Below are 144,179 nucleotides of genomic sequence, written 5' to 3'. Positions count from 1 at the left end.
TATAATCCAGCTTTGGCAAGGACATACCTTCTCTCAGGGAAACAACCACTGGCCCAGCCCAGGCCCTGTACCTGATAGGTGGCCACAGGCTTGCCCATGAGTAGGTGTGAGCACACGCTGTCTGGATTCAGCCAGTGAACTTTGTTCAGAGACTACTGTTTAACACTTCCAGGCATGTTTTTTGTACAACAGGCTCATCACCAGCTGCCAGAAGAGAGCTGCTGAGCTGCCATCCTGCCCCAAACCACCATTCATGCCCTGGGCTGTCCCCTGCCTTCTCTTGGCTCGAGCATTTGGGGGAAACCTAGTTCAGGGAGCCAGAACATGTTGTTATTCATCTGGCCCATTCTGTTGAACTAACCCACTGTCTTTATTAATTCAGTTTTTCTGAACAACTCAGCTCTCTGCTCTGGTCCCATGAAAGCCTCCAGGGAGCAGAGACTACTGACTGGGAAGGAATCACTTGGGGATTCACACAACCAATGCTAACTAAATTTGTTAGCTGTAGAGCAGTCTCAAAGGATGGGGAGGAGAGATAAAAGAAAAGAAAGAATATTTCCAAGAAATCCAGTTCCAAGGAATCAGTGTGTCATTGGTTCTCCCTTTGTGAATTAGAGAATTCACGTGGGAGACAGCAATGGTGAACAAGTTCTTCCCTTGTGTGTAAAGCTTCAAGAAAATCTCACACCTTAACAGACATCAGAACCCAACCACAAGACACAATTCCCCACAGATCAGGCTGCACTGGCTCTGCTGTTCACAAACCTACTCATTTCTTTTACTCTTTGATAAGATCTGGTGGTTCACTGCTGTCTAACCTCTATGCAGTAGATGAGTGAAAAAGAACCAGGTGATCAGAGTATTTTTTGCTCTTGCATAATGAAGCGTGGTAACTCGTGCAGAGGCGTCAGGGCTGGTAAGCCTACTGATCAGGCTGCACCTCTGCAGTTTAGGAAAGGTCCTGATAGGCTTTGTTTTCACCTATTTCTAACCTGTCTATATCAGATATGCCATGATAGTTCCCCTGCTTCATTTTGAAAAGAAAATGAGATCTTTATGAGAGGAAAACCATGAAAGAAGGAAACAATCAATATTATGCAGGGTTGCCCTTGGGTATTTGGTATACAGAGTTGCCCTGGTGGTATTTAGTCAGATCTAATGAAAATGACTATTTTATCACCAGTTGTTGTGGGAGACAATTCCACAAGGAACTGTGCATCCTGCTGTAAAGAGATTTTCCTGCACATTTCTTCCCTTTCTTGGATGTATATATCTGCACTACATAAAGGTCTCATTATTAGAAAGGGTCTTCTTTTTAAAAATACACTTAACACCTCCTATCTAAATCTTCTCTCACAAATTAATCCCTTCAAGTGACACATCCTTTTTCTTGTAGTTTAATCCAATTACAGAATGTAGTTTCAGTGAGCAGAGAGGGGAATTATTTCAATGACATGTCTGTGACCTATGGTAAAAGTTTGATTTGGTCCTTTCTCGTGACTCTATTCTTGAAAAATCATGTTTAGCATTTTGTCCATAAGAGCTGACCAAAAATGGTAGAATCCATGGTAATTTTTGGGAAGACATGGTGACTAATTTCTGAGTTTTTGATCATCCAAGATTAAATTTAAAAAAAAAAAATTATTTAAGGTTTTCTTCCTGTCATCTCTACTCCTTTCTATCTCATGCCTTTTTACAGAGAACTGAAAGAGAAGAAAAGCTAGAAAGGGCAGAAAACTTGTTGAATTACTTGTCCTTTTCTACTCAGTTCAGAGACTAGAGTATTCTTTTCACTCATAGATGTAGTTACTAGCCCAAATATATGTTAGCTCTACAGCCTCTTTAAAACTAAATTATTATTACCTGTGCTCATGGAGAAAACTTTTCACAAACCCAGACTGCTTTCCACCCTAATTACTAGGATATCTCCTCGTGGATCTTCTGCACCTTTATCTTTGCCTGTTTCAAATTACCTATAATGCATTGACAGGACACACCAAAAAATAAATGGATAACTGAGAAGCTAATTGGTAAGTATGCAAAGCTTCCTTAATGCTACCTGGAAACGACTGGTTAGAGTTCAAATCAGCAACAGAGGTGACAGATGTGTTGTCAGGTTGCTAGAAAGCAGATGGAGAAATAAGCAGAACTTCTGGCCTGCCTCATGAAGCAGGCTCAAACTGATGCTGCCTTGAGACCTTCCTTAGTCAGTGGGAGATTTGTACCAATTCAACTAAGTCTCCACTGTGCAGTTGAAATACAAATAAGCTATTCACTGGCTATGCTGAGCTAAATGCATAGATTTGGATTATGTGTCTACTAAAACACCTGTGGAGATTGCCAGTTATCATAATGTTTTCCAGAACCTAGCTCTCCATCAAGGGAATGGACTTAGTTTGGCCCTGCCTTGGTTTTGGTATTTGAGTTGTCAGCTCTGGTCATCCTTGACAGCAAAAGATACCAGAGAATTTTGTGCAAAACAGATATCAGCCAAGATTCCCAGTCAGAAGCTTATTTGCTTTGTAAGTATTTTTATTCCCCTTCTTTCTGGTTATTCCTCTTGACCTTTCATTTCAATTATTGACAGGAGGGGGAGAAAAAAGAAAAATCCCAAACCACAAAATCAAAACACCTATTGTCCCCAGGAGAAATGCAGCAGACCACATAAGCACTGCCTGACTCACTACATTATTCACCAGTACCTTCCAGCAAAAGCAGGGGATAGGGAAAAGCACAGGCCAGACAAGGAGAGCTCTGGGCCAGCCACCTTCACCTTCTGCTCCCTTCCCCAGGGCTGTCTGTGCCTCTGCCCAGCCGCCCACAAGGACACAGCAGCCACGCTCCACCTACACACGACTGGCCTGTCTGGTTGCCTACAGTGAAAAGCTTCTCCTCTTTCTTCTCCCAGACTTCAGGGCAGGAGGCCGGGCACAGGCAGAGCATTGGCTTGGGCTCGGGCTCTCTTTTGCCATCTGCGAGCAGTGGCGGTGACCCTCGCTGGTACTGCACTCACCTTGGAGTGAGAGGAATTGTGACTCATCTTTTCCCACCTCTCCAAGCTGGGAGATGAGATGCAGGTCAGTGATGTGGCATGGCTTCCCAACCCAAAAGCAAAGCCTGTTAATACTGCTTGGGATAAAACACACGTGTTCTCCCAAGTAGTGCAATGAACTGGCAGTTTTGCAGCCTGTCCCCATGGGTCAGGGCATTTGTAAGTGATGCTTTGCAGTCCTCCAAGATGCACAAAAATGCTCCAAAAGGGGGAAATTGCCTTCAGTTTCCAGGATCCTCACAGGATCCATGGAGGACAGGCATTTGCAAGAGAAATTATTCTTCCACACTGCAATGTGCCAACTGCATCAAGAGCATTGAATCCAGCACTAGCTCAAGCCAGCCTTCAAATCAGGACTGGCTACTCAGCCAACAGACCTGGAAAAAAGGCATTAGGCAATGCATCTTTGAATAGAAAGACCCTTTTCAAAAAACAGCATCCCCAAGCCTTCCCTATTGGCCCACGCTGTTGAACCTGCTGCCCTGACTAGCTAAAGCTCCTAGTTTATCAAAGAACTGTGTGCAAAGAAATTCACTTTGCAAGCTGCCTGAGGCAGCTCTGGGAACATCTCAGACACACTGAAAAACAAAGCCAGTAATCATTTAAATTATTGCCAGGAAACTCTGAGCACCATTTTTTTTGCAAATAAAAGCAGTGGCCAAAGGGGTGCAACTCCCAGGGCTGAGGCTCTCCCTCTCTGACAACTTCCCAAGACACCTCTTAGGATGTCTCCTCAGAGGCATTTCTTAGAAACCAAAAGAGCACAGAAGTCTGACTCCTTCTCTCACACAGCAGCCTGAGTAAGTTAGAGGTCCTGGAAAAGGCCAGTCCAGATGAAGGTATTAGTTAGAGGCATATAGGGAGTGCTTTGGCTGTAATTTTAAGACATGGAGGAAGTGGGGAAAAAGGTGAGGCTAGGAAGAGAGCATAAAATAGGTCCAGACCAACTGTTGACAAAGGTCAGAGCACTTCTGGAGGGTATTTCTCCAGAGTCTTTTTAGGCTCTCCTCACCCTCTGACCACCAGATGTGTGCCCCAGCATGCTAGTTCTGGGGATTTTAGGAGGAACTGAGCCCAGCCCCATCATGCTGGCAGCAGGAGGCCAGCTGGCTTGTGGTTCACCTCTGCGATGAGACTCACACCTAATTAATCCCCAGCAGGGCCTTTTCAGAAACATCGGCATCACTTTTGCCTCTTCAATACCTTCCAGCCTTGGAAAGGCTGATGCCAACACTATGACTACCCAGGTGCAAGCAGAGCAAGCCAGGAGCCAGGCCAGCACCCTGCCCCACACCTTGGAAGATGTTCTGACCAGCTCCCTGTCTCTCTACAGCACAGACAGGTTCAGAGCCTGCTTTTCCCAAAGCAGTGGAATCTGTCTGAACCCAGACAGCTGGGCTTGGTTGGCTGGTGGAGGATACGGGAGACAGAAAGTGGAACCTCTGCCTAGGAGTGTTTGGGTGAAAAGAATGAGTCCAGAGATCCTGTGCTGTCTGGCAAGGAGTGATGGTGTCAGGTGAGGGTGCTCTGGCATGTGTTTGTGACAAGTGTCCCCAGGACCTGGACAACCAGGCTGAAGAACACAAGTGTGAGCAAAAGTTTTGTCACTCCTCTCTGTACCATTCTTGCTGCTGCTCTGGGAGTGAGCTGGAGAGAAAGTAACCAGCATGTCAGAACACCATGTCCCAAAATCCTTACTTCATGGGGAGCATTTTGCATCCAATGAAAAAGCAGACCCTTTTATATTTTTTGTTTGCTGCCTGCCTGCTTGCACATGGTGGCTGCAGGCAGTGCTTTTGCACATTCACAACACCAGCCTGATGGGACCAGTTTCTGCTGGGCCTGAGCAGGGGATGGAGGAGTGTGCTTGACCAGGCCATGCCAGTGGAGCTGCACCAATGCACAGGCACCACGCAAGAGTCATCCTCATCTCCATCCTCTTGTGGCCAGTGGCTCATCAAACCTGGAATGCCTGGGACTGGTGCAGAAGGGTGTCAGGGAGTCTTTGCAAACCAGGGTCCTGGAGGGGAGTGGGCTTTCTGGCTGTGTGGGTCCCACTGAATGCTAGTGGGGCTGAGGAGAGCCCTGCTCCCATGCATGGACTGCTTTTGCAATGAGACTGGGGATGCAAGAAGTAAAGTGGGCTGTCAGGGCGATAGTGGTTTTTGGGGTGCTGACAGTAACCCTGGTACACAACAACAGGGACAAAGTCTGTATGGATGAAAGTAGCCAATGGAGGACATTAATTCAACAGCATCTTGCCCATGAATTCACAATAAATCTCCTTTCAAATAAATCTCCTTTCACTCAGGGGAGAAGCTCTTTTGTTTTAGGCCAGAGGATGAAAATCTATCCATGGTAAGGCCAAGTAAATATGCAATGACTTTTTGTTTTTTATAAAGATGTTTCAAAAATCATATTTGAAAGTACCCAAGAACTTGTGCCAAGAAATTTCCATGGGGAAAACATTGCTTCATTCATTATTTTAAATTCTAATAAGAAATGTGCCATAAGTTTAATTTATGAATACAACTGATGAACACCAACACAACATTATATGAACTTTGGCACACATCTGCTGGAGGGCTAAAATTTAGCTCCTCACACTAGGGATGAGTGAATGGGTAAAACATTTAGGAATATCCCTTCTTACTTCACACCATTAACTTCTGCCTGGATTACCAGTTTATAGAATATACTGATTGCTGTGATGACTAGCATTTGAGTAAGGATTTGCCTGTTAGGGGAGAGAGCAGAGGCTGATCTGCTGACTCTTCTCATGAGGTCCCTTTTCCAGGCAAATATTTGTCTCATTCTCCAGTGACTAATTGCCCACTGACATTAAGTTCTGGAAATAGTAGATCCAAGCCTAACAGCCTGAATGTCGAATGGATGTATTGAAGTTAGGAAAACCACTGTCCATCCACCAGAGCTCCCCACTACCCCTCTAGTGACAGCTGAGGGGTAGTGGGGAGCCTGCCTTTGACCAGAGATCAAGCAAATGGTTTCCAGCATTCTGGATAAAAAAAAGTAAGGCTAAAGTCACAAAATAATTGGCCAGCAGTGCTTCATGTTGACCTTACTCTGATCTGAGCCCTTATAAGGCCTTTTGAACAGCAGTTCGAGCATTTCGATGGCAACAGGGGATTCCCTGTGAGAGCCCAGAGCAAACCCACACTGGGAGGCAGAGGAGGCTGGCCCCATATGGCCCTGTCACTGCCACTGCAGTGGCAGCACAGAGAGGCTGGGCAGGCTCAGTGTGGGTTTCCCATGCCAGCTCCGCCACAAACACCTGAGAAATTCAACAACTTCCCATTCCTTCCCAAACTCCTACACTACCCCTACTAGGCCTCATTTTAGCTGCAACCGGAAACTCCGCTCAATTCGGCCTCCATGACTCCCAGCTGCTATAGAAGGACCAACCCCGTATCTGCCCTACTCCACTAACACAACAGCCCTCGGAGCAGTGTCACACAGCCCTGCCTGGAGCAGTGTCAGTGTCACACAGCCTGGCCTGAAGCAGTGTCAGTGTCACACAGCCCTGCCTGGAGCAGTGTCAGTGTCAGTGTCACACAGCCCGGCCTGGAGCAGTGTCAGTGTCACACAGCCCGGTCTGGAGCAGTGTCAGTGTCACACAGCCTGGCCTGGAGCAATATCAGTGTCACACAGCCCAGTCTGGACCAGTGTCAGTGTCAGTGTCACACAGCCCAGCCTGGAGCAGTGTCAGTGTGACACAGCCCGGTCTGGAGCAGTGTCAGTGTCAGTGTCACACAGCCCGGCCTAGAGCAGTGTCAGTGTGACACAGCCCGGTCTGGAGCAGTGTCAGTGTCAGTGTCACACAGCCAGGCCTAGAGCAGTGTCAGTGTCAGTGTCACACAGCCCAGCCTGGAGCAGTGTCAGTGTCAGTGTCGCACAGCCCAGCCTGGAGCAGTGTCAGTGTCAGTGTCAGTGTCACACAGCCCGGCCTGGAGCAGTGTCAGTGTCACACAGCCCGGCCTGGAGCAGTGTCAGTGTCAGTGTCAGTGTCAGTGTCAGTGTCACACAGCCCGGCCTGGAGCAGTGTCAGTGTCAGTGTCAGTGTCACACAGCCCGGCCTGGAGCAGTGTCAGTGTCACGCAGCCCTGCCTGGTGAGCCAACAGCGTGGGCTCCTTGGGGAACAGGCACATGGGGCAGGCAGGCAGCTCCTCTGCATGCTGAGCTGCCCTGAGAGCAATGTGGGTGGGTGACACCCACACCATGGCACCCCAGGGACAGACATACAGCCTTTAATCATCCTCTGACCTGCCTCTCACCTTGCAGCATGCATTTACCTGAAGAAACTTTGGGTTGATCTGGTAGGACATACTATACATGGCTAAACAACGGCTGTCAAAATAAATGCAACTACTTCTGAAGGATTTGGTGAAATCAGGGGTGAAATTTGTTGCCAAGCTGTCAGACAGAGAGTAAACACTTGCTTATTTGTACATAGCTGGATCAAAGATTTGTTAGCTGAGCCCCCAGGGCTACGTTCCTAACTATTCTTTCAAAGCTGGGTGAACAAATGTCTGAAGGCAAGATGAACAGTGTGGAGAGTTACACCATTTTAAATTACATGAAATTGTACTCTTTGACTTATGTAACCCTACCTTAGTGATCTCTATGACAATTACTTGCTATACCGATGGAGAGTTGCTCAAAACCTGGAAGACAAGAAAGTTGGGCATGTCCAGGGTATGTAAAATGACCTTAGAAGAAAGAATCAATGAAGGGAAAAAAATCTCCCCTATACAGAAGAGGAAATAGTTTCTGTTAAGTAGCCTTTGGTTAAAGTGTAGAAGTTGCATTTAGTACTTAGAGTTCTTCTTACTATGCATTGTCAATCTGAAAAGCCTGGGGTGTTCATAAAAATGCTTTCCCTCTTCATCAGGAAAATAATCTGCTGTTGCCATTAAAAGACTGAATTGTGACAGCTTTGAAAAATCTTTCCTCAGATGAATGAAGCAAATCACAGAGGTAGGCAGGCTGCTGATTTGGATTCGATTTCTTTTATGTGCACATACTCTGGTGGTGGTTATTCAGGAAGCCAAACAAGACAGGAGAGACTGTTGAATAACACACCTTGTTCAAATTTATATGAATAACCTTCTTTGACCACTATATATTGTAATGAGATAAATTAGTGAAGCAGACTTTAATACTGGCAGATAAAAAGAACCCCAGCTTTGAAACGTGCCTGGTATTAGGATTATCTGGTCACCACTGAACATGAAAGATTCCACCCAAATACTCTGCTTTCTATGTAAAGGGAAGTAGGAGATGTCTTTACAACATGAAGGTATTTCTAAACATCAAATACACATCAGAAGCTGTTGCTGGCACCTTCTAAAGCCACCCATTTATTCATTCCCACACAGCTGAGGTCTGTTAAAAATATTGCCTCAGAATAAAATGAACCCCTCTTTCAGCAGATTTAGTTCTTAAAGATGCACTAGGTGAATTTGTCTGAACCATTGACAAAAACAGCTGTAGATCAAATGCATTTATTTAACAGGTTGTTTCACAGAAGAGATGTGCTAATTACCAGAAAGGACATAAGGAACTATGCAGTGTGAGCAGGCTTTTAAAGTGTTCTTCTTTCAAACTCAGTCAGGAGTGTCTGACACACCAAATTCAGCTTATTAGTTTTGAAGGTTTACATCTCATACTAGATAGCTGCTGGAAACCTGCAAATGTTTTTTAACCTAAGGTTGTGCTGGCTATTTTCCTGTAAATTACCTAATTAAGTAAGACATATTGCTTGCTGACACAGCTATCCTCCATTTCATTGGAACTCCATGCAGGGAGAAGACCTTAGTATCTGGGACCTCTTCATCACTAAGAACATAATTTGCTTTTGCCATTACTCCCACTCTTTTCTTTCAACAGGACCTGAGGAAATATCATGAAGCTGAGTCAGAGGAGGTTTAGATTGGATATCAGTAAAAAGTTTTTCATGCAGAGAGTGATTGAGCACTGGAACAGGCTCCCTAGGGAAGTAGTCACAGCACAAACACAATGATTTGATGTGTCTCCAAAAGAGAATTTTGCTGAAGTGTTCTTGAAAATCCTTATCTATACTATCCACAGGCACACATCTTCACTTTGTACCATGGCCATGGCTCCATGTGGCTATAGCAGTTCTCTTTTACTTAAACCAGTGCAGCATCCATGTTATCAAGCCCAAGCTGCAGCCATTTATGAAGGTGGTTGAAGATCACCCCATCTAAGTTTAGACACCTGCACACATAATTCCCCTGACTTTAGACACACACCTGCAAATGAAAAGAGCTGAACCCCAGAGGTGCCCATTTCTCTTCACTGCCTCTAAAAAGAGCCTTGAGACCTTACTCAGACATAGATGCCTACATGGTGGACCTCTAACTTTGGACCAGAAGTCCCACCCAGTATTGCAATGCAGCTGATTCCTACGTGGCTCCGTTCTGAGCTAGCCAGACAAACACCAGGTCTGCTTTGAAAGTCATGAGGCTGTGCTATCATGGCAGCAAGCCCAGCCTAATAAACCACATGTGGCAATAATAAAGTGGCTACCTGTCTTCTGGAACACAGTGAGCTAGGTAGGGTGCTGTCTGCTCTAATTATAAACAGAGGGAAAAGGCAGCTGTCTGCACTTGTTTGTGTACCTTTTCTGCATTTTTTTATTCTTTATAAAAATTTGTGATTGGCACTGGATCTGTTATGAATGTAAGATTTTGATTTAAGCATCTGAACCACGCACCTTCTCCAGTGTGCTCATTAGGTAAATTCTACTGTATCATCTTAGTGCAGAGCAAGTCAAGAAGCTTACGCCTTGCCAACTAAAATGTTATCCAGCCTACGACTTAATAACCCTTAAAAGTCTTGCCAGCTTTGTTATGATGTGTGAAAAATTCACCTGAAGCACACAGTCATGCCAAAAGAGCTCTAATGTAGATATAATTATATCAACAAAAAAATATCCTTCAGCGAGTGTAGTTTATTTACGTCAATAAAAATTATAGTTGTTTATAGGTATACTTAATATGCATCCTTGTGTACACACTCTTTTATATACCATACATACATCAGCTGCTGTGGTATAGGTAGGCATACAGCAGAGTGTCATTAGTGAACACCAAGGTTCTGCTGGAGGAAGATTCCTGGGTATGCTTTTTGCAATGTTTGAAATGTGTGCATTGTGTCTATGGAAAAACTGTATGCTTTTCCTATTTTTTCTTAACATTATGTAGGGTATAGTGTTTCCAGGGCAGGTTTTTAACTTTTTGGGGGCTTTTCATAGAAATTAATTCAGTTAAATTTTCCTAAATGAAGAGATCTAGGTTATTCATAGCTTTTCTAGTAAATGTAGAATGAAAACCAAGTATAGTTTTAGATTCAATATAAAACAATTCAAGTATTTGAGTTTATTGGTTTGTCCTAGACTAATTAGGGCCTGATCCAAAGCCCATTTGAGGACAATGGGAATCTTTCCACTGGCATCAGTAGATTTTGGATCAGGCTTGGATGGCTATAGAAAAAAAAAAAATAATGCTGTCACAATTCAGCCAAATAAATGAAAGCATCTGTCACTTACCATGATTTGAAACTAATTGCATGGAAAATTAGATTTATGCAATAAAGATCTGTTATTGCTTGAATCTGGATTCAAGCATTTTCTTGTAGTTCACAATATTTTATTTTCACTTTGTTTGCTCATTTTCAAGAAAGTATATCCACCTCTTCCTGTAAAAAGAACAGCTTCATCCTACAAGAGCCAAAACCAGAACTGATATTAAAGGTTTTCCAGAAAACAAATTCAATTCCAGCTTTGTTACTGTGATAATTGCAAGCCTGGTTTTGTGTGTGAGGAGAGGGAAGGGAGAGACCTGAGTAAACAATGGGCAGGGGTGGGCTTTTGCTGCTCCTGCGTGCAGTGGCACAGCACTGGCCCTTCTGGCACCTGTGTCTGAGCCCCTGTCCCCCTGCTGTGCCATGGGCAGGGACCCCTCTGCTCTGGGGACCCCCACACTGAGGGACTCTGGCTGCTGCCTGCAGCCCTGACACGCTGGGGGCACAGGGGAAAGTATCTCCCCCTGATGTCTCAGGCTCCAGCACCCTGGCTTTGCTCACACTGACACTGTTTAAACTACTTTCTATACATTTCAGACCCAGCTTGGATGTGATTTTTGAAGACAATGAAGGGATGGCACGTGACTTTCTTGGGCAGCCTTAAGAAATTGTTTATAAAAAGCAAGAGAATGAAAACTGGGGAGTCCTTTTAATTTTGTTTTCTCACTCAAGAAAACAAAGCTCTATTTGGTTGTTTGGGTTAGATTTTCAACTTGGGCCAAACAGATTTGCCAACTAGTCTGTTCATTACCCTAAAAAATTACTCCACTTAAGTAATCAACAAGACTCATCCTGCCATTTCCATGTGCTCACTATCAAAGAAGGTGAGCTGAAAAACCCTGTGCATGAGATGTGTGTGGGGAATCCAGGGTGTCCTTCTAACAAACCATGTTGCAACAGGCTTTTTGGTACCCAGCCACATTCCAGTGTTTCCCTTATGAAAGGGAGACATGCAGCAGCACATCCTTCTGCACACTAACCCAGGAGGCTACAGCAGGCTGTTCACCAGGGTCCTAAACAAGGGATGGGTGAAATTGTTTTGCCTAATTTTCAACCCACTTGAATGTCATGGGTTTTAAAGTTCACCAGTCTTGAATGGTTATTTGGTTTGCATTCCTCTGAGGTGAGGCTGCAAGGGTGGGGTGAAGCAGAGAGAGGTCCTGGATGAAAAATGGGGCAGAGAAGACAAACAAAAACAGAGAGATAATGAAAACAGGAGAAGAAAAGAGCAAGGAAAACAGTTTAAAAAATGAAGCATAGCCTATAGGTATCCTGTGTATGGCATCTTATTGTATGGGGCTGATATGTGCTTCAAAGCCAAATGCAATTGTATTTATGTTTATAAGACTTGGAGCCTTAGGGGCAGTTAGGGGGTGAGAGGGAGAAAGAAGAGAGGTAAAAGAGATTTAGAATAGAAACAGGGAATAATGGGCTTTCCCCACCTCAACAGATTAGGGGGTTTTGTGTATGTAAACAAACTAGAAATGGGGTAAGGGAAAACTAAAGCATAAAACCAGGGAGAGCAATGATTAATGGATTTGGGAGTCTGCTTCTTGGGATAGGGTTTCAAGGAAGGGAGTGAAATCACAGGAAAACTCCAAAGGCAAGGGAAAGAATAGGAGGGAATAAGCAGGTAAAAATAGTGAGGGCACTGACTGAAAGTGCATTACCTGGACTGGCAATGAATTGGCAATGAGCTGGACTAGCAATGAATTGACTGCCAGCTAATTACAGTGTCCCCATTTCTGCAAATTCTACCGTCATGCAATAATTACTACCAGTTTGGGGGCATCATAAGGACTCCACCATGGATGTTTTTTTACTCTATATCTTCTTCCTCATCTTCTGCAGGAGGAATGAAAGTCTATGCTTAATCAGATGAACAAACAACGTCAATCTGTACTTGCAGAAATGGTTTCAAATTCTGGGAAAAGAAAGCTCTAAATCAGTCTCCTGAGCAAGCCCAAAGAACCAGCTCCCAGTGGCTCTTGCTTTCCCACTGCCATGACTGTGATTCTCCACAAAACAAACAAATAAACAAACAAAACCTTGGAATGCAGGCAAATGCCTTTCTCCTGTTTCTGGGGAACTCCGGAGGGCAGAGCCAGGGACACAGCAGAGCTGTGTCTTCCCCTTTGGCTTTCCTGCTCTGGAAGAGCCGTGCAGTGAGTGAGGGACAGGGCTGCAGACCCTGCCAGGTGCCCCCTGGCAGGCCAGGAGTCACAAGAGGATCCTCACTCTGCTGCCTCCTTCCCCTGAGGTGCCCCAGGGCCAGCAGAGCCCTGCACCACCCTCGTTGCCAGCCTGTGTTTAATGAGTACATTGAGTTCCTAGGTACTGGAGAGGGGTCTGTGGGTGCTGAGTGTGCTCTGGGACACGTGCATCACGCTGAATCACTTTCCAGTAGAAGGAGGACCATTCCCAGCTGCATGGGAGCTGTGAGGCAATGGAACACTGAAGGAACATACACTTCCTGGTGGTGCCTGACCAGAGCTCTTGCATCACCGGACAGCACTTGGCTGTGCTGAGGAGGGCACATCAGGCTCCTCTCTGCAGCCTCACCTGCAGCCTGCACTTCTCCCTGGCATGTGAGTGCCCTGACTGACGTGCAGCCATCAGCACCTTTCCTCACCCTGCAGGAGGGGCTGGTATGCAGAGGTGCTGGAGTTACCAGCTAGTCTGTAGCTTTCTGGTAGGATGCGAATGAGGACTGACAGCAAAGTGGGTGCAGTAACAGAACAAATGTTAATGGGATAATGTCCTGCTTTCATTATCTCCACCTGCCTTCTATATTCCCTTACCTTCAGAGATAATCCCTAGCATTTAATTTAATGAGCTTTTGTGTGTGCATCATAGCTTTCCGTTGTATTTTCAAAGCAGAAAAGCAAGCTTATCAGGCAAGATTTTTCAGTCTCTTGCAGCTGCAATTAAAATGTTTGCAGGAAAAAAAAAAAAACAGAAAAGAAAACCATGTGGTAAATTTCTGATAATATAGTTGTGGTCTGCATTGTTTTCTGGATTAAAAAAAACCACCAGTCTCACCTCACATCATAAAACCTGACAGACAAGAAATCTGTGCACAATGTCTTCCATACATTCTCCAGAGCAGAGGTTTGAAAGCACTTCATTGTTTTCTTTTTTAGCCTTTTGAATGAAAATTTTTACTCTCTCTTATCTTTGTCCCACTTATCAATGCATATTTGGGTAATATATGTGTTGGGCTCTTAGCACTTTCCCTTTCTGACATTGCTGTGTGTTCAACAAATAACTTTGTTTTTTAATCATTAACTTTCAATTAGACATCAGAGAGCTTGGCAAAAGTCTGCCATTAAAAATGAAACTGATTATTTTACAGATCTAGGGTTTGATAGGTAAGCTCATTAATTGGCAGTAAGGCAGATGGATGTAAGAGTCTCTCTCTGTTATTGTTATGGCAGTGTGAAACCCAGCATTGCTGTGCCATGTGGACTATTAACACCCAATGTGAAACAGTGCCCTCCACAAACCTCTTGCAGCTGAATATATAATTTAAAGGATGAGGAGAAAGCAAGAATTCTGGTCACAGGTGGAAAGCTGAGCATTCCAAGGATGCAGTCAGTGTAATTCTGTATCAACACAAAAACCAGGACAAGTCTTCTAAGTTCCCAGTCAGTGCGTTTGGCTTAAGGTCACGTCTCTTCTGATCCTCATCGACTAATATTGCTTTAGTGATTTGGGGTTATGGCAGCAAGAATATTACCAAGCTCTTTGACATCCTACAAGCAGACCTGGGCAACTATAAATGTTATCTGACAATGTTTTCTGAAATCTATGATGCCTCCTGGAGTTATTTTTTGACCAAAGGCGTTGCTTCAGACAACCCAGAGAGAGGAAAGTGCTCGCTGCTCCTCAAAGGAGCAGATGTCACTGCTGCCCTCTCTGCCTGCTTCCTATTTCTCACAGCAATTGGCTAGGATTGCTCCTGACCTATCAGGATGTGTCTGTGGCAGTGTTCCAGGCAACTAAACAACACTGGACAGTTTGGGAATATCAGACCAGGAAGGGTTTAGAAGCACCATCATGGGCTGTCTCCCTCATTGTGTTAGCGGCTGAACCACCCAGTGCTTGTTTCCTCCAAATAGCAGCCCTATAATTGTTTCCTCTTGTCTAGTTCATTTTTAGAACTGTTTTAATTTTGCCTATTGTTGACCCTCCTAGTTTAGTCTATTAAGCTTTACATACACATGGAAAAAAATAACAGCACCTAACTTCCTGCCTTCCACTAGCCTCAAGAGTAACTCTCAGGGTACAAACATAAGGAACCAGGAAAGATATATTTTAAGCTGTGACATGACCACTGTGGCAGTTTAGAAGGTTAAGATGAGCAGGATTTAAGGTATGAAAGGGCAGCTCACCACATGTGTTGTTGATTTCTGTCACACATTCTGTGGGGCAATCCCTCTGATCTCAGTAGCTGCAGTTTGAGATGCTGCCCAAAGACTGGCTTGCTGCAGCATTATACTACAGATTTATCAATCTGCTCTGGTTTTACTTCACACTCTTCTGCTCCCCAGGACAAAAAAAATTCAGGCATCTGGTGAAATTCTTGGAAGATACTGCCTATTTTAAAATGTTACAATATTTAATATTTTATCCAAGCTCTCTGAAAATTTCCTTTAAGATGTATTCTTACCTCTAATGTAGTGTATCCAATTTAAAATATTTTCTTTTGATTTCCCAATAATCTTCATGTTAGTCTGTTCTAAAGTTCTAACTGTGAAGTGGCTTAATGATGCTTTAGCATAGCAAGCCTGTGCTGAAGAGCTTTTTTCCTGCAGCTAATGCAGTGGCTCCTTCACACTAAAGACAGCAATATCTGCTTTGACCCCTACAGGCTCTGGGTTGGATTCTAATTACTGCAGATCTGAGGTTTTTTTCCTTGCAAGAGCTCTGTGTCCAGCTGCATCCATACCTGGAATCATCCATACCCTTCTAGGTGACCTTGTGGTGACCTTCAGCACTTGATGGCACATGTTGTCCATGACACAATGGGAATGCACTGAAGCAGCTGGCTCACACCAATGCTGAGCGTCTATTACTTAAGAAGAACCTTGTTGAGGCCAAGGCACCAGATGGAATTTCAGCCTTTTAATAACCCACACTACAGGCTGGAACACCTGGCTGTGGAGGGGGATTTCTGGGTGAGGTATCTAGCATGCTGACTGGAGAGAGGTAAGTACCCAAAAATTCCTGTCTGAGGGCTCTACTCAGCCTGACAGGACTTTCTAAACAAACTACAATGAGCACTGAAAAAAGAGGTGTCAATAATATTTTTCTCTTGCTTTTGTATGGCGCCCTTTTGAAACAGCTTCAGAGCTTCATTTGATTTTCTGTGCTCAGGGAAGAAATGTTATGGCCTCTATTTCCTTGAGCTTGAATGAAGAAGAAAGCACCTGTGCTTACAATTGTGCATGATGCCACAATCCCTTCATCCAAAATCTGGCTAGTAACTTCAGCTCTGAGAGTTTGACTCCAAAATTCCCACATCCCAGAAGAGCCCTGCAAGCACCAGATCAGTTCTGGGACAGATAAACCTTCACCCTTCCCACTGGAGATGGGCAATGACAGGTCAAGCCAAAGGTCCAAAAGGAGAGCAAATGAGCAAACACCTGATGCTGTGCTCCCTTGAGGAGGACACACACAGGTGAGAAGGGGTGTTCCCATCTGCCAAAGAGACTCCTGTACAGGGTCCCACAGCACAGAGACCTAGAAACAGTGGCTCACTGAGAGCCTTCTCTGTTCAGAGGACTGATTCCAAAGCAGAAGCATTTCAGTTGCAAATACTGTAGTGGGTTTTGTTTTCTTTCCCTGAGTAAAATCTGTTTTCAGTTAACTTCACATAAAAACCCTAGAAAAAGCCGTAAATTTTAGGGGTTTATTATACTCAAATGAGCAAGCATATAATATATAGACAGAAGGAGCAGGAGATGAAATATGATACATTAACATACTTAGCCCTTTTGTTGACAAAGCAATTTTACCATCAAGAAGAACTCTCATGACTTGTAACTTTAATGACTTTCCTTTTGTATACAGGAGGGTGACAAGAAATATACACAAACCACTGACTTTGGGTTTCTATGCATATTTCTACTTTCTATAATTTCATGTCTTTTGGCTTTCCCAAAACCAGAAAGTGAAGCCTCCAGGTCTTTTCCATCCTATTTTCCTGATTCCAATTTAATTTCTAATTTTGTTTTTAAAATGCATAGCAAAAAAAAGGGCCAGGAATGTATAAAAATAATCAAGGTCAAATTGAGGTGCACTCTGTGAGCAAAGGCATGGATGGAAAAGAGGGACAGGTCTGTGTGACACACCCAGTGCTGGAAGAATAGTTCAGGAGCAGTGGAAAGGAGGCCAAGCACCATTAGCTGGGAAGGAGAGCAGAGAAAATATTGTGTCACTGCTCTGATTAGGAAATGCAGCAAGTTTCATTCCTGGTTATCTTGGCTACCTAGCTCACTTTGGTTTGCTGCAGCTACAAGCACGTCAGTATTTTCAAAACACAGTTCCAAAAATATTCCTGTAGGAGAAAAAGGGACACTTCTTTCATGTGTTCCATTGGTATTGATGCCAAGCTCTGATTCAACAGCAATGCAAGCACATTTCTGAGAAATGGAGCCTTGTTTATTTCTATTTCAGGGTGCTACATTAGTTTATCATAAAATATGAATCATATGACACCAACATTAATTTGAAGTACAAGAACAAATCTAATAGCTCCCAAGTGCATTGAGCTATCTTCTCTTTCTTCTATGTTTATCTCACCAAATATTTCTAAATACTACTGTATACTTCCTCCACAATTTAGATTTGAATGAAACATAGTACTGAATTTAACAATGAATTCTAAGTCAACTCTAACATGTATTTTGCTGTTATTAAACAAAATGCTATCCACCATATCAGACATCTAAACAATGAAATAAAAATCTGGAAGCTTTCAAGTATTTTAAAACTGAATTCATGAGGCCTTATATTAAAATAGGGACATATGGTTTCTCTGCTCACCAAGAATGCTTTTACCTTCCTTGTAACTACAGAGCTCTGAAGAAATCATGACCTCTTAAGCTCTTCATAAAGATAGTTTATAATAGGTGGGTACCTCATCTGTTTGAAAAATTGTAAGCACTAACTGAACTGCAACTTGTTAGCACTCCTTAAATTCCAGTGCCTTATCTATTAACCTGAACAATGTGAGTGATGTATCAGGTAGAACAGAGTGACAGTGTTTGCTGACATTCCCATTTGTAGAAAGCAAGAGGAAACCTAATCCTAAAAAGATCCTGACAACACTGGTTGCCACACTTCTTAATTTTCAAGGAAGGGAGAGCTAGCAGGTGTTAAATTGCACATGCCTGCATGCTGCTCCTTAGAGAGCAATGCATGGGAGAAAATCTATTTATCAAAACTCCAGTTGCAGGTTAGAGTGCCCTAAGAAAAAATACATGACAGCTTGTCTCTAGTCTCTGTGCCAGCTGGTACAACCACAGTACTGTTTATGCATCTGCACGTGGCTCAGCACGTTATACAGCCCATGCCATGATATCATAGCTGGTGCTGTGTCACTCGAATGCCATTCAGTGCATTAAATGACACAATGAAATGGAGCAGAAAGACTGATGTGACAGTTCTCAATAGGAAGTGTTTATCTCTGTTCCATCAGTGGTTTAATTGACTTGCAAACCACTCAGGACTCTACAAACATTTAGGAAGAGATCTTTAGCAGACAGTAACACTTTACACTAAAGTGTCTTTAAGTACACTTATTCATAGTACAAATGGTCAATAAATTACATAATTTAGATACACATGCTGGGAATAGTAACAATTACATTTACCTTTGAGTCCCTCTATCTATGTAATTGAAGGAAATTTATGCTTAGCATACTAAAAATACTTATGGTGTTATACAGTGAAATCTGTTTCTCTGTGCTACTTCCCCATACTTTATTCTAGTCTGTGCTTTCTAGTCTTACAGCTCAATCACCAGAAGTTAGCAAGTAATTGTCATTAATGCATTAAGTAGCACAGGTAGTGCTCATCATATTTGCACAAAATGTTTTCTTGTCCTCTTCCCGAGAGGAGAGGCACACAGTGCAGTGTTCAGATTTTCTGTTTACAGAATCTGGGACCTTTTTCTTTTTAATAAACTGTGGAATCTAAGACTATCACACAGACTGGGGTCCGGACAAAAGGCCTAAAAGGATCCTGAGCACATGTATTCCACATGTCTCCAGTCTACCACAAGCCATGTAATTCCCAGCATACCACAGAAAAAAAGACTTGTGAAAATCCTTGCAGGACCGTGTAGTGCCACAAGAAGGGAGCAAGGGAAATCAAGATCCCTGGCAATTCTTGTTTATGTTTACTGTTTGGTTTGCTCACAGGGCTGTAGGAATTTATTTATGTGTACTCTGTAGAGAAGCCCTCATTCTCTCCAGACACCTATGGGCCTCACCAACTGGGCATGAGGGAAAATGTGTTCCTGATCCCAAATCTGATGGCTACTTTATGCACCCAAGAGAGCAGATAGGACCCCCAGCACATCCTATGTGATATCCTTTCTTACTGTAGGTAGTTTATTGCTGCAGAAAGGAGCAGGAAGAAATTATCTTCAAACACAAAATAAATTTGCAATCAAGTTTAATATCAAGAGGAAAAAATCTTTGGTTTCTACTAGTGGCCATCAGAAAAGTAAAGCCTTTCCTTAATGTGACACAATTCATTTAATGAACAGAGATCACATTTATTTAGTGCTGATCAGAAGGTCCAGACATCCAGAAACTAACAAAGCCTGATGGCTTAAATATTAATGTCCATGCTTGGAGATCATCATGATCTTCTCTTGCTGTTTAATTCCATTCATATATTTAATTTATAAGTAATTTTGTATTCTTTCTCCATCAAGTCTGGCAGCTATTTCAAAACCTGTTGTTTCAATGGTTGAAAAATATATTCTAATATTTGTTCCAAATATGTTTATGTAAAGCAAGTCCAAAAAATGGGCCCCAAGGTGCTAGGCCTTTGGAAGAGAAGTTGATGGAACTCTTTAGACAGGAGTTCACTCATGGATCTGATAATTTGTCTTCCTCAAATACCATCATCCTTATTACACTTAGTTTCATTAGAGCAGGGGAAGGGCTTGGCTGCCCATGGTTTTTACATGACATAGGAATCTCTTGGTTTGTGCATGTAATGGTTTGTAGAAGCTGAAAAATAAAAGATTTACAATAGCTTTAGATAATTTGTATGCTGTAGTGTCTCATGTCATCTGATGCTTCAAAATCCTGTGTACATCACACTGCTGTACCTCAGCAGAAGGACATAGATAAGCAAAGCCAGGTCATCATCTGCTGAGATGGAAACTCCTCACTGGAAAAAGATGACAGAAAAGTGACAACTGTGATGCCACGTATGATGAGCTGAACTTATAACAATATTTCTAGGTTGCATCAAGCTATCAAAGCCAGGAGAATTATTCACTATAGCCACAAAGCCATTAAATTCTTTCTACAATTTGCTTACACGTTTTTTGCATGCCTTTATGTCTAATCAATCACTCTTTACTGTAATTTTATCTGTCCAAAATAATGGGCAATTCTGGTAGAAATAGTGTAAAAGAAAAGTGGAAGACATGCAAAGATTAGGACTTCTTCCACTGAGGTATTAGTTTAATTCATTGGCCTGAAATCCTACCACTTATCTTAATGGAGACAACAATGTCTTTGTCATCATTTTTAGAAGATAAACACAGGATTTGGGACACAGAAATGCATATTCCTATAAATATGTCTATTTACTGGAGTTATGAAATAATCCATAATTTCAAGAAATTACCATTTGAAAAAAGTAGTTCTTTCTGGACCTAAAATATTGTTTTTCAGTAGATGTTCTTGCAAATGGCATATTATTCCACCATATTTATGAGAGGGGTGTTTATCTAATGGCATTTTACAATGGTAGAGTCAGACATCTATGCATTTGTTAAGGGCAAGGAATACTTTTCTCTGTGTGAAAATTGAAAATTTCCTTTCAGAGATCTCCCAGTGAAACTTTCAGGAAGGACACCCCATGTCTACAACTCTTGAGCTCAGATTTCCTTGGGTGTTAGGAGCTTCTAAAGCAAATTAAAGAGCAGCAATGCAGACAAACTACTGACAAAGAGGTATCATGATGTTTGAGAAGGCCACATGTATGTGTACAGAATTATTTACAAATAAGCTTATTATAGTATTCAGAGCACTACTTCAGTGCCCAGTCCTGAAAGGCTGCAGGTACTCAGGGCTGAGGAAGAGATTTTATCTCCAGTAGAGTGGATATAAGGATGCTCCTAAATTGTCACATAGCTTCAGCAATCAGAGTTTTGATTCCTCTGTCTGTACAAGCTGAGATGTCTTTTTTAAACCAGGTACAGCATTGTTGCAAAGTGCATGGAAGTTTTTAGAGATTATCTGTCTGTCCTAGGAACATTTTTAAGGTATTTTACTACAAATGCCTTCCTTTTAAATAGGCCCTACTCTCTTTTTTACTTAATCATAACTGAATTTCCTTGGAGAGTCTGGTCAAATATTTCAGCAGGCACTGGGGAACAGTTAATTACAGAGTCTGTTAAATTCTGTGCACTGCTCATCATATTTCTATTAGGTTAAGATTTTTCACTTTGTTTTCTTCCTTTTTTCCTAATGTGAAACATTCTTCAGGTAGGGATATGATTTGGATGCCACAAATTTTTCTTTGTGTTTATGCTGTATTGCAGCAAAACAATTTAGCAATGCAAGGGAGAGAAGAGGTTGCTATTACTCCTCAGTGCCATCAGTGCTGTGGTGTGACAGTGCACAGTGTGCTTTCTCTGCCACGTGTACCATCGAGAGAAGGGACTCAGCTACTCACCTATGTACCTCTGCAGACAGGCATTTAATTTGCACAGGATTGGTGTCTGTGAACAGCAAAGCCTGTCTCCCCCTCCCCTGCCAGGCACCAGGCTGGTGCCCACCTGAGCAGGTGTTTAGTGACAAACTGCTAGTGACAAACACTGCCAGCAGCAAAAGACCCACTGCTGGCACATCTGTGAGAAACACGTGGCAAAAGGAGAAGCTACAGGTGGCTCCGTAGCCTCCAGCACAGCTATTGCAGCAAGGATGGTTTCTTCATTTCGGAAGAAAATTTCATCAAGATTTTTATGACCTAAAAGTACATTAGAAATTACTTTTGTACCAAAGTAAGGTACTGAAACCAAAGTTTCAGTTTCAGGTTAGTGAAATTTCTTAGTACCTGATCTACCACATTACACAGCGTGTTACAGAAGCAGTCCCCTTCTTTCAAATACACAGATCCCTCTGAAAAAATTGCACTGCAAACTTAAACAATTACTTTTTTATTGCTTAAAACATCCTTTTCAACTTTCATTGTCACCAAGGCAAAACAGCTTCAATCAAAAAAATCCCCTTAAAACAAACAAATGAATGAAGGGTCACGAATACTCAAAAATAACAATGCAGGTCTATTTTGGTAATCCACTTGGCAGAGTAATATGGAAGCTTTTCTCCAATGAACTGCTTCCAAGTTTTCAAGGGTACAGATCATAAATAGATTTTTCAGGAAATTCACAAAGTTTGGGTATGATAAGGAGAGAGTAGATTATTAAGAGCAAATTTTGATTTTACCTATGTGAGTAAATAACAGAGAAAGTAGATTCCTTCCCAAAACAGGGCACCAGCATGTTTCTTTTTCTTAACCCTTTATGGTGCTTTTTTTTTCCAAATTAAATCTCCATCCTTCTTAGTGGAGACTTTATCTCCAGAGCCAGAGATAGCCTTTGAGTCTGAGAGGACACAGTACAATAAAGGACATAGAGGTCTTGGTGATGACAACAGGAAAAGCTCAAGGAAGAAAAGAGAGTGGCGCTGAAGGATGTGTGCCAGAGAAGGACTGGGGAGGGAAGGGATGTTGGGGCCCGAGAGGGAAGAAGGTGAAGGAGTCCTGGAAGTCGCTGTTATTTCAAGAGATGGCACAGATAGGCAGAGAGCCGACTGCAGAGCGCGGCCGCTGACCTTTCCCGAGCTTCTTGTTACAGCAGGCCCGACAGAGCTGCTCCGAGCCCGGCCCTCGCTGGGGACTCAGAGCTGCTCCGAGCCCGGCCCTCGCTCCGTGCCCAGCCCTCGCTGCCTGCCGGGGACTCAGAGCTGCTCCGTGCCCAGCCCTCGCTCCGTGCCCAGCCCTCGCTGCCTGCCGGGGACTCAGAGCTGCTCCGTGCCCAGCCCTCGCTCCGTGCCCAGCCCTCGCTGCCTGCCGGGGCTCAGAGCCCCTCCATGCCCAGCCCTCACTGGGGACTCAGAGCCCCTCCACGCCCGGCCCTCGCTGCCTGCCGGGGGCTCCGCTCTCCCGGCAGCTCCAAACCCGCCCTCTCCATCCAGCCTGTCCCAAAACCCTGGGCACTTCCCGGCTTTCATAGAGGCTGCGCTCGCCCAACACAGGGCTCGCAAAAAATTTGACTCTACAGGGTAAAAGGCGATTTCTTTACCAAAACATACCAGTTTAGCTTTAATCATTGTCAAAGAAATAAAAATGGATGTCTGAAGCATTTCCAGCTTTCCTTTTCTTATCAAGGTGAAAACGCACGTAGAAATGATTCACAGAATCAGAGAATAATTTAAAATTGACAAGAATTACTTGGGAATATTGTTGCTTTTTTCAAGACTTTTTTCTGCTGAAAAAAATAAATCTACAGGTTTTCTTATATAAAAACACGAGAAATGGGCATTGTTCAATTACTTCTCTATTTTAAATTTCATCATGTTGTGTCTTTTCCCCATTGTCAAAGAAATAAAAATGGAAGTCTGAAGCATTTCCAACTTTCCTTTTCTTATCAAGGTGAAAACACACGTAGAAATGATTCACAGAATCACAGAATAATTCAACATTGACAAGAATTATTTGGGAATGCTGTTTCTTTCTTTTCAAGTCATTTTTTTTTCTGCTGAAAAAAATAAAGCTACAGATTTTATTTTTTTTTTAATAAAAGCATGGGAAATGGGCAGTGTTCAATTACTTTTCTTTTTCAAATTTCACCATAGGGAGAGATGGTCAGAATAAAGCTAGCCTTCCTGCTCATGGAATGAGCAAGGAAGTTTCGCTTTATTCTGACCATCTCTCCCTATACAGGCATATTAAATGGAGAAAAGACACGACATGATTGGCATTGTAAAGATTATTTTTTTCATCAGTAGTAAAATTAAAATGGCAGATTCAAACTTGTAATTTTATTAATAAATTTACAAGTTTAATTGAATTAATAAAACTTGTAATTTTCTTAATAAAGAAAAAAATTGGATTAACAAGGTCACTTTCTCCTAAAGGATCCTAAAGCATTGTAGGAAAAAACTCTAAAGGATAAAGGATGTGCTATTGACAGTCAATCATTCTTCTGCTGAAAGTCAGCACCTTGTTGGCAGCAGTACTACCCAGTTAAGACAGGAAGTGAAATACATTTAATTTAATTGCAGGAATAATGTATGTGGCTAGAACAGTACTTTGATATGGCATTTGGTCACGTCACGCATTTAATAGCTGTGTTATTGTGACAACTGCTATGCCATTCTCCACAGCCCAAGTGGTCAACACCATTACATCTGAATTAAACAGTATGGCACTACCCTAAACATCAGCTGGGACACTGATTCAGTGCTGACTCACAGGGGACATGCTCACATGCTCAATTGCAAACACTGTTCTCCACAGAGTGGTTACTTGGACATTTTCTCCTCTAAGCAAAATCTTTGTTTCACATTAGTTTTGAGAATTGAAAGGTACTGCAGGGTGTGAAAGCCTCTTTAAGAGAGCTGGAATTACCACTCATTCTTAGTTTGCTCTTCTGATCTAGGTAGGCTGCAAACTAAAACCTGAATAGAGAATCAGTGCAAGTTCTGTGACATTTCAGAACACTTTTTATTGAAATCAGGATATAGCCTCAAAACAACTTTCACTCCATTTTCCAGAAATATTTCAAAGAGTTTGCTTTCTTTAAAAGTGGGATAAGCAGGTGACAGTAGGAAATTAAATTCTGCAGCTTGGCTTGTTCAAACTTGTATGCAACTGTTCACCTCTGTAAATACACACACAGGCACCACAAATTGAGAGTGTCACATCAAAAAGGTGCAATACAGCTTCTTTTCTCAATAAAAAGCCTGTTGTGCTTGTTGTTTAGGTTCTTTTTGTGTCTTTTGGGTGTCTCCTTGTCCTGGAACTGTTTTCCAGGTATGTGAAGAAGGATGGCCTCTTAGTTTCTTCCCCCAGCCCATTTTATGAGAGTAAGACAAGTTAATTGTGCTTGACGATATGGATGACCCTTTCAAGTCATGTAAAATGATACTGCTCTGCTTATCACAGGTAGATAACCATTAATATTATGTACTGTCTATGGGAAGAGAAAGGGTCTTGTTTGTTTTGAATGTTTTCAAAGGTAGGAAACAAAGGGTCCTGTGGGGACACCAGCACACAACAGACAGTGCAGCTATACAAATCAAAGTTAAAAGACAGGTACCTGCAGTAAAAAACAGGTGAAAGACAAAAATCTGGCTGTTTCTTTATAATAAACCTAACCCATTTCACTGAGGTGTAAAGGGGTGAAGAAGTAAAATATCATATTTAACTCATGCAGAACTCCTAACTGGAGCTCACTCCTGGCCAGCCACTATTTATACTGAATGAATTCCCCAGTTCTCATTCATTTTAACTGGGTTCATGTGTGTTATATAAAATTCCTTTAAAAAATGGGCATCTCTCAGAGTATGGTTCAGAAAATACTTTGTCATTTTGTTCATACAAGACTCAAGGAAAAGAGGATCTAGAGCCTGAAACATTTGCATTATTGTATCATTTACTGTTACAGCTTAGGAGCACAGGTCCCTAAATCTAACTATGAATAAATTGCCCCAGTACAAGGGTGTTTCTTTGCAAACATGGGCACCAGTCAACTTATATTCAATAGAAGGGCAAAGCAGGATGAGGAAGGATCTAGTCAGCTGGGTAAGTAACGGGTGCATTTATGAGCTGAATTTTGCCTCAGTGAAATATTAATACTCACAGAACAGAATTTTCAGCTTGATTCAGCCTTCTGAGTCCAGTGGACTTGGGAACTAGCCTTTAAACTGATTGTTTAAAAATACTCCACACCACAACATCCTAAAAAGCCTGAAAGTAAAATGCACCTATTTCTTCGTAACTCATAACATGTATTGCACTCTGACATTTTTAAGCCAGTGGAAAATGTCTCATTAGCTTGAGCTGGCTTTGGATCAAGCTCCTGAAGGTTTTCGAAAGACATTGCCAGCATCTGTGCACTTCAGACAGCCTCACTTTTGGAAGCAGAATATAATAGTTTCTGGTGCTATTTTAGAATTGCATTGCATGCACTGCATCCTTTGTGGTAAAACAATATGATAAGAAAGATCAATTATATATCTCATTTGACAGATTTCGTGTTATCTGCAAAAGAAGAATGTAAAGTATAGAATTGCTGGGCAGGCAAAGAGCTGATTGAGGAAAGGGATCTCTCAACAGAGCTCAGTGGAAACACTGCATTTTGGAGAATAATGAAGATCCCAGATCCCCTGTGCCTCAGTCTTTTGGAATAATTAGGGGTTCACTTACTAAGGGTCAGATCATCTCATTGACCTCTAAACTTTCTGATCTTTAAGAAGCTCCTCAAAGGAGGCATAAATCAAAAAGAAAGTACTATCTGCCTTTTAATGTGAGTTTTCAAGAAATCAAAAATCTATGCTTTCTCTGAAGTTAATTAAATATTCTAAAAATTTTGGGGTCTGAAGCCTTTCAAAAAGGCAATTATTGCCACAGCTGAGTGAAAACTTGATCTATTCATTGTGTGTTACAGAGAAGAAATGCATTTTAAATTACTCTGAATGAAAATTACCATTGCTAGTTTTAAAAGAAAACTTTTTAAAGACAAGTTTTTCTTTACATTTTGATATTTGGTTTTTTATGATTGAAAAGCTGTTAATTTGAAATTTCTTGGAAAAGTGGAAATTTGGGGGAAAGAAATCAAACTATTTGGGCTGATTTGTTTTGAAAATCTTGCTGAAATAGAGTATTAGTAGATTTGAAATAGTAGGCACATATTAAATGTATGATTAATAAAATGTGCCACATAATGAAAATCGATTAGGATGGTGAAATGGGAGCAAATGGGTGAGTCAAAATATTCAGTACAACTTTCATCTTGGAAATACAGACATTTAAATGCTCAGAATCCTTTATATTGCATCAAAATACCTATAATTTCTTTTTACCAATAATAGAAAACCTCAACATCATGGTGACTGAAACACTTTTGTAGCATGTCTGTGAAAAAAGACATAAAAAGTTATGTGGTTGAAAATTAATGTTTTGCTAATGCTATAAATGCATACAGAAAAATATGTACTAGTCAATGAATGGTATGTGTTCACTTTCTTTATGTAAGGTTGAAAGAAAAAACTATCACAAAGGATCTACCGGGTGGTAAAATTCACTATTGATACCACTGTGTTGTATCTGAGTGTTGACTTACCATAATGGCTGCACAATTTTAGTCCACTTGTAGCTGTGCTTATATATTTTCCTGTGTTTAACAGAACAAATGGATCTTCTGACTTTCATCTGACCCCTGATACTGCCATGAAGCATCTCTTTAAAATATTGCATGGAAACTTCCTTCTTTTCAAAGCAAATCTTAACATTATACTAATTGCTGTAACAATGTGCTTACCTTTCTCTGCTGTTAAAAGAGAATATTAAACCAGCAACTTCAGACATATTAACACTTTCTCTGCTACTCAGAGAAAATCTCTCACAAAAAGAAGTGTCAGAAGCATCACAAAAACCCCTTGACCTTGCTACTGCCCTTCTGATTTTATGCAGAAGATACTAAGATATCAAAGATGCTCATGTACCCAGTCTCTTTGAAATCACTCTACTTGTTAGGTACTTAAATACTTTCAAGCATTTAAGCTTTACACTGCAGCGATAGGCTGTAGTGTGCAATTCTTAGACAAACAGCAGTGCTCTTCCAAATTCAACAGGAATAGGAACAATTGATCACTTTCATATTCTGAAGTAAAGTTCTAATAGTTTTCATGTAAGGTTTCATTTTATCTACATGAAAATCCTCAGATATTTTGTTGAACCCTTTAGGAAAGGCTCTTTTGACCTGCATGGAAAACAATTTGCAAGAAAACAGTGCAAGCATAGGTTTTAGAGCTCATAAAACATCATGCATGGGACAAGTGAGGCTATGTTACATAGAAGAACGGACTCTGTCCATAGAGTTATCAGTTAGGTCAGTGGTTAATGTGTAATCTTCAATCTACAAACCCTGAAAAACGAACCCTCTGCACTCCATATCACCTCAAAAAATGTGTGCATATAGTCACTTTCCATGATCTCATAACTTAATTACTGATTTTTCTTCACTTCACACTATTAACAGAACCAAAGTTCTCTCATCTATTTTTCTGCCACAGAGAAAATTTTCATGCTAAAAAGCTACTTTCAAATTCTCCTGATACATGCAGTTTTATTCTAGAATTTTTTACCTAGATTGATTATGAAAACTATTTTAGGTTTTCCTAAGTTCTATGATCCATATAACACATATGTAACACAAACTATATTAAAAATTAGATGTATTTCAACTAGCTTATTCAAGGATTTGATACACCACTTCATATAAGAAATGATATTTGTCATTCTAATGAAATTGATCAAGCAAGATGCCACTAATTTTAAGATTTGAGTATTTTTGTCAGCATCTTTTTAAAAGCTAATCTGTATTATGCCAGCCAAGCTTCTATGACAAACCTGATTTACAGATTTTTTTTACTACATTCTCTTCTCACAAGCCATGAGATAGACACATAATGCAGAGTTATGCAGAGTTATGCAGATACCTTTGTGACTATTTTGTTTGTTGCTACCTCACACTAGAATTAGAAGTCCTACAGAAATACTTTTTGTGCTAGGCAAGAATGGATTTGGCTTTGTTCTTTTCCTTTAGCATCATTCATACTCAGAGGAAACTTACTCAAATAGAAATGAGATTCAGGGGGACATTGTGTTCCCTAGAATCTCTAAATAATGACCCTTTCCCTAAATATGACCCTGTTCCCTAAATAAATATTCAGCCTTCAGAAGTGACTGAACTTTTATTGAACCCCAAAGTTTTGGCTTATCTCTTAGGCAATGGCTGGGCTGGTTCTTATTTATATCCCTATTTAAAACAAGCTGGTTAATTCTTGGGTTTGCTTTCAAATTTAGTCACACATGGAATATCTTAATTGTTTGTTAAAGGAACAGCAGGTTGTGGTCAGGGTCAAATGCCCTTGTGCTCAACAGATTTCAACTTTGCATAGTACTTACTCTTGAGACTGTGATAAGCAAACCTAGAGGCAGATCAGGCTTTATGTGGGGAAGTGCTGAGTGTGCAGGTATGCAAGGGCAGGGGAAAGGAGGAGGGGACCTGACTTCATTGGACTGGGTATTTTTTATCGTACCAGACAGCATAGTATGTACTGGTAAATGAGCTTTCAGAGCACACCTTTTGGACAGCATTGGAGTCTGCAAGATTGCAGACTTGCAAGACTCTGCAAACAATGCAAGATGTCTCCACTTCACAGTTAAGCTGGATGTTAGCAGAAAGGTTTAGGTATATGGGCTGGAAACATGGTTATGTGTTCAGTCCTGCTAGTTACTCACCTGCTTTGTAGGTGCAAACTGGACCACAGACCTGCTGATGGTCCTCCAGTGCTGCCATTCCAGAATTACATTTTCCTAGACCAGGTGGGGTCCTCCCTGAGTTGCTCCAGAAGGGTCTTCAAGTAGTTTAATCAGCACAGCATAAGGTAACATAAGATTTCTGCTCACATATGGTGAAGATGTCCTTTGATGTACTTGAGGAAAGGCGAGGATGTTGTGGAATGACAGAAGTGTGAGGTTCCATGGAAGACCTGCCTATAGCCATGATCCCAACAATTTCAGTAGGGCAGCTATGAACCGTGGGCTGGTTGAGTGGTTTCTAAGCCAGACTCTCAGGGAGCTGGGCAATCAATGCTCTCCTCATTTCCTTGCTTTCATTCCAAACCTGATCTTGCCCATTCAGGGACAGATTATGAGGGGGACTGGAGGAGTTGAATGGCAGTGGGCAAGACACAGATAATTATTTTAACGTGATTTGTGAAGTGTCAGGCTCAGATGTAACGCTCTGTCTTATCACTGAGTGCCTCTCCTCACTGATGAGCAAATAATCCTAAAATGGAGAAGTTAAGAGGAGCAAATCAGTGGGAGTTGACCTCCCCTGGCTATGGTGGCTGTAGGAAGTGGATGGCTCAGCAGGCAAGGCACCCTCTCCAGGCTGGTGTTGGCACAGTGTCTATGTTGTATATCAGGCTGCCTCCAGGGAATAAACAAGGGTTAACTCAGACAACCATGATTTCAGGTCTGTGCTCTGCAAAAACAAAAAGGAAGACTGCCCTGGATTTCCAACCAAGGGACATGTTCTGTGTGATTTTCTTTGGAGAACACTGCTTGCCAACTTTTCCACACCCTGGAACTGGGGGTCTGGCTGAATTTATTTTCAGCACTCTTCAGGAAATGAGGCTGTTAGGTTTATTAACCTGAAACTAGAAGACAAATTCAGTTTCTTTAGTAGGTGTAGGGACATGGTTACTAAATTTACTGTGCTTTTTCCAAAGGTTTGAGTCTTGGAGCAAGTCTGTCAGATGCTCCAATGTGTGTCTGGCTGAAATCCCCCAGCTCAGAGCTGCCAGTGTGAGCAAAGATCTTACATAGGCAGCCACCTTCAGTTAGCTCTGGTAAAAGAGAAATCCTAAGAGCTGTGTAGAAATGTGTCTTTCTCCATGTGAGTGGTATCAGTAAAAGGGCAGTGAGTGCACAAGTGATTAAGAAGGCTGGTTTACAGCAACATGCCAGTCTCCCACGAGACAAAAAGAAAATCCAGGTAGCATTACACAAGAGAAAGGTACATTTCTTTCTCTGATCTCTTTAGTGCTTACAAGATTTAGATAACATGCTTATCATGAAGCAAACGGAGATATTTTGCAAGTTTTACTTGATGTGGTAACAACTGTTACCCTTTATACCTTTGTAAATACCCTGAAGTTCGCAAGAGTAAGTGCATAAATAAAGTGAACAAACACAGCCTAACTCCAAATACCTCTTGGCTTTTCACATACATCATTTAATTAAATGATGAGGATGAATTTTTTGTGAGGTTGTAATAAAATAAAATTATTTAAATAAATAACTGACAAAGTAGTCATACGGTCAGAATAAATTACCATGATGTTTTTAATTACTAAAGTAAGTTTTGGTAGGAGGGAAATGAATAACATTAGAAGATTTAATTACTGAATTCAGAGGGATTATTTACAGCACTAACATCAACAACATAACATCTAACATAATTAGAGATCAAAGAAAGTCTAGCAGGCAAGCAAGACCCTTCTTGCAGAAGATGTGTCTTTGTCTTTAATTCTTGCTTTTCTTTAATTTAGGTTTCTTTCCCAAGTACTTTTATTTCCTTTAGAATATTTAACTGTAGATAATTAAATAATTTTTGTAAAGGATCAGATAACCTGTAGCAGTTGTCTGTTGGTTCTACAGAAGCTAAACATCAGAAATAGGTGAAGAATATTGACATCACAATCCCACTTCATATGAGAGGACAGGGGAGATGGGGAGCTAAATAACACCACTGTTATTTAGTACAAATGCTTGTTTAAATTTTTTCCTCAAGATTCATAAAGGGCTCTTCTGACCTGGGTAATTTCAGCAGTGCTTTGGAATAGTTGGTCTATGAAATTATAGGGCAGAGGCCTTGTTTTACTTTGGCCCTGTCCTGTGCATTTTGATGACTCTCAGGCATGTGCAGAGTTTGGAACAGGAGAGCTGCCAAGAGGCAAAAATAAATTAGATTAATTATATACAATGAATTAGAGAGAAGTTTGTGAGAAATTTTTTGTGTAATTTTTTTCTACTCAAATGTGTCCACTTATTTCTGCAATTTCTCTGATTTGCTCCATGTTTTCTGGCTGTACTCAGGAACCTGTTCCAGGCACTGAAAAATATCTTCTCTGTCTAGACTGAATGCAAAGGAAGGACATCCAATAAAAATATTCAGAAGAGGAATTTACATCCATGAAATCTTTCTCAATTTCTCCTCCTTCACGTTTTGTTAGAATTTGAAACCATAGGGATAAAAAAACCAAAAAAAAAAGGTTTGCAAAATTTGATTTAAAATTTACAGCTGAAGAAAAATATTCTAATACACACTGGATCATTGAAATTCCTGCACAATTCTCCAAGAGAAGGAAATAACAGAATTCATTAAAGACATTCATTTTCAGTAATATTGTAACTTGAAAAACTTCTAATTATTCTACAAAAGTGACTACTTACTGAATAAATCACATAGGGCTCCTGTACCAGTCCCACACCACTTTAGAATGCATCTCTTGAAAAGTTTTGGTTGTATGGTTTGAAATTAGTTATTAAAAGCTTTTCTTATCAACAAATCACATATTGGAGCAGGAGAATCACATGCCCTCATTTTTCTCCAGCTTTCTGTGAGCTCCAGAGGGCTCTGTCCTTGCTCAGCCTCCCTCCTCCCACTGGAGAGGGCACCTCCTCTCTGGGGAAGGTTGTCTGTACACCCAGGCCCAACTGCTCCCACTGATGACTCAGATCCACCCGTCTGCTCCAGCCTGTCCAAGCCCAAAGCTCAGTCTGCCTCTCTCTAAAAGTCTCGCCATTGGCTCAAGCTCAGTGTGGCTCACCAGTGCTCTTAATCTGCCTTCTAAGCTCTCCTTGCTGCTGCTTTTTCAGTCACTGTGGTTAACATCACTGGCTGTTCTGTGCTTGGCCCTTGAGCTTGTCCAGCACCTTCAGTCTAGGACTCTCAAGGCCTTCTGTAAATTTTGATACACAAAATTTCAAAGCTTTGACCTTCCTCATACTTCCACACAGCCAAAATTACCAGTCCAGCTTTCATCCTTTCACCACAAGATGCTTCTCCCTGATGTGGACGGAGCCCATTTCCTGCTCATTCCTCCATGCCCATGTTGTAAGCAGGCTTCCCCTCTCCTCCCGTGTTCCCATCCACACCCCTGACATCAAGCACAACACAATTCCCCTGTGTACAGACTGCAGCCACTCTGCCATCTTGGACAACCCATCCATGGCACCATCAGTCATCACACACTCAGGAACCTTTCACATCAGTAATGCTCCTTTTCTACATTGCTCTGCCAGTCAAGGTGAAGCTCTCTGTAAAAACATACAGAACTTTGCTATTATGCACCTTCAACCATTGACAGGGAGCTTTCCTTTTTCACAGTCTACAAAACACCAGATTGTGGGCATGCTGCAAGTGTTACATGCACAGTGACCTAGAACATCACATTATTTTTCTCCATGTCTCTGAATGCAAGCTTGTCACAGACACCTTTTGTGAAAAATCTTTTCTTGAGATTTTTTTCCCTTCTGAGAAGCTGCAGCCTCAGAGACAAATGTAAACAATAGAAATCTGCTGCTGTGGAATGTAACAGGTGGATCCATGATTGGTCTCCTGTAGATGTTTGGATTTACTGACCACTCACGGCAGAGCTGGGTCTCACTCTCTGTCCGAGCCCGCTGCCTTTGTTTTCATTCTATTCTATTCTATTCTATTCTATTCTATTCTATTCTATTCTATTCTATTCTATTCTATTCCATTCCATTCTATTCTATTCTATTCTTAGCATAGCTAGCCTTCTGAAGAAACCCTTTTCTTTCCAATTCTTTTTAGTATAGTTATAATGTTATATATATATATAATAAAATAATAAATCAAGCCTTCTGATCATAGAGTCAACATTCTCGTCTCTCTCTTCACCTGAAAACCACTGTGATCACGGTCACACAAGCTATCTGTTGTCTTGTGTTCTTCACTTTGACTGAAAGTAGTAGATCATAAATGCATGGAGCATCTCTAGCACCTGGCCCTGTGTGGAAAATGGCACAGTGATGACCCAGTCCATATCTGAACTACACAGAGTCTGCAGTACTAGAAATACAGAGATTTGATATTCAGCATCTTTGGAATGTGTTATTCAGTTTCAGGACTAGGTTTGACTCACACTCCTTCAGAGAGGAGTCTAAAGTTATCCCTAAATATTTTAAAAGTGAATTATAATTATTATGATTATTTAGCATCTACTGAAATCAGGTACCTTTCTTAAAAAAGCAATTCTGGAATTGGATTTTTTTCATTCTTCTTATTTTTACCTTCACTGTGGAATTGTAGAAGTAATATTTTAAACGAATTGCTATACAGGGTTGCTAAAGTACTACTTTGTGGGATAATCTTGCACTGTGTTCAATTTACTTTGAATTTCAGATTTGGTGAACACTGAATTACATATAGTTTTCTTTCTTTCTGAAGTATTGAGAGGTTCTTCTCAAAGTCATGTGCAAGTTCCTCTTGGAAGCACATTTCTGGTGCTCTGACTCCAAAGTTTATTCTTTCTGCAGGGATCTATAGTTTCTATATTTTTATAACCCAAACCAAATGTTTTCTGAGGCATAACAGAAAGTTTTATTTCTAAGTAATTTGAACACATACATTCAAAGCATATTAAACATGGGTAGATGAGGACTGCAGAAGATATTTCTAGATGTGGAGTCTTTTAAAAAGAGCTAAAACTGTTTTCCTTTCCAAGAAAAATATATCTGATTCCCTATGTTTAGTGTATTTCAAATTCTGTCATCATGTCATAATCTGTTAATAGGAAGCTGACTACTGGTTTGCTCACTGCCAAGATTAGGGATGACATTCCTACACTCTTGAAGTCAGTGAAAAAACTTCCTTTGACTTCAATAGGCAGAACATCTCATCCAAAGCAAGAAAATTTTTATCCTTACATTTTCAGAATGGAAAAGAATGAAAAGCCTTCTTCCAATTCATATTTATCTCCATTTTCAGATACTGCCATGTAAGAATTATTTACACTGTCATCCTTTTTTATATAAAGATTATCTTAGCTGCTTTTGACACTGAAGTCAGGAGTTAGCATATAAGGTGTTTTTGCAGCATACAATAACAACAACAACAAAAGATACTTTGGAACGGCAAAAGCAAACACTGAAAATTAACACTTATATTTCCATGTTACTAATATGAATTTGCTACCTTTCCACACAAAAGAATGAACTTAATTTCTTTAAATAGAAAATTATATTTGTAAAGATAATTTTGTTTTCAGAGTGATGTTTGGTGGGAGGAGGTGGAGGAAGGGCTGATTCAAGATTCAGTGAAATAGGTGCGGGGAAAAAAGCAGACACAAAACCTTCTATTCACTTTGTTGGACTTTGTGTCACACCCTAGCCCCCTGTGTAGCAATAAAACAGCAAGAAAAGCTCAACTCCTTCTAGCTTTTCTTCTGCAAGAGCCTTCTTAAGAAGAATTTAGCAAAATACCTGAGCCATGAGTCCCAGCCAAATTGTATAAGATTAGGATTAATTTCCAGAAATGCTGAAGTAAGTATAATCTAAGTATCAGGAACACAGTGAATTGGTGCATAAGTAGGCACCAGACCTACAAACCTTGCAAACACTGAAGGTCTCTGTGAAAACTTATTAAACAACCCAAGCACACCACATGCAGTGAGACCTGACTATTGACTGTCTACCCAAGGACACAAGGGCACAGATTTTACTATGTGATCTCTGGTTTTTGGCAAACCCTTCATGTTAAAATTTAATAATAATAATAAAGAGTCATCAGTCTTAGAATTGTGTTCATTCTTCACCTCAGGTCACTGCACAAGGAAAAGGTGAACCTAAAACACCTTAACTTTCATCTGTCTGAAAAAGTTCCTTCACAGAAAAGTGCTTTTGGATTGGGTGCACTTATACTATGATCTCTGTGCTCAGTAGTTCAGATATGTTGGTTTAGATTGCCTACCTGATGAAATACCTTTTGATACTATTTTGATATTGCAATGCCACACTAATGCTTTGTGGGCATCACTGCATCACTGAACTGATTTCACAGCAGTGTAAGCACATGTAAGCACACCAATGCACATACCCAGGACAAGCCAGCAGATGATTCTGCAGTGTGACTGACTTCAATGAACCCATCCTGTCCCATGGTGTGCAATGAAGTTTGCCACAATGAAATATTGTTTTGCTTGATAGTATGTTCAAATATTGACCAGTCCTATGACAAGTTTCTGTGACCGAGATAATAAAACCATATTTTATTATGTAAGCCACTCCATAATTCAGCTCAAAACCGAGCAATCCTTTAATTACCTATAAAAAATACAAAATTATCATAATTAATGTGTAAGCTAGATGAACATAATTTAGGAATCAAAGGATCACTGAAAATCAACAGGACTTAAGCTCCTGACTCAGTGCTTCCAAAATAGAAACCCATCAGGGCAGACAATTTGAGAGTCATTCCTCCGAAACTGGAGTTATTCGTACTCCTCAGCACACGCGCATCGCAGCACAAGGCTGAGGTTCTGCTGACACCTGTTGGTAAACGTCTGAACAGCAGAACTGATGTCACACAACTAAGTAAACGAAATAAAAAACATGCATAGAAAACAGGAGTAAAGGTACAGACGTGTCTTCATTCTATAACAGAAAAGTTTCCAGTTATTGGTAAGTCATAATGCGAGTGAGGCTGGGGAAAGGGCGACAAGGAAAGGTAAAAACAAAATTTGCTGCTAGATTTTTTTGTAAGATGTTCCCTGACCAAGATGATGAGTTCACTTCCTACTGAGTCAATATACTACTTGCAGTGAGTCATTGTGGAGATGCTGACTAAGCTGAAAGAGATTTGCTAATGACTGGATGATCAGCAGAATTATAATTAATATCAGCAGAGACCGGTATCTGTTTTGCAAATGATCAGAATCACGCTAACACGGGAGTGCGATAAGATGACAAACACTATTGAGAGATTTTCAAACTTTTTATTTTATATATGGGAAGATAAAATTCTGCTTACTCAGCAATTTATCTTCAAAACACAGCAAAACATCAAAGATGAACTCTGTCAGTGTTAGTTAGGCCCAAGAAAAGGTAAAATTTTAGTAAAAATTTACTTTCTGCTACAATACAAACAATTGAGATAGGCTTCAAATTTTCAGTCACAGCAGTCCTATTGTGAATAACTTAATTTTGTGTTAGCCAAACATATCAAAAAAGGCAGAAGAGTGCTACCCCTTTCATAGTAAGGATTTCTGTTATCAGACTGCACACTGCACTCTCTTTCATTTGTACAGGGCATGCATGGTGTCCAGTAAAAAAAAGATATGTTTTGTGCAGTGCTTTAGACACAATGTGAACCTGCATTAACTGCTTTCCTGATAAGAAATGATCCAACAGTGTAGATTTGCTCCTTCTACTGTTGTTTACTTCCTTCTCCCCCCAGAAAACAAGGGAGAAATTTACAGTACAGAGAAAATTCACCTGGTGCTCATGTTTGAAAGAAAATTACTGCTTGTAAAATTACAGGTCCAAAGATCTTACCCTGGACCACTATGTACTTGGGTTTTGTTTTTTGTATATTCCCACCTTCGTCCTGTATCCAGGATGAACTGAAAGGTGTTGTGATGGATGATTGCTGTGCTTCTGGATGCTTGCCAGCCCATTCAGGGATTGTCCTGCCCTGCTCCAGAGCCCTGCTGGAGCCTGAGGAGCTCTGGGCGCTGCCGTGTGCCCAGGCTGCCCTCTCCCACCAGCTCAGGGAGCTCCAGCTGTGTGGAAGAAGCACAGCTGCCCAAGACTTCCACTGTAACTCAGGCTGGCTGCATTTACAGCATGAAGCTGATTTTCGGAGACGTTGTGGAAATGCCCAGGATATTGAGATGTAGGGCTGTTCAGTCAGATACACGACAGATAACTGTGCCCAAGCTGCTAAACAGTCAGGCATTCTGGACAAACATAAAAACATTCATCCTGTCTGAAAAAGACATTTTCACAAGGCAAACTGCAGCTCTGAATCAAATGCACGGCCTCTACTGTCTACAAAATAAATTAACAGTAAGCTGCCCAAAACTCCCCGACAAGCTGTGGACATACAGCTTGTTTGTGTTGCACACTGGCAAGCAGAGCGCTTGACAGAGGTATTGAACTAATAATTCCGCCCCCATGATGAAAATTTGTGCGCATATTCAATTCTGTCTGGGAAGCTTTAGACAGAAACAGCCTTGGCTTGCCAGTATCTACCTAAGCAAGTTGCTCAGACAATTAGCAAGCTTTTATCAGCATCAGGCATGTCAAGGCATTGCCATCAACTTCCTTGCTGGTGGCATGTTCTTCAGCCCCAGAACAAAAGGTGTAGTAGTAGTCAGCAGCTGTCCCGCTGCCTTGCAAAGGGAGAAGATTAACAAAGAAACAAGGCAAGAAGGAAAAATCCCAAAGAGAAGGGATGAGAGAAAAGAAGCCACATAGCTGTTGTTTAGGATGTAAGCAAAGATGATGAGCACGGTTATGTCACGGTTATGTCACTTAGTAACAGTGGCCATTGCGGGGCTGGCATATTTCATATGTACACAACCCGCAGTTTCTACACAGGATGTCCAATTGGAGATGGTAACTTTTCATTAAGAGAAGGCAATCAAGACACAGGTCTGAGCTGGTAACTATAAAGGTTTGATGCCATTTCTAAAATGTTTTAGGTGATTGTCATTCCAGGTGGTTATTTTACTAACAACCATGAGCACTCTTTGGGCTTACCAGACCTTTAAAGGCCACACATGAACCTCCATGTCTCCAGCTGGTGCCATTAACCACACATACACATGAGTTTACCCTAGATGAAAAGCTGCAGTGAAGTCCTCCCCAGGCTGACAGGACAGCTTGGCAAAGGCTGTGGGCAGCAGCTTCATTTGGAAGAAAATTGGTTCATCCATGCTGCCAAACTGCCTCCTATCTCCTCCATTGTGCAGGAGGAGTACACCTGGTCTCTCCCTGGAGGAAAAATATTTGCAAGTTTTCTGACCCAGGAAATCCTATTGTAAAAAAAATATCCATGAATGAGCCTGAATTCATACACTTGAAACACCTTTACTGGGCACCCTTTCATCCAGCCTGGCTGCGCAGGCCAGAGTGGAGGCTGGTGTGGGACTACACACCATAACTCTGAGGCAAAGGTGACAAGCTGACAAGCACCAGCCAGCCAGGCTGGTGCTCTGGAGTGCCATCTCCACTGGGACCAAGTGGCCAACTTGGCCTTCGCTTCTAGGGTGAAGGGGAGTCGCTGGAAACTTGTAGAGTTCTGTTAGATGGAAACACACTAGAGGTTCTACTCTATAGGTTTGAGTGGACCAAGCCAAGTTTAGCCTGGAGAAGAGAAGCTCAGGAGTGACCTTATCGCTCTCTACAGCTCCCCGAAAGGAGGTTCTGTCCAGGTGAGGGTCCATCTCTTTTCCCAGGCAACCAGTGACAGAATGAGAGGACTCAGTCTTAAGCTGCACTATGGTAGGTTTAGGTTGGACATCAGGAGGAAGTTCTTCACAGAAGGGGTGGTTAGACATCAGAATGGGGTGCCCAGAGAGGTGGTGGAGTCACCATTTCTAAAGTGTTTAAGGAAAGACTGGATATGGCACTTACTGCCACAGTTTGCTTGACAAGGTAGAGTTCTGTCACAGGTTGATGATCTCTAAGTCTTTTCCACCCTAATCGATTCTGTGATTCTATGATCTGGCTTTGAGCTGCTTGAGTCACAGAATCAGAATCAAATAATCAACCCCATCTAGGAATCAGCTCTAATTTCGGGCCAGCAGGGGACTTCGGCCAGCCAGACCCCAACCGCTTCTTTCCTCACTGTGTGCCAAGGCTGGGGAGCCGAGCGGGAAAAGAATGACCGCTCGAGAACCTGCGATTTTATTTTTTGGCAAACGTTTACTATAAGGAGGATGAAACCCGGGTGCAGCCGGGTACCGAACCCTGCCGGAGCACCGGGAGCGGGGAGCAGAGTGCAAGGTCGGCAGGGCCGGCTCCTCAGCCGCCGCCATGGCGCCCGGCCCCGTGCCGCCCGCGCGGCGGGAGCCGGCAGGGGGCGCTGCGCGGCGCACGGCGCTGGCGGGGGGCGGCCGTATGGCGGCAGCGGCGCTGCGCCTGTGCCGCGCTGCGCGCCTGCTGCCGGCTGCTGCTGCCGCCGCGACCCAAAACACGGCCCCAGCCCCGCGGCCGCCTCCGCGCCTCGCCTCCTCCTCCTCCTCTTCCTCCTCCGCCTCCTTTGCTTCCCGGCCCTCTCTGCCGCAGCCCGCCATGCCGGCTTTCCAGTACCCCGAGGTTTATCGCGATGAGACCGCCGTGAGTAGGGCGCTGGCTGGGACAGCACCCGGTGTGCGGCGACCGCCGGGCCTGGGCGGGGGCACCCGGCTCGCCATTGCCGGCGGGGCCGCCTCGGGGCGGCGGTGCCGCCTCGGCTCTCGGGGCTTTGTTCGGCGGCGGCCGCGGAACGCCCGGCGTGCTCCGTGCAGAGAGCCTCGGGTTTGTCGCGCCCGCGGGCCGCGGCGGCTGCCGGGGGCTCGTTAGGGCGGGATTGGGGCCCTTGCGCCGGTGCCTCCGGGCACGTCCCGCGTGTGCGGGGCCGGGGCCGGGGCCGGGGCCGGGGCCGGGGCCGGTGCGGAGCGGGCGCGGGAGCAGCGGCCCCGGGGCGCGTCCCGGAGCTTCGGTACCGGTGCGTGTGTCAGGGAAACCCAGGCCTCCGCCCGGGCTGCAGCAGCGTCAGCAGAGGAACAAATAGTCTATTTATATAGGATGGCACATCTGTAACATAGTCTCATCTCCCTGTGTTTCCACCGCATCTGGATACACAAGGGATTACAGTTTAAGTTTGGCTAAAATGGGATTGATTTTCTTTCCCTTCCTCAAAGCACTGTGCATTGTGCATTGCATTTAAACAAAATGTTTGCCGATATGAGCCAAAGCTGGAAGAAATCCTGAAGTATTTACTTTCCTAGTTGACTGTAAGGCTGAACTGACAAGCCCTAGTAGCAGGTATCTAGTCTTTTTTATGTACTGGAGGAAGGACGCAGGTAAATTCAACCACGTGGATTAATCTTCTGTGGTTTATTTGTTTTGTTTGTTGTTTTGGGGGTGGGCATTTTATTTTTTAAATTACGATTTATATATATATACACATTATGCACATATTTGTGGGCAACAGTAGTTTGGAGGGCTAAACCAGAGACTGTTTGTTTAACCAGGAGCCATACCTTGGGTACATCCAGTAATCGAGGTTTATAATTTGGCTTGAAAACCTTAAGGGTCTTGGTTTGGTTGGTGGAGTTTCTTTTTTGCTTACTAATCTATCTTGTGGAAGGAATTTATGTGCCTTTCACCATTTTTGTGGTGCTCTGTGTTTTTTTCTGAGAACTACTCTGCTGCTGTGGTGTATCACCAAAGAGTGGTAATACTTGTACCTCACCTGGGAGCAATGTGTTGCTTCTGTCTTTGCTCCTTAGTACTGTATGCTTTTGTGAAATTCCAAATGCCCTTCCTCATGCTGACTTATCATTTCTTGATGGATAGAGTTTGCTTGTGTGCATGTCTTTTTTTAAATTACTGTCTTTTATAAATTCAGGTGTCGGATTACCATGGATGTAAAATCAGTGATCCGTACTGCTGGCTCGAAGATCCCGACAGTGAGGAGACAAAGGTAGCCCTTCTTTGCATAGGAGTAGCTGCTTTCACATGCTTCTCTTTTATAGACCAGATGCACTGGTACTGTGCTTCTGAAGAACCTGCCAATACATTTGGAAAACTTACATAGTGAACGGAATTGTAGTTCATGTGATATCTCATGTCACCAACAGCAATGCCATTATTTTGTCCCTGTGTTTTAATGGAGGAAAGGTTGAATAGGGCTTTGAGCAACCTGGTTTACTGGCAATTGTCCCAGCCCATGGCATTTAACTAAAGGATCTTCAAAGTCCTTTCCTATCCAAACCATTCTATTGTTCTATGAAAGTCTGGAATATTTAGTATAACTTAGATCACAGAATTTTTAAAACTAAGCCCATGCTTATCTTGTGCCCATTTTTCTTGGCCAGTTTGAATGTTCAAGGTGGTGGTGTCATACTGAAAAGAAACATAAACTTTTTTTTCCCTGTGTGTGCTTGGTTGGACCAGTCAAGGACACCCAAGCACACAAACCAACTCCTCCAGATATGTAAGGTAACTGAACTCCCTCCTCCAGATATGTAAGGTATAGTGTAATAAAAATGAATCCGTGGTCAGGTGGGGAAGTTCCTATCTCACTTTGGGGAGAGTGCAGAATGTGAGTTCATGGTATGCTGCTTTTTGACTGTTGACTTCTAAGACAGATTGAGGAAACATCCCTGGCATAGCTGAAATGTGCTACACTGGTGAAACACTTCTGGTAATGACATAAGCCACAACTGCAACACCACACTTTCACTGTCTGGCTTTGGCTTAGTTGGACTTCCAACTTCTTGGTTTGTTTCAACACTTTGTGGGAAATAAGGTCATTTTAAACTACAGCAAAGCCTTTTGCTGCTATTTTAGTCATGTACAGTGCCTTAACTCACTGCCAGTGTAGGCAGTAATGCTGAGCTTGTTCCAGACATGAGGGATGGACAAGTGGTGAAAAAGCAGGGATCGTGTGGGGTTGGCTTGTACTGTTCTGAGCATGTGTGTAATTGAATTAAGACTAGAACTGAAACTCTCAATCTACAATTAAATGGATTTGATAATAGATCAGTGTTTTGTTCACGTTTTGATTAATTTTCCAATTGCCCTTGGAAGTCACAAGAACTCTAATAAATTTTTCTTTGTAATACTTAGAAAGGTATGTGCTCTCTTGTAGGAATTCACTGAGCTAACCTTGGCTGCATATATATATGAACTGTAAATGCTTTGCAGAGTAATAACAAAGACTGGTCGTGTTAAAACAGTTTCTATTCTAAGGCTTTTTCATGGAAAGCATATACTGTCAGTGGAATAATTATCTGGATAGAGTGGCTTAGTAGAATGTTAAAAGGTGATATGTAGTAGAAAAGCATGGTTAAAAAGAACTTGTGGCATTTCTTAGATGAAATTTAGTTTGACTGTTATTTTAGAATGACACTTGGCCTACTTAATGGCCAGACACTTCAGCCTCAAGTAGACCATCTCTACTGCTAGTACAATGCTTTAAAAATTGTTCTGCTTTTCAAATTACCTTATCTTCCAAAGCAGCCATAAGAAGTTGCTTTACTTGGACCCTTACTCTTTCCTTTCTGCTGCTAGCAAAGTCTGCCCTGGTTCAAGGCTTATGATACATTGTCAGAGGCAGATACCCACAGGTACAATAAAAATCTTTCTCTCTAGATTCATGAAGGCATACAGTTACTATTAGACCTGTAGCTTGGTGGCATCTGTTTAGCTCAGCGTGGTGGGTGACGTTGTTTACTGTGAGAGTTTCTGCTGACATATGTTCTTGTACTTTATCTAGAGCAATATTTCAATTATGTATTGCTTTTAAACATGAGTGTAACTTCACACTCAAAAGCGTGGAAATAGTTTCCAAAGTGGACTGTATTCTTCTCCACAAAACTCTTTGAAAAATCTGTAATTCCTTGCTCCTTTTTCATGCAGCTGTGGCATTCCATTTACAAATAATCTAAGAATCTTTGGTGCATACTGATTGGAAATGAGAAAAATATATTAAGTTCCTGTAAAAGCAAAATTAAGAGTGATACAGGTGTGAGTGTCATAATTAGTCTGTAAGCATGCTCTTGGGCAACAAATGCTTGTAAGGAAAAGTCTGTGTTTCTTTAAATATCACTAATGAAAGCAGATGTGGTAAGATGTGTCTATGCAGTTTAAAGTGGGTAACACACAGTTCCAGTATACCCTTGCAGCAATGTTGTCATTTTGGTCATGTTATTGATGGATGAGACAAAGATGTGTGCCAATTTCTGTTCCCTGCATGTAACTGGAAAGTGCATTAGCTTGTCCAGTACGCTAGATGGTCTTACACATGTTTTTATAATCCACTTTTTCTCTGAAAATGTCACAGGACTGGGAGAAGTTTGTTTATTTGTATAGAATCCACAGTCCATATTTTTGTGTATGTAGTCTTTGAAATTCACATGTTTCCATTTAGAGAAACCAATTCAGATACACATAATTTTGGGTAGATTTAATTAAGTTCTTCCACCATCTGGTGGGGGAATGATTATAGCAATGCAATGTGGAGGCTGCATGACTTACCAATGGGATGTGCTGTGCACATATTAATTCTTCACCTGAAGAATTAATACACGACTAAACACTGATAGCAGCTGCTAAGTGTGTGCCAGGTACTCTCCTATACAGCCACTGGCTTTTCTGGAGATCTGTGGAGCACAAGTTGTGCAATGTGGATTACTGCTGTTCCTGTGGGTCATGCCCTGCAATGAGGTGTAACTCAGATGTTAGAATGCATTGATCTGATGGCCCTGTAACAGATTCAGGACAGGTAGAAACAACAGGCTGTTTCAAACCCTCTCCTGGAAAGGAGCCCCATGTAAGCAAGGGATGAGTGGACAGGATTTTGTGCTGGAGGTGAGGAGCTGGAGGTCGAGGGTGACACTGCAGCTGCCACTGCGACATTTGGCTGTGACTTACAGCCACACACAGTGTCCTCTCCTACCTTCATGTTAGAGGCAGAAAAGCTTTCATGTTAGAGGCAGAAAAGCCTGCATGTCTGCTTGTTGGCAGCTGTGATTCACCTTAAGATGCTTAGGTATTAATTTTAGGTTAATGTACCATGCTATAAATAGGGATGATGGAACACCAACAGAGCACCAGGTTTTCCATGCATGCAACAAACAGCTGGAATGGTAATGGTTTTAATCACTGTCCATACATGTTTGTGATGGAAGCTGGAGTGTTCTAAAGAAACCAGACTTCCCAAAGTTTTCAGAGATTAGTATTTTTTTCCTAAGAACTGATCTTTGAGCCATACTTTGAGCTTATCATGAAATCCTGGCTGGGACTAATTCTGTGTGTTATGTTAATAGTATGAATAGATGATGCACATGGCATTTTGTGTCCTCTTAAAGCTCTTCCCAGCTCCTGAAATAATAGTGCAGTCTGTGGGCAATATTTGTCATTTGGGCAAATGTGAGAGTTTTTAAAAGCATGGTGTGCTTTTGGAGGTTGTTACCTTAAGTTTTGGGGATTTTTTTGTGTATTTGTTTGGGTTTTTGTTTGCTAAGGGTTTCTTTGGTAGTTGTTTTGGGGTTTTTTAAGGGGAAAGGCAGGACTGTCTTTTCTCCTGGCTGGTTACTCCAGTGTATGCCCTTGAGAGTCATTATTCAAGATATAAATTGAGTCCTATTAAAGAATTGTGGCATAATGCAAATAAGCATGTAAGATTCTTCAGGTGTGACACTGCATAATCTATATGGGGGAAAGATGTCTGTGATGCATTGCTTCTGAAAATGTTTTCTGTAGAAAATAGGCATTTTTGCTTGAGTTTATATTTTTTGATTGTTTTCTTTCAGGCGTTTGTGGAGGCTCAGAACAAGCTCACAGTTCCCTTTCTCGAGCAGTGTCCTGTGAGAGGGCTGTTCAAGGAACGAATGACTGAACTCTATGATTATCCTAAGTACAGCTGCCACTTCAAGAAAGGAAAAAGGTATGTGAGGAATGTCTTTGGAGGTGGAGATGAATGTGAAGCAAGTCAGAAGCAACTATTAATTAGGAAAACAAACTATATTTGTATTTATTTTTTTATAGCTGCTAAGTAAGAAAACTAAGCCAATGTTAACATGTGTGGTTGCATGATGCAGAGCAAAAAGTGCTTCACTCTCTCCAGTTCCCAATCATATTATCTTCTTCTTTTATTGTCTTTTCTTTTATAAGAAAAATTTTTGAGTTTATCGGAACTTAGACGATTTTGTAGAATAATTATTGTAAAAGTAAAGCTTTGAGTAGTTCCTTTCAGAAAGGCTTGGCCACTGTCAGTATAGTTAAAGGCATGTTCTCTGAAAACAGAATAAGCTTATCATGTGTGATACTTGCTAGAACCCTGCTCTTACACTGGTCATTTGTTGAGCAGCTGGTAGGCTTTTTTTGTTTAGTGATAGCCAGTGAAAAGCAGTAGGAATTCCCTTGTGAAAAGCTGTTCCTGTAGCTGCAGGGTATATAGGAAAAATCACTTGAAGGACTTAAAGCAACTGATGGAAAAAGATCTGTTTTCTCAGAAACAAAGAAATCCTGCTATATTCCAATGCCTTACCTACTCATATCCCTGCTTTAAATCTGTGGCCAGGTGAAGAAATGGTGTTTCTGTGTCTTACCCAAGATCTGGAGGCTGCAGCTGCTACTGAATTTAATGTGACTTCTTTTAGAAACATTATCAAGCTTCTAGAGAAAGGGAGTAAAGGGACTTAACTACATCTAAAGATTGTTTCAGAAGTTAAAAAAGAGGTAGTGCAAGCAACCAGCCACTCTTAATAATGGGAAACACAGATAATATTTTTCAATATTTTCAATTTGTTTTATCTTTGTTGAGTGGGCACCCAGGTATGTCATACATGTGTTCACCATAATCCACAGATGATGAGAAAGAGAGGATATCTTGTTGCCTTAAGATTTCTACACAGATATTGAGAGGGATTTGTTTTAGTGATCTTTGCTGTGAGGAAGGCACTGACTGATACTACTAAAGGAGGGAAATTCTGTTCTGTGTGGGGTTTGTTGAAGGTATATGGTGGGGAGTGAACCCAAGCTGTTGCTGGATTTAATGTGAATTTTAGTTGTTGTGGATGTGGCACAACATGTCAGTGTATAGAGGTGTGAGGTTTATGCCCAGAGGCAGTGGAGCTGTTTAGGACAGTGCTGCATCTGGGGAAGTTTGCCTTACTGAGTCAGGCAAAGCTTGCTAGTTTGTATGTGATGCTCATGCAGATGTAGCAGGTGGCCAGGTGTGGTCAGTGTCTGCTCTGGGTTCTCTGACCCATTCTCCCTGTGCAGTGCAAACATGTCTGGGTGTTGTTACCTTCAGTGCTATTAAGGCCTAATGTTGCAGAAGGGCTGGCAGTGATAAATGCAGTCTCTGCTAACAGATACAAATTCTTTATTTAATGCAGCTGACTGTCCTCCAGGAAGAACATTTGTGCCCAGAGCTTGATGTGCTTGCTTGTAATTCATGACACTTTACTTCAACTTTAATAGGTATTTTTTTAGTCTTTCTGAGGGATACTCTATTTCTTGGCATGTGCTGGATTTAAATCAGAGCAGTTCAAATATAATAGAAAATCCCTCTGTTGTGGTGTTTGAGGGGATCAAGAGGTCTCTACCAATTTAAATAACAGTCCCACAGGTGTGGGGAAAGGAACTATTCTATTTGAAGAATTTTCTGAATTGCTCATGACACTTAGAAATCCTTAAATTTAACCACTCTGGTTTTCTGGTGAAGGATAGCTGCTGAAGGACAGTGTTTGAGGAGTTATTCTATGGAGTCTGCAGAAAGGAAAGGTGCCCAGGGAAGTGCTGTGTCTGTCTCATTGCTTGACCTTTGCTTCCCAGCTTGTTGCCCAGCATTGCAGAAATGGAATTGACAAGAAAATGGCTGATCAAATAGAAAATTACTTTTCTTTTTCTTCTATTTATTTTAATCTTTCAGAACATTGCTGAACATAACTGTTATTACTTGAACATATTACTAGCTGATATTGTTAACCAAGCCCTTGTGAGTATATTTTCCCCTTCTGGCTTTACCAAGTTCCCATGTTTGCACCCAAGTGGTTGTCAGTCTTAGGGAATAGATGAACTTATATTTAGATTTGAATGTTGCTCTGTAAATTCTCCTGTTCCCCCAGGCAAATTCTCCTCTTCCCCCAAACTGCTGCCTGTTTTTTTAAGACGTGTTTTTATAGTAAAGTACTGTGAAGATGGGTGTTAATTTCTGTAAGCTCTGTGGTGTCTTAGGATGTGTCTTAGGATGATGAAGAGTATCACTCACTAAAGACAGCTCTGTTCCTACAACTTTTTCAAACACACATTTGTAAGGACATTGAAACAGTTTTGGTTCTATTTGATTTGAGCATGTCTGTCACCTAGCATGGATTGAAAGCAGCTGTATGAATGAGAAAGCTGAGAACATAAGGGATGGGAACTTGTGCCAGTGCTTGTAACAGAGAAATGCTGCAGCTGCCAGAGTTGTTTAACATAGACAGTTATATGGAGTTTATAGTATACTTAGAATTCTTTGAAATGCACTGTGGCAATGCAACTTTTATTTTTAAATGATATTTTGAATCCTAGCCATGACTCCTACTCTGCTGTGAAACTTGTGTTTCCCTAACCTGTTCATCTGTGTTTTATTCACTTCATGACAACTTTATACAAGTTTTTTTGTGCTTGCCTAACTGAAAATTAGAGTTCTTCCTACTCAATTTTTCCCTCTTGTGTTCTTTTTAGGTATTTTCACTTCTACAATACCGGGCTCCAGAATCAGCGAGTTTTATATGTACAAGATTCCTTGGATGCTGATGCCAAAGTTTTTCTTGATCCAAATAAGCTTTCTGATGATGGCACGGTGGCCTTACGAGGTTAGTGAGACAGCAGTTCCTGCTGAGTAACTCTCAGTCTTCAGCAGAAGCTGAAAATTTAAGTAATTATAATAGCCCTATGTGGATTTGTACAGTCTGTCAGAAGAACATTTCTAAATCTACATTGTATCCACAATTAACTTGGTTCAGTTTCCCAGTGCTTTTTTTCACAAATCAGTAACAGGTTTCCAGTGAAGTATGAGCAGCTCTTGAGGCTGTCCATAGAAAGGAAAAAAAGTTTGTTTTTATATTGATTAGTTATCTTAAAATTGTATTTTGCAGCTTTAACACAAGCCAACAAGTAAGAGACTGTGAAGGAACATAGCATTAACTTCTGTGATCACAAAATTGTTTGTGTTCACTAAGGCTGTAACTTCTCTTAGCTATCAGTTTTCACTCCCTACTTGCTCATTTTTAGAAGCAGGCTCTTGAACCTAGAAGTCCTCTAAGTCTGTTCAAGGACAGTTAATAAAAACAGCCGTCAGAATTAATAAATGTTTCTCTTAAAGTGACCTAGCTGAAAAGAATCAATATGGCTTTTTTATGAACAATAGTGAAGTCCTGCCTTAATCTGTGTATATTGCATGCATATAATATCTAGAATTTTCTAGAGATTCTTCTAGTGTTTCTAGAAGTCTTAAGGCATAGTCTCCTTCCAAATGCACTTAGAAAATCAACAGCTGTGTAACAAGAGGGAAAACTTCCAGTGTTGATTAATAATCGATTTAAGGGCAGGGAAAGGAAGAACTGAATGGCTGTCAAGTAAAGTCCTGTCAAGGACTGTGCTAGGATTTGCAGTGTTCATCTGTGAGCATACTAGAAAAAGGAGTGAGCAGTGAGGTGGCAGTAATTGCTGACAGTACAAAGTTACTCCTGGTTGAAGAATGACTAAAGAGTTGCAGGAAGACCTTAGTAATAATTTAAGTAGGCAATAAATTAACAGGTAAAAGTCTTTGTGCAGATAAATTAAGTGATGCACAGAGGAACAAACAATCCTAACTTCATTTATGGAGGAACGGATGGAGTGAACTCTTGAGCTCATGATGATCTCTTGGGAGCAATGCTTGGAGTGTAACGTGCAATTCCATGAAAATTGGATTCTTGGTTAACTTGATTCTTGGTAGGAGCTGAACAAGTACATCAAATACCAATTTATTCATCAGGAAGAAATTTCTCCCTAGAAGCATTCAAGAAAAACTGTGTGACACTCAGTGCTGAGATTTAGTTGACAAGGTGGTGATCAGTCAAAGGTTGAACTCTTGGAGGTCTTTTCCAACCCTCATGATTCTGTGGTTATATGAAACAGAACAAAACAACGAGACACAGTTACATTAGCAACCCAGAAGTTTATACTGTACCATTGAACACTAAATCAAGTCCCAGTCTCCTCAGCTCAAAAGGGGCTCTGAAATACAGGTTGGAGGAGGGCAATAGGAACAATCAAAGGAAAAACCGAGTGTGCCTGGAGTAATCAGCTTGGAAAAGGGACAGTTTAGCAAGGATATTAGAGGTCTGCAGAATCATTTGTGGCATGCAATAGGATGAAGAGAAGGAATAAGGGTTGATTAGTCATTTTTCTATTACAAGAATGAGGGAATATCAAATCAAAGCAGTGGGAGTCAAGTCCCAAGCAAACAGAAGAAGGTGATGGTTCATGCTGCAAGAAGTAGATGTGTAGAACCCTTACCAATGGATGGTGATGGTGGAAGCTGGACATAATCAAGGTGAAGGGAAACATTCAGGAGTATTAGCCGACTACTGCATGGAAAAGGAATCTGCTAAACTAAATATGGTTGGAGATGATAAGAATATTTGAAGGAAATATTACATGTGCTTGCATTGTTCTTGCATTTATTCCTGCATTTTGTTCTTGTGCTTGCATTGCACAGTATCAGCACAGGCTGGGGAATGAAGAGATTGAGAGCATCCTTGCTATCAAGGGCTTGGGGGTCCTGGTGGATGAGAGGCTGGACATGAGTCAGCAATGTGAGCTTGCAGCCCAGAAAGAGATTTAATCCTGGCCTGCATCCCAAGCAGCGTGGCCAGCAGGGCAAGGGATGGGATTCTGCCCCTCCACTGGGCTCCTGTGAGACTCTGCCTGGAGCACTGTGTCTAAATCTAGGCCCCATTCTAGGATCTGTTGGAGGGAGTCCAGAAGAGGGCCATGAAAAGATTAGAGGGCTGAAGCACCTCACCTATGATGAACGGCTGAGAGAGTTGAGATTATTCAGCCTGGAAAAGAGAAAGCTGTGGGATGACCCTCTGGTAGCTTTCCTGTACCCAAATGGGGCCTACAAGAAAGCTGGAGAGGGACTTTTTACAAGGGCATGTAGTGATAGGACAAGGGAGAATGGTTTTAAACTGAAAGAGGTTTAGATTAGATATTATCAAAAAATTATTTACTGTGAAGGTGGTGAGGCACTGGTACAGGTTGCCCACAGAAGCTGTGCATTTCCCACACCTGAAAGTGTTCAAGGCCAGGTTAGACAGAGCTTTGAGCAGCCTTTGTCTAGTGGAAGTGTCCCTGTCTACAGCAGGAGGGTAGGATCTAGATGATTTTTAAGATCCCTTCCAACCAAACCATTCCATGATTATGTGGTTACTCCTGAGGACAACTAGATGGAATTGTGTTCTGAATCAGAATTGCCACTCTTACATTCTTTTGGGAGAGAATATATTGAGTGCCTCTCAAAACTGTCATGTCTGTGAAATGCAACTCTTTCCTAGGTTGTTTTTTGGTAGATGCTTTCAGGTCTGTACAGACCTGTGATAATTCAGTCTCTTCGCTTGACTTGATTTGCAAGCATGAATTTGATCTTCATCAACTAAAATGGAAGCTCTTTATTGTCTTATTGTCTTATCACTGTTTGGATAAAGTGAAATGTATATCACAGGTCTTAGCTGAGAATACTGGTAATTAACCATTTGCATGCTAGTGGTTTCCCAGTTACTTCAGTTTTCACGGTTTTAAAGGATCTAGTTTTCAGTGACTCCATTTTTAAGTGGTATTTACACTATTTCAATATACAACTTGCATCTTTGTTAGCTTCTTTGGTACTGTTTCTCTTAAAATTTCACTCAAGTTCTCCACCTATTTTAATTTTCTAGCTCTTCCTGCCAAGCTCAGGGCAGGCAGTAGAAGAAATATGATTCAAACCATAATTGGCTTGGCACAACTTATGTTACTGAATATGGATACACTTACTGAGTATCTGTGCCTAAACATGGATCTGCAAATTAATTGAGAATTCCATGGAGTTGGACAAAGTGGTGTGACTCCTAAGTGATAGCAGATGTATTGTCTTGCAGTGTTTTTAGGAAATAAACCTCCTCTTACTGTTTGGTGAGCAGTTTCTTTAACTAGTATCCCAATTTAATATCTCTTCATTTTGTTTGTTTCTGATTTCCTAGGTTATGCATTCAGTGAAGATGGTGAATACTTTGCATATGGCCTGAGTTCTAGTGGCTCTGATTGGATTACTATTAAGTTTATGAAAGTAGAAGGTCCTGAGGATCTCCCAGATACACTGGAGAGAGTTAAATTCAGTTGCATGGCATGGACCCATGATGGAAAAGGCATGTTCTATAACAGCTACCCACAACAAGATGGGAAAAGTGATGGTAGGTATGACCATTCTAATTGCGTGCTGTGTGGAAGCAGAATCACTTCTGCAGTGAATCGATGCAACAATTAGCTCTGCAAATCTATATTGAAATAAGTGGCTGTATTGGTTGTGCAATTAGAGATCAAATTATGTCTTGTATCACCAAAGCCTATGTTCAATTAGTGTGAATCACTTTTTGTCTGCCTGGCCCTCTTTTTCTCAAAGTTTGCTGCTCCCTTTCTTTTCCTCTGGGATGATTTACTTAGGTTCCATAGTGTTGGTGGTGTTGACTAGAATTTGATGCCTGCTGGAAGCTTACTTAGATCTTTCCCCTAATGCATTTGTGTGGGCATAGATAAACTGCTTTGGGAGATTGACCTGATGAATAGCAGTGTGAGGCATAAGGTTTCTCTTGTTCAAACAGATTAATTCATGTGTGGTTCACAGCAAAGCAAAACGAAATGTTTATGCTAGCAAAATCCAAGGAGCACCGCACAAAGTGGAATAAATTGCGGAGCAGCATCAAGGGGGAAGGAATTTAGCAGCTCTTACTATGATGCAGAGCTACTGAAAAGTTTCTTCTGGAGATGTGCTCTTCACTAAACTGGAGAGAGCCAGAATTTTGCCTCTGTATTTTCTTTTGAAGGCTGTAATTTTGCCAGACTGGCAAGATAGACACCAGCCTTGTTTTGTTGAGGTTTTTTTTACCTCTTGTTTGTAGTTCAAAAGTTGAAATGTTGGAAAATGTTGCAAGAATGAATTTTTAAAAAAAAATAAATCAAGTGGTACCTCATACATAAGTGCTTTAAAATACATCACTTTTATATTTTCAGCAAATGGAAGTATGAAGGTTTCTAGGAATGTAATTAGCAGTAAATCTTCCCTTAATTGCACTGGGTGAAATGGAAATGAAAATGTAATTAGAGAGTGTCAGGGATTTTTGGTTTTCTTTGCTTTGCTTGCTTTTATTTCTAGAAAGCAAAGCTTGAAATGATACCTTCTTCAAATGTGAAGATTTGTTATCAACAATAAAAGGAAAGGGTTACTTTTGAAACAGGTTTCCAGCATAAAGTTTTATCTTGTTTAGTAGGAGGGTGTTTGTTTGGAGGGGAATGGTTGTAGCTTGGAACCATTCCTAGTCCTCTCTTCTGAATTTCTCATTCATATACAAAGGGATACACAAGTTTCTAAGGGTTTCATATGATTGTTGCGTTTCTTTGAGAACTTACTAGTTTAAATATCTGCATTTCACTAGGTACTGAGACCTCCACTAATCTGCATCAAAAGCTGTATTATCATGTATTAGGAACTAACCAGTCAGAAGATATCCTGTGTGCTGAATTTCCTGATGAACCAAAATGGATGGGTGGAGCTGAGGTATGGTAAATATCCTGCACCTTGTCATTATCATGTTCTGTTTTTCAGATTCTAGCAACTGATAGTGGGTATTAATTTGAAAACATTTTGTTAAAAGAACACTTTTTATTAGTGTTGTAGAGTTGAAAATTGAACTAAGAATCATTGATTAAGAATTCCTGAAAATAAGACTGCCTAATTTACTTCAAATCACTCCTCCAGCCTGCAATGACACAATCATACACCCTCTTTCTTCACTGAGGTTGTTCTGCCTGATACACATTCCAAGACAGAGAAGATCATTTGATGGACAATGTGTCACTGTTCTTGTTTCTTGGTCAGTGTTTGGCCCCAGCTTGTACTTCCTGCACAAAAAGTTTATTCTAATATCCAGTGTCTAGATATTCCCTACATTATATTTTCTTGGTTATATTTAATTTTGCAATTTTTTCCCTGGAAAACAAAATCTGTTCTGCTTAATTGAGGAATGGAGGTCAAAATCTGTTAATACTCTGTGTATAATTGGGGAACTCTAAATTTCCCTACAAGTTTTATCAGCACACCTATGGTACAGACTGTGTTAATGGAAATGGAATTGATTTCCTAAGCTTATTTTGTTGAACTACTGCTTTATAGTGCAAAATCCCAGTAACCCTTTTGCAATTAATGTGTTTTATTCCCCATATTAGATTTAGCAATGTGCAGTTGAGTGCCCTTATTTATCAGGGAACTGATGTTTTCCCTGTGGATGAATACTTGTAATACCCTGTACTCTCCTGCCTACTGTGTTTGATCAGTACTTTTTGTTTCTATATTGGTCTCTTTTTTTGTCTGACACTTTTGATGAATATGAAGTGGTTTTAGCCTGGTTTGGTGTACTCAGTTCCTGCAAATACTTTTCTGTGCAAGAACCTCTTTTGGAAAATGTGATCATCAGTTTGTGTCACTTTTCAACACATTTACCCATGAAAATGTTAGGGCTGTCTTTACTGTAGGCTGACAGAAAACAAAGGTACTTTTAACAGTCAGAGAAAAATATTCTGCAATTTAAAAAAAAAAACAAACAACAAAACCCAAACCAAAACAGTACAGTTGCAAAATGTGGTTTCGTCCTTGTGCAATGGATGAAAAATCTTCTTTGCAGGCCATTTCAGTAAGTTTTCTGGTCAGCTTTTTCTAAGTGTTTAAGAAAGTGGAAGACCACAAAGTAGTGGGGGAAAAATTTAAATATCGTTAGTCAAAATCAAATTATAGAGCTGTTTGGTGCTATCCTGAATATACTTCCTTGGTACTAAGATGCTGCTATAGGTTTTAAAATACAACTTTGCAGAGCACAGCATGTTATAAAATGCATGTTTTCATGTGTTTTTGTCAGATAAATAAAAAAAATGTTTTTATTTTACCAACTTTACTAGTCCCACTAGCTAGAGACATTATGTTTTACAAAAGCTTCCATGAAAACAGTTGATTTGTAGTGTAGGTGTTCTAGTACCAAACCTTTCTCCATGGTGGAGGGAGAGTTGAACTTTCATACCTAGGTTTGAACAGAATTTGCAGGTCTTGCAACCAAGGTCAAGGAAGAGAAATACCTCACTTGCAAGTGAAAAGCACCTGACAAGAAAATTCTTCAGAGACTGCAGAATTAATGATGTTGCCGTGATATTTCAGAAAAAATAATCTCAGGTGTGCTGTAGGGAGTCAGAGTGGTGTGTATTCTCAATGGAGATAGGAAACTAGGTCATTCATAAGGACCAAAGAGGGTTGTATAAAATTTTGTCAGCTTAATATATTTACAAGACAATATGCAAGCAAATAGCTTCAGGGTGCTTTTCCTTATTATGCATTCAACACCAATCCTAAGTATGCTTGATTTAAACAAAATCTGTGGTGCTGAAAATGGTGTTGGCAGAGAAATACAGATGCATTTCCAGCTCTTCACTTGAATGAATTGTTTCTGAGGGAAAAAATTCTGGTTTTTTTAGTCAGATATGTAAGTTTTGAAAAAAATAATCTTTTCATTAGTCTAGAAAAAGCATAAGCATTTCTGGGAGAGTTGTGAAGGGCAGGGATGGAATTTAATTGAATAACAGCCCAGCAGAGGGCAGTCTGGTATGAAGATTTTTAAAACCTTGGCAATGTCATAGGTATTCTGGGAAAACAGGAGCTTCCCATGCTTTTCTGTTTAAGTGGCATTTTCTTGCTTTTTCTCCAGACTGACTGAACATATCTCTCTTTCACAGACAGACTGTTATTCTCAAAGTTAAACAATAAGTTATATAACAGTCTTTCACAGTTGGTAGTGCAAGAAGTCCCTGTGGTACCAGCAGAAAAGTAAACAGAACAGAAAGGAGTGGGTGAGAGGAACCCTCCTATCCCAATTCTGCCAGCAGTGAAATAAGTACAATTTTTCATGTTTTCTAACACACACTGTCTACTGTCTCTGAATTGACAAATTTTTTAAAATTCTTCATTTTATATTTAGAGCTGTCATTTAACATCAGTGGTTCTAAAACAGGGAGGTGATCTTGCACATGAAATTCAGAGCACAGAGGAGCAGGCTGTGCCAGATGTGTGCTGGCTATAGTGGTTTCACTGCAGCAACACAGAAGCATCACACTGGAAGAGTGAGCAGCATGGAGGGCTGAAAACATTGCCAGTTCACTCAAGTGAGACACACTGCTGGGTAAAACAGGGCTCTGGGAATGTTTCTAAAGCCTTACACTGCCTTAGTCAAGGATGAATCTTGAATAGAAGACTAGTATGAATGTCTTCCTACAGCCCTGGCAGCAAGCCTAGAGAATTTTACTCATAAGAAGGAGGCAGGTAATTGTGGCTGCACGTGGGACTGTGGGAGCTGATAATTTCTTACATGGCCAGGTTCCAGATGCTTTGGTGCTTTCATTGCTCAAAAGCAAGCTGAGAGCCACAGTAAAATGTGTTTGATGTTTGTCACCCCAAAAAGCTGCTGATATTGTTCTGTGCTAGACTTAGGAAAGAGAATGCATATAAATATGTGTGTGCATATTGCTGTGATGATCTAGGATCAAAATCCCTGTTCTCTGGCTTTGGTGTGGCTCCTTCAACCCCAAAGCTGACAGAGGCTCAAAATATGGTCAGAAGAGAAGGGCTCGTTATACCAGCACATTGTATCTAAAACCCAAGAATAAAAACCCAGCTGGAATAAGAGATTGGAATTAATGCCCAGAGCAAGTTTTCTCACCTGGGGAGTGGGTGGACAGACCACATCAGAATGTTGTTTGCATATAACCATGTCCTGCATAAAGTGTCAGGCCTGTGCCTCAGAATGTAGGAAGGAGATTCTGTTGGACCTCATCCTGAGCTTTTGCATTCCTGTGATCACCCATCATTAGGGCTTCTGAAATGTGATTGATTCTGAAACTGGTACTGTGCAAACACAAAACAAAGCAGCGCCTTTGCAGACTGAGAGTAGCAGCCTCAGGTGGCTTGGATTGTGCAGGCAGTCCCAGGAGGTTGCTTTGTGAGAGGGAGTTTGTGCCCCAGTCCTCAGCATCTTAAAAGACTGCAAGAACATAAAATGTGATAGGAGCTATTTGCAAGCTTCAGTGATTTTCTGGCACTGCTGCAAAGATAATATCACAACATAGCTGTATGTTCCCTTCATGAAAAAAACAACAAGCCAGTACAACACCCCACAACCCCCATAAAAACCCCACAAAACCCACAACTCTTTACAAAAGAGTTTCCTATTCTAGGAAGGAAAATAGCTTTGATTTTTCTAATAAATGTGAGATAATAAAAGTGGAATTTGAAAGGCTAGGAGACTACTGTGGGAGTTCTTTGTCATCCTGCAGGCAGATCTTTGCAGCACAGGTACATGTGCACATCTGTAGAACACTTGAGGCTGTTCAGACAGTGTAATTGCTCTTTACTTGCCAAATATTTTAGCAAATTTTACAGTAATTTTTTTCTCTCTGTAGAAGCAACATGCTTTGTGGATTTTTGTGCTTAATATTTGTTCATCTGATAAAAATCTTAAAAATACTCATAAATAACAAAAGAGGTCGTTTCTGCAACAAGTGAAAGGTTTCCTGCATGTAAATTCTTCTTAGTGGAGTCATATCCAGGGTCAGTGGTGTTATGCAAAAGTCTTCATGCAGCATATATCTAAAGTTGAGGAAGTAACTGCTGTCATTAATCTGCTTTATTATTGTGACTGGGTACATTCCTAAATAAGTATTTAAAAAAAAATCTATTCAGTCTCTCTGGGTGGTTTTAAGCTGTGTTACATCCATAGCATATAGTAAAAATGGCAGCAGTGTTAAAATTCAGCTTATTGATGCAGTGAGTTTTTAGTTCCATGCATATGACTGGATACATTACAGTTAGTAATTTGACCTTTTAGCTCTGTTGGAAAGCTTTGATTCTGTCTGTGATTTTTTTGAACTTTGCTTTTTTTTTTTTTTTTTTTTTTTGTACATGATTCATTTGCTGTGCTTCATTGGAAATGCATTAGATAGCAGTGATGATTGCTCAGTTTCATATGCAAAGGGCACCAGTGCATGAGGAGTGGTAGTTTGTGAAATCACTGCAGATGCAGATCAGGTTGTAGATTACCATAGTGTTAATGCCTGCAGTTAAGAAGAGAGTTTGTCTTTTTCTCAACACAGGCATAGGATCTAATAACTGAATTTTATTTATTTTATTTTTAGTACCTTGTTATGCAGAAACAAATTATGCAATGATTAGATTTTTTTCCGCCTTGATAATAAAAAAGGGCAAAGGTAGTAAAACTTTTAATTTATTATCTGTTAAGGAATGATGTGTATATGTAGTTGCCTTAATAGAATACAACATACTCGAAGGGCCCCTATTTGTTAACTTTGTTAATATAGAGAGCTCTTCCTTATCCTGAAACTGGCAATTGTGACTGTCCAGGTAGTGTTCACAGAACTTGCATTAATATTCACTGTTGGTATGCACATGACTTGAAAGTAGAGCACTCTAATATCTCTCGTATTGACATTTTAGTTGAGTAATACATAAAGCCAGGAAGTCTAAAAACCCAACAGCTTTCTCATGTTCATTCTTTTTTGTTGTTGTTTGTTCAATTATGTATGAGTTTTTGGTCTGAAATCTGCTGCTAGACAAAATATTTCACTTTGTTTTTGCTGTGGATCCTCAACCCTTTTGCAGTTCCTTATGTGGCTTGTATAATGAATTAGTTGTATTTTGTAACAAAGATGAGATTTGAGTGGTTAGATTGTTTTTACTGATTAGACTTCATATATTTTTTTTATTTTCTGTTCATTGATATATTGAAGTTACAGGTTCTTCTCTTAATGTTTGTCTTAGCAGTGGTTACTGTTCATCAAAATGGAGAGAACAGGTAGCATTGAAATCACTAGGCAGAAAAACAGCCCAGAGAAAACACTCCACTATAAACCAGAACTCTGCTATAAAAGAGAATTTAAAGGTTTTGATGCTTGAAAGACTAGATAAAATTGTACTTGGGAGTACAGCTATCTTAGTGATACTGTTGTGTTTGTTTGTGTGGTGTAATGATGGTCACAACAAATATTTAAGAAATAGTAGGTCTGACAAACTCAAAATTGCCAACCGACTGAATGACAAAAGCTACATACCAACATCAGTTCTTTGAAATAATCCTTCCTTTACTGGTGCTGAGTTAGGGATTAGTGCTGTGTTATGCCAGTGAAATCATTGTTATGCTGAAGGTTTTCAAAAGCTCCAGTTGAAAGGCTACAGGATTTCTTCTGTCCTGTTTTGACAGATACTAAATGTTGTTTTAAGACGTGCAATTGCTTTATAGCCAGCTTACCTTTTAGCAGTGGGTGTTCTTTGAAATTATAGTAATTATTTTAATGAGAGAAATGTGCACTGACTGGCATTCCAGATCACTCTCAGAAATTTTTGAGATGTTTCCTTTTCATCCTAAATGTGGGAAATCAAGTCTGACATTGCAGCTGTCCCCCTTAAGCTGAGCCATTAATGCACTCTGAGATTTGAGTGAGGTACTAGCATGAAATTTCAGTTCATAAATTTGTGAGCCAAGAGCAGTGATTGCAGCTCAGCTCATGAAGATGATGTAGCAGTGTAAGAATAATTCAAATGATAGTTGGTAAATCCTATTTCCTTTTGCTGTCCTGAAACCCATACTCTTGTCTGTTTACAGTGTAGGGTCAGTGGCATTTGGGCTGTGATTACACATTCATCAGTGCTGCAATCTGAGCTGCCTTAAGCAATCTCTACCCCTGTTATTCATCTTTCCAGCTGTTTGGTGCTGTGTGTTAGCTTGGCCATTTGTGCAACTGAACAGTGAACTGATCGAGATACTAATGTGGCAGAGGAGCTTCTTTTATTCTTCTTTGGTTTTTATTGTGGATTAAGTATTTTTTCTTTTTCTTTCTCCTTCCCCTCCTGGATTCTTTGCTTTGCTTGTTTGGGTGTTTCTGGATTCTTTCTTCTTTTCTGGTTCTTGGAGGTTTAAATTTTTTTGTTGTTGAACATGCCATTTTATCAGTGGAATCAGTTCCCTGAACTGGTGTACTTCACAAATGGTGGATGCTTGTTCTGGCATGACATGGGGAATCAATTTACATGGACACAAGCAATGACAGCAGTAGGAAGAGCTAGAGGTAGAGACTGCATAAGGTGATGCTGCTGCCAAGATTGCTTATCAAACTGTAACTTTGCAGTGTAGATGTCTAAATCTGCAGTATAATACTGAACATTTTAGCATGCTGCAGTCAACCATCTTGTCCTGTTTCTGTCAAAATCCTTTGGGTTGTAGAACTCACTGGTATAAGAATAGCTTTAGTGATAGAGACACACTTAATTGGTATCCCACCAGCAAGATGCTTTGGGAGTTCTTACTTCAAATTAAACATAAACTGCTATCAACTCTTAACTAGTCCAGCTGGGAATATGGAAGGAAAAATTAGATGTACTCAGATTTGCTGTCATCAGAGATCCTGAATTGCCCTTGCAACAACATCAGAAATTTGCACATCTCTGTTCTTTCTTGGGTAAAGTTTCAGTCTTCTCTTAACTGTTTCAGTCACAGAATCAAGGAATAAATTTATGTGGGTTCTGACTGTGACTAAAAGAGTTTTGTGTGTCATACTCTTGAATGTAACTGAAATCTGTATTTTTATATATAACTTAAAATTATTTGTTATGTTTTTTCAGTTGGTGAGGAAATGAAGGGAACTTGGTGCTTTCACAAGTGTGGGCAGATGTTTAAGCAGCATACTGCAATAATTTTCTTAATTAAAATTTACTCCTGCAATTACTGCTTACCTAAAACCACTGAAGATGTATCTTTCAAGAAAGATCACCTAATCTTTGTTTCCATTTCTGGATATACTTGTTTCTAGGTGCAGGGTGCCCTGTTAAAGATGTCTTTGTTTCATATAAGGGAGTGGTTTTTTGGCTACAGTAGGAATCTTAGGTGTTCTTTTATATTTGTCTTGTGAGCTTTTTACTGTATGGACTTTTTTTGTGGTATAATTAGATCATAACAAAATGCCTGTAAAAATACGATTTGGAAACACCCATTTGGGGATTGTTTTTGTTTCAAGGAGTGTTTAGTTGTTGGGGTTTTTTTATTAACTTTCATACACTGAGATTTGTTTCTATTCTACTAGGTCCCTTTCTTGTGTCCTTAAGATTGTGGCTCTATTGGAATAGCAGTATAATTAAAACTTAATTATTTTGAAATTTATTTTGCACAACTCATTCTACAGATATTTTGCATAACAAATGTTACAAATATAAACTGAAATATATCTAAGAAGTAATTACAATATAAGAATTGTTTTGAAGCTGTGTATAGTGCCAAGTGGAAAATGTCCAGAACCCAGATTTGTATTTTGTGACTTTAAATTCCCATTAGATAAGGTCATATAAGAATATGAACAGTAAACAGCCTTCTCTATCAGCTCTGTTAATAAAACATCAAAATTTGGTAATTTGGGAATATGCTCGAAACAGCTCAGTCAGGAGAAGGAGACACTAAGACTTCTTGTTACTTTCTGCCTTTTCTTGTTGGATTTGCACTTTCAAAAGCTTTGTCAAGAAATGTGATATGTCTGCAAAGGATTAATTGATGACTTTCTGTACTAGCAGACACCATTTCAGAAATTCTGTTGTGTGTGTACATGCATGTGCAAAAGCAAACCAAGAAGCTTCACCAGATAATTTATAATGTGGTTATAGCTTGTAATGTTCTTTTAACAGCAGCACTAGATTTTTCTGCATGTGTGAACTTTTTCAAGTTGGAATTCTCTTTTCCAAAGGGTGAATTGTCTGATTTTTCTGGAACTTCTTGCAGGTGTCGGATGATGGTCGATATGTCTTGCTGTCTATCAGGGAAGGCTGTGATCCAGTGAACAGACTGTGGTACTGTGATCTACAGAAGGAGTCTCAGGGTATATCAGGTATGTGTTGCTTTGTAAGCTTGCTTCCTTTTAAGGCAATATAAAATTTGAAATACTTTATGTTTGAATGAAAAAAAAAAAGTCTTGAAATGCATGTATTGCTTAACCACCTTAATGCAGAAATTAGACAAAATAAGCGCTGCTAGCATTCCATTTTCTGTTATGTATCAGTAGACTAAAAACTCCATTCTTCATTCTGTAGTTTGTTTAACAGGTCACAAGGAAAAGTTGATATAGTATAAGGAGCTGTACAGTGTATGTTCAATTTCATTCTACACCACTAATACTTTTCCATATTAAAACTTTTTTCGTATTTTAAAAATTTCACTTATCTCCCTTCAAGCACTGATAGCACTTTTTTACAAAAAGTGACTAACTTATAGATAACATTTTTTTTCTATGTATAGTGCTAGGAAACAAAAATCCTCCAGTGTTATTTGGTATCACCATTGTTGTTACAGTAGAAGTATCAACTCATATTTCAAATGCACTCTCCTGAAGTGCTCCTTTCTTGCCTTCTAGTTGGAGTGGTCTTTGGCTTTTGTGTATTAAGCTTTGTAGCCACAATGGTGTGAGCTGAAAGTATGGCACTTTACACCATATGGCTGTTGCTAATTGTTGGCATAGTTAGCTGGTTTACTGATTGGTAGTTTTGTATTTCCAGAGTATTGGATTGTTGAAAGGTATTCCTCAATTTGGGTTTTGCATAGAACACAACTTAGCTTTTTTGATTCTTGCAGCTTCTCTTTTCAGAAACTTCAGAAACAGAATAAATACTGCAGTATCTCTGTGTTGAATATTGGATCTCAAGAAGCTTGTTCTCTTGTTTATTAAGAGCATATTTCAGGCTAAGGAGGGGACACTACTATGGACTTGTCTACAGCCAAACATCAGCTGAGGCTGCCAGCAACTTCCACATGCACAGCCAGTTCTTAGTTATTTGTACACACCAGGTCAGGCAGGGCACCTTTCTTTCATGATCACTTTGGGAACTTATCAAGGCCCTGTAGAATTCTAGATTGCTTGAGCCCTAGATTAGATTGTCCTTCCGCACAGAAGGCATCACAGTGGCTAGAATTTCCACTGTAAGGAGTATGGCCTGTGAAATGAGTCATCTTCCAGTTGTCTGAAGAAGGCATCATCTACTTCTTCCTACTTAGGAAGTCCATAACATGTGCTACTACATACAGTAGACTGCTATTATGTGCTCTATAGCACACAGTAGTATATACCACTACAGTAGTACCCATGCTGGTCTGCCTGTTAATCTTAACCTATGAGCTACTTACCATCTCCTGGACTGTCCCAAGGCAGAACTCCACAAACTCCAGCTGTTATTTCACATAAAAGACAACTCACCTCCTCATCTTGCCAACCTATCCTTACTAAACAACCTTTACCTCTCCATGGTAGCACAGCATTCCTGTGAGCTATCCCACCATGTCTCCATCTTCCCACTGAGGTCATAGTCCAGAAACTGCCCATGGACCTCTAACTCCTCCTGTTTGTTTCCATGTTGTGTGCATCAGTGTAGAGGCAGTTCAGGCAGGCACCCAAGTGTGTTGATTGCTCAGTACAGGTTTGAGAGCTTTCTCCATGAGGCTGTTCTGCAGGCACTTCCTTCTTCATATGCCTGTGCTTGGAGAAACTCCACTTCAGCTCTGTTTTGTGGATTGCTGTGTCTCTTTCATTCTTACCACCCAGGCCTTTGCCTTGCCTGCCCCATCCACATCTTCCTTACTTGTTGAGGAATCACTTTCTCCTGTTTTTTCTGGTTTAAAGCTCTGCTTACTGGGTTACCTAACCTGCAGGGATCCCTTTGCCTTGCTTAATCCAGTGGACAACAGTGCAGCAATAGTTCTGAATGGGGTAACCTAGAATTGCTTCCAAATCATTGATTTTTCTCTTGGATGTGTATGGATAAATGTCTCCCATTCCTTATTTACAGCCCACTTTCTGTAAATAAGAGCCTACTTTCTGGAAATAAGAGATGCTTAATCCCACTTTGCTTTTGGAAGTGTTGGCTCCCAAATGCAACCAGTGGTAATGGAAAAGCAGGAGTCCCAGTGGTCCAAACCTCACAAGAATGTGTGGAAGGTCAGCTGGCCAGGCAGATGTGAGACCATAAGCTTGTGGCATAAATTTAATCTTGTTATACCTTGAAGACTCACTCAAATGAACACCCTTATGGATTCCTGAGATGCGGAGAATACTTTGGAAGAAATTTTTATCATCTTAGACATGAGCCACTTTCAGTCAAAGTTCTCTCCCTTGTGGATTCTCAGACATATGAAAGTCAATGAAGATTTGTCTTCCAACTTTGATGTTCGTAATAGCTCTCTCCTGTGTGAATTCTTGGATGACACTCTGTTTATGCTGAATCTTAATATAATTATGTTGGAATGTCAAATGACTTTATACAAACCCATACACCACTAGGTTCTGCTGTTTCCAGTGTTCAGAGACTTGTGTATCTTTGTTGCATACACGACTCTGTCTGTGTGTTGTACTCAAGAGGACTTTTAGGATGCACCCTTCCTGTATATCTGTTTATTGGGATCATTATGGTGTTCAGCAGAGCTTTGTCATCACTGGAAGGTTGTGGTGACCTGAGATGATGAAGTTTCAGAACCCATCTGGGGATTAGAAGGAACAGTTATAAGCATAGCTGCATTTCTATAGAGCTCCTTAAACAACCTGGGTTTTATATTGATTTTTCTCAGAAGTGCCATCTGTAAGTCATAGACCAATTCATAGTGTGTTAGACAAGTATGCTCTCAGAGTTGAAATAAAGTCTGACAGGGAAGAGTGTTAAATAAATGGGGAAATGCATTGTAATATTGTAGGCAAGTAATATTGTCTGACAGGGAGATGTATGATTTAAAGGACCCATAGGGTGGACAAGTGGAGTCATTCTGTTAGGTTTTAAATTTGTAAACCCATCTCCTTGAATGGGCTATTGGGTATGTAATAACAAGGCTAAGTTAGTCTAAGCCACATGTTCATCCAACAGCTGTTACATCACTGACTGCTTTGAGATCCAAAGTGGATGAGATGATTAAAAAATTTTCTTACCTTGTGCTGTAACAAAGGACTCTCCTTGCTGCCAAATTCTGTGTTGGAGGTAAAGTGAGCATCACCTCCAGACTGTAGGTGTGGTAAGATGGACTGAATGTACCTGTTCAGACCATTAGCTGAGGCTCCTGCTCTCCTGTGCTCCCTCAGGACGATTCAGTCCATGTGAAATACAAGTATCTCTCTGGGCAGATTTGGACCCCTGTACTGATTGCAAAAAGTGGCTTGTAGCTCACATGCTTCTAAGATTAAAGGGAGAAAAGGTAAAGAGAAATACCTCAAAACTGAAAGCAACTTGAAAAAATTAAAGCAGGAAATCTGAAAAAAAGTACGAAGTTGAGGGGAAAGAGAAAATGAACTGATTAAGACACAGGTGTTTGTGAAGATGTCAGGAAAAAAGAGAACTAATTTCAGGACTGTCTGAGTGAGTACTGGTTATTTCAGAAATTGTACTGACTGGCAAAGGGGAAATGAGAGAAGCTGAAAATGAAAGAAAATGGATGATATTATAGGTAGTCTAGGATCTAGCAGATAACACATCTGATATAGATGCTGTTTTAAGGATAGAGTGATTTTACAGTGAAGCTTCAATTTAGTAACCATAAAGAAGAAGTGAAATAATATTGGGGAGGCTCTGCTTAATTCAGTCAAAATGCTTTTGCATCCTGGAGATGGTTGCTGAAGACAGAGGTGCAAATAAGTCTGATTTTGCAACTGAAAGCTGGAAATGACCATTGAATTCTTAGTTACTTTTGTTTTTAACACCTTATTGAAGTGATATTGACTGAACTGCTTCCTGAATTGTTGAAATTAATTGACCAAGGAAAATTTCTATTAAGAGACAGGACTATGGTTTTGTAATGAAGGGGAAAAAAGTAACAGAGCTAGTAATCAAGGGAAAGGACCTAATATATGGAATGTACCTCAGAAGTGAAGGGACACAACTGGTATTACAAACAATCTTGTAGTAATTTTGCACTTAGGTGGTTCTGTCCCCCTCTTCTTTTTTATCCTTCCCTCTGTAATAGACCTCATATCCGTGTTCCTTATATCACTTCCACTGTTTGGACTTGTCCTTGAAAATCCCACGGAGGCTGGTTATAGAAGTGTCCTTTATATTGTTTAATTTCTATGAGATACATCAGAATTTGAGTCTTGTTTGAGCAGCAGGTCGAGATAAATGCACATGTGTGTATTTATGGACTAAAGCCACACAATGCTCATAGAAGCTCCTGTGCTCAATGTACTGACTGTGCCACTCTGCAGCAGCATCCTGAATAGGCAGACCTGACTTCCCTTGTCTGGATGGAGCAAAACAAAGGTTAGGACTTCCCTCAACTATGAAGGAATCACAATAACAAACTATTCCTGTACAGGTATTTTATTGGCTAGTTACCTGGTACTAGCTCTTCTTGTACTGGATAGCAACATTGTGGTTTCTAGGTTGAGGTTCTTGGATTCAGTGAAAGCCATTGTGTTTCCATGAAGTGATTCTTAGTTTGGATCCTTTTGATAGTATGATGTACAGCTTATTTAGAAACAGTGATTGTTTTTTATAATTTTCTCATTTCACTGAGACTGAAGAAAAAGATTTTGAAAACTTCATGCAATCTGGCAATATTGCACTGGATATATAGAGGTCAGTATGTGGCAGATTTCATATGATCAAATAAAAATTTAAGTGTTCTCTTTCATCTATAGACTTTATTGATAGACTTTTTCATTATTTTCATTTTTGGGGACTTGTTTGATTTAGCTGAACTAGTCTACTTCTGCACACAGCTGGACATGAAATTATATGCTCATTAAATATTTCAAGTCTGGTGTAAACACCTTTCTCACACTTCTGAGTTTATTTGTATTGTAAGGTCATAGTTTAGAATGAGTAAATGTGCTCTACTTAAGGATTGTTAGAATTAAGATTGGCTAGCTGATTTGTGGGCTTTGCTTCTAAGTTACTGTAGGTAAGAGATGTGGCACAATTTTTAAAAAATATTTCTACCCATAAGTTTGGAGATCTTCTTGCTCAGAATAAAGTTCATTTTGTTTGTCTGAGTGACAAAAAGAGGCATTTTCCCTCAAAGAGCACACAAGCTGGTTGAATTATTTTGCTTAAATTTGCAGGGTAGAGTGGGGAAGCAGAGTGAGAAGGGGGGTATCCATCTTAGGAAAAGAAAGAAGAAACAGGAGTGCAAAATTAAACAGTATGTCTCATGTGTGGAAATAAAAAATGGTTAATAAATATCTGCCTGATAGAACTTGGAATATGACTGTGAATTCTGGGGTGAGTCAGCTACTGTGGGAATCATCAAGCAACACAATATAGCCCATAACAAGCTTGCAGGAGCTCAGATATTTCTTTCCCCAGTAGGTGAAAGGAACATGTATTCTTCCATTTTTACTCTTATTTATATATGGCATGTTTTTATAGGAAGAAAATATTTCCTTTTTAAATTTCAAATTAAACTCAGCAGTTTGTGGTTGTTTTGAAAATCTTAATCCAACCAGATAAGCTCATTCAGTTGAAAAAAAAAGCTGTAAAACCCTTTTTTGCCTTCTTAAATTGTGAACTTCTTCTATATTTATGCTCAATTACATGCCTGTCCCATTTTTGCCATCTGTCTAGACAATACAAATAAAAAAGTAAATTTGCGCCTTTTCAATCTGAGACACTAAAAGGGATGATCCATATTGTTCTACAAGAATCATCAAGAAATGGAACAGAATGATTTTGCTAACAAACTGAAGTAAATTGCTTTGAGGAAGAGGAAACCTCTGGTTTATCTTTCTCACAATTTATCTTTTTATAAAACATGGTTTGTCCATTATTTGCGACTTAATTATTGCTTTAGTAATCTTGAGTTAATGCATTTCATTACCTTCCTGCACAGCTTGAGTTGTTGCTTCTTTTTGCATAGTTTAAATAATAAGTGAGATGATAATGATGTCATCAAAGACTCTCTGGAAGAAACAACATTGTATTAGTTCTGTTGTACTGAAGGAAGTTGTGTCCTGTGCATTCATAGGTTGTTCATGTGTTTCTCAGGCTGTGAGTCAACAGATGTTAACTTGTCCTGTGTTGAGTGGGAAATCATCTTAGCCTCTGAATGGACATCACATCTCATAAATGAGAGTAGACTATTTCTAAATGTTCAGGAGACTTAAAAGGATTTAACTTGTCTATTTCTGCATCTGAAAATTTAGGTGCATCAATAATCTTCCCCATTTACTGTGTCATGATATTTTTGTCAACAGCTGTAGATTAATCAAATTGGCCATGCAGTCTCCTGTGATATATATTCCTTGTCAGATTGTTTTCCTCAGAAGATAATCTACACAGCAGTGTTTCTGTTTCTTTCCATGAGTGGTACAGAAAGCATCTGAGCATCTTTTCTGCCTCCCAGATTATCTAAAATGTTCTTCATGCTTTCCTTCCCCCCTTCACAGGGTTTCTACTGAATACAGACTGAGTCATTTTCCTCTTCAAATGTCCAGGTTTTTAAGGAGGCCATTGTGAGTTACTTGTGCCAAGAATGCTCCTTTTTAGAATAGAAAATCACTGTGCTAAGTAAGCTATGACAAATATGGAATAGCTTCATTTTAATGGAGATTTTTAATTAGTCTGAAAAGATAAGAGATTTGGGGAGATATTGTTTCCCTTCCTCCCCTACTACGATAGGAGTTTTGTGAAACCCACCAGAGTTTTGTGAAACCAGTTCATGGCAGTTTTTGTGACAAAGCTCTTTGTGTTAGAAATGACCAGGTTTACCAGTTGGAATTTTATGTTTACAACTAACTTAACCAAACACATCTTTAAAAAGATTTATATCTCATATCAGTATTTTACAAATACTCTATTTCTCAAGACCTGAGGTCATAATTCACAGTTTTGTGGCAAGGCAGTGCTGTGGGAAGACCCCCTGGGAGCAGACAGCTGGCTGCTCTTTAAGCTTTTGAGGTAACTCCCTTGCTGTACTCTGTTTCAGGTAACTGTGGACATGGATAACTCTTCCCTTTGTGCTTTGTTCTTCCTCTTTAGTTCCTTGTGGGGTGAGGTTTAGAAAGATCAGGGACAAAGTTATGGGATTCTTGTCTGGATTTGACCACTCTGTCAGCCAGCTGATAAGGTTTAATTTTGCCTTCTGAATCAGTAGCAGGAGTGCAGTGCCTGCTGGGTCAGGAGGGACAGCACTGTGGGTTCATGATCAGAAGGTTATTCCCTCATTCAGTACTCCAGATTTCCCTGCTTATCTTGCTAAGCTGCTCATAGGCTTTTCAACTCTTGGCTCCTGTAACAAACATTTAAAAGTGATCTAATGCTAAGTATTTCTTTAAAAAACCCACATATTTACCCAGTAGCTGAGCACTGTAAGGCACAATTTTGGTAGCTGTTTTATCAAACTTGGCTTCCATAAGACAGACAGCACTCAGTTTTGCTTGTTTGTTGACTCAGTCAAACAAGAAAACTTATTTCATTAATCACTTTGCTTAACTGTTCTTGGTATACCTGAAAATGCCTCATAGCCAAACAGCTGGATACACAGTAATCAAGCAATTATTTATTAGCAAACCTTGTTGTACACCTTACCAAAATAAAAACCCCAAACACCAAAAAACCCAACCAACCAAAAAAACCCACCAAACACCAAACAAACCACAAAAACAGTGCAGTTTTTTATGTAGCATGTCTCTTCATGCTTCTGTGCCTGGTAATAATTCTGTTTTTCCTTTTTCTTGAGAAATGAGATTGTTTGTTTCTTTTTTATTAGATTGTCAGCCTTGACTGTTTACTCTTTTGAATATGTGATTTGGTGCTGTGAAGAAGGAATTTAGCACCAATCTGTTGATGTGAACAAGAAATAAATGAAAGCTGTTTAATCACCCTTGGCTATGAACATAGACCAGCATGACATGGTCTATTGGTCTTGTTGAAGTTATCCTTAGTATTGACCTTTTTCTTTATTTTGTATTGTGGTAGCAGCTGGGAAGCCTAATGAAAAAAAATCAGGATCCTCTTGTGAACACTACAGAGCTATAGAACTGTTTATGAGTTACTGACTCAGAGCTCTGGGCAGACCCCCACTTTGCTCTTCCTAAGGGACCTGAAGCATGAGAGCAGAGGGGAAAAAAGAAGGGATATAAACCAGCATGGGGAGCAGAAGAGGTGGCTCTTCTTATAGTCTTTGGCTGTGTAGAAACACAGCCTTAATGAAAAGCTGCAGTGATTTCTGGAATGCAAAAAGCTGAGAGAGTTGACTAATTGGAAAGCACACCTGAGTTGTTGGATTGGAAAGGAAGCTAAACACAGATTTGTTTTAAATAGGAGGTACAGGGACTTTCTGGAGAGAGAACAGTGATAGGGGCTCTTGTGCTTGGGTACTGGGCTGCTTGGAGGTTGGTGGTTTGTGTCTGGTGGGAACAGTGTGAGGTGATGGGAGGACACATGCACAGGAATAGGAGCTAGTGGAAAATACTTGAGAACCACTGGCTTGAAAAGATGTGATAAAAATGGAGCAAACACAGAAGTTCACAGCTTAGTCATTTTTCAGCTGGAATTGCTTAGTCACTGTCAGCTGGAATTGCTTTGTGTTAGACTGGCAGGGAAAGGTTGCAAGAAAGAATTTAAGAGCAAGGCTATTACCGCGCCTGAGTGGGCGCAGCTGGTGAGAGAGAGACGGTGAATCTTGTTTCTTGAATCAGAAGGCTTGATTTATTAAGATATTATATATAATACATTATTACTATACTAATAGAATATAGAGAGAGGTTTTGCAGAGCAGCTAGGCTAGCTAGGAAGAGATAGAAAAAAATCCACAACAGAGCTGTGGCCAAGGACTCAGTCCCCTGGCTTGCACTGGTGATTGGCCCTTAATTATAAACATAAAACATGAACCAATCACCAATCAAAATAGGTGCCCCTGTTGCATTCCCCAGCAGCTGATAATAATTGTTTACCTTGTCTTCGGAGGCCTCTGGCCTCCCGAAGACACAGAAATCCGAAAGAAAGGATTTCTGTGGAGAAATGTCTGCGACACAAGGCTGTCAGAATTTTTTTAAAATTTTCTTTCTGTGTTTAGAATGTTGGGTTTTTTTTCCCCCACACTAAAAAAGCATGTATGTGACTTGAGGGGAGGTGAAAAAAGTTAATGTTTGTCCACTTCAGTGTTGAAAATAGGATTGTTTGGCCTTTTGTATTTTAGTTTAATCTTGCAATTTATCAGGCTCTCTTAATAAACAAATAAGCAATGAACAGTGCTATATACAGTAACATCAAAGGGATGAGTCGGTATGTGCTGTGTAGCCTGAAATAGTGGGTCAAAACCTTTGTAATGAACATGAACAAGAGACAGTGAGGTCACAGTAGACATCAGCTATAAAGTGGAATGTGGTGAGAGGGAAAATACTCTTCCATGTTTTGAAAAACTTTTCTATGATTGAAGTAATTTAAAAAAAATCAAAAATTAATATCAAAACAAGGCTCTTGTGTCCTAACAAATGGGGAGAAAAAAAATTAGTTGTCTTGAAAAATATGTGGAAGGATCAACAATAGAGTGTTTAAGAAAAATGTTTCATATCCCTTAAATGTCAATTTCAGTTTTGCTTTCACTGTATTTTTTTATTTATTATGCATAAATAGAAGTATAAATACATACTTTGTCTGTATTTATTTTTGGAGGGAAATTATTAGCAGTAAAACTAAATAAAATTAGTGACAAAAAAAGCACTACGGGGTGTCATCTATTTGAATTTCTGTAAGACCTTTGATGTGATCTCCTACAATATCTCTCTAAATTGGAAAGATAGGAATTTGATGGATGGATTTTTGGGTGGATGAGGTATTTGTGGATGATCACATCCCAAGGGTCCACAGCTCAGTGTCCCAATGGTCAGGGGTGAGCAGTGTCTGTGGTCCAATGGGACCATAGGTACTCAGGGGTCCCGGAGTGGGAGCAGTGCTGGATAGGCAATGGGATTGAGGGCACCTTCAGCCAGCCTGCAGACATCCCCAAGCTGAGTGGTGCTGCATTCCTGAAGGACAGGAAGGACAGGATACCATACAGAATACCATACAGATGGACGTGCACAAGCTCAAGGAATGGACCCGTGGGACCCTCATGAAGTTCCATAGGGCCAAGTGCAAGGTGCTGCACCAGTGTTGGGGTTACCCCCTTTATCAATGCAGGCTGCAGGATGAAGGGATTGAGAGCAGCCCTGCTGGGTCTGAGAAGGACTTGTATTGGTGGATGAGAGGCTGGACATGACCCAGCAATGTGCACTCACAGCCCAGATAGCCAGTTGTGTGCTAGGCTGCATCCAGAGCAGCATGGGCAGCAGGGTGAGCGAGGGGATTCTGTGCCTCAGCCATGCTCTCATGAGACCCCATCTGGAACACTGCATCCAGCTCTGGGCACCCCAGCACAGAGAGGACATTGACCTGTTGGAGTGGGCCCAGAGGAGGACCATGAAGAAGAGCAGAAGACTGGAGCACCTCTCCTGTGAGGAAAGGCTGAAAGAGCTGTGGTTGTTCAGCCTGGAGAAGAGAAGGCTTCAGGGAGACCTTGCTGCTGCCTCAAACTTCAAGGGAGTCTGTAAGAAGGGTGGGGACAAACTTTTAGCAGGGCTTGTTCCCATACAAAAAACAGTAATGGCTTTAAGCTTTAAAAAGGGTAGGTTTCGGTTAGACAGAAGAAAGGAGATTTTTACAAGAAATGTGTTAAAACATTTGAACAGGTTGCCACATCACAAAGAGGTGATGGATATCCCATTCCTGAAAACATTTAAATTCAGGTGGGATGGGACTTTGAGCAACTGGATCTAGTTGAAGATGTCTCTGCTTATTGCATGGGGATTGGCATGGATGACTTTAAAGGACCTTTCAAATGCAAAATATGCTATAAAATTCAATAGCTTGCTGTTAATTTAAGCAAGGACATCTTCATGCTGCTACTGTCTGACTGGACATTACATTTATAAATCACTGACTCATAGAATGTTGAGGGGTTGGAATGGACCTTAAAGATCATCCAGTCCCAACCCTACCTGCCATGGGCAGGGGCACCTCCCTTTAGACCAGGTTACTCAAAGCCTTATTCAAGCTGGCTTTGAACACCACCAGGGCAAATAGTATTCATAATGAAGTTATTTTTTAGATGAGGTATTTGTGCTTTCATCTGTTTGTATTAGAGAAAGTGTAGTGTGAGGGAGAGAGATTAGCTTTGATGCCTGCTTTTCAGTTGCTATGTTCTGCTGTCTGAGGGCATGAGCTATAACTCTCTCAAAATGAATCATCTATATTCTCTTCTCCTGTCTTTTGAGTGATTATCCCAGTGGAAGTAAAATTGGAGCCTTGAAAGTGATTGAGAAATGTCTGTTCATAAAAGTGCTTGATTTCTTTCTTCTGGATGAATCTTTGAATATATCTTGACACGTCTGAACTTTTTAACTCAAAGGAATGAAGATTGCTTCCTTCCATTTATTTATATTTTAGATGGCAAATACATTAACTTTCCATGATCATTGAGTAGCTGTCATCCATCATCTGCAAGATGAGTTGTACCCTCTCAATACAAATACAAAAGTTGCATTCCTTTAAGAACATCTTAATATCTCCTTTACAGTATTTCCTCCCTCAGATGTTTATAGGTGAAGTCAGGCCCCAAGACATAGAGAGATCTTGCTTTTAAAGAAAGTCCAAATTGTTTGAAAATATCTCTGGCCTTTGGAGATCAGAGTGAGACAATTAAATATTTGTGTCTTTGAAGAAAAAAGAGGGAAAAGCCCCTGAGTTCTTTTCTCTAGCTGCCTCGCTCAGAGCAGGGGCTTGGGAGCAAGCTGAGTATTGCATGATTCAAGAAGAAATTGCATTTTGATGTCTGAGTGAAGGACTCTGCCATTCAATTCTCAGAATATGTAATGAACATGCCACAGGGGCCCTGAAATAGTCTGTTCCAATCTGATGTATGTTGTACACCCTGAGATTATCTGTCTTCTATTGAATGTAAAAGAAGTAATCCACTACTGTGGATTAGTACTGTGAAACACTGTAAAAGGCTGCCTAGAGAGGTGGATGCCCCATCCCTGGAGATACTCAAATCTGGGTTGGACGGGGCTTTAAGCACCTGATCTAGTGGAATATGACCCCATCCCCATGGCAGGGTGGCTGGAACCAGGTGGCTTTTAAGATCCCTTCCAACCCAAATAATTTTGTGATTCTATGAAAATCTGGGAGTTAAAAAATCATGATCTTTCTGTAGGTAGAAATCTATTTATTTAATGTGTGTGCTGTAATAAAATGTGGCATCATTCTTTGGGTTAGAAAACCTGTCCTGTTATGAGCCAAGCCTCCTGGTTCACTTCCTGAGGTTTCTCAACACTGCCCCATTTGTAGAAAAGTTGTCTTGCAAGAAATGACAAGACACAATGGAATTTATGGAGGTGAGCATTTATATGTTCACCTGATAATTTTGACTGTTAGAGCACATGAAAAAAGCCAAATGCAAGTGTTTGCCTTTTGTAAACTTTCTTCCCCAGTGTCAGATAACCCTAACATTAAACCCTGTCCTCCAGTAGGCACAGGCAAGAGGTTATTTGCCATTAAGTAATTGTTTGGCCTTTCCATGAAAAATGAAATATGGATGTATCAAGAGAAATGATTGACAGTGACTCTCAGCTACTCTGTCCTTTCTGTATAAAGAGGGTTGGTAACAAGACCTTGTGACAATTCACGCTCTTACCAATTTGTTCAAATTAGCTTCTTCTGTGGTTGTTGTCATTCACAGACCTGGTTCATCACCCAGAGCTCTCAGCAGACCATGCAATATTTTACTATGTTCAGGGGCCAGTACGAGACTCAGGGCTTATTCTGTGATGCTTACTGAAAAAATTTATCTTTTGATCTTCCATGGATCCAGGAACTTAGTTTAAAAATTCTGTCTGTAACACTGAATGTTGCTTTTGTTTTTTGCAGAAGCCTAGCTCTGTAGGATTATGATTTTCTGTTGTGTGGCATGGCTTTATTGTCCACTTAATTCTACCTGCAGTTCCTATTGTAATGCAGTTATGTGATGATGAATTACTGATAGGTATAAAACCTATAGGCAAAACCATCTGTATCTTTTCAGCAATGTATTTTCATAGAAGGACTGGCAGGGGAAAGGATTAGGGTATAGCAGCAGTACAGAAACTGTCATGCTTTTCTGTATGTAATAAATCTGTCTCATTGTGTGCTTATGTGGATTAAACTGAAGTCTTCAGCATTTCAGGTGTTAAGAGTAGCCTTAGACTATCCAAATGCCAACTCTCAGTGATTCTTCTCAAAGGCACATGTTCTCAGAGGGCTTCTGGTTAAACTTGTGAATGCCTTATCAAAATCCAGTTCCTCAACTCTTTTTCTCTCCTTTTTGTGAAGAATGGACTGAATGTCTGTCCTTCACCTTGTTCTTCAAGTAAAGTCATAGCTTACAGACATACTGTTCTTTTGTTACTAAAGGGCAAGGCCAGAGTGCTTGACATGGGGGCAGTGCCATTCTAGTGAGCTGTATGGGCCTGTCCCTTCCTTGTGTTGCCACTGGCATGACCTGGGGAGAAATGATGTCTGTCCCCATCACTTTTCAGCCATATTAGTACCCAGTGAACTGCCTGGGTTTGTCATCAGGTTATTTCTAGCCCAAAGGAGAAGGCTAAGCAGGAGGATCTGAAGCAATGCTAGAATATCCCTTTCAGTCACAGCCACAACTAGGTCACCTGCAACCAAGCATAAAGAAGCATCCTCCTTTGGCTGATACCTGTGTCATTGCAAAGGATTTGTTCCTCTCACTGGAGAACTGCAGCACAAACCCTGTTCAGCAGTGATGTGTCTGATGTAAAGACTGCCTCTAGATGCCTCTGATCCTGGATTAGATGTTGGTGTATTTAACCACTTCAGTAAGATAGTGGTTAAGAGGTAATTCAGCTGCAATATTTGTCTTCTAAGGACTACATAAAAGCCACTTTAATAAGATGGATGCTCTTGTTTTTGTATAATAACAACTAAGTGTGCCCCTGCAGAACATCAACCCTCTCACTTATTTACTATCTGCTCATTTGGGAGTGGATGAATGAGTTGCAAGGAAGCAATGTAACTCCCTAGTGTCACATTATTGTCCTTTTTCTTCATGGAATCCAAGTTATGTTGCACTCATGGAGACTACAACTATTGTGCACATTTGCCATTAAAAAAGTGTGTTTTTTCAACAGCCTGGCAATTTCTTTTTATGAAGTCTGGTACTTCAGTATGATGGTTTCATTCTGTCAGATACCAGTATTGTTACGGTGTTACTCTGCAGTTAAAGTTTTTATTTACTGAAATGCAATGTGACTTGGGATCTTGAAATGGTTTTGTGGTGTTTATTAGGATGGATTTGCTTTGTTTTTCCTGGACATCAAAGCAGGTTTTCTCTGTGGAACTCACAGCAACTGCAGTGACTTAGCAGGATTTTTCTTCAGCATGAAATCTCTTGAGAAGGCCTAAACTTTGTCTCTCAATAAAAATCAAATTTAAGGGACAGTGTATTCACTGAGGATACTAAATTGACTGGATTGTGTGGAAAGTTCATACTGGAATTCAATCGCTTTGCATGAAAAGACAGAGAAGTTTTCTTTAAACCAAAATGGCAATTAAGAGATACAAACTTTATGAATGTACCAGGCCTGACTGTACTCTGTTATTACATCTAATGGGTTTAAAATGACCTTAGTCATCTCACTGCTTCCTCAATTATTCTTTTCTTTTTTTAAAATTTACAGTAATTAAAGCTTGGCTATGATCTACTTGCTCAGTTTTTTAATATTATAAAATAAGTTGAAATGCTTTTTTTATTGATACAAACATTGCATTATAGAGTTTCACAAACAGATTTATGAACAGTTTGTTTATACTTAAAAGCAAAGACCCAACCTGTAGTTTTAGGAAAGGAGCAGACAGTGCACTAAAAGTTATTTGAAGATATAAGAGCTTTAGTTTCACATGTCAATAAGGATTCTGATTTTTCAGCATAGCTAATGTATGATGCTTGCAATAGTAAGTTTGGATGATAGGCTGGGTTGTATATGTAACAAATATATCACATATCTTATTTAGCCTTGCTGCTTTTTCTTTCTACTAGACTCTCACTCTCAACCTATTGCAAAACAGGAAAATGTGAATAAAAAGCAGTGGAGTCTTAAAATCCCATCTTCAGGTTGAGTCAATTCTACCCACTCTGTACCACAGTCTGAAACTGAGGCAATTCATTTTTGGAGAAGTCGGTTTCTTTTAGTGAGTGTGATATTCTAAGAGATTGATAGGCAAAATGCAGTTTCTTTCTTCAGAAGCCCAGATGTTTTTCCTAAATGTAATTGTCCTTTGATGGTGACAAATTTCTGCAGAACAGCATTTCAGGAATGTTGTTTCTGAGTTGAAAGAGAAATTCCTCATGTTGAAGTTTATTGTACTCATTCCAATAGCATCGTTTCTATTCTGTGGGACGTTCCGGGCTTTTAAGGAGAATGGAAAACTTTCCATTAAAAGTAAATTTTTTTGCAGGAACTGAAATCCCCAAACATTTCTTTATAATTAAATAGTTATTTTAGAAAAACTGTTAAAAATAAAATTGCACTTGAAAGCTTAGTGCAGTCTTTCAGCTCAGCTGCAGCCCTTCATTCTGAGTCTGTGGAAGGTCCTTGAACCTGATGTGCTCTGTGGCATTGGCTTCACAGCAGCCACTGTGGTAGGAGCATTGCTGTGGCAAACATCTGAGCTCTCCAGAAGCCCCTTAGGAAAGCTGGTGAAACACAAGCCATATTCTGTCAGCATTTTGCTAGAAATTCCTCCAAACCAGTCATCTTAACGTGTCTGTGAACTGTCATTTTTCCACTACCATTTTTCCAGCCTGTTGATCTGGAGCAGTCTTTGGAGGTTCTTAATACCTGGTACACATTCTGGCCTTTCCTTTGTTTGAGGAACTGACATTCTGTGTTTGATCTTACAGGAATTCTTCAGTGGGTGAAGCTGATAGATAACTTTGAGGCTGAGTACGAGTATGTCACCAATGAAGGAACAGTGTTCACTTTCAAGACAAACCGCCACTCTCCAAATTATCGGTTAATCAACATTGACTTCAACGATCCAGAGGAATCCAAATGGAAAGTTCTCGTCCCTGAACATGAAAAAGATGTTCTAGGTAAGAGTTCGTGTCAAGTTAAAGATATTAGGTTCTGCTTTTTCCAAATTAATTCAGTAATTAGTCTGTTGAATGATCTTTTACAGACCTTCTTGCTTTTTTCCGGTGTTTAAGCTTTGGTTAGGATTTGCAGTTTAAAAGACTTGCTGAGATACAAGTGATTCAGAACATCTCTTTCTCTCTCTCTCCAACGTCCTGTGTGGCCCTAGTGAAGTTGCTTCATCTGTCCTTGTTTTAATTTGGTGTTCATGGGAAATGAGGGGAAAGTATTTTCCTGCTTCATGTCAGTGAAATAAATGTTTACTAGACACTCAATGATTACATCAAGAGGGACTTTATAAGCAGAAAGAAGGGAAAGAGCAAATCTGGCCGTACTGCAGCATGCTTTGAACAGAATTGGTCAGAATTTGAGACAGGATTTCTTTTGTTCCTGGAATAAGAGGAGTAAACAATACTTGAAAAAAAAGCCACAGGAAAGTGTAAGAGCATGGAATTCTTAAAGTATAGAAGTAAGTTCAAAACATAAATGTTTGGTTTTGATATAATCAAAATAAAGGTTTATTTTTTAATCCTATAATTTTGCAGAAAGTTCTGTGAAAGCTTAGAATTAGTTTCAGATAATGCAGAGGAACCACCTTTGAGCTGTTTTTTGACAGATACCTCGTGTACATTTATGTAATTTGCTCTCCATACAGTACAAGGTATAATTATGATTTATCTGACTAGCATAATTAGTTATTCAAAAATACTCTGAATTTTTTATTAATCAATTTTTGTACAAATTCCTTCATGTTTGCTGCTTTTCCAGTGAAGAGCTGCTTTGTAAAATGAGTAGAATTCTCTTTGTGTATCTGATTTCATATGTACATATAGTGTACCTTCTGTCTTTCCTCACTAAGACACACCTATTTTACTACATTTCAAAGTCATCTTAAGGCTTTTGTCACTTAAAAAAAATCTTTATTTCTGTCTGCAGTTCTCAATATGTCCTGTGTGATTTCTGCCCCAGACTAGATGTCCCCAGTGTGACATAATTGTTTATTCTAAACACATCCAGAATTGTAGTGATTTTGCAAAAGACTGGGGTCTAGAATATTGAGAGAATTTTAGTGAATGGAAATGTAGCAAATTAGAGTTTGGTGAGGCACACATCTTTTCTTAAGATTGGGAACTATTTGAATCAGGAGCAACCTACATCTTAAATGAAGTATGTTTCAAGTCCTAAGCAGAGAAGTAGTAATAGATGTAAGTGAAAATTGCTTCCAAGTCTTAATTTTGGTCATGTGCAAATTCACTGGCAGTGTGTTAAGCTATGCTTAAGTTATGAGGGATGGCAGTTTATAAAGTGGGACCAAACTGAAGAATTTATATGGTGAATGTATAAACAGAATGGGATAGGAACCTGGGGCTGACATGAAATGTGGTTGCCATGTGTGGATTTACATGGAGAGTAATCTAGGCAGCCAAAGGAGCTTTGACCAGTGGCTCTGTAAGCACTGATTATCTATTCCTTCCCAGTAAGATAAGTGCCAGATCTGCTCTTTCCTGCACGGTGGTATTTAGCTCAACTCCATTTTGGTTTTGTTCTGAAGGCAAAGTCGTGATGAGTTCATGTTCATGCACAAACAACAAAAAAAATTAATGCATGCAGCATTCATTTAATGGCTTTAACATGACAGCCTTGACAGAACACACTTAACAAGAACTGCCCTAAAAAAGCTGAAAGCTCAGAGGAATGGGTTTGCTGAGGACACTGGCCTTTAGACTGTAAACCCAACAGGCATTCAGCTCTTAAACAGTTGAAAGCAAACATAATCTGTCATGCAAAACCATCAGGATGACTTGCAGGAATATGTTGTGTGTCATTAATCTTTTACTGTACTTGAATGTGAAGCCAGAACAAGCAATCATATGTCTACTTCTCCCTATAGTTTTTTGGAGTTGTATGTAAAGAAATTGGATTGAACCAACAAATGCAAGAGTCTCCATAAAAAGATGAGTTTTAAGTAGATCTTAATAAATCTATAGTAGATCTTACAGAAAAGTAAATTTAAATTCTTCAGTTGCTTCTTTGTAACAGACACTTGCAGATTAATGTTGTATCGTAGCATCAAGGTATGGGAGTTCTATCATGTTCAGGAAGTTGTAGTCCTGAATAAATAAAAAACTTCACTCCTTCACTTGATGTAGCCAGCAAGTAAGCCAGTCTCCATGTCAGGCTCTTTTAATCATTACAAGTTTTGTTAAGGAAGACATAATTACAGCAATGACAGTTAATAATTCGTTCTTGAAAACCTTGGAGTCAAGTGAATTTGATTTGGGTGATAAAGAGATGACAGTGTAATGAAGCTCCTTCTGCAAAAGCTAAGACAGCAGTGATTCAGAGGGTAAATGGGTGTTACTGCTTTTTACTTATGTGTGGGAGTGATTTTAACAAGATGTAATTTAGCTGTATTAGTATTTCTTCACAAGCATTATAATTAGTGATACCCTAGGTCACAAATCTGTTTTATTGGGATGTATGGATCCTACTCTGGTATGACCTACCTGGAAGACATAGGCTGTTCATTTCTGCATCTTAACTTAGATTCAAGTTCATAAAAACTGCAGTTACAGAAATAGATTTATTTACAAATAATAAATTCATGATTGAGAATTAAGAATCTCTTCCAGTGTCCATCACTGGCATAAAGAGATGTTCCACATTAGTACAGATCTTAGAAAGATGCTACAGCTAATACAATCTAACCAAGAAATAAACACACATGCCTACATCATGGTGTGAATGTCATTTGGTTTCTTCAACATATTCTTTAAGATAGACTTTTCTATTGGCTTTGACCCTTTCCTTTTCAAGAACTGTTTATAAGTGAGATAATTTGGGAAATAAGGGGGAAAATCAAGCATATTGCTGCAGTGAAGTTGTACACACACTTCATTTTACAACTGTCAGCAGGGATTTTACACAGGGATGAGGTAAATTTAGATCTCTACTCTGTGAGCTGAGGGGAAGAAATAAATGACAGCTATTTTAAAAGGAAATTGAAGAGGGCACCTCAGAGCATATTGTAGTGTGATGAGGCTAATTTCCTTCCCTTTGGAGTTTGTTTATAAAGTGCTAGTTTTAATTTTCAGGGAGTCTGAAATCAAACCACAGGAGAGATTCACATCTGACATGGAACTTGTGCTTTAAATGACCACATAGCTGCAGGAAGTGTGCTGAATTGAAAGGCAGCTATGACACTCTAAATGCAGACTGACCATAACAGACCTGCAGCCCTAGTTCTAAGGCACAGGATAGACCTGCTGGGTTTAGAAGGTTAAATGATTTATTTTGAGAACTGTTACACCCCCCATTGCACCCAGGGTGCTCAGTGCTGGTAGAGCAGGGCAGCTGGAGAGCAGCAGTATCCAGCCCTTTCCTTGTAGCAATGAAAAGCAAAATAGATCTCCTGTGTAAGGAGAGCTGAGGAATAAGACAAATTCCTGAATGTGTTGTACATGAGGAGAGGATCTTCAACAGTTCCTTGAATCTCAGTTGGCCATTTAACAAGCAGAGGCAAAGCTTGAAGTGCTCCCTGTACCTTGTACACATCTACACACCTCAGTGCATGTGAAATGCTTCCCTTCCCTCAGCTACAATTCCCAAGTGGAAAATAGTATTTTTCTTTATACTTTTAACCTGCTAACTAATTCATAAATGTGTGGGAGATGGGGAGGGGAGTTACTGCAGCTGAAATTTGTGTTTTAGCACCATAGTGAAGCCAGGAGGGAAAGTCTGGAAGGAGCACCAAATCCTTGACTTGTTGAAATTGGTTGAAGCTTTCCCATTAACTTTAACATGGCAGGCTGCCACTGAGGGTCTCAGTGAGAAGATACATGCTTTTTATTGCGAGGGCTTGTCAACATTTACTCACACATTTCAGAATTATTCATGTTTTATTTTGTGAATTGCTCATGCTTTACCTGCAAATTTACTTGTAAGTAGCCTTGAGTAATGGTTACAGGTCATTCTAGTTGAGATCAGCATTGGTACCTGTTAATCTGCAGAGACATTGAAGTTTATTCTCACTGTCTGTGATGACCAAAAAAACCACCATGACCTTCCAGGTCTGTCTTGCAGCTACAGCTTTGGCATCCATTGAAATGCATTAATTATTCTCACTCAGCAATACATGTGTTGAGTGGATGCATAAGCGCATTAGATTGAGTAACTCAGCAATTCCTGCTGAAGCTCTGGAGCTGCTTGGCTCCTCTAGCATGGTGTGTTCTCCATCAGCATTTCAGCCTGCATCTGTCAAAGCATGTTTGTACATTCAGACACTTAACATGCTGTAGTAGTGCTGCAGAAAGGAAAGGTCAAAACTGTTTTAAGTCATTAAGGTTAGTGGCGCAGATGTTTAGTGTGAAGATTCAACTCCTTTTTTCACTGAAACTGTTTCAAAAAATTGTTCATAGCAGCATTGCAGTTAGTGACTTTGTGATTAGTGACAGCTGTCAAAATTATAAAAAGAGTTTTTGGAAAGTAGCAGTATATGAATTTCTGGAAGGTTGAAGTAGAAGTTCTCAACGCAGTTGAGCTCAGTTTTCTAGGCCTTGTTAAGAATTGTGTCTCCTCTAGCCCAAATTTAGCTGTTGAAGAATTGTGTGTAACCTATTGTCATCACCAAAATGGTCACTGTACTCTTCAGAGAGAACTGGCCAGTACCAAGGATAACTCTTCACAGCTGCTTTCACTACTTAGGTGCCTCCAAGTGTGTTCATCTCTCTCTGATGGCTGAAGCAAGATGCTCAGGTTGGAGAAGGCAACCTCTTAGTGTTTATTGTGTATTAATATAAATCCTGTGCCTGATGGATGTTGGAAGTAGGTAGGTTGATAAATTTGGGTATATCCCAGAGAGTAACTGCTCTGTTCATTGGTGTTAACTGAAAACAATACCTGTACACCTATACATTGGAGAGATTTTGGATAGTTAGCTTTTCAAAAACCATCACTTGTGTATATAAAAGTGCTCAGCAAGCAATTCACAGTATCCCAGAATGGGGCATCCAAAATAAATGGTTCACTTGCACTCTAAAGGTGCTTATTTCTTCTCTCCATTTGTCTATAAAGGGTGCCTACAGCAATGGTGTCACGCTTAGGCAGGAGATTTGAAATCACAGAGTCTTAAAAGTTCCTAGGAAGTTCAGAGGCATGCAGGGTGCATCCTGCACTGCACGAGAAAACCAAAAGGTTGGCTGCTGATGCAACACCCCCAGCAGTACCTGTGGTTCTCAGTGCTGAGCATGGGAATTACAGAGACTCAAAGCTTGCAGTCCAAAAATAGCTCTTGTTAATAATTCAGCATTTTTTAGCTTGCTGTGTATATAAGTGTTGGTTCTTAGTGTCCTCTTTTACTTCTGGTCTTTCAAGTCTGCTTCAATGTTTTGCTCTATTTTGATTTTTGCGTTTTTTTGTAGCTGCCATTACTGTAAGTTTTGGAGGCAGTTAGCAATGCTCCAAACCCAGTTATAATGCAGGTACTGTACACAGAAGGTGTGTTCCTAAATTTCATGGAATGTTTTAAAGACATTTTGCACTGGCTTCTCATCTGTTATCTCCACCTGAGAGCATCTAATTTGTAAACCAGAGAGGTGATGGAGAGTTGATATTGCTGCTTCCTAGGCAAATTCCTTAGTAGCAGAAATCCCCACATAAGCCAGCAGCCTTTCTCCTGAGCAACTGAATCTTTCTAATAAAACGAGTACTACCTCTTCATAAATATATAAGTCAAAATAATAATGAACATCAGCTCTTAAAGAAAAAATCCATTAAACTGAATCATTTAATCAAATAATTAGTGAGGAATTAAAGCATCACCACAATGTAATTTTAAAATAAAAATATCTTAATTTTTTTGTTGAGGCAAATCTATATATTATATACATTTGAAGTTGATCTGAGAGTGTTTATAATCCATTTTGTGAAACTTTTTCCCAAAGAATTTTGAGAGTTAAACTGGACATTTTAATTATAGATGGTGTAAAGAATACCAGTGGAGTTCATGGGATCTACTCATTGCAGAGACAATAGTTCTGCATGCAAAAAAGGTGTGTTGCTGTTGGGATGCTAACTTTTAAATTCATAGTTTGTATGAATTTCATAAAAATGTGCAGTGACAACATTAAAAATATTTTAAATTGCTACATATTCTCTTTGTGTATACAGCCAAGAGTGATTCTCTATTTCAAAATATGTAATTGAATAGAACTATCAACTTGTAATGTTTATTATGTTCTCCAGCCTCGCTTAAGAAATTTTAGCTACCCTAGAACTAAAATTACACATCTATTACTCAGTGTTACTGAGTTATAAGTTACACTTATTACAGTGTTATGTTATGCTGTACCTTATTATTTCAGGTCATGGCTAAAATTTCAGTTAGTGTTCTCTGGAGCTTTGGTCAGAAAATTCCCAAATTTAGACTAGAAGCTCATGAGGGTGTTGGAAAGTTTGAGAGTAAAAAAAATATGAATGGTGGTGTTGGGGAAGAGGGGAGTAGTAAAGCTTTACTTAGGTATTTATGAAACATGATTTCACATGTCTAGAAAGACAAGCATTATAATTCTGTGGTCCTTCAGAAAAAAGCTAAAAGGATTTGAAAGTCTTTGAGCTCTAGGGGATCATGACAGACCTAAACTCTATATGAGGGCATATATGATGCTTTCAGAATAACGAGTTTTGACCTTCAGGTCCAAAAACTTGTTACCCTTAATGGAAGGGGCACAACATACAACTCAGAACTTTTATTCTGGAATCTGAATATGCAAAGTTGCATTTATAAGACTGTCTTCTTTACAACTCTGTGAATTCAATTTGGTTTTATAGGACTTGGAGGAAACTAGAAAGAGCTGTTAAGATGTGAATAACATAAAATGGCATAAAACTGAAATTCCATCAATTTTTGTATGCTTATGCTCTAATATTTTTTCTCCAATGTTGTCACATTAAACTCTCCATCTCACAGTGCTACTTTGGCATTACAGTGTACCCCTGTCTGTCCTACCTAAAATTTCTTGCTCATTTGGTTCCTCTCCTAATTCTTTGCTTCTAGCAGATAAAAAAAAGCCATTTTCCAACACTGGTATTTTGTCCATGATTTAGATTTCCAGTCTGCATTGTCAGAGTAGAAGTTGTGTATATGTAGTTGGAAGAGAATAAGAATCACCTGCTCATCTAGTCTTACAAACAAATAAAAATGTCCCACATTACCTCCTTCAAGATACTTTCTTTGATTTTTAACTTTGCTTGTATTTTGCCTTGCTTGTATTCATTTGTGAATTAATGAGAAGTTAAAATACTTTTGTTGCAAAATAATTTCTTAAATGACAGAAATATTGAGCAAGATTAAGGTGTTTTAATCTTTCTCCTGTCTGTATGAGTAAATAAATAGACTTGTCACTAGAGATCTAAAGCCAATGACACAGGAGACAGGAGAGAATATGTCACATTATATATCATGGGTGAACTGGAGCTCCAAAGAGTTTCTACACTTTGCAGGCTACAGAGATGGAGATTGAAGTGGGATACTCAGCAGAACCACAGAGATTTTTAGAAATGACAGCCCAGATATTTTATTTTAATTGGTTTAAATTTTTTAAGTCCCATTGAAAAATTAGCATGCCATGAAATGAAGGTTCACATATGTCTAGTAGTTATTCCAAGGAACAAACTCAGGGTGGGAGAAGTTCTGCAGAGCAGAAGCTCTCATTCCTGCTCAGCTGCACAGACACAGTGGGACTGGAACTAGGACTGCCAGGAGAGATATGAAGGCAATGAACCTCTGCAGAGGGATTTGTTCCTGGATCCTTTTGCTGGATCCAGTTCATTGTGCTGCATCCTGCTCCTCTTACCTTCCAGTCTCAAGAATGCTGTTTTGCAACATTAGCATCTTGAACAAGCACATGGGCGTTTTTAATGGCATGATGAGAATATCACCCCAGAATAACCCTTTTCTTACACCCAGTGGGACTTGCTTGCAAGAATAGTCTCCTGATTACTTCAGCACTAGAACCAAGAGAAGTGGTAACATCTAGGTTCTATACCAAAATGTGCAATACAGGATCATGTCTTTTTTCCTTATGAGTTTAGTTTGAGTACAAATCATATTGATTGTTTTGATTTTCATTACTTTCCATAAGTATTGCTGGCAAATATAAATGTTTTGCTTGGGTTATGCATTGAAATCTGTGATATTTAAGAGCAGGATTGATCTATAAATATCCTAAATGCATAAGCATATTGATTAAGCAATTCTTTATTCCTGTGTCTGCATAAATTAACTTTAAGCAGCATGGTTAATGCATTTCCAGAGAATGTCATACTTTACTTTGGGTTCATTTACAAAGATTTAAAAGTTAAAGGCAGTGTGTGTCAAAAATTTTGCTGCATGCATTTAGGTATGCTAAATGCATAGGATCAGAATATGTCTGATTGTTTTCTTTCTTACTTTTTTAAATTGTATTTTCTGTGGCTTTGTTTTTCTTTTCCATGCTGTGCAGAATGGGTTGCTTGTGTGAGGTCCAATTACCTGGTGTTGTGCTACCTGCATGATGTGAAGAATATCCTGCAGCTTCATGACCTAGCCACTGGTGCTCATCTCAAGACTTTTCCCCTAGAAGTTGGTAGTATTGTGGGATATAGTGGCCAGAAGAAGGACACTGAAATATTCTACCAGTTTACTTCCTTTTTATCTCCAGGTAAGGTTTGTTTTGTCTCATGTTATTGTTCCTTTTCCCGAGAACAGTGCCTTTTTCAGTTTTTGTAGTTTTCACCCATATTAGCAGTGATTGTGCACATAAAAATGCATCAGTCTTTGATCCATCAAGCCTAAATAATGTGACTGCTAGTATTTGAGAAACCTTCATTAAGACTAAAGACTGACTTGTACTGGAGATAAAATTGTATTATTCTCACAGTTCTTGCTTCATACAGCAAGACAGAAGGTGAAAACCTCAGTAAAAGATAATTGTTAATGTGTTTAATGTGATTTTTAATCACAATTTTAGAGAACATTAATAAAAGTCACAGAAATTGCTCTCTGATAGTTTTATGATCCTTATTTGAGCATCCTTGCTGTCTGTCCTTACAGCTGTTGGTGTTGTTGGATTGCTGTAGGAATCATCTTTGTATAGTCCTGCAAAGCTGGAGCTGTCCAAAGCATTACATAATACAAGTGTGGCAAAACAGTAAATATTCTTGGATTTTGCATAGGAAGGGAGTTTTGACAATTGTCAATCTAGTACATTACAAGAAAATGTATTTACTGTTCACTCTTTTTTTTTTTTCTTTCTTTATGGCCCAAACAATCAATGCCTAATACAACACAGGATTCAAATATGAAGGGGCAGATCAGTTTCGGCATCTTTATCTCCTTCCAAGGTTTTGTATCAAAAAGGGATAAATAATGTGCTTATAGCATCTGACCTGTGTTTTTGCTTGTTTCAGTTAGAGCACAGCAACACTACATTGCAAAATGGCTGTAAAATACTTCAGATGTTTGCTGGTTTTGCTAGAAAGGATTATGTCAAATTATCAAAATTATGTTTTGATTTTAACAGATAAGAAGCGTATGAATTGCCTATTGTCTTACTGTTTACATAAACAGAAATATTATCTATTTTCAGTTCCTCTTTTAAACAACATTCAGATTGTTGCAGCCACTGGAGCTGGCGAGTAGCTTGAGGACACTCTTGCATTTATCTCTAACTTTGTCCGTCCAGCTTGGTGGTTTATCTCTAACTTTGTCCAGCTTGACTTGCCCACACTGTGGGCCAGAAGTTGCCAGTTTTACAGGCCTGCCCCATTCATCTCAGTTGATCCAACAGAGTCTCTGCAGCTGCTAAAAATGTGTAGGGGAAGAGCCCAGACCTGTTTTAGCCTTTAGGCTTTCCAGCTGGCCAGCAATAGTTTCTCTCACTGCCTGCTGGTTGCTTAGGTTATTTTTCTCCTTTTCATTGATTTCCTTAGCATCTACAAAGAATTCACTATGGCATTGCTCTGTTAACTGGGGCAGAGTGACCTGGAATCTGGAAGAAAAAGGGGAGGTAAGAAATGTGGGTAGGCTGTATGAGGATAAGGAAAGAATGAGAAAAGCAGATCAGAGAGGTAATTTTTAGGTAGGTTTATTTTAGTTTGTGTGCAACCTCTGTTCACCTCATCAGTGGAATAATCATACAAAAGATATGGGGCTGATCCCTGGTTAACATAAATATTCCTACTTTACTATCAATATAATTTGCACCTGTATTAGGTTGGACTATTTTTTTTCTTCTAATGAGAAGCAAATTAACATACTCGTGTTTAATACCAGCAACAAAAGTAATAATAACCATACATATGAAATAATGAGTAAAGGAGTTCTAAACCCATATATGCTGACACCATAAAATAATTTCTGTTATTCCCTGAAAAATATGGCTATCCCTGCTGTCCACTCTGGTATGATGCTTCGGTGACCACTGGCATTTTACATTTATTTAGTACCCAGCAAAACAGTTAAAAATATTACAATGTTTTTTTATATTAACTGCTGTGACACTAAAAATAAAGCAGAACAAGAGATGCAGTAGCAGGGGTTGAATTGCATGCTAGTGTAACATAAGGTTGATTTGCTCTGGAATGCAGTCTGTGACTGTGCTTATTCCTCATCATGTGGTTTGCTAAGACGTGGGAATTGTGCCTGCTCTGTGTGTAGTGTTTGCCAGTACATTGCCCAGCTTGGGCAGCTGCCTGTGTGTCAAACAGCTGCTCTGCTGTTGCTGACTGGAGAGCTTTACACTGAACTTCCATATGATTTTCTGGATCCTGATCTTTAAGGGAAATGCTGCCTTAATGCTGATTTGGACCTGTCAACTTGATTAGGCTTGCTAATCATTTTGTGATAAATAAAAAAAAAAATCCCAGCAGACTATGGTAGTTCTACTTTTAGTCCCCTGTTAATTCACTGTTATGGAAAAAAGCTTTATCAATTGCTAGAAATGTTTGTTTACATCTGCATTTGTTTACCAATCTCTATCTTCCTGATTTTCCAGTCTATAAAACTAACTTAAAGAGGCAATTCCCTGGTATCAGATAAGTTGTCTCATTATTTCATGCTTTAGTCTGTCTGAATTTCATAGTTATAACCTCTGTAGTAATTACTTCTGTTTCCTGAATGTATCACACACACTATAATGCACAGAATACATCAGGATTTCAATCAAGTCCTGTCCACCTTGGTTAACTTTATTACATTGAGGATCCCAGTAGAATGCTTACTGCCATACCTTTGGCTGTTCTTTTCCCTCATATATGTTCCAAATTTTGCAGCGACCAGCTTGTTATAAAGAAGAAAGAATAATTAACACTCAAGTTAGTTTATGTATCACATGTATCTGTAGTACAGGCATGAATATTAGGATTTTTTAGTATGTTAACCAGTATGAGGATGCAAACATGATAGTCACGTTGTATGACACATACTCAAATGTTATGAGGGTTGAATGACAGGAAATATGTTTTATCGTTTAAATTATTCTTGGTTAATTGCACATCTGTGTAGTGTCTAGATACTGCATTCCCTATGATTTGGCCTCTGCTGCAACCTAGAAGTTCTTTACTATTTATAGACATAAGTTTTCTCATGGACACAATCCTTTGGAAATCATATATACAACTCAAGTGAAGTTGTCTTCAAACTTACAGGATCAAGTTGTAAGAAAAGCTACTCAAGACCAGATTTTGTTCAGTTCCATAGGTAACCTGTGCCTGTCTGCCACAATTTCAAGTGGATGTTTAGCTCTTTCTGTTATCTGGGCCATTTGAATTTTAATTTCAAATATTTTACCATAAGGAGAAAATTGTTGACCTGAGTGAAATTCTTGATACATTTATTCTCAGTCTGGTGGATGTAAAAGTGAGTGGTTTAAATTTGACTTTACATCTCTTTCTTCTAACATTATTGTTCTTAATAAGTCCTTTCTAACTTGATGTGAATGGTTTTTTCCCCTATTTTGCTTAAGCCCCCCTGGCTTTGTGTGAGTGGTGAGAATTACTATTTCTGCACAGAAAGCCTTTGCACCCTCCCTAGATGAAATGCATATATGTAAGTGTTAAATTGTGTAATAAATGAAAAAATGTGTCCAAAACTACTGATTTTCACCTTGCTGAGTTACTTTTCCCATTCATGACTCCATCACAGTGCCTAAACTGGCATCTTTTTAATGATTGATGTATACTAAGCTGACAAGCTTGCATTGTATTCTTTATTTTAGGTATTATATATCACTGTGATCTGACCAAAGAGGAACTGGAGCCACGAGTTTTCCGAGAAGTAACTGTTAAAGGATTTGATCCTTCAGTTTACCAGACAATTCAGGTAATAAACATGAACCCTGCTGTCTTGCTCTAATCACCTATGCAAGAGCTCAAGACAGCTGGACTTAGCTGTTGTGAGGAGGTTTGCTTTAGAACTATGCTTTGGTTTTGAATTGAAATACTATTGTATTCAATACAAGTATCTCAGTATGGTAGCATGGAGACTCCTTTGGAGGTGCCTATTACACATAATGAAGGTATATAAGAATTAGCTAAATTTAAGGTTTATAAAGGTAAGAGAAATTATTTCAGTGGAAAACAGTGTAAGCTACAGATTATATGGAACAGGTTCAGGAAAATACAAGGTTCTTCATAGACAACAGCTTTGACCTCATAACAATTATTGTTACTGAAATAATATACATTTTAAGTAGTAAATGATCTTTTCACTAAACACAGCTTTGGTAAGGTGCTGATAAAGTACTATGCCCAGATCAGGACTTTTAAGACAGTTATGGAACTTGTAGAGTTCATGGAAATTCGTTGAAATTGTAGAATTATTTAGGTTGAAAAAGACCTTTTAAGAGCAAATCCAACCATAAATCTATTATTGCCAAGTCCATCACTAAATGTGTCACTAAGTGCCCATCTGTTTGTCTTTTAAAAACATCCAGGGATAGTGACTCAACTGAAATCATTAGGGGTCTAGAAAAACAGTCATTATATTGTGATGCTTAGCATATTTAGACCTGCAATATATAGAATAAATATTGGAGGGTGGATTCATTTTTTTATATGTAGGATGTTTCCATCTTCTGGCTAAGAGTAAGAATGGGATAAGGGCTTTTTCTTTCTATAGACAAAGGTGTAACAAAATCTAGTGCCAAAAGTGGAACTTGAATAACCTTTGCCTGCAAAAAGGTGAAATTGTGTAGAAGGTAAGCAACATAAAGCCATGTGACAGCATGACTTGGAGTCTTTGAAAATAGATTAGATACTTCTTTTAATATCTTGTTTTTAATTTTGCCTCCGACATATGCCAAGGCACATTCTCTAAAAGCGTAAAGGCAGTAGTGTGTGTACATGAGGTGGTTGTAAACAGCCCCATCTGTTTGTCTCTACATCTCCAGACAGAAATAAGAGTGTGGTAGAGAACAATTTGCTGGAAATGTTCTCACAGAGAATGCATTTTTGCTGCTTCACTCAAATTCATTAAGGATCTTCCTCAGGATAACTTTAGGGCAGAGTGAACTGGATCAGAAAAAGAAAACTGCATTCCCTTTAGGAAAGAACTTGGTACAATTGTAATGCTGCCATCAAACCCAGAAAGATAATAATGAAACACAAATACCCATGTAATTAAAAAGGGTATGGAAGAGGTAAATTAGAAATAATGTATTCTTGTAGTAAATCAAATTTTATATAATAAATGTCTGCAAAAATAAAATCTCGTTTTACACTTAAATCAGTTGCATGCTAAATTAAGGTAAAGTAGAACAGTAATACAAATCATTTCAAGGAGGAAGCATGCTGTTGCTATGCCCTTGGAAACCTTCACTTTGTAAAGCACTGGCAGAGATTCACTGCTAGGCTGTAATGTGATGGAAGTCGGTATCACTGCTTCTGGTTTTCTCCTTACGTGGCTTCTGCTCAGTTCCAGCCCTAGGGAGCTGTGACCTGTGTAGTTACACTGGGATCAGTGCTTATGAAGAGCACTCTTGGCTCACCAGTCATCCAGTTTTGCCTTATACCAAGAAATTATCTCAGTATGGCAACCTCTTGGAAATTAGTTTTGGTATGTTTCATTCAGATCCATGGAGAAATCTCAGCTGAGCTGTGGAAAAAGCTGTTTGCCAAGGCCAGGGCTGGGACTGCCTGCTCAAGTTTGTAGTGACTGAGCCTGTCAGTGCTGCACAGGTCAGATGGACTCCAGCCTTTGTTTCCATTTGTGTGGTCCCACTTAGAGCCTTGGTGGTGCTTCTGCTTGGAGGAGGGAAAGGGGATGGAGGGGTATCAAAGCAGGGTATAAAAGGCTGTCAACCTAAATGAATACACAGCCATTTCAAAATACAGGCAGCATTGCAGGGAACTGTGAAAAAAATCTAAAATAAGAATACAAGAAATATACTGAAAGTAGGCAAACCCTGATTATTAAAGAAGAATGAACAATGCTGTATAATCTATTTAATAATTGTAATTTCCATCAGAATTTTGAAGTAGTAAAGGATAATGTTGCTGGCTGTCCTAATCCATGTCCTTAATGAAAGGCAGGTCTCCTGCCAAGGTTCTTTCTTTTTTCTCATATACCTGAAGAAATGCCTACTAATACCAGCAATCTTCTCAACTTTGCTGTGCAGCATGTATGAAACTGTAATGAGTTATTCTTTAAAAGTCTTTGAATATAACAGGGTCGAGATTTGAACTGAAATGTAAGGTGTCATGTGTATATGGAACATGAATTAATGGCAATTGGAATTGAAATTAATGGCAATTGGAAAATTGCCACAGTACCTGTTTTTTGGTCTTTCAAATCCAATCTACAGTGTTTGGTATATGTTGCAAAGTGCAAGGGTAGACTAGTAATAAAGTTACTACACTAAGAAAATTTGTGGTAGAGCTGCTGCATTTTTTGTACCTAGGGCTAAGATCTTACCCTTTGCCAGCCCAAACTAAGAACAAATTAGCCAGCTTGCACTGAAGGGAGAGCTGTTTCCACATCTGACTTTTGCACCAGGGTAGGAGCATGTTTGTAAGTTATTGGCTCCATGTGACACCCTGCAAGTCCAGTCTAGTTCATTGTGCTGTAGCTTGTATTTATGTCCTTACCTTGAAAGACTCTGTGACCTTCATGGCAAAGTCACAATGTTTAAAATGCTTGCCACACATCAAAAATTTATCCTGGCTGCTTTTGTTAAATGACACATTAAGTTGTATTAATTACTCTTCCTCTGCCAAGCACTTCTTAAATTTGTTTTTTCTTCCCTGTGTACTTCCATCTATCGCAATGACAGACTTTTCCAGGAAATAGCCTGGGATGGGCTTTACAGAAGGAAAAAACACTTTTATAGGAGCTTAAAAACAGCACTTGCCCTAAGATATTTACTGTGTTAATAACTCAACTGTTGCTTTAAATAAAAGCATTTTATTTAAACAAAAGTATTTTATCTCTGTAAAGTTGCCAGCTATGTTCTTACATGCCTCTCCATGTTAGCACCTCACAGTGACACTTAATCATGGATAAACAGTCTTCTGGTGTGGCTCACAGCACACCTACTTTTAGGCTGATGTGTAGGCTTTTAAGTGTTAAAATTGCCGCAATAAAAATGTTGATTGGCTCCTTTTACCATTCTTTGAATACCCTCCAGTACTTAAAATACTTTGAGATGAACCAAAAATAGATGTTGCTATTGACAGATGCACTTTGGATTAGCTTTTGCAGAAGGTGAAATTCATAACATAACTTGGTTTTCCAACTTAGTTTGATTAAAAAAGCAGCTGCTGTTTAGATATTGCAGCACAGATGCAAGAAGCACAGGTCTTAAAAAATATATTTCTGTTTGTGCTGGAATGAATTTCCATCTTTCTTTTGCAGAAATTACTTTTGCAGGTAAAGTCATTTTCATGAGAATTTTATTCTTTTCTTGCTCACTTTCACTCCCATCCCCAAGCCATTGCAGTACTGATTTCAAGTTATGAGGCGTTGATAGGGAAAATTCGTCTACAGTCATTCTCATTCCAAGTGGAACTTTACACCATACAGTTTGGCACAGTGATTAATCTTTGCTTCAGGAAAATACAACACTGAGAGATGAGTCAGGCTTGAGATTGACTGGCAGAGAAACTTGTGCACAGCACCTGCCCATGCTATTCCTGGATCTTGCTGTTGCTGGTGGTATCATTCCATGAGCATTAGATTCCCTCATTAATATAAAAATAACTGAGGAAAGCAGTGTCCTCTGAAAACTGTAGTAAGCTCAACCTGCTAAGCAATGCAAGAGCTGATACTGTAATTATCTTTGGTTTTTTCAGTGTGGTTATAGAGATGGTCTTAACATAGTTGTTTTTTTTCCCCTTATTCACATATATATCATAAAGCATGGTTTGAGTTGGAAGGGATTTCAAAGATCATCTAGTTCTAACCCCACTGCCATGGGCAGAGACATCTTCCACTAGACCAGGTTGCTCAGACTCCCATCCATCCTGGCCCCAAGGATCATGTATCCACATCTTCTCTGGGCAACCTGTTCCAGTGTCTCACCACCCTCACAGTAAAGAATTTGTTCATAATTTCTCATCTACACTTTCCCTCCTGCACTTTAAGCCCATTTCCTTCTTTCTGTTGCAATATGCCCTTGAAAAAAGTTCCTCTGCAGTTCTTTTATAGGTCCCTCTTAAGTACTGGAAAGCCACAATGAGGCTACCCCAGAGCCTTCTCCTGAGCACCCCTAACTTTCTCAGGCTGTCTTCATAGAAGGGGTGCTCCAGCCCTCTGATCATCTTTGTGTGTCCCCTCTGGCCTGCTCTGACATGTCATTGTCCCTGTGCTGGGCACCCCAGAGCTGGATGCAGTGCTCCAGGTGGGGCCTCACCAGAGGGGTGACCTGCTGGCCATGCTCCTGTGGATTAACCTGGACACAGTTGGCTTTCTGAGCTGTGAGTGCACTTTGCTGGCACACTCTGAGTGTCTGGTCTGCCAACACCCCAAGTATTTCTCCTCAGGGCTGCTCTCTGTACACTTCCACCCAGCCTGTATTTGTGCTCGGGATTGTGTCAGTCCTAGTGCAGGAGTTTGCACTTGGCCTTGTTGAACTTCATGAGGTCCACACAGTCCCACCTCTCAAGCCTGCCATGGTCCCTCTAGTTAACATCCCTTCCCTCCAGCATGTCGACAGCTTGGTGCCAGCAGACTTGCTGAGGATGCTCTCAATCCATTTTGCAGACAAAGGTGTTAGGCAGCACCAGCCCAAATGCCCCAGAACTGCCCCACTGACCAGAACTCGTGTGACTTTCTGTATTAATAGATCATTGTAAGTTGTAAGATCATTTAAATCTATCTGCTGGGACAAAGTACTCTCATACCAGAGAACTGAAGGCATGTACTTGCAACTGATTCTGAGCAGAGACAAATAATTTTCCCCTTTTCTACAGAGGAATAAGTAATTTTGGCATAATTTTCATCCCTCTCCTAAGAATCCATCACAACCAAAAAGGGGTTGATTTTTGAAGAGTTGGACTTTCTTTCTTCTCTCAGCATTTGGGGTTTGAATCCTGCCTTGATCTCATGGGATGGGAGGATAGCATTAATGCTTGGGGAAAACAAGTTGCTTATTGTTGTTTGTTTCTATTTTATTCCTTTTATTTCCTTGAGGTTTTGTATTGCAGTAAGGAAGAAAATGAGTTCAAGAAGCTTTGGACAATACTTCAGGCGCGTGGTGTGACTCTTGGGGATGGTCCTCTGCAGGGCTAGGAGCTGGACTCAGTGATGCTTGTGGGTCCCTTCCAACTGAGCAGATTCTGTGATTCTGTGAAATATTGGTGGGAAGAAGGAATGTGACAAACACCACAGTTTTAGTGCTTGCCACAGTATGGCAGATACCTGCTCTCTTGCAGGGGGGCAATAAGCTCTGAGCCACTTCCTTCAGAGCTCCCAGGAAGGAGATTGAAAGCTTTGGCTCTGATCTCACCTAGTGCTTTGGCACCGAGGTACCAGTCTTGCTCTGGAGGACATCAACAAAATCACAGTGACAACTGTGACAGCATTGGCAGGTTGCCTGTGGAATACAGTATCTTACACCCTTGGCATGTGATTGTTACAAACACCACATCAGTCTGCCATTACCTCTTCTAATTGGAGGTCAGTGAAGAAACACTGAAACAATGAAAATGTTGTGCTCTAGTTTAAAGGCCCTTGTAGTTCTTGAAAGCCAAGAGATTGTATATTAAATATGTTAAATATTTGCAGCCACATTACACTCCTTTTTCAGGGAGGAAATTGTCAGAATCAAGGACTTCACATCTAGATAGAGTATCAAGAGATGGATTTCTTATGATGACCTTAAATGCTCTTGAACTTTGAAATCCACAAGCTGGAGTAGCAGAATAGCAGTTGGCTCTACATCCATTATAATTTAAGTAGCCCCATTAAATGCAGTTCAGATATTCCTCAGGTATCTAGAGTAGGAATCACATCTTTCTATTCCAAATAAGAGAATGAAGTGATAGACTTTGCATTGCTTTCTTCACCAATCCAGTTCAAATCCTATTTTAAGGTCTAAATGTCTGGATTTGTTCTGTCCCCTTCTTATATATCCTGGGGATTGATGCATAGTTAGGAATTTGGGAGCTTTTGTTCAGCAGAATGCAGAACAATGGAAGTGTGGTTTGGGATGCAGGGGAGTGCAAAACTTCTCTTAGGAAGAATTAGTACAACTACTAACTACACAATGTGAAAATAATACTAAAATATTTTTTTAAATACTCTCTGTGTTCATATGTATTGTCATATAGGCTTTGAGATTCAATAGTTCCAAGCTTTTAATAGTAAATTGTTTATTTTTCTGTTGAGTGTGTAGGGAGCTGAAGAGCTTCTTAAAATGGAAGCGTCTATAGAACCGTCACACTCTAGACTTTATAAAAATGTTCATTTGTTTCAAGCATGCAAGAGAAGTGATTGCTCAGTAGTTTAATTAAGCTCATTATGAAACACTGTTCCTGCACCTTACTCAGTAGGACTTTTGTTTGAACTTACAGTGGTTTGTTTTCCACTTTTCTAGTGAAGGGAGATGTTAGTTGGCTTACTTAATCCCAAGAAGCTGCATTCCACACTCTCTCAGAATTCCTTAAACACAAGGTGAAATAGCACAGACTGACAGACCTGTAAGTGTTAAACATAGTGTTTATGGTGAATTGAATTCCTCTTTGCACCCAGGAGTTTTAAACAAGAGCTTAAGGAATTGTAGTGGAGCTTAAAGGATTGCCTCACATGTCTTAAATGATTGCATTGTTGATTGTAAATAAAAAATAGTTTTGATTTTTACAGTAAATGGGAAAATACCTTTTGCTATCAAAAAGATTTAAAAAGTCATTCACTCAGACACCTTAAATAAACACATGTGTTGAGGTCTTCAGGAAGCTCAGTAGATAGATTCTTTGCTGATATAGAGATATTAAAATAATAATGTTGTAGTAAAAATACTTGGGGTTTGTCTTCCTTCTAAAAAGTCACCGAAGAATTTCTTCCCTTCTATTTTTCATATTCACTTCTCTCTGATTGAACTCACCTCCACTAATTAAGCATGAACACATTGCTATTTTAATTAACTCTCTTACTCACAGGGTAAGAATTCTGTTTAATGTTCCTCAGTGGGAATCTACTTCCATCTTAGGCTTATCAGTGTTATTTCTCAAAGGTAGTGAATATTATTAACTTCATTCTACAGGAACAGAAACATTCAGGATGAAATTTGTCCATGGCTTCACATTGATGAGGTGTTGCTCTGGGGATATGGTTTGCTGTTCTAATGGCAGTGGTTTGCTGATCCTCAGAGTTGATTTTTCAGTGTGGATTGAAAACCTAATCAAGGTGGTTATTAAAATCTTACACAAATAGTTCAGAGAACTTCAGCATCAGTAAAAAGCCCCCCTCTTGATATGTCTAATAGTAATAAAGGCTGACAGCACACAGTCTTTTGATCATTATAGTGTTTGTGTGTCTTGTATAGTACAGATTTAATGGCCAATACCATCCATGATAGAGGGTCAAACACAGAATAGTTCCACAGAAAAAAATGGTCTAAAACCTCTTTAGAGCTGTTTAATTCCTGCTTAAACCAAGTAGTTATAAAAATTGGAAATTTCAGCATAGTCCTCTACTGAAAGAAAAAAGTGATAGCTGCCCCTTTTCTCACTAAGAAGATAAATGTCAAACTTTGGCATTCCAGCATTGTTCAGAATGAGAATGCTCCTCTGCAGAATGGGAATATTTCTATCCATTTGCCCACCCATCATTTTGCCTCATGGAGCCTGGCTGGTGGGGTGGGGTTTAATTGTGATGATAATGCTGTATTGAGGACAGATTGCTCTGGGACCACAATCATTAGTTTTATTCAGCTGGCAAAAGATGATTACATGATGGCAGTTGTCATTCATCACTGGCAGAGGCCAGCATTCGAGCCACTGCCCTAGCAGGGAGACACACTGGCTGCCTTTACTGGGCCTCCTAGAAAACCAGACTTTTCTGGTTGTATTTTTCTACTAGCAGTGTCATGTAAGTGCATTTAATAGTCATTAGGTTTCCTAGGAAGGGGATTTACTCTAAGGAGGAGTTATATACCCAGGTATGTATCTGTCTGTGCCATAGAACAGTGTTTAAATTCAAACAAATTTCCAGAAGAGTAGCAACTAAAGTAATTTATTTGTTAGTGAGGTTCATATTACTTGAAAATAAAATGTTGGGCACTCTGTTAATAGGTGTTTGCACATCTGTGTTATACATATGGGCAAGTTTTTAAAATGTTTTCTTTGGTTTTAACATGTAAATGTTTAATACTTAAATTTTTTAACCATTTTCTCAAGATCTGTAATGCAAGTGGTGGATTTTTTAATATATCTCTCTTCTCACCAACTGTTCCTGTTGATTTTTGTTAAGTGTATAAACTCCCTGGATGGCCTTCACATTTCTCAGTTCCATAGTTACATGAAAAGGCAAAAGGGAGGTACTTGTTCTGCTTTAGAGTCTGTCTTCTTCACTTCTGCTTTTGAAGTTTCTCTTCTTGAAATCACATAAAATCTGTGTAAGAACAATCTCAGAACTCATCTGTTGGAGTCCCAGGAGGTAGGATACTGGCTTTTCCTGCAAGAAGAAAGGAAACAACTTCTACTGCCCAACAGCTGTGCTGAACAGAAAAACCTGTAGCAGAGCTGCTGTAATAAACAAGGGGCAAAAAGGCTGGGAAAAAGAAGAAGCAACCATGCCTGAATGTGTTTGGATGTGGTGGTGACATGGGAATGACTGAGCTGTCATGGGCACTATGGCAGGTCACTTCTGCCTGTGCCAATTCCCCAATTCCTGCCTGGTTTCTGTCTGCCTTGTGTTTAAAAGCCTTCACACTCCCTAGGCAATCTGTCCCAGGTTCTCACTGAGTTTCCTATTAAAAAGCTTTTGCAGGGAATAGGGGGACACCATCTGAAGGTCTTGCCTGAATTCACTTCTTGAGCTTGAATGCATTGCTTTGTGTCCCTCACTGCCATGGAAGGCAATTGGTTCTCTTCAGGTTACAGCCAACTTCTGCAGATTTAGAGACTGTCACTGTGTGTCCCTCAATTTTATTTTCCTTTTGACTAAAACCAATCAAAACAAAAGACAAATCTGCACTCTGTTCAGTTTCTCTAGTGGATTATGTTTCCTGGCCTCCTCTCACACTGCATCCTCTTCTGGAATCTGTTTAGATGCTCAGCATATGGTGTGGCATGGTGTCAGCTGAGCACAGCACTCCAGCTGAGGCTTTGCAAATGTGAATGCAACAGGAGGGGTTACTTCACAACACATTGGGGGTGAGAATTTGGTTTCTATGTCCTCATGTAGGGTTTGCCTTTTCCCTAACAATTCATCATTCAAGTTCAGTTTGGCATGTCTACATCTCCAAGATACTTTTCTAAATTATTTTTTAGTGCGTTGTTCACTGCTGTTTATGTGATTGCATCTGTCAGGTTATAGAGTATGTTGTATTTCTGGCCCTGCTGGATTGCATTTTAGCATTTCAGGTAGTTTTGGCTTCTCTTTGTTGATCCTTCCAAAAAGGGCTCCCTTGTCCCCTCTTTTCTGCAGTGTCTCTGTGTTTCCTGTTAGCAATTAAGCTTCACCACAACTCCATACTCCGATTTAAATACTTTACAGTGGATGCACCTCTCATTCTGAATAGTGTCTCTGTAGGTAGCTGGGGAACTGGAGTGTTTTCAGAGTAGCAGTGGCTCTGGCAGAGCTGGGAGGTTTTTGTTTCAGAGTTGCAGGCCTCCAGGCACACACAAAGTTCATAACTAGTTTATGCAATTATTTATTATGTTTGGTATGTAACTGTTACAAAGAGGTTGAAGGAGGTAGGGCAGCTGGCAGAGAACAAATGAGAAGGTTGTTGCTCCTTTATTTGCTTGGCCCTTACCAACCACAGCTTGAAGCAGAACAGAGAAATAAATTACATTTGGAATATTGATAATGATAGCTATGCATTAACTGCCTAAAGGAGACAAAATCAAATTAGAACTGCTAAAAAATGCAGATAAATTCTTGATATATATACACACACATAATCACTGCAGCCCAATAAAATTATACATGCTGTCTTCATCCAGGGTTAAAACTGTTTGGTGGATTAGGGTTTTTCTTGTTGTTAATTAACATTCATCATCGTGGTGGAAAGCAGATTAACAGAGTTGAGAGTGGAAAACAACAATTTCAGATGTTGGTGAGATCTTACATAGACATATGGAAGATGAAAACCTCTGAAAAATGATTCTGTATGGCCACTACTTGGAGCAGACTCTGCTATTGGAAGGGGAAAAGGGAAGCAAATTATAGTGAGTCTGGTAACCTAAAGTTACAGCTCCTGCATTCACTGTGAGCATGATTGCCTTAGAAAAGGATGCATATTAACCAGGATAATCATATAATATTAGGAGCAGTTCAGTTTATACTGGGAAAATAATTTCTGCTAAATAGCAATGAAGAGATTTTGGAGAACCTCTATTCAGTGTTAGATGGCACAACCACTCCTCTTAGTAATGCACTGGTGTTGCTGACCACTGTGAAGGGCAGAGTCTCCATTTGCTCCATTTATACCAAAGACAGAAAAAAATTGCACTAGTAACAACAAGGCAGAGCTTAAAAAGCTTAGTCAATGCTTTCTCAACAGATTTGGTGAGTTGTTTTTTCTTAAATTGGATTCACTGCTGAAAAGACAAACTAAACATAAAGTGCTTTGATCAGTATCCAGAGATGCAAAGTTGCAAAATTGTGTAAGTGGAATACATGAGTGGAATCGTTCTGCGGACCTCTCTTATTTGTCCTCAGTATAAGAACTGAAGTAGTAAAAACTTAAAAATCACAAAATCTTGGTGAATTCTGAAAGAACATTTTTTGGAAGGAAAATAAAGGAAGATATTTCTTTTTCAGTTCACTTTCTACTCAAAAAACATTTAAATCACTCATTTTCTCTGGGCTTTTGTCTGCTTATGATGCAGTACAAATTCATCAGTGTGCAATTTTACTAATGATAAGCTAGTTTGCATCTTCATTTAGCAGCTGATTTGATTTTATCAACACTGCTCAGAGGTACTGATAAAATACTATCTTCCCTTAGATTAATTATTTCTTCTCTGTCCTTGAGTCATCTCACAGGAGATTTATGGGACATGGGGAGCCTCTAAGAACTATTATTATTCACAGTAACCAGTGTTTCAACTGTGTAGATGAATGATATAAAGAAAGAGATTATTTCCTTAGTTCCAGCTTCTATTCTCACAGACAGGGAAAAATTGCTACATAAATTCTCCCTGGCAGCTCCCTGAACTGCTTGCTCTTCATCCAATTTGTCAATTATTTTGGAAGAACCAGTGTACAGAGATCCCTGCTAACAGTTAAAAATAGTCTGGATGCAGAAAGGCTTCAAAGCATAATGCCTGAAATCACAGAGTCATATTTTACCAGTAAGGACATCCCTGACGTTTTCTTTCTGCTTGCTGGTGGTTTTTGAACTGATAGCACTCATTCTAGTTGATCTGGTGTCATTAGAAATTTGATCTGTTGATTTATTGAGAGTTGATTATTAGTTGTGGATTATGATACAAGTTTATTGGTTTTGCTCTCTTGTTCACGTTTTACCTAAGAAAGGAAAGATTGCTGCAAACTGTCCTTAGTCTTAGGGCTTAAAAAAATGTTCCTCTTTTGTTACTTGTTTTTCTCTGCCATGTTCCAAGAGTATTACAAGGGTGCTTCAGCCCACTCCTTGGTGTTCCTGGTATGAAGTCCCTTCAATGTCTTAGTTCTGACATCTGTCTGGAAACTATACCATCCGTTGGAATTTTTGCTGGATTGTTTTATATTAGACTTGGAATAATTTTTTCCCTAAGCATTGTTACAACAGTGAATGAAAACTTCTCTTCTGCTTCTTGCTACTCACTGAGTGATTTTTCTTCATTGTACAAATGACTGCTACAAATCTGAAAACAATAGTACTGTCTCCACAGGAAGCTTGAAATCAATACCATCTGAACCTTAGAATTATTTTTTCTAAGTTAGCACCCTAGGTATTTTACAGGACTTTAGTTTTTCCTTGACCATTCTCAAGGGACTTTTTCCCCTTCTCCTACCATTTTGTTTGGTTTTTTTAAATCTTGTAGGGGTGCAAATGAGTAACTTTAAATTCAAGTTTATCTCAGAAAGTAAATTATATGTAGCTATAATTTGAGTGAGAAAATGGATATGGAACTGCTTCACAGTACTTTTAATGACCTATTTATTTCAGTAAGTACTTCAGAATAAATATTCACAGGAAAGTGATTCAGAACTGATTTTGAAACATGCACTGTCTGGTGTAGAAGATCTCTCTTTTCTTTCAAACCAAAAAGCATTAATGATTTTTTTAATATTCTACTAGCCACATGCGGAATTTTTGTAGGTGTTTAGTGATTTATAGCGCTTCTGATTTTGGGTTGACATCTGTAAACATGGTATGGTTCTCTAAGGAAGAGAGAGCAGAGCCCTCTGAAGTTACCTGGCCATTGAAAGTCCTGAACAAAGCTTCTTGTCCATGTAAGCAAATACATGGGTCCTCTTGAGGCTTTGACACAAGCTGACACTTGACATCCCCATTTTCAAGATTGAATTTTCTCTGTGCAAGAATTTTTTGGGTATGAGCTTACAGGTGAAATTCGAGCACCCTGAACTATGTAGATGCCCAACATTAGGGAGAAAATCCAACAGTAGTTGTGTTGTTTTCCTGAAGCTTGTAAACACTCAGCAGTAAACTTGTAAACACTGAGGCTATGTTGGGATGGCCAAGAAAGCTTGAAGCAAGATGGAGTCAAAACCAGGGAAGGTGAATTAGTTACTAATTCTAGTTACTAGTAAATGTTAGTTAGTTAGCTAGTTACCAGCTAGTTTGAATGAATGCATCTCTCTCATCTCTCAGTGTATTGGATTATGTGTGTGAATCTACCACATCATAAAACTATAAATAAGAATAGTTATTGTGAAGTAGCTTGCAAAAAGTAAGTTCTTCCTCTTGCTTACCCCATGGTAAGTTGCCTTTATGTTTTTGTTCTTGGAGTGTTTCTCATTACAATTTGAACTGATTTCCAGCATGGTAAAAATGAATAGTGTTTATTTTCTAATGCCTACACACTTCACTCAGTAAACTGTCTCTTGTCAGAGCAGTTTACTGAGTGAAGTAAAGCTTGATTTAATGAAAGAAAATGCACTAGCCAGCAGCTGTTATTTATGATTTTATTCATAATGGTGTGCTACTTCCATCAAGACACCCCTTTGTTTGTCTCATGCTATACTGCTTCACAGTAGTACATTTCCTGAATGCATAAACACAGAGGTAATTCAGAAAAGAGACTGTAACTTACAAAGGCCCCTAGGACATTTTTCTCTTTAACATGACTAGAGTGTATATTTAAATGAAAAGGTAAATTTATCTGTCTCATATCTGTCTCTCCACTGTATACTAAGTCATCTTCAAGACAAATTGATGAAAGAAGAGAATAACTGTACTTGGCAGATTTAAATTATTCTGCTGCAGGAAGCTCTGAGACTGCACTGAAAGGGGCAAAGGATAACCAGAAAAGGCAGGAAGCCTCTCTACAGAGGTAGAGGGTGTGTGGGGATCTCATTGGATCCCATTTACCTCCAATGCTTTATGTAAGGGGGATGATACCTTTTAACTTATATAGAAGAGAGTGATTTAAAAGCAGTTTCTGCCATGCCAGTCTTGCAGGATTTCTCATCTTTCACCTGTTGTATTTTTCTCTTGTCATCCCCTGCATCCTCTTACCACCCTGTGAGATACCTCCCTGCAGTTAGTGAGGCAGCTGAACCTAGTAGCAAGGAGACTTTTCCTCCATAAGACCATCTCCTGGCACTTTGCCTCTGTCAGCATGAGTCTGCTTTTTGCGCCGGTGGGTGGGTGGGTGGTGAAACAATTTCTTCTGAGCAGTTTCTTGATTATTTTCATAGTGCTTTTGCAAATGTCTGTGGTGGGTGTCCTTCTTTCTGGGATTTACCTGCATGAATTTTTACTGTACTGAGTTACTTTGGCCCCTCTCCAGTTCAGTGTTAAGCAAGCTTTGCAACCCACACAGAATTGCTTTGAAGCTAATTTAAGAGGCTTAAAGAAGATTGATGAGGATTCCTCTCTGAAGAAAGGAAACCTCAGATGCTGTAGATTTGCTCTGTAGTGGTAACAGTTCTCTGTTATTTTTCCTGACTTCTGACTCATGTTCTATATAAGAATACAAAAACTGGTGTTTAGTAAGAGCTGCTCGTACGTGTGGCCATGGGCTGGCTGCCAGGGCTGCCCATGGGGCCACTGCAGATCTCACACTTGGGTCCATGCCACTGCTGCAATAATTGGGGAGTTTTGCTTGTGATGTACTATGATCTTTAACCCCAGATTGGTGTCTGTTTTGTAAGATCAGAGGTGATGAGGGATGGAATCAGCTATGGACAGATAGTGAGGAAGGCAGCACATGATTCTGCTTGAATCAGTGAATTTTCTGCCCTGGCATCTCAAGAGAGGATTTCTCCCTGCCTGCCAGCACTGCCTGTTCAGACTTGCTTGTGTGAGGGCAGGGTCTTTGTGACTTGCCCTCCTGAAGCACCCAGTGTTAGGACTTGTCAGGGAGAGATGTTGCTTTGTGGCATTGTTGTGGCACTGTTATCTCTGTACCTAAACATAGGTTTGAAAACTTTGATGCCACCATCTGTGAAGGAAGACTTCCTCTAGGGAATATTACTTTAAGTTTATTGTTCTAATCACCTTTCAAAGATACTGGTGTGGGATTTTTAAAACAGTGAACATTTAACAAAGCATTTGTGACATTTGGCAAAATGTGAGCAATGTTATGTGATTTACTATGAATTCCTTATACTTTTCTTCCCCAAGTCTCAAAACAGAAATGTCGGTGTGTGATGAGAAACCTTTACTTAACAAGGGGAATACTTTATGTGAAACTGGATGTTTGAAACTCAGTCCCAAGTAGTCATTCCCTGTAGCCCCTGTGCAGGGGTTGCTGGGACTGATCAATGTGTTTTGCCTCCCCAGTGCTGTCTGTAACTTTGTGGTGGCTGCAGCAGTGTGTGAGGGCAGCTGTTCTTACCTAGAAGTAGAAAAAATTGCTAAATCTCACAAAACTGTTAAATCCTGTGTTTGTTTCAAATGAAAAGGAATTATCTCAGAAAAACTGTATAGGACTTATTGGAAAAAATTATTTTAAAGGCATTGTTGTGGCGTTAATCAACCTAAATTACTGAACATGAATTTATAATAAGGAGCATTCCAGCTTGATTTATATGCCATTTTAGTTGCTTTTTGTAAAATTTTTTGGCATTTCACACAATGGATGTCAGTTAATGACAAGTGTGATTCTTACCTTTTCTTAATCAAGCACACACAGACATGGAGACAATTGCTGTTTCTGGTATGTAATACCTAATCTTGAAAGAAAAGTTGGGAGAGATATTATTTAAATAACTACTGGCTTCCTATGAATAATTAGCCTGCTGTGACTTAGGGGGTGTTTTCAAGTCTCAGAAATTAAAGTTTCTACTTGTGTATAAAATTCATGTTTTATCTACAGGACATAGCTCTTTCTTGACAAGACAAATTAATCACTTTTTAACTGGATTTTAATGCTTTGCCATTATGAGCAAGTCAGGCAAATGATAAAAGATTTGTGAACATTCAGATACTGTTCACAGTTCAAAAAATATATACATTAGACCCAAATGGACAAGAGTATTTTGGATTTGTGTTTTACAGCTGCATTTCAAAACGTGTGTTGAATCTTACCTTAGAGGGTGAATTTTAAATGTGTGAAGGTTTGGGGTTGGTTTTTGTGTTGAAAGATTTTAGGTTTTGTAAAAGCAAGATGATTTCAGGTGCACTTTTCTTACCCAAACAATTATAATTACATACATCTTTTAATCTCTCCATTATATAAACACATAAAATAGTTCTGAAAGGGAGAAAATGTAAAACTAAATACTCAGAAGTTGCTGCGGTTTTTAAATTTAAAAATTGAAGTTTCTATTCAATGTCAGTAATTTTAGGTATTTTTAGTTATGTGGCACAATGTGAGTATGCAGCAGATTAGTTTTATTTATTTATTGGGGTGATTGTGTCAATTTCTTTAATATTCGAAGGTACTGATTTCATTATTACAAGAGAAGTGCATATTGGATGATTGCCAAAATTGTTTTTACTTCTGTGTGTATCAGTGTCTGGCTATGTAATCTCTGTAGATAAATGAAAGAAAAACTTCATCTGCAGCATCTGTTTTTCAGACCTTTTGGTTTTCTAAAATACTTTGTTTTGCCTCCTGGTGACTTGAGATGGAGAGGATGCTTCTTGTCATTGCAGAGGCAGAGGTGGATAAATACAGAGCCTTTCTGAATTCAGGTCTGTGTCTACAATGCCTGATGGTAGTTCCCCTCTTCCCTAAGTGAAGATTCACCTAATATAAATACTGCACATTTAAAGCAGATGATAATTAGGAGGACAAAGACCTTCCCAGGAATGAATGTATTGAACTTTTTTATCCTGCTTAACCCCTAAGTAAATTTACAAGCCAGAGGGCAAAGCTATTAACTGCGTTGGCTTGTAAAACTTACTCTGTAAACTGTCTTTGACTAAACATCCATTGACTTTTCCTGGTCTAAATTGCTTTCAAATGCTAAGTTTAAAAATCAAAAGAAAGTAACACACCACTCTATAAATACATATGCATCACTAAAGAAGAATTATTAAGATTTGGCTCTATTTCGCTTATATAGCTTAATTTTAATTAACTTGTAGCAATGAGTAACTGTGCAAACCGTGTTGCTTTCTCCTTCCCTCACAATAAGTAGACTAGAAGCTATAAATGTATACTTCAGGCTCTGCCATCTGAATTTGAAGGTGTTTCTGGCAGTGAGACCCCCCTGCCATGTGGCACAGGGACATTAGTGTGAGACTGATAGTTACAGCTATCCCAGGGCTGCTCACTGCTCCAGCACTGTGCTCCTAGAATAGCACCAAGGGCTGCACGCAGCAGGAGTGCCCTGTCAACCACACAGCATTGCTCTTGCATTCCTAAAGGCTGAAGGTGCTTATTTTTAGCATGTCCCTCTTTGAATGGTGAGTTTCAGCATTCATAATAATATTTCTGAAGTGTTTTTCTCCATCCTTTTCCCTTCAAATTAATTTTCATAACTTGTCCTCTTCTTATAAATGCTGACATTAGTGACATAAGACCTTATTGGAAATTATATGAACAATGAGTAATATAATGTGACTGGCACAAGTGGATCTCTCCTGTCTGTGATAACACAGGAAAAGGTAGTACCCTTTTATGTGCATTTAACACTGTAAAAGCTGACAGCTTCTAAAGTTAGGCATGAAACACCATCTTGGGAAATCCTTTTTAGGGCTTGCTCTTTGCAGTTTACCTTAATCTTTGAGATAGAAGCACATCCCTTTATTGGTTACATGAGTAAACCATTGGACTTGCTTCAGAGATAACAGCTAATTTAAAGGTGAGATTGAATCAGTTGTTGAAAATACTCTATTTGGAGAAGCTTAAATGGCTTCACCATATCTTAGTGTCTCACTGAATTGATTTCTGTCCCCCCTCTCTTGTGTTCTTGGAGGGAGAGGTAATAATTATTTTAGCAAAGATAGTACTGAAAACCCTTAAACTGCAAATTTAAGCAATGCCATGCAGCTTGACATGCATCTTTTTTTTTCTGTTGAGATTTTATTTAATGGTATGTTATTTTATCTTAACTGATGACAATAAAAGCCCTACAGAAGTCAGTTTTCAGGGAGCTGTTATATAAAAGATAAAGTTCTCATTCAGAAACCAGCAGTAAAGTTAGTGGCATACTTTAATCATCAGGGCAGGACTGGCCAACTGCACTAAGTTTCTGGAAATATAGAAAGACTGGGTTCTTGCTTCCTGAGAATTTCCAGCAACAGCTGGAGTTGACAGCTGATGTGTTAGGGAAGAGTCTCTGGAAATCCTCATCATCAGCCTCAGTAGTTCTCCTGTTCATCAGTTATTTTATTTGTTTATAGTGTTCAAGTAACTATTTAAAGTAAAAATCCATTATACTCTACTGTTCTGACAAGCACTTTGTCAGTTGAGATACAGTTATGGCAGTTGGAAACTGATTTTATCTGTGTAGAAACACCCTTAGGCTTTTAGTTTTGTTTTGTTGGGCTTTTTTCATCCACTGTGGGTGCTGTGAAATTCTGAATTTTTATCTGTAATATGTCTAGAGGTTTTGGTAAAGCCTTTGGAGGTAGATGTGATTTCATTTGCAATTTCTCACATTTCCTTAGCAATGATTAAACTAAAATTAAATGTGATTACCTTTGTTTTCAGCCATGTGTATTTACATGTTTCACATTACAGGCAATGCTCAGAATAAATGCATTGCATAGGTTCATATTACTGATGAGGTTCATGTGCTGTAAAAATAGAACCTGCTCATCATGTGCTTTACAAATCACTGTAGGACTATTTCCTTTAAAAGCAGAGATTGTAAACATGCAACTAAATTATAAGAATGTGTCATTCTTCATTTACTACATTTTTGTTCTAATTAGAGTTGAAGCTGCAATGATGTTAAAGCAAGGTAGTGAAAAGGAATCAGCCAGAATTTTAGGACAAGCAATAAACTGCATTCACAGCCATGTGTTTTTCTTGATTGGCAAAACATAACACAGTGGATCCCAAATTAGAGTATGCAGGCAGAGACATGCATCAAAACAAGAAGATGTGGGAACTGTGTTAAACAATTACAGTCTATGTTTGTGTACATGGAGTTCAGCTTTCAGCCTCACACAGTGTTGTGGCAGCAATAGAAAGATGTATGGAAGCATGTGCTATGTGGAGACTTTGTGTTTTGGGAGCTGGTTTCCTTTCAGGAAGAAAGCCAGTGAGCAGTTCAGTTGTCTTCTTTGATGGACTGGGGATTCTGCAAGGTTGGGTCTCCTGGTTCTAGTTGCCTCGTAATGTCCAAAAATGCACCAAAGTGCTACAAAAGTTTCTGTCATGGCTTGTGTTACCAGCCTGATAAGGGTTGGTAACCCTGAGACAACCTTAAAGACTGGACAATGCTTAGTCCACCTTTGCTGGATACAGACTTGCTTTAGTGAAATTATCTGTGCAGGAAATCTGGTTTTAGTTCTGTTTGTTCTCTCTGCCAGCTCAGTCTTTGCTCCTTTCACATGTGACGGACCATGCAGCCCTTGTGTTTTGACAGTCTTCCCTTGAAGAGAACTGTATTCTTTTTGTAACATTTTCTTAAACCCTCTTGTGCGTAGAACTGAAGGATAAGATGCCTAAAGGTGATACCATCATACCCTTGGTATTGTCTCATTTTGATACATTTTCCAGAGCTGCTAAGCAACCAAGCAGGTGGTGCCCAGTACTGAACCTGACCTGGCAGGTGGTGCAAGTTGCTCAGGTTTTACCCTCAGACCCCATAGAAATGGTCACCTCTCCTCTGATTCTTGTTAACAGCACTTGTGGAGTTACAGCACTAAGAGCATTTTGTATTTCTTTTTGTCTTGTCTTAGGTTTTCTACCCTAGCAAAGATGGCACTAAGATCCCAATGTTTATTATTCACAAGAAAGGAATTAAATTAGATGGTTCTCACCCTGCCTTCTTGTATGGATATGGAGGCTTCAACATATCAATTACACCAAGCTACAGGTAAGCAGGGTGATTCACACTTTCTTCTGAAGTATCTGGTATTAGCAGCTGTCACCAGGAATCTGACAGGATGCATTTCAGGTTCCTGAGAAGCAAGATGAGGGCCATAAAGGCTGCCCAGGCATCATTTGTCTGCTTTGTTAGTTCTGAATTAGAGGGTTTTACCCAGGCTCACAGAGGAAATTATGTCAGAGCAGAGAAGTGCTCTGCTCTCCTGAACTTTACAGCAGTCACCCTGCCCTTAGGATTACACCTTAACCTCTTCTTGCTCTATCACTGAGTTCCACAGAAAAACATGGACAAATATATAAAGGAAATATTTGGGCCCATTGCTGAATTAATACCATAGGAAATTTTCTTTATTCCAAGTGAAACAATTACATATGTCTAAATATTATGCAAAATCAAGTGTTTGACTAACTTAATGTAAATAATTAAAATTTGGCTGCATTTTCATATTACACTTTTGAGATTACATTGGAAACAAAATCCTTCTGTGGCCCATATGATCAGTAAAGAGGATTGTGTCTTGAGACACGAATGATACTGTCCTCACAAATGCAAAGCAACTCATTGTAAACCAAAAATGCTGTGTTCAGATCAGGCTTTGTAGCTCTCAAAAGCCATAAGCTTTATTGCATAGATGATCTCTTTAAAGAAAAGGCTTATTTCTTAAGCAAGGCAATTTGAATAGACTTGCCAAGAGGCAGTGCTTGAATACTTAAGAAATGCTCCTAGGTGAGGCAGAGGAAAGCAGAAGTGGAAAGGGCTGAATAGAGAACAGCTTTTCAGGAAGCAGAAGAGCAGCTCACTACCGAAAAATAATCTATTATAAAACAATCCTATTAAGTTTAGATACTACCAGTCTTGCTTTAGAGTTAGCACATTTCAAGAAATCCTTTATAGTGCTTGCCTTTCTTATTTGCTGTGATTGTATTTCTGAATAGCATTTACAGTTTCTTGTCCTTTTTAACAAATACCCTGTCTAACAATGGATCTCCCATCTTGTACTCTGATTATTTGTAAGCTTTTTATCTGCCTCATAAAGCTACACTTCTAATTTCTTGTGGTTCTTGAGAGACACAATTATATAACTAGCATAGTTTCAAAATTCTTTTTTACTTAGGTTTAACCACTGATTTATTACAGTTGATTGTAGATGCTGAGAACTGTTATAAAACTTACCATGTTTTCATTTTTAAAGAATGTAAAATGAATATTACATATCTATTGATTTAAGGTAAAATTTCACATACTGGAGAGCTGGTTGCTGGCAGAAGGAGAAGGTATTTCACAGTCCTTACTTCCACCTCCCATCCATTGGCCCTGGTGCTTGCTGGAGCCTTTGCTAAGCTGATTTACCTCACAAGAATGACAGAAAACTATCCCAGCAAAACAGAGTGGGTGGGTTTCTGCCATTTTGGCAAGCTAAAAATTGATTCTCGTAGGAGTCCAGCAAACAGCAGCAAAAGGGTGCAGCTGACATTTAGAAGAGAGGAAGATGGGAGGTAGGAGCAGTGACCTGTATTTTCCTGAACCCTGTGAAACCTTCATTATACAGTTCATAAATTAAGAATATGAATCTGTAGCAGTCCCTTAAAAGCAAATGCACAGAGAACTATCAGTGACCTCCAGATCAAAATATATTGCCCCACTGCCAATGTAAATAAAACATGATTGGCCACACCTCCCTCCTTACTCTCTCCCTGTAATATCAAGATATGATTTCTCAGCTTTCTCTTTCTAAAAGAAAAAAAAAAGAGAAAAGCCAAAGGCTTCAAATACATGTTTATGACTAATAACCTGAGAGTGGAGTACTTGGTGAGGGAATGTGTTCCAAAAGTAGGGAGGCAAAATCAGGGAAAGGAAATTCTGGCAGGGAATTTATGTCAGAAAGGCAGGATGTCCAGTTCACCCTTTACCTGGCAGATTCCACTAATGTTTTACTCCATCTCTGTTACTACATTCTGCAGTACTCCACAAGGAGTTCCCAAATCCAAGTGCTATTCTATCCACAGCCCAACACCATGATTTGGTGGTGGGGTTTTGTGGGTTTTTTTTTGGTTTTGTGGGGTTTGGGTTTTTTTGGGGGGGGGGGGGTTGTGTTTTTTTTGTTGGTTTTTTTTTGGGTTTTGGTTGATTGGTTGGTTTGTTGGGTTTTTGTTTTTTTTTTTTTTTTGGTTGGTTGGTTTTTGTTTTATTTTATGACCACAGGCTTGAGTGCTAGAAAGCAGCCACAGGATGGCCAAGGCTGAGGCTACATCACTCACCTGCTTCTGAGCTGAGATGTAGCCATGGAAATGTAACCAGTAGGAATCAGCTTACCTTTAAGAAAAACAAACAAAAATTCCTGGCTAAAGACTCCTAAGCTTTTTTAGTTAAAACTTTCCACAAAGCATTCCATCATCTCCTTTCCAGTGGTTCAGTTCTGTCCTGTATGTCTTCCAGGCTGTACAGTATTTTCTTACTGGTATTTCACAGCCATTAGCATGAGCCAGCTCTCTGGTTTGGGGAACTTATTTCTGTTTAATTCACAAACTGATGTTCCTTTTCACATCAAAAATAAAAAAAACATTTTTCACTGAAAGCAATAGAAACAAACCAACAGGTTACAGGATCCAGAAATAACTGCAGGAATGATAGGCCAAAGTCATTAAGTCAGTTACAGTAGTGGTTTATTTTTGAATGCAAGCATGCATTTTTCATATGGCTTTTCTGGACTGGGGAGCTTCATTTGGTGGCATTTTGAAATGGTGCTTGCTAGAGCACTGTCATTAATTATACAGCCCACAGAGGAAGTGCAAGTGAAGGCTGATGGAGCTGATACCAGTGGCTTGTCAGAGCTGCTGGGGAAATGGCATCACAAACCCACCACTGATGCCTCAGATTTGGCTAACTGCACTGTAGGAACCAACATGTTTCCCTTCAGTGTTGTGTGTGTGCCTGCGTGGGTACAGGAGAAGCAATTTCTAAGTCATCCTGGAATACAGCTGGTGGTGCAGCAGACTGTGAAATTGCTTGTCACTGCCAGGATGTTCCCAGCCTTTAAGCAAAGAGGTGGTGCAGGGAAGAGAAACTGTGAGCCTGGAGAAAGGTCAGCCCTCAGTGCAGAGTGGAGGATTACTCCTTTTGCTTGTTCTGTTACTGCTCTCTTCAGCTCCACAAAAGCTTAAAAAGCAACCAAGTCCAGCGGCTCAGGACTTCTTCCCCATCACCTGTGCACTAGCCTGCATCTTCCTGTCAGCTCCAATACCTCACAGCAGATCAGCAATTCTGGGGAGGTGTTCTTGGTCTGTGAAGCACTGCTCCTCACATTGTTCTCTACTGTAAAACACAATATCGGATTTATTAATTCTTGTTTTACGCTCTTTAAGAGCGACTAGAGGGTCTGGAAGGAGCCCTCCATGGTGAGAACTACCTTCTGATCCCTCCACTGACTCCATCTTGACCCTGTTGCCCTTTCCTTTACCCTGCTTCCAGGAGAGAAGGAAGAGCAGGGATAATGAGCAAAAGGCTTCAGAGATTGTTGGGAAGGGCAGGGAGCCAGACTTTGCTTTGCAGAATGAGACATTTCATAGCCATGCAGGTTGACTGGGCCGTTTGCTGTGACTCAGACACCAAGCTGACTTGAAATCAAATCTGGAAGCAAGAATCCACCCAGAAAAACACAGCAGGCAGTAATAGGGTTGTGTGTGAAACTTGAGCTTTGTGCTGATTACTTGGAATTTTCACTTTTTAAACAAGTAATGAGTTTGGACTATATAATTGTAAAACCTGGTTCCTGAACTTAAAGGTAAAGGTCAAGAGAAAAACTTTGAGAAAGTTTGTTACAAATACTCAAAATATTGGTCAAGTTAGGGTCCTGACTCACCATGATCCTTCAGATGGGCACAGTTGCTTTCAGCAGATGGAAGAGGATGGATTCTGCTGTGGAATATCTGATTTTTTGAAGTCTTCTCATGCAGTATGTTTGTGAAGCAAGCTCTTATCTTACCTCTAATTGTTACTTGCTACTTCTGGTTATTAGGGAATCAAATAACTTTGGACCAAGAGGTCCAAAGTTTGAGGTAGACAGGGAAAAGAAGTGCAGAATATTTTGGGAGGTTTTGTGACTCTACATACCAAAAATTAAGAAGGCACAGTCTGATGAGGCAACCTCCTGTCAGGTTACTCCACATTAGCTGTGCAGCAACCTGCTGAAATTAAAGAGTCCTGGAGTTTGACAGAGTAATACTGTCTGACCTTTGCACAATGGGCTTCTAGAATATCAGTCTTGCATCTAATCAGCATGTCACAGCAGTCTAAGGAAAATGCAATTCACAGTGATGGTCTTAAGAATTCATTTTACAAAAGCTGAGATAATTCATGGCTCCTGAGCCATCTGATGTGCTGGATAACCAGCCTACGTGGAAGCTTTTCCTTTGATGGTTATGCAAATGCAGAAATCTCTTCCCAGTTATCCTTGTGCTTTCCTTTCCATTTCCTTACTCCTTGATATATACTCTCAAGAACATGTGCCAGTACACAGGTAATTGCTTTGGGACGTGTGAAAACTTCACCTGTTGTGATACTACACATCCACAGGAGACACACTGTAAGAGTGCCATTTTTCAAACCATTTCTGATAAACAGCAGTGGGACTTAAAGGTAAAAAGACACAGCCCTTGCCCTTGTGGTTGAACAAATTTATTTTCTGCAGACAGTGGTTTCTGGGTGAGCAAAGAATTCAAGTAAATAAGAAATTTAAACCTACTAGATGGGGAAAAAAGACTTGTTGAGGTTAAATGTTAATATTTTACCTGTCTCCTTTGCATATGTGTGGTTGGCCTTCTGCAGCTTCAGCTATGTTAAGCTACTGCCTCAACAGATCAACAATTAACATTTTTTAATTGTTAAATATAATTTGATTACTTCAGTCCATTAAAAAAAAAAGATAGTATTACATCTGATACTTTTGCAACTTGACATTTTAAAAAAATATGCTATTTTTGCTTTCAGACAGTTTCAGGAGATAGTAGGGGAGGCAGAACCTGTAATTTTATGTTTATACTATTTGTTTTGTATTTAGCAATGTAAGAAGAAAATGAATAAGAATGGGATTGGCCAGCTGCTGACTTGACTGCTGACCATGGCACAAAAGAATGGTAGATACAGAATTTTTCCTTGCAAACACAATATTGCAAAGGTCCAAAAGAAGTAAATTAAGCAGAAGTTAGGTTGAAAATTCATGCTCATAAAAAAAAAAAACCAAGTGCTGATCTTAATTCTTGTATTTCTTCCTTTGGGCTAAATCTTCCTTTCCTCTCTGTAGAAGTGGAGGTCCCATGATGGAGGAACAATTCAGAAAGCTATGGAGGTCCAGTGGTACTGCATAACTCTACTCTGCAGACTAGACTGGGCTAGACTGCAGGCTTTGAAGATAATTTTTGTAAATGGTGACACATTCTGAGTGGTCATCTGCTAGGCCAAACCACTGGCCACTCTCCTCTGGAGAGCAGAACTGAGGGAGGAGGAACAGACCAGCACTGTTCCTTCCTCTCCTAAAGCTGCTGGGAGTTTCATCTCCATGGATAACCATCAAAAAATCCTGACTACTCAGGTTCGCCATCAAGAGGGGCTTAATTCACAATATCATCATTGACTTTGGGAGAGATCTTTCCCTCAGAGTATTTTTGCAGAAGTGGTAGGTGTATAAAAATTGGAAAATAAAAATAGTCCTCTTATCTGTTTGCTTTTTCAGCGTGTCAAGACTTATTTTTGTGCAACACCTGGGAGGGGTTCTGGCAGTGGCGAACATCAGGGGCGGGGGCGAATATGGAGAGACCTGGCACAAAGGTGAGTCAGTCAAAGAACAGGAACAAAACTGCAGGCTTAACAATGCAAATTGCAACATTTTCTGTTCACTCCTTCTCCCATGCTCACATCTCCTTTTGCATTTTACTTATTCTGCTAAAAAGTAAATTTTTTTCCATGCTTACATGTTAGATCTGTACGTTGTCCAGTGTTAATTTGATGGTTTTCCTTAGATTATTTTCATTTTTGCAGCCTACTTGAAAACAGTTTTGTACAAAGACAATATTTTCCAACAAAATGATTAGGGTTTTTTAAGCAGTATCAAGTTCCCTGGGGTTAAACACAGGAAAATGCAGCTATTTATATTGAACTGATCTTACAACAAATGTCTGCATTTTGCAAAAGACCTGGTTTCCTTTCACATACCCCTTTCATTATTGCAGGTTCCCAATTCTAAATCCCCAAAACAACAACACTGACTATTTAGACTCTCTTGTTATCAAACATGCACACACAAAAATATTTGCAGAACTTTGTGGAAGGTGTGAACTCTTGAGTTCAGAGTATAAACTCTTCTGTATTGTTTTTGCATAATTTATGAATAGACCTTTTTTTAAAAATATTTGCTGAATATGACTGGAAAAATGTCTTCACCAAAAGGATTTTCAAGCAGCAGAACAGGCCGCCCATGGAAGTGGTTGAGTCACCATCCCTGGAGGTGATGTTTAAAAGACACATGGATGTGTCTTAGGGACATGGCAGTGCTGAGTTAACAGTTGAACATGATGATCCTAAAAGTCTTTTCCAACCTAAATGTTCTGTGATTCTGTGATTGAAGTCCATATGAAAACCGTCAGCTCCAGAAGCGCATTCACATCATCCCCTCCAAACTCTTGGGGGATCCAACTTGCAGGCAATCATTTGACCTTTTAGGGTTTTCTGTAATCTGACTGTCATGTCACAGGGAAACTCAGTCAAACACTGAAAAGCTGTCAATCTCTTTTCCCCTTTTCTGAACACTTTTGATGTACTTCATCCGTGTTTTTCCCATCTTGTCTTAATCATTTAATTGTCTTTGTCCACTTGCCTTATTGTTGACAACTGTCACATTCCTCCACCAGGGGAAAAAGCTTGGAAAAGTCCTTCTTATTTCAGGAACATACCTATCCTTATTTAAAGGTGACACTTTACTCATATTCCAAGAATCTGGTGCATAAGTTGCTGGGAATGTTGTCAGCAAGGCAAATGTACCAAAACAATGGTGCTTATGATCTAGCAATTTGCCATGGCAGTAAGCCATAATATCTTTTTATCAGACAGAATGGTATTTCCAGATCATTGCATCTTGATTTTACTATTTCATCTGTGGTAACTATTTGTCTGGGTCATTTCCTCACAATTGAGTTAATTATGTAATAGTTTCATAAATAGAAGCTGTATGTGCTTGCAGATACAGGATATTATTGCTAAAGATGAAGTATCCTTCATTAATTTTAATTTGGAGATTGATCTGTAGTAGATTTTAATAAAATTTATTTTAATATGATAATGCTTCTTTGATGCACCTATTTCCTGCTTGATTTTGACCCAAGTATTTTATTGCGGTTTGAAATAAAATATGTATCTGTTCTTTTTTAATTCCAGAAGCAATTACAGAAGGTTTTTTTGCTTAGGTTCAATTTTATAAATAGGATTCTGACCTTACACCAGCCTGGTGTTTTGAGCAAGGAGTAAGATTTATTTCTCCTTTATTGCCACATACTTAAAAACATTTTTGTTGTCCCAGTATGTCTATTTTCAATGGTCTTGTTAATACAAGAATGATGTGTATTTGTTAAAAAAACCCAACAAAACTTACAAATGTACTGGTTCCAATTCTACCAGATCTTTATGACTAAATGTCAGACTTACATTGCTAAACTTCTGTGACACAGAAACAAAGTTTTTACAAAACTATTGTTTTTTTAAATGGTTTTGTAAAACCATTGTAAACTGCTTGTCTAAGGATCACTTGATGGAGAATGGAGATAAAGAGACATCTCAGGACTGTAGCTCATCTAACTTAATTTAGGGTAAAATTAATTGTCCTGGAGGTTCCTGGACCATAGGGGGACCCTTAGGCAATCAGCTTGGAATAAACATCCAGCTTTTAAAGAAAGGAGAAGAAACTGGATTTCATTTCTGCATCCTGTAAGCCCCACTTGCCTGGCTGGGCCACTGCCTTTGCTACAGGAATGGAAGGATTTTCTTCCTAGTTCCCATTTCTTACCAGCATTTAATTGGCTGAGATTACCATGGGCTTTAGGTATGATAATGTTTGAGGAGGATCTAGTTTTAGTCTCTTGCTAAACAAGCAAGATTTGGACAACTGTGCATTCTCTAAGCTGATACTCTTCTATTAAAATAATTCAAAGATTGTAGGGAAAACCATCCTTTTCCTTCCCTATTCCACCCTGCAAAATTTTTTTTTCAGACCTAGAAGTCTTATCAATGATGTCATCAGAACCAACAATTTCTGTCATTATTTGCTCCCTTATACATATGATGGTATTTGGAATTTCATTCAACATGATGGCAGTATCTTAAGCATTTCTATATTGAAAATTAATTAATAAATTTTCAAAGCAAGATGGAACTCTGAAGTCTCTTTTCGACCATAGCTTTATGTCATCTGGTTTGAAAACAACTAATAGGAAAAAAAAGTAAATTACCAGCCACATATTATACATCCAGGAAATTAGAAGTGCTTATTTTATATAGCCTATTTTATAAGCTGAATCTTTATTCCCCTAAGAAACTGTCACTGAGTTTAATGATGTTGAAGTCCCATTAGCTTAAACCTCAAGTGTGTTGTATTGTGGTCATTTTGTAGATATTTTGCTGTGCAAAGCTTTTAGCTTTCCTTTCACTGGTTAGGAACATTACCTGGCACTCACTGCAGTATAGGTATGTATTATTCAGAGTTTCTGAAAGCATCAGAGGTATTGACAGAACCATCTTATAGCCTCTCTGTGTTGACAGAATCTTTCATTTTTGCTGTTTTTCTGAGCAGCATCAATTATTAAAATGTTCATGAAGCTGGAATTGTTCCCAGGTATTTTTGGACACATGTTTTTGTGAAGAGATGGTATCAAAAGGATTTTATGGTATCAACTGATTTGTTTTGTTTCCTTGCTAGGTGGTATCTTGGCCAACAAACAAAATTGCTTTGATGACTTTCAGTGTGCTGCCAAATACCTCATCAAGGAAGGCTACACATCCCCAAAGAAGCTGACTATTAATGGAGGCTCAAATGGGGGCCTCTTAGTTGGTAAGAACTGCTTGTCTGTTTCCCAGATTTGGTGCTGGGCTTATCAAAGTAATCAGACAAAAATTGATGAGATCTTGTTGTCAAAAGCTGTCAGAATGTCAATGCAATAATGTATACCAGGTGTTAAATATGTACAGTAGTATTTCACTTGCTGTTTGCATAGGACATTGGAATTCTGCAATTCTCTGGAAAAGCCCCACATGTGTGGTAAGAGCTAACCCTGTGGTAGAATCACAGACAGAAAGTAAGAATGGTTGTAAAAACATGGAGGTTTTTTATCTTTCTTTCTTCAGGTTAACCATTACAAAATAACCACTGACCTATTAATTTATGTAGCATTGGGAAACTGTGTGTGGTCTGTTACAAATGCATATTGTTCACTTAAAATTCACTGCTGTGTTCTTAAATTCAAGAAAATTAATAGCCTTGTCTTAAACAGAAGTCTTGTCACAGAAAGATCTCATATTCTGAGCAGTCTAGGAGCTACAAAATCTATTTCTAATAAGATCCTTATCTGAAAGTAACAGAAGAAAAAAGAAGGTGATTTTTTGTGCAATTTTGAAAGGAAGATGAGACACACAGTAATAGTATCAGGGTCTGTTTGCCTTTTTTTAAGCAGTATGAAAGGTGACAGTATGACAGATTTGAGCTACTTATGTGAGAAGGGGGTAAAAAAGGCACCTCAAGTTCATGAACCACTGAATTATAGAAGATGAGCAGTTTTCCTAGGCCTACTCTTCTTTTGTATTTATTAGCTGGTGTATACTGACTCTATTGATTTTATTCTATTTTTCAGTGAATTAGCATCCAGCATGAGAAACAGAATTTGGAATTATATGAATCTTTGGTCTAAGCCATCTTGGCTAGACCTGCATTGTTATTTTTAAAAAGCAGTTGTTTTAAAGATGGATAAACCACTACTTGTAAAGCTGTATTTTGGTTTTTGCTTAAATGCTTCTCGATAACAAGTGGCAGAAGGTATTTGTGCATTTAAAATGGAAATGGGTGAATGTGAAAAAGGATTAAAGGCTTTGTACTCCATTTGGGAATGCAAGCAGTGCACACGTCAGTTTTATGTTGGGCCTAAATGTATAGTTAGAACTGCATTTAAACTTTGAATATATTGCATAGCTTCTGAAAATACTTCTTTATTGTTATATGGACTTCAGCTTCAGTCAGGATGAGATTCATCCTACCCAGCTTCAGTAATAAAACCCCCTGGGTTACTGGCTGAACTGTTCAGTTGGGCTCCTGTGTCAGGAAGGGGAAGTAAGAGACAACTACAGGAAATACATAATTCTGGTGGGAGACAGGTGTTGGGAATCTAGACCTCCCTGCTCTAAAAAATCTTGTTAGAATCCTTCCTTTGAATTTACTGGTAGATTACAATCAAGCAGGATTTCCATGCTCTTGATGAGCCACGTAGGGATTTTCCTTGACTGAGTAGAATTAGGTGAATTCAGGAAATTCTTATAAAGTCTTTTTTATCAAAGCAAAAATAAATTTTGCAATAGTTACTGATGCAACATTAGAGATCATAACTCATCCTGTAGGTTCAAAGACCCACTGCCACATTTTCTTCTTTCTTATTTATTGAAGAAAGAGCTGACAAGGAAGAGTATTGTCTAACTCTTCCAAAATACTCTTTCCTTTCAGTCAGACTAACAGGAGGTGACTGAGCACTGCAGAGCCCTGAGCTCATCTTGCCTGATTCAACTGCAAAACAAGACTTCCCTGTCCTGCAGTGTGATCCCCAAGCTGAGCAGAGCAGCACAGCTGTGAGCTGAAAACCTCCCTGCAAATGCAGTGTTGGACCTCTCATGTTTGCCTGGACAAAACCAGTTCTGACATTTTGAGGGCTTATTTTCATACTGAATTTTAAAACCCAAAGTTATGTATAGGGGCATATAATACACAAATTAATTGTTGTTCCAGATTCCACTTTATTAATGCATATAATTATTATGGCTGATTGAAAAGGTGTAGTGTGCATGGATGAGTGTCTCCATACTTCAGATTTCTCACTGAAGTTACTATGTAAGGAAATAGCAAGGAGCAATTTCTTCCAAAATCCTGAGCAACAGGCAGTGCTTCAAGACATACTCTAAAATAAAGAGTATTAAAGTAAAATGTTATGCTAGTTGTTTTGGCTTTTGTTCCTACCACAATACAATTTATGTTCATAAAAGAAAATAGCTTGAAGAGGAGGGATCTGATCTTTAGGTTAAAACCTGAAGATCTTTTACATAGCATCTCTTTAAGGCACTATATGTACCTATGAAAATTACTCATAATTCTATCATAGTTACATATCAGAGATGACTAGAAGTAAAATTTTATTTTATTTATTTTATTTACTAGAAGTAAAATTTTATTCAGAAAGTTTAAATGAAGAAAATAGGGTGTAGTGTAAACTCTTGGCAGAGACAGACAGATCACAGGAGACTGATAAGCAAATTGGTTCCAGTGTTAAGATTAGCAATGACATTTTTCCATGCTCATCAGAGGCAGGAAGCTGGCCAGATGATCTGTGGGACTCACAGGTTAGTGAGATGTAAAAGGAGCATTAAAGGAAATTAATTGCAAAGCAGAACAACTAAATGGTCTGTTTGTATTGATGTTCCCTCCTGAGGAGAGGGTGGGGGTTCCCTGCGTGGGTCTGTCTTCATGGGGAATATTCTGGGGAGCTGACTCCAGTTGAAGCATCAGCAGGAAAGGCTTTGGAATGCATCAATCCATGAAAAGTGGTGTGTTGCCAGGGCCAGATGGTGCACATGCAGGATCCTAAGTGAACTCTGGTATGAAATTGCAGGCTACTAAGCCTGAATATCTGAGGAACAGAAGGGGGCAGGTGTAATGCCAAGTTTTAAATGGTTCATGGTGATCCACAAGCTGCAGATGAGTAAATCTGACTTCTCTAATGGGCAAGCTAATAAATGAATACCAGTAAATAAGACCTAAAGAAAGAATTCTGCAGGCTGAAGTTGCAGCTTTCAAATGTATTGGAGCTATCTGAAGGAGTTGGGCTGCATATGGGGCTTTTAACAGTGATCTAGGTGAGGAGCTATTCTTGGATTTTCAAAAGCTGTGAAAGAAAGTCCTTGCTGAGCTGGAAGCAAAGTCATGTCCTAGCAATGTCATGGTTAGCAGGAGGCAAAGAGTGGTGATAATCAATCCATTTTCACAATGGACAAAAATGAGGCTATAAGAATAATTTGGGAAAGGTCATACCTACATGTGGGTGCACAGTGAATAGTTCTGAATTAATTAAGGGATTCTGGGATCCACTGTAGTAGTGAAAATTTCAGTGATCTTGTTTCTTAAAATTCAAAAAAGGCAGAGGAATTTGTAAAATCAGCAGGGAAAAGGTTTAAATCAAGAAACAGGAATTGGAATTGAAGAACTTACAGGCTATGATAAACACTGAATGAATAAACAGTAAGAGAGTAAACAGTTGTATTTACAGGGGATGTGTGTTTTGATGGCTTTTTTTATAGGATGGCTTAACTCCAGCTCGGAGAAAACTGAAATAACTAGTTCATCAGATAATAATTTACAGGAGGGATGTCCCACTTGCCACTTTTATACTTTGAATACTCAGCTTGATGGAACCACTGCAGTTGTTTTTAAAATATATGAGGCAAGCATTATTCTTAAAGAAATTGTCCTTTCCAGTTGTAGGAAGATAAAAATTGCAAAACAAGAAAATACAGCAGCAATTAACTTTGTTAATTTGAGGTTATTGCACTGATTTTGTAACAGTCTGCTTTTAACAAAACTCTTTTCTTATGAGTTTACATAGTAATTATGGAAGACAACTTTCATCAGTAAATGGAGGGCTTTTGATCCTTAATGCCCTTTTCTTTCTTGAAACTAATATTAAAAGTTTAAACAGCGAATGGTTTAGGTACCTTCAGTTCAGTAGTTCAAAATCTCATGTGCCTTAAAAGTTTATTTCTCCTTCAGTCCTGATTTGGTGGTTTGAAAGGCAGTGTTCACAGAACGACATGTTTGGTGTCTGAAGAGCACAGAAATGGCTCTTAAGTTCTTTAGAATGTACCATTTTTCAGAGTTATGTTTTTTATCCATTTGTGTATTTGCTTACAGTTTTGCTTGAAACTCTATTTGACTTCATATTCACTGACAGCCTACACCCAGTACGACCTGGTAGTGAACCTTTTACTGTTGAACTTAATTCTTTAAGACCTGAGTACTAATGGAATTGTTCTCCTGCTGAAGCTGCCTGTGCCAACCAGCGCCCTGACCTGTTTGGCTGTGCCATTGCCCAAGTGGGAGTGATGGACATGCTGAAATTCCACAAGTACACCATCGGCCATGCCTGGACCACTGACTACGGCTGCTCTGACTGCAAGGAGCAGTTCGAATGGCTGCGCAAGTGAGTGCCTTCACATCCTTTCTGTGGCTGCTAAAACACACAGTCTGCTCAAACCTTTCCAGTTGTCATGATCAATATATGTTCTAGTGATTTCTTATCATTTCCCACACTGAATTTGGGGAGTTCAGCATTTCCTTACAAGTCAGTTTTGACCTATCTTCAAAGTCCTGTTGAATCAAGTGGTCCTGTTTTCAAAGACCTTGTTCTCCTAGCAGCTTTTAACAGCTCGTAATGTTTTCTTTCTGAATAATGACTCTTTTAGGCTATTACAACAGAATATTCTCAAGTGGACCACTACATCAATTGTATTTTTTACCACGAGAGAGAGACAGTCACCATTGTGAATTGTATTATACAATGTGGGTTGGATTTATTTGTACTAAACCAAAATAGGATCTTAATTAATGAAAAATTAAGCTGAGAAAAAAATTTCTCAGCTTCTGTTGAGAGTCTCAATTTCCCTGTTTCCAGCAGGATGGATCCTGTTATGGACTTGACAGGCTTCCCTGCAGTTTCCCTGCTGGCTTCTCCTGATATTTTATTCCTGTGAGATGTACACATATGTATCTCTTAGAAATAAAGAAATGTACTTGCTTTACATTTCAGAGCCAGAGATCTGTGGCCCCACTTGCATGTCAGTTGCCATTAGCACAATTCTGATTAATGTCACTGAGAACTTTTCTATTCTGAGTGCTAACAAACACCACTGTGATGATTTCAGTAGGAAAGGACCTTCTTGTTGGGTCTTGAGGAAAAAGATAGGGCAACATTTGTGTGTTTTTCTCAGGTACTCTCCACTTCACAATGTCAAGCTGCCAGAAGAAGATGGCATCCAGTATCCCTCCACGCTGCTGCTCACAGCAGACCACGACGACCGCGTGGTCCCTCTGCACTCTCTCAAGTTCATCGCCACCCTGCAGTACATTGTGGGCCGGAGCAGCAAACAAACCAATCCCCTTCTCATCCACATTGACACCAAGGCTGGCCACGGAGCAGGAAAGCCAACTGCTAAAGTTATAGAAGAGGTGTCAGATATGTTTGCTTTTGTAGCACGATGTCTAAATCTTGAGTGGATTGAATAGGAAAAGTGCTTATTACTGTCTCCTTTAGAAAACAAGGGCTTTAACATTAAAGAACAGCCACACTACAACATGGTGTAGTACTTACATTTAAGAACTACAGTTTAATATTTTATTGATGCAACCTGCTATGGAGTTTTCATCTTCTGTGCTTCCCTCTTTTTGGCATTTCTTTGATTTTTTTTCTACTGCATTCCAAATTCCATTTTGAAAAGCATGTTCAAAAAAATAGCTGAGCTACTCTCAGTACTGTTGTGAAAATTTAGATTTCAAAATTAGTGCTATTTGAGCTTATTTCCTGTAAACAGTTTTAATGTATTTCACCTATAAACATATCCAAATCATTTGTAATTAAATGTAAGTACTGTTCACATACAAGATCTCTGAGCATATTTTATTTACACAGTAATTTATTTAAGAATGTAAATTGAAGGTGTTCAGTGATAACCATGAAAAACTGAAGAGATGGTAATCCAGTTAAGTCAAATATTATTAAAAAGCTTATATTACATTCTGTTCATAAACGTGTTACAGTCTATAATAATGATTTTGCTAAATTGTTCTTTCTTTCCAAAGAGACTTCAAAATGTCACAAGTCTTCTCTTCTGCCATTTATTTCTGCACAGAAGAGTGGAGGCTGAAAAACTTGATGAAATCTTAGATTCTCACTGTAATCTCAGTCAAGCTATACAGATGCTCTCCAACAACCCATATGAAATTATTTCTTTCTGAAGAGTAGACCAGGCACTGATTTAAGTAAATGAACAAAATATAAACCAACACAAAACAAAATAAAAAACTCCACTCCAACCCAAAGCCACAGCTTTGTCCAGATTATTCAGGTTCAGTTTTTTTCTGATGCTTCTCACAGGACATTCTCTAACAAGGCAAAATCTGAACATGCATATATAACCTAGTTTTGGCTGCAAGAGCTCATAGTCAGACTCCCCTATGACTTGACACAGGCACATTATTTGAACTGTCATTTTTCCCATCTAGGCTGTAGAGCTGCAAAGTAGATGTGAGCATTTGCTTCCTGTTTAATCTCTGATGCACTGCAGGAATTACAGTTTGATTTTGCACAGAAAAAAATATTCTATCAACTATTATTAGTCTTGCTGCCCTTCCACAAAACATCAGTGTTTCTCATTTTTGGATGAACTGATGTAATCTTCCAGAGTCATTCTTGTCATTACATTCATACTTCGACCCTAAGGACAGTATTTTTACTCTGGGCTCAGGAGTTTTATCTCTAAACAAAGAGATTATGTCTTGGTGCAGGAAGAGGAAGGAGTGGTATTTAAAGAGAGGGCGATGCTCTAAATGCAGCAAAATTAAAATAAATTTGTACCAGAGTCACTCTGTGTTTCCCTCATGATCTGGACTTCTTCTGATTCTCTCTGGAGTCCAGGAAAGATTATCCTCTCCAGGCCCTTATTAGGTATGGCTAATTTGATTTTAGGAGAAAATAAAAAATTATTTCTGCTTTCATATGAAATACCACATGTAAAACCTGTGTGTGATTTGGGGTTTGTTTGGGACCCACGGGCATTACAGTTGTTTGCAAGATACTCTGTAAACTTTTGCACTCTGATCACAGCATTGAATTAAACAATCAGAGTAGAGAGTTGAGGGAGGGTTGATTTTTTTTCCTTCCAGGGTGTGAAAACAGGGTACAGATTCAGCACCCTCCCTTTTCCCAGAGGTGTATGAATTGCTTTCTTTGATCATCTAGAAATTTTCAACAGCTTTCCCACGTGGCAGAAACAAAGCACATAAAGCTGTGCCATCTCCATGTGAAATATTCATAGCTGTGGCATGTAGCCTTCTATTGAATGTGTGGTTTCTGTCAAGAGGGCAGTACCCAGTTCACCTTTGCAGGATAGATGTGTGGAAACATGGTCCTCAGACATTCAAGAAATAGAGCTGAACTGTGTCCATGCATTGAATTGCAAATACCTGAGTACAGCCAGCTCAGTCATCTCTAGGCCTGTTCCTAAAAATGCTTTTCCTTGTTCTCCAATTGCTCAAGCACAAAACTTCTGGCACAGGTTAAAAGTAACTCCTTTTCCTTGTGAAGCTTTCTGTTTAGGCTGAGTTCCCTGAATGACTCAGTGTCATGACAGATGACCCATAATCTGGGCACTTTGGAAACAAACATTTCTGTGAGTGGCAGTCAGAAGTACTGAACGTGGAGCTGCTTGCTGGAGACACCACTCACAAAGTAAATGTTCCAGAGCACTGGAAAGGCATTGTGTTTCTCTAACAGTGTCATCATGTCAACATTTATTTGATCTTAATCAGCTGTGCCACATTCAGGATTCAGGTGCCCAAAAAATTATGTTGCAAAGCTGTCCTGTTACCTGAGTTGCTGATTGGAGACAGACAGGATCATACTCCAGCTGGAATCTGTAATTAACTCTGAGTGAGTAATGCTTTTGTAATATAGTGGGATTTAAACCTTTGGGGTTTTGATTAAATAGACCTGGAGCCAAACCATTCCTGCTGTATAAAACATAATGAAATTTCTATTAGTCTAGTTTCAAGGTTATTCTCTCTGTAGTGGAAACGGTATTTTATGAAGATACTCTTGTATCTTGTTTTATGGTGTCTATTTCCAGTATGTGAAGCAAAATTCACAAGCTGGGCAAGGTAACCTCCCAGATATCTGCTTTTTCAAAACCACCTTAGAAAAATAAATACTGATGTTTTGCATCAAGATCCAAACCCCCCAAAAAAGCCCTGCAAGAGGCTTATGTTGCATGAAAAAAATCTGGCTTTATGTAGAAATAAATGAACTTTTTACATAATTCTCCTAATAGTCTTCACAACTGATGTAAAGATATCTTAGTTGTCTTTCCTCCCATGAATGTACATTTGCATTAGAGTTGATTTATGTGAAAAAAGTCAGAAGTATTTTTAAAAGCTGAGTCTTCATTTTCTTTACAGAGAGAGAGATTTGAATTTCTTTGCATTGGAATTGATTTACATTTTGGTAGCTGGAAAAAAAGATAGATGTGTATGTATAGATATATTTATGTGTATGTATGTACTGATTTCAGCTGGGAGCTGCACTCTCTAGTCTAGGGATGGAAGAGGGCAGCTGGCAGTGGGTATGTAAGAATAGAGGGTGCTCAGGAGGGAGTTTGGAGATGGATACCTGTCCCTGGCACCTAGAGCTTCTGGAGCAGGATTTTCTTGACTTGGCTCTGCTTTGCCATCTGTCTGTAGGGAGGCAGAAAGATGAGCAGCAGCACTTCTGGACTCAGCACAGCCAGCAGCAGCTTTCAGTGTTGCCAGGTCATTTATTTATTTTTAGCCTGAGGTTGCCCCTTCAGGATTGCCTAAAAATCTGCTTATAGACTTCCTGACAGTCTCTCCTGTGAAAGGGGTTTTCCAAGCTGAGTAGGATTTAGGGGGAAGGCCAAGGGAGGGACTTGGAAGCCAGGCTAATAAACAACCAGACAATTTTCTGCCAAGCTCTTCTACTTTGAAAATCTTTAGTAGACCACTTTTGTGTAATTGTCGCTTTGTACAGACCTCTCAGAATTTGGATAGGTTTGAACAGCCAGGTTTGGCATCTTTGTTCATTTTTCCTTGTGTTAATTACTTCTGCCTTCAGATATGCCAAGAGAGAAGGAAAAAAAAAAAAAAAGCATTGCTCAGGCATTTTTAGCTTGCTCTTGCAGAAGAGTGATGTGGGGTAGCCTTCCAATTGTCATGTCCCTGAAGATAACTATAGTGTGTCCTCAAGATAGCATTATCCATGAATAGAAAATTCTGAATAAGCTCATGTCTTCAGTTTATTCACAGGAGGGCAATCCTAGTGACAGAGTCCCTGTGGAAGCTGGACTCGCTACTGGCACAGAAATTTACTGAAATTCTGGACTAGGAGGAGTGTGGTTTGACTGTTTCTCCTAATTTTCCATAAGAATAACTGAAAATTCAACATTTAGAGCTGAAGCTAAGCAGTAATGTATTAGTGAGAATCTCTTTTCTGTTGACATCCCTCTGCCTTGTTACGAGGAGTAAGGGAGGCAAAGAACAAACTTGGTGCTCGTGCCCTTACCCATTCCAGTGGAAGTTTAATGCTGAAAGTCTGAATAGCAAGAGTCAGAGTGTGGTGACTTCACTAAACATTTCCAGCTGGCCACTTGTTGCTCAGAAAACTCTTTATTTGTGTTTGTGCACTGCTTTCAGTGCCTCCCAGGCCTTCTGTGTGCAAAAAGGAAGGAGCTACTATTCTTGAAGCCCCTAAGGTGGGAGAACACATGCTGTTTTAAGCAAGATGTGTCCTAGGTAGGTATTTGGTAGTGCTAACTACCATGAACATACTAAATAACAGAGGAGTTTATTCATTAGTTAGTTTTACACCAGTTAAGGCAAATTTTTACAAGTTTGGGGAGCGCTTAGCTGGTGAAAAACTGTTACCCATGCTGATTTATTATTTTAGGCCATTTCTAGTGTGCAACAAGGGCATGTCATTGTGGCACCAAGTGACAAAATGCTGTGACTTGGGCTGTTGTTTCCCTCCTGAGGAAGAAACTGAATAAAGGGCATGGGCATTTCACTTTTCAGAATCCTTTGGAACAGTAACAGAAGCAGATAAACAATTCTTATTGTCTTCTGATTGTTTCAAATGAAACAGTGTCATTTCAAAACAACAAAATGTGTTGTTTTCTGGTTGTACTGCTGTTTCAGAGGAACTTCTGCTGTAACAGAACAAGCTTTGTGATGTAGGTATGTGCAGATATTTCTTTCAGTAAAAAGAAATACTGGGCCAGGTTGTTAAATACTTTCTACTTCATATATTTAGTGTCCATAATTAACATTTTGCTGCTGAAACTGCTTTTTGGTTTAGTTTAAAGCTTCTCAGCATTAAAACCATGTTTTCATCATAAGTGGCAGAAAGCTGTAGACTTAAGACCATTGATAGGGGACCCAAGTTTCAGCTCCTGAATGGGTTACCTTTCATTTTGTGTTTCACTGAGTAGACACAGGTAGAATCATAAAATGGTTTTGTTTGGAAGGGACCTTAAGGATCATCCAGGTCCGGCTACCCTGCTCTGGGCAGGGACACTTTCCACTCTAGACCAGGGTGCTCAGGATCCCATCCAACATGGTCTTGAACACTTAAAGAATGGGGCATTCACAGCTTTTCTGGATGACCTGTTCCAGTGCCTCACCACCCTCATAATGAAGAGTTTATTCCTAATATCTAATCTAAACCTACCCTCTTTTGGTTTGCAGCCATTCCCCCTTGTCCTCTCACTACATGCCCTAGTACAAAGTCTCTCTCCATCTTTCTTGTAGGCTTCCTACCTGTACTGAAAGCCACAGTTAGGTCAGCCCAAAGCTGCTTTTTTCCAGACTGAACTAGAAAAACTTCACATAACAGTAAAACAGTGAAATGAGTGAAAGTAGATGATCACTGCCTGTAAATTGAAGATCTTGAGAAACCTCTATGGTTGACTGTATGTAAACAAGCCTCCAGCTGTTATTTGAAATTAAAGGGATTACTTTTCCTAATTAGAGATGCTCAGCTCTCCTTGAGCTTCAAGGAAGTCTGGCTCCAAATCTGAACTTCATAAGAGCACACATCAGTCAAAATGCCAAAAAGCAAAAGCAGTTCTTGAAATTCCCCATCTTTTCAATGTGGTAATCCTTCAGCAAAGCTTCAGCTGCCAAGGACAAACTGGAAAACATCCTCCTCTCACAGATGACAGTCACTCACACAACAACCCAGTCATTAAATAGTTTGCTGCCATGGGCCTGCTGCCCAATCCTCCTGCCTGGTGGAGCCTTCCAGGCACTGTGATTGCCAGAGGAAGTCAGATGAGGGGGATGGGTACCAAATTTACAGAATTGCTTCCAGCTAATGAGTTAGACAGTTATTGAGAACATTTCATTGGAGAATTTGGATTGTTTTCATTATCTTTGATACTTGTTCCCTGTTAGGATCTGATTAGTGGGAGATGCCTCTCCTGAATTAAGGCTCAAGAAAGAAGTCTGGTGTTAATAATTTTACCATGGATGCCATGGTAAAACTCAGAGATTGTTACCTCAGTCTGTGCCAGGGGAGGTTCAGATTGAAGATTGGAAATAATTTCTTCACAGAAAGGGTTGTTAAGCATTGGAATGGACTGCCCAGGGGAGTGCTGGAGTCACCATCCCTGGAGGTGTTCAGGAAAAAGCTGGACTCAGTGCTATGGTGTAGTTGACAAGGTAGTGAACAGTCAAAGGTTTGAGGTCTTTTCCAACCTTAGTGATTCTGGATGCTTGATCCTGTGACCTGGGTCTTGTCTGTGGAGAAAAATGGGCTTACATAGGAACTTGGGAAATAAATTTGGAATTTGAGGTGTCCAGGACCACCTGCCCTGCCTCAGCAGAGGGCCTGAATGCTGCCAAATTACAGAGGCTACCTTTCTCTGCCTTTAAACATCTGCACTCAAAGTTATTTTTTCTAAGTTTTTTAGCCTGCTCATCTCATTTGTGGGTTTTCTCCACTGTGGAGGATGACAGCAGACATCTAGGGAAGCTAATTACTCTTCTGTCAAGCCCTCAAAGGCTGCACAAGCCTTTTGGGAGAACATGTCATCTTTCTCTCCAGCACAGATTTTGATGCAAATACCAGTTTAGCTTAGAAACCAGCTTCCCAGGGGTTTTCCTCCCTGCAAGAGAGGCATGGAGCTCATCTCCCTGCCTTGCCAGCCCAGGACCCACACAGACCTATAGATAAGGGAGATGCCACAAGCAAGGAGACCCCTTGGACCAGCAAGAGCAGCCAAGGCATGGAAAGCTGGGGAGCCCCAGTTTCTACAGAATTACCAAAATTCTGCCACTGGCTCATTTGTTTCAGTGTCCTGCTGGCCTGTAAAGTGTGAGGCTGGCAGGAAACAGCCTGGCCTGTCATTGAGTGCAGGGGAGCAGTCCTGCTCAGGTCAGGCCTTTAGCACAGCAGAAACCTCCAGCTACCAAGAGAGATTTCTGGCCTGCAGGAGAGATATTTTTGGAGGGAAGCAATGAACTGAAAGGGTTTTCTGAATGACAGCTTTAGACTTAAAAACCTAAAGCCTATCTGACACAGATCCTCCTATTGACTCTGAGCCCATATCTTACAGCAGCAGCTTTGTCCTTCTCATTCTCCCATCCCATTCTCTCTGCACTGTTTTACATGTTACATGAATACCTAATCTTCTTTACCTTTGAGCTCTAAAAGGTGTTCTCGTATTTCCTAATCACATTACACCTGATAATTTTTCATTCTTCCACCTTCTTGCTTTTTAACTTTGTCGACTCTGAATTACCCAGAGCTTCAGCATCTGAGAATGTCTACAAAGCTTATGGCAAAACAAACAAGCTGCAGGCTAACACACACACATATGCAGAGAGAGACCTTTCCTTGGGGTTTTGCTTCATTTTCTCTCTTCTTTCTGTCCCAGCTCGCTTTTTAGAAATTCAGAAATCCCTTGGGCCAGTTTCTGAGGACTAGCTGTTCTCCTTGGGTGACATATGGTTGCCACAAGCGTGGCCCTCCTAAGGGCTGTTTCACTCAAATGGCAGTTCTGGGATGCAGCAGGGACTGTGACAGCATGCTTATTATCCACAGACCACTGAATTTCCCTCATCAGGAATTTTTGGTACTAGCATTAAAATTCCCATTTTGCCCTCTGGTTGTAATCCCTGCTTTCACTGTGCTTTCACCATCTGTTGCAAACTCCAGCTGTTGATTTTTAAAGAAATGCTTTTGGAACACAAGTTGTGGCTCTGAAAAAACCTTCTCTCCAGTTGCTTCTGTGATAATTGGATGTCCTTACTTAACAAACAAGTAATGCCCAAGACATTCTGCTGCTCTGAACTTCCTCCTGGTCTGTTTAATCAGTTCCTCTAGCTGGATCTAGCTGTGGTTTAGCTTCTGTTGTTTTTTCCTTTCTCTCATTATTTCACCAGGGCAAGCTGTCCCCACAGACTGCTGCCACCTCTTGTGCATCTCCTCCATCTCATTCCTTGAAATTGCTAATGAAAAGATGCTGCCTGTGCATGCTTTCCACACTGGAAGATGGGAAGTTTGCAGAGTTTTCAGCCCTGATGGTGATTTCACCTCTGCAGCAGCCACTTGTCCCAGTAATTGTCTCAGAGACACAGGGCCCCCAAGACAATGTGGGCTTCTCCTCCTGCAAATTCCGTGCTGTTTTCATTTCAGCATCTCCTGCAGGCACACAAATAGTATGTCTGGCCTTTCCCTATTCTCATTTCAGGAAAACACAGCCAGCAAGATCTAAATCAAACAAAATCCAACAGAACGGAGGAGTCTGGGGATTCCTCAGAGTGAGACACCATCCCCCCCAACACAACTGAAAAATGACTGGCAGCAGAAGGCAGTCCTCATCCAAAGCAAAACAATCCGTGTGAATCTTCCCATTTTGGCAATGAACTTTCAGATCAGATCCAAAAACAGCAGGGAAATTTTCACACTGGTGTAATTGTGAAGTTGCAGCATAGATGGTACAAAAGAGCCCTCAAATACCTGTTGAGATATTTCAGTATACCTCTCTTGGGTAGTTCTGCCACTGCTAATTTTGTGCCTATATTTAACTGAGTCCTTGAGCAATGTGGGAACTGCAGGTCATTCATTATCAGAGCCGCCCTCAGTGAACACAGGTTGGGGACAAGGCAAAGGGACGAGGCCAGGGAGCTGCTGTGCCCCATCCCCAGGAAGGCCCCACCTGGCTCCAAGCCAGCAGCTCACCCTAAGGAGCCCTGCAGGCATCCCTGACAGCATCTGAGAGCAGCAGAGAGCCTGAGACCCTGCTGCACCTGCTCACTTCAAGTCCTGGGAAGTCTGAGCCTTACCACAACAGTGTGGACAATCCCCTCTGAACTGGAGCAAATCACGTTTATGTACAATTTACTGTTTAAATCAAAGCGGAAAAAACCTCCAAATATCATGGTTCTCAAGTCTCCATGACACATCCTGAGGATTGTTCACACTAGAAAGATAGTGGGAGACAAGTGAAGAAATGGTTGTAAAAAGGAAATATTTCCCTTCATTCTTAAACCCTTTCAGCTCTTGCAGTCTGAAGCCATTTAAGATTTAAAAATGAATAAGATTATAAAGACTAAGTTCACATGTTCTCTGAATGTGACACCCTACCACTGCTGGGATTTTTCAGGCAAGGGAATGCCCTTCTGTGCTCAGTCCTTGTGTCTTCATCCCCTTGATGATCTGAGGGGACTTTGCTGCCCATGGGAAGGTTGAGCAGCAGTGTTTGAAAGAGAGACAGGTAAAATGCTCTGAGATGGTTTTATGCAAAGGAATATGTGTGTACCTGCTCATTACTACTACTCCCTTACTACTTGTATTCATGCAAGGGCTATCAAGGAGTTTCCTGAGGCTCTTTGCTTCCTAATGAAAACAAAACCAAACTTCTGGTGCCAGCTCGTTACTAGAAATGCCTTTAAATACCTACACATCCTTTGCTCTACTCACAATTTCAAGCTGGCTTGACAACTGGCAATTAAGCTGAGATCCTTTCATTCTTTTTTCTTCTCTCTTCTAACTTAACTGACTCTGCTGTAGTTACTGACATTGATGCCAGCAGTCTCTGCCTTTTCACTTCCATTTTCCACCTCTGCTATTTGTGCAAATGTCCCTTTCAGTTTTCTGGTCAAACTCACATATAATGGGTTCAATGTCTTGCTGTTTGGTTTTTTTTCTCACTGAAACACATGTCCTAAAATTCTTATTTAATTGCAGAAAAATTGTCATTTGTCCAGGAAAAAAAAAAAAAAAAGGCAAAAAAGCACATCTATTACAAAAGGGAGGAAATTAGAAAATGAAATTACTTGATTTTACCAACATTTTGTGAGACTCTTCCAACACTCCACTGAATGTGTCATGAACACATCACTATGTGGTTCTAAAATATGGAGTCCTGTTTGAGCATATTGTTGTTCACTGTCCTTCATGCTGTAAATAATCCTACATTACCCCAAAGCATTTATATGCCTGGGAGATATTTTTAGTGTGGTTCCATCTTTATTTTTACAAGGTTTCTTCAAAGAATGGATCTGCTGCTGCTCCTCTGGTTTTTCCTGCCAGATTGTTGCTGAAAACATGTAAGCTCTCAACAGGAGCTAGAGCACAATAGCATTAATCAGTGCCTCCTGCCAAATCCTTGCCAGTTCTAAACAGCACTTGGGGGATTATTTCTCAGCCTTGATTCAAAATCAATGACCTCTTGCTTATTACTTTAACTGCAGTGACAGTTCTGCTGGATGGAGAGACTTCCCCGTGTGTGCTCCATTGGATTTGTAGCAGTTACATTCTAGTATTCCTAAATCCATATTTGGGTGCAAGATTTTGCCCTGTTTTAAGTCTCATCTTTAAATGCTTCTGCCCAGTGAAAGGGCTTTCTTCTTTTCCCCTTTCTGTGTGCTTTGGTTTCTCTTTCTCTGACAGTCTCAGAGGCAGCGGGGAAAACCCTGATCCTCGAGGGCAAGTCTGAAACAGTAGTGAGAAATTGTGGGTTTCAGCCTCCTTCATCATTTTCATTGTTCAGGAAACAAAGCCTGGCCCACAGTGACACAGCAGGAGCAGGGCAGGAGCCACAAGCGTCCCCAGGGCAGCTGAGCCCTTCCCTTCCCTTCCCTTCCCTTCCCTTCCCTTCCCTTCCCTTCCCTTCCCTTCCCTTCCCTTCCCTTCCCTTCCCTTCCCTTCCCTTCCCTTCCCTTCCCTTCCCTTCCCTTCCCTTCCCTTCCCTTCCCTTCCCTTCCCTTCCCTTCCCTTCCCTTCCCTTCCCTTCCCTTCCCTTCCCTTCCCTCCCATCAGGGGCTGCTCTGGGGATGCTGCAGGTGCCATGAACGTGCAGGGAGAGGCAGGAATGATTCCAGCAGTAGAGGGGACTGTGGGATGCTGTTCCTGCTGTGTTTCCCAGTAACTTTGCTGGGAGCCACATGTGCACTGAGCTCAGTTTAAAGGTGCTCAAGAGAAAGGTATGAGGAGCTTACTGGAAGGTTTGTCTTAAGCCCTTCAGACAATTCAGGCTATACCATCTCATTTTTAGTTTCTTCTTGCCCACTTATCATAGTGCTGCAATGAATCTCATAGACACATCTTCAGAGGGAAATGGAAAATATGTTTTAGTTTGCCAGCTGCAAAAAAAAAAAAAAAGGTAAAGATTAACGGCTCATGTCAGCTCTGTTAACAATGTCTTTTGCAGATTTGTCCAATCTTGGTATTATTTTCATGCACAGTGAATTATTACCTATTGTCTCTGTCAAAAGCAAAAAATTCCAATTCTTTAGCAATGTGTTAAAACCTGAAAAAGAAAAATTGTGTTTCATAATTCCTGACAAGATTCCATTATGCAGAAAGGAAAAAGTTTTCTTCAATTTTACGTACCCAGATAAACGATGTCTTAAAGGCTGTGATGCCTCTGTTACACAAAGAATATTTTTCCACTTCAGTAGAGTTACTCTTGGACCACACATCCATTACTGCCCTCCAAGTCTTTATTTCATCTAATATGGGAGTGTGTTCTATGGAAGACACATGATGACTTTCATATCACAGCAGAATTAACAAAGTATCACAAAGAATTTCTTTCTCTCAAAATCTTTAAATATAATCAATTCTGGACAGAAATCTGTGATTTATAATGAGCAGATAAATCATAACCATCTGAATGAACTACACAATGCTATTTCATCATATAGGTTTGCACCCCTCGGGTTTTACAGCAGAGATAGCTGGAGGAACCCATGACAACTGAAGATGAAAAGGCAAAATCCTTCCTTAATAAAAATTCTTCTAACTTCATTAAATTCAAGCAAGCTGCAATGATTCACACTTCTCCAGAGTGTTTTCAGCACACTTTCTTTCATAAATAGAACAGGGGGAATGGGAATAGTTAAAGGTAGGATTATGGATAAACAACTCAGAGAATGGAGACTTCATGAAGTCTGGTAGGGAACCCTGTTAAAATGTAATTTTATTATTAGCTGGAAAATCTGTGTGCCTTATATTTCTGTGATGCACAAAAAAAAAAAAAAGTAAAAAGAAATAAAAAAAAAATAACAAAAAACTCCACAAATACACATCTTTAAAAGATCATTAGAAAAGTAAACTATTAAGTCTGGCATGGCCCTTGTGCCAGATGAGCTCATGTGTGATTGCTGAGAAGTGCCTGATCAATGGTGTGTCACCAGCAGAGCAGTTCAGCTGCCCACACATGTCTGGTGACACCTGAGATGCTCCTGAGCATTCCCTCGGCCTCCAGGGGCTCTCCCAAAGGGGACAGGTTCCCCAGGCCTTGGGAGGTGCGTGCCAGCCCTGCTGAGACATCACAGACAGCCCTTGGGCATCCCAGACTGAACAACCTTCTTCCATCAGGACCGTAATGGGAGCCTTATCTGAGCTCACAGAAGTGCACTACATGTCCACAGCATGGACAGTAAGGCTGATACACCTCTGAAGAAAGTCTTGACTCACCCAAGAACTAGCCACCCTCCAAAAAATACTTGGTTATTTTTACCTTCTCTGCCAGAGCAGGACAGAAAGAGGATGCCCAGCCACATCTCTGACACCAACATCCCTGTTCTCAGGAGATCGCTCATAACTTTACAGTCCAAGTGTTTAAATATGCTTTGGTACTACTGTGCTGCCACAAATACAGAATTTATACTCACTCAAATTCAAAAATAGAAACTGTCCAGCAAGTACAAATATGAATACAGTCTTTATCAGGTGGCATTTTTGTTATTTTCAAATGGTTTTCCTCCTGAGATGACAATGAATTAAAGTGGGATACCAACTTAACTCTTTCCGAGGGCAAGGTCTCAGCATCTGAAGCTTTGTAGGACAAAGCTTTCTGCTTACTGGTGTGAGTATGGACTTCACGGTGGTTTAGGAGTTACTTCAAAGATTGGCAGCTTAGTTCAACTATTCAGATGCTGCCTCTGCTGTCAGAGTTTTTTCCATACACCCGTTTTTCAGTACAAACCATCCACGAATACTGTGAAGACCTGAAAACTGAAGTTGCTATATATTGGCTTCCAAGTGGGTAAGTGGCTTAAGTTTTTGAACTCATGTTTTCTGCATTCATCTGTTGAATAGAGAAAATACATTTCACTGGATATATATACAATATATCATATATAATATATCATATATATTATATATCATATATATACACAAGGCCTTGTGTACTCCACACCTGCTTTGATGTGCCCCAGAGATCCACAAAAGGGATTTGAGCACCAAGCTTTGTCTCTGCAGACCCCCCCAGTTGCAATACTTAGACTGGAAATCTTCACTTGGATTATTTCCAATTCTATCATACAAGCAGCTAGATTTAAATGCCCAAATTTCTTAAATGTCATCTTTTGGACATGCAAATGCAGGTTCTGAGTTTAGCCCATACCTAAACAGCTGTGTCTTACAAGCATGACACACAAACCCTTGCAGGAAAACACACCTGGGACGTGGTACCAGAGAGGACACCTGCCCCATCCCAGGTGTGACATGGGTGAGTGCAGCTTCCCAGGCAGCAGGCCAGGATTCCCAGCATGATATATACAGCAGTGATCCCAAAAAGGCTTTCTGACTGCTTTCAAAGAGATTGTTTCACAGAGGAGTCATTAGTCTATTTAATAAATAGTGCAAAATACATGTAGTCTATACAGGAAAAAACCCAACAAGCTAATTATAAACAATTTTGTCTCTATCTCCTATTCCAAATTTCTGTAATTTCTTATCTGATTTATTTTCATTCTAGTATTCTTCCCAGAGAACTGATATCTTTGCATTAAGTCTTCATTTGCTCCCACTTGTCATAATTAGAAGCTAATAATCCTGTTCATGACTTCACACACGCTCACTGAAACCCATTATGCCAAGGACAAAGTATGACAGTCTCAGGCGTGGGGAGTAGGAATAACAAATGAGAGACAGCAGCAGATGTAAACTAACTGCTAAAACCAAAGAATTACACTGTACCCTTCCACAGGAAACCTCTGGGAGGGAGGCAAAGAGCCCAGCAGGGCTCTCTGTACCCTGGGGGTGCTCTGTAAAATCCCTCGTCCATCGTCATAACAAATGGCAGTTGAAACACAATGTTAAACACAGCCCAGCACTCAGTATAACCAACTCATGGTTAGCCTTAGCTTGCCTTTAGTTCTAAGGAAAAATATGGCTTTACTCCAATTCATGGCTACTCATAGTGTTACCTGTTTTCCTGTGCATGATTTTCCTTGAAATCATGCGCAGTAGTTTTTACACAATTGTATTTTCTTGGCTAATTTCTTAAGGATAGGTAGCACTGGGCACTGAGCTGGGCAGGAGTGCTGAAGTGATAGTGATATTTTGATAGCTCCCAGGCTGATTCAGTGTCATGTTTAATGTGGCTTTGGCCAAAGGAATCCCACCTTTATTGAAAAACTGAATGCTTTTAGTAACATTGCATTGTACTACAGTCAAGTGGTAGAAACAAGTTCAGGGACCACAGTGGCCACAAAAATGGCTTTTACTCAAATAAGGGATTTGCCATGCGTGCTCACATCTGGTGCAGACAAGGAAGGAAAATAAGTTGGAAGGGTGCAACAGCAGGCTCAAATGTTAAGGGTCAAACAGCATTTGTCTTTTTACTGAAGGTTTGTTTCCAAATTTCAGATCAGGAATCACTTATCCTAGGCAAAAAAAAAAAAAAAAATATCTGTTTTTCTTTTTTGTTTTTTCAGCATTTAAAGCTGCTGATTGCAACCTAAGACCAGAGAGGTTTTTAAGGTGGTGCCTTGTCTCCAGCAGTCACTGCAGGTGACTCACAACATGCTATAATCTTCAGAAAAGCTCTTTCCCATGAGTTTGTCCTGTGCCCCTTGAGTACATGCAAACTTTGGACATCCATGTCTGTGAGCAGGAGCTCACAGCCCAGGGACACCCTGAGGCTGGAACAGCCTCTGGGGCTGTCAGCTGAACCTGGTTCCCACTACCTCCATCTGCCAGGGCCCCATTCCTCTACCAGGAGTGTTCTGTTGATCCTCTCTTTCAATGCTTTTCATGACTTCATTAACTTCTGAGCTGGCTGCCTTCTGTGCTATTTCATTGACTCTTTTTTGGACTGTTTTGCTCTCTTCCTCTTGTTATTCCTCATACAGAAGCAGTTTCATACTTTTGATCATCCTTGTTGCTCTTTTCTGAATTTTTTTCAGCATCTCTACGCCTTTTTGAGGAAGAAAGATCAGAACTGCATGCAGAATAGAAGGAAATGAAAAATCATAGACATGAAATGGCATAATGATGATGTCCAGTTTTTCTTTCTTTTCTGTCAGTTGTTAATACTTGCTTTTCCTTAGATTGCATACTGATAATAAGCATGAATAGTTTTAGTGGTATTATCTCTCATAGCCCAGAACTTTTGCTGTTGAGGGAAGCAGTCAACCCATCTTTTTATATTTGAAAACAGGATTGGTTTTCCCCCACCTTCATATTTGTCTACATCAAATTTCATCTGTCATTTTATTGCCCACTCAATCCAGCAGGCTCCTTCTGCAAGTCTGCATAATCATCTTTGCTGTTCAGAAAAAATTATTAACTTCATATTCTCAGCAAATCCTGCTCCTCACCCTGCTTCCATGTCCTGTATGACAATGCTGAAAAGCACAAATGCCAGTAAGAATTTCTTGCAGGACTCCCATTACAATCTCACTTTGCCACAAAGAATGACCATTTCCTCTTGCCCTTTGGTTTCTTTCTTCTAATAAATTATTTATTCACACATGAACTTTCCCTTTTGCCCCACAGCTGCTTTGCTTCCTTAAAAGCTTCTGGTGAAAGTCCTTGCTGAAAGCCTTTGGAAATTACAGTAGACAGCACAGCCAGCCTTTTCTTATTCAATTGTTGTTGACATTTTCAAAGAACAGAGGGTCTGAGAAGGTGATGTTCATCTATAAAAGCTGTAACAATTATTCTCTAGCAAAAGGGATTGCTGTTATTCCAGCCAAGAAAATTTCTTTGGTGAAATGACAATGCAGGGAATCCATCACTGAGGAAACAGATGATTTTCTACATGACTTGTTATCCAGAACTCATTTCCAGAGCAAGTCACCCACATCAAGAAGTCAGCAAGATTCCAAAGAAGGTTTGGCAACCACAACTGAAGTTCTTCTGCTTGTTATCCACTCGTATAGGAAGGGATATAAAAACTCATGAATGGGCATTAAATTATTATCTCTGTGTAAAAGATCAGGATGAAATCTAGTGTAGAAGGCAATCCCGTTATTTCAGGATGCTCCTCCATTGAGGAGCACAAAGCTTGCAGGGTGTGTTAGCAGGAAAGCCCTGTGTAAAAGATCAGGATGAAATCTAATGTAGAAGGCGATCCTGTTATTTCAGGATGTGACACAGAGGAGCACAAAGCCTGCAGGGTGTGTTAGCAGGAGAGCTCCCCAGGCACGGAGCTGCAGGCCATGGAGCTGAGCAGAGCAATTCCTTCCTGCTGATCACTGGGATGCAGCCCTTGAGGAGGGTAAAGACTGAGACAAGATTATCTGCAAATGTTCTCAGCCACTTATTGAGCTTCGTTTTAATGCCAGTGCTTGGGTTATAACGTAAGCTAGCTGAGATCTCAATATCTTCATTTAAATGACAAAATATCCTGTTTATAATGCTCATAAAATAACTTGCAGCTCTCTAAATCCAGCCTAATGTTTGTGCTTTGCATGTTTTTCACATTAGTTTGCTCTTCCCTTCCTTTCTCTTCCCTTCCTAGCAATTTGCAGCAGGATGAGATTCTCACACTGCTCAAGCTGAATCTTGTGTTGTTCATTGTATTACAGTTAGTGCCACAGTATTGTTTAATGATAGACATGAGCTGATCAGCACACTGGGAAATGTTTTGGAGCTCTGCAGCCATATCAGTCTCTCGAGGCTGTTTTTTAGTTTGTTGTTGCTTTAGTCCACAGCCCATTTGGTAAATGCAGTACAGTAAATTGTGTTTCCGCTTCTTATTTTTTCCTGTGTAATGCTTTGTAACCAGTGCAAATAATAACCAAAAAAAAAAGTAAAATATTAACCCCCTAGGTTCCATCTTGTGTCTTGAAAAGTGCTGGACATGATTTGTAGTGCATCCATGTGCCTGCAGGACTAAGCAAGCACAGACAGCTCTGAGCTGGCTTTGCACTAAACCAGGTACATCTGCTTTACAGCTGTTGCACAGAAATAGCATAGCACAGTAAATTAGCATACTCAGAGGGCTGGGATTTGAAAATTAACTCGGATAAATCTCTGATATGTATCTGTCCACACATGTTTACTTCAGAAAGTAAAGCTCTGAAGCAGGAAAAAGAAAGAATAGCACAGTATTTTTTCTTTATTCCCCTTTGATTTCCATATACAGCCAACCACTGCAGTATTTGAGTATGTCATCCATGCCCAGATACTCTTATATAGTTTTCTGTGCATATAACAGAAAAGCACAGTACAGGTTTTAATAGCATTTATTAATTTTGTGCGTGCAGTGATACACAGATTGTTGGCATTATGGCAGACAATCCACATTAGTAAGCAGAATGACCTTCCCAAATTTCCAGCCTTCAGGAACACAATTCAGTTGCCATTTTGATAAATACTTCTGAACAGCTTCATTTTTTGAGAGCAATCCCAATGAAGCCACATTTTAGCCTATATGTCTGCAATTACATCTGTCTGTGTTACTCTTTTGGCTGAATGGATTTAGCCAAAGCATACACTGCAAATTGTAAAGATAATGCCAGAAAAGACTAAAGAAAAAAATTTCTCAGTTGCTATAAATAAGTGCAGGCAAACATGTCTGACAACAGATCATGAAAAGAGTAATTGAGATCCTCTTTTAAAGTAATTAAGCAACAAGGAGAGTTAACTCAATTGAAAGACAATATCCTTATTAAGGGAGAACATGATAAAGGAATATCTTGAAGTGGATGACACTTTCCAGAAAAAATAAGCCATGAAGTCCCTGATTGAATTTCAATTTTTATCCATTTTCTGATCTAAGCCTGAGTATGTGTGCCTGGTATGAGTATATATATATATATATATATATATATATATATATATATATATATATATATATGTGTGTGTGCTGGTATGAGTATGTATATTCTGAGCTCCATCCTCCCTTAATGCAACCATTTTCTCCCCTACTGGGCTGTCTCAGTAATATATTTGTACAGCTAACACACAGCCAGCAGAGGAGCTTCATGAATGTGCTGCTCAGTGAGAACAGCAGCACCTTCCTGTTTGAGGAAAAGAAGTCCCCAAGCCTTGGCATACCACTACTCACTAATTTTCATATCCTGTTGCACTTGTACCTTCCTGCTGATTTCCATGGCACAGAAATCTCCTCCTGTAGTCACAACAGAGATCATTAACCCAGTAATTGCCTCTGGCTGCTTCCTGTGGCCAGTCTGGTCCTGCACGTGGGCAGAGTCTGGGCGAGCATCTGGAGCTGAGGAGGGGACAGTGATCTGTGGGAGTGGTCCAGGAGCCAGATGCTCTCTGCTGCCACAGAAGCCCCGGGTGAGTTTTTCTGAGGAAACAGCAGCTGTCCTGATGCCACACCACCCAGACAACGGGCTGGCTCCCCAGTGCTTCCATCTTTCTTCATCTGTACCTGAATGAATGAGGAAGGCACGAGCAAATTCATGTGTCAGGAAGCTGGTCACAGATGCTACTTCAGGCTAATGAGCCCGGCTAGCCAGGCACTTCCTGGCAGTATCAGGGAAAAACAGATTTTGCCAGAAATAGCTGAGTAGCTCTTGCCAAGGCTTCTCTGCCCAGCAAACTGGGGAGATGGTACCAGGTCAGGGCGTGGCACCAGGAGAAGGCTGCTCCCCTGCATTCAGCACCTCTGCCCTCCCTCTCGTGGCTCCATGCACAGCAGGGAGGCACTGGGCAGCTCTGCCCAGACAGGACAACCCCAGCCGACTGCAAGGACAGAGCCTTCACCTGGCTCTTCCTTCCCTCCCTCCCTGCCACAAATCCTGCAGGATTTGCTGCCCACCATGCACAGGCCTGTGGGGCACCATTGTCCTGCCACCCCCATGGTGAGAGCCTGCCTTGCCCGGGACCTCACTGCTGAAAGGGACACGTCAGTGCAAACAGGACATGGCCCTGCCACCTGTGCTTTTCAGCAGCAGGACCTACCCCAAATCCTTCCTCGTCCAGAGCTACCCCTAAACTCCCCTGAGCTCAGCAAGAGTCTCCTTCTCCTCTTGCAGAGGGGTC

General features: G+C 39.9%; 1 protein-coding gene across 1 annotated transcript; it reads left to right on the top strand.

Annotated features, from left to right (window-relative positions):
* The first annotated feature begins 39,883 nt into the window (after positions 1 to 39,883).
* PREP (prolyl endopeptidase) lies at positions 39,884 to 125,459 on the top strand. The gene is made up of 15 exons (XM_059468626.1): positions 39,884 to 40,106; positions 41,383 to 41,457; positions 45,293 to 45,426; positions 48,216 to 48,346; positions 51,758 to 51,967; positions 53,207 to 53,328; positions 61,643 to 61,748; positions 77,831 to 78,022; positions 86,564 to 86,761; positions 90,317 to 90,420; positions 110,201 to 110,337; positions 116,078 to 116,172; positions 119,309 to 119,440; positions 123,680 to 123,836; positions 124,624 to 125,459. The coding sequence occupies exons 1-15, from the start codon at positions 39,888 to 39,890 to the stop codon at positions 124,916 to 124,918; spliced, it is 2,307 nt and encodes a 768-aa protein (XP_059324609.1). The 5' UTR covers positions 39,884 to 39,887; the 3' UTR covers positions 124,919 to 125,459.
* The last annotated feature ends 18,720 nt before the right edge of the window (positions 125,460 to 144,179 follow it).

This window comes from Ammospiza nelsoni, chromosome 3 (genome assembly GCF_027579445.1).
Source record: "Ammospiza nelsoni isolate bAmmNel1 chromosome 3, bAmmNel1.pri, whole genome shotgun sequence".
Taxonomy (NCBI): Eukaryota; Metazoa; Chordata; class Aves; order Passeriformes; family Passerellidae; genus Ammospiza; species Ammospiza nelsoni.
This window is presented reverse-complemented; position numbering and strand designations above follow the sequence as displayed.

Excerpts from the sequence above, each read along its gene's own strand:
- PREP (XM_059468626.1), top strand. The coding sequence starts at position 39,888 with ATGGCGGCAGCGGCGCTGCGCCTGTGCCGCGCTGCGCGCCTGCTGCCG. Across the intron at positions 41,458-45,292 it reads CCGACAGTGAGGAGACAAAG|GCGTTTGTGGAGGCTCAGAA; the intron begins GTAGCCCTTCTT and ends GTTTTCTTTCAG. Across the intron at positions 116,173-119,308 it reads TGGAGAGACCTGGCACAAAG|GTGGTATCTTGGCCAACAAA; the intron begins GTGAGTCAGTCA and ends TTTCCTTGCTAG.